The sequence below is a fragment of the Perca flavescens genome, chromosome 5, assembly GCF_004354835.1.
Source record: "Perca flavescens isolate YP-PL-M2 chromosome 5, PFLA_1.0, whole genome shotgun sequence".
In the NCBI taxonomy this organism is placed as follows: Eukaryota; Metazoa; Chordata; class Actinopteri; order Perciformes; family Percidae; genus Perca; species Perca flavescens.
The window spans coordinates 18,828,600-18,972,778 of NC_041335.1; the positions used below are offsets into that span (position 1 = coordinate 18,828,600).

The following is a 144,179-nucleotide window of genomic DNA, read 5'->3' on the forward strand; positions in this document are numbered from 1 at the left end:
TTACTTAGCAGTGAATTGAAAATGTTATGCTTGTATTATAACACTATTTATCTGAGAATATTCATAAAGAACTTAAAACCGAATCTTTTTTTGGTGTTGTAGTTATTTAAATACACGTTTTGTCTCGTTTTTCGTGGATCACTGTTTGCACACCACAATTGAAGCAAAAATGAGATACATTTCATTAAACTCTGGCATTCCTTTATATTAAATTACAATGAGATTAGGTTAATGTGATGCAAAAAAAAAACTAATTTCAAGTGCATTAATTTAAGATTTACTTAAGATTAAGATTGACTTACATTTTCCTGATTTTAGTGTGTTAATGTGTGCTTTTAAACACAATTAATACATATTGTATAGTGTTCATATCACTGTCTACAGAAAGAAATAATAACAGCACAGGTTACTGTACATATTGAAAATAAATTTATTTATTCTAAGCCAGCAGTTTTCAGATGCAACAGATCCTCATTTTTAATATTAAATTAATACCCCCATTCTTTTTAATTTACACTATATTTTGGCTGTAACTGTATAGGAGTCATACAGTTATAATGGTAAGAATAAAACCTGTGATGATGCAGTAATTTTACTGAGTTTTTACGTTTTTACTGAGTCAAAACATAATAACATAAAAGTCCCTGAGCTTTTATGACTCTGGGCTCAACCGAACAGAGTCAAGAACCCCTCTTGAACAACTAACTCTGATTGATCACAGGCAAAGTGTATATTAAATAATATAAACAATTTAGCAGGAGGATCATTGAACGTTCATTATTTTAACATGACACGTGAGTCCCCCAAATTCAAGAGATGCATCTGAAGAAAAAATATCTAAAATAAACTGTGAAAAACAAACTTAGCCTGAGCCAAACTTTAAATGTTTAGGTTGAAGTCAAGCTATCTTCCATAATTCATCATTATGTGTACACATTCATGACAGTGAGGGCATCATGACATGAATCAAATCTGCAATGGGTATATGTGCTGATGCACGAGGTGTGTATGAGCTTCATAAGATGGATATGAGGAGACAACAATCTGGGCTGCAGCTTCACAACTTCAAAAGCAGACAGGGCGATTGGATCAAGTTTTGCTCTTTTGTTTGCTCTGTTTAAACGTGGCTTTGAAGCTTCTCCTCTCCAGCAGCACAAAGCGCCAGGTTTAGCCCACTGAAAATGACTTATATTCAACCTCCTGTCCCCTGTTTAGCATCCCAAAGGCTCCCAAAGCCGACACTATTGTCACACCAGCCTCTGAACAAATAATTGAGATGCACCAGTGGAGAAGAGGCGTGGGAGTGAAGAATTAATACCTATTTCGGCATCATTGCTAACGAGCAGAATACACATAATAGTGATTGCCCATATCTTCTTCTCCCTCACCATCTTCATCTTCTTATTTTATTTATTTTTCTTATTTATTTTATTTTCATCTGTTTTCTTTATATTCCCCAATTTATTTTTGCTAGCTCTCTAGTTTTTCTCTATTGCACCTACATGTATGTAGATCACAAAGTTTATATCTTCTCATCTATCACTTTCTCTTATCCCCGTACACACATTTTTACCCACACTTTCACTGCAGGGTGTCTGTGATTCCTAGTTAAAGGGAACTGAAATTTCAGTGGAATGACTAAAGTGTCTAATGTGAAAAGTGTGTCTCTGCCTGTAGGTGTGTGCGTGTGTCGCTTTAATTCCCTGATTAGCAGGCCTCAATGTCTTTAAAAGCCCTCACTGCATTAGTGTATAATTAAATGCCACTAATTAAGACACAATAAGAGGAGTAATAATGCAGCCATTATTACCCTCCATGATCCTCTGTCCTTACAACACTGCAGTTAGATGCCTCTGGAATCATAATATCACATGAGGTCTCCTAATGTGCACATGTGTTTATGCACAGGCTAATAGGAGGTATATGTGCAGTTTATTTTTATATAAGGGTAGACACTGTGCTGGTTGTGTCAAAGCATTTAACAGCATATGTTAAATTATTTTCAGTACAAGTCTCCAGAGCAAGTTGGAAAATAGAGAGATGCTCTTATTTTTGTAGGCATGTTGGTATGCAGGCTCCATTACCATGTTAGATCTAATCCTGTATCTGGTTTCTGGTGTGTCAATATCAACATTTTGCTGGTTGAGCTGAACTTGGACGTTGTTTGTTGCATTACCCAGGCATGCACATTCCGAACAACCTTTTGAGTTGTTTTTCTTTTAACAAAAAATATCCAACTCAAAGGTAATCATTAGATATTATTGATTAATTAATTCAACAAAACCACATTTCTTTCTTTACTCAAAACAAATAAGCCAGCTCACTAAAACTTCTCTTCACTATATAAAGCAAAGGGCGGCTGCAGCTCAGTTGGTAGAGCGGTCCTCTACAACTCGGAAGGTCAGTGGTTTCGATCACTGGCCCATGTCGAAGTCTTCTTGGGCAAGACCCCCCAAATTGCCATCAGTGTGTGAATGATTATCTCATGAGCAGGTGTATGGCAGCCTCAGCAGTGTATGAATGTGTGTGTGAGAATGGTTCCTGTACTAAGCGCTTTGAGTAGTCGCTAAGAATAGAAAAGCACTATATTAAAAATGTAGTCCATTTGAGATTTTAAAAAGCGGTCAGTAACTTGGATGCACCAGTTTTTGCAGATATGAATTTGAATCATGAGCTGAATGTCATCAAACTGATGTGAAACATCTTAGAGTAATTACAGTAAATCAATGTAAAAATGAAAAAGGTTGTTTCAGTGTTGTGTCTCACTCCAAAATTAAAACCGCGGAAAACTGCTAATCTTCTGTGTTGGATAGATGCAATTACATTGTCAGTTTTCTATGTACTTAACTGATTTATTATTAAAACAATATTTTAACTTAAAATAACATGGACTAATTTAGAAAATATTGAAAAATATAATCCAGTTCCTACTGACCCGATTGTTTTGTTACTTAATGATGACTCTAAATTTCACCTACTTGGGAGACAGAAGAACATTTGGCTAGCTGGATCAACCGCGACCAAGAAAATGATAGCTCAGCCCTGCCTTTGCTGGTGACTCTTCTCTAAAAATAATAAAGTTGAAGATTCAAGACTTTTTTTTTTATCTTAACATCAAAACAGCAGCTTATATTAGAATGAGTTGTTATAACACAATGCACTCAACACCAAGCCACAAGTGAAAGTAATTTAAAATAATGTGGTTACTAATACTTTTCATGCATGCATATATACATGCACTATACAAATATTCCTAAATAACTAAATAATTGATGACTTATGACAAGGACAATGTTCAGTAACTTAGTGGTGTGTGCACCAACTTGTAATATTAGTTTGTGTTTGTAAGTACAAATACAAATTTAAGTTGGTTTTGTTTTTTCTAACAAGCTGACTCTACTCATGCATCTATAACAACAACCCTATAGTTTTCAAAGGGCTGACAGTGATACGATATTTCGTTGAACAACACAAATATATTATTACACCATTTAACAGACAGTTAGCAATGATAAAAGTGTATCCACATTAATATGAAAAAAAGGTTAACTGTTAATTATGTGAAATATGAGCTTAAAATGAATAATAAGAGTCTTATGAATGAATAAAACATTTGGGTCAGAGGTGCTTGACTGTCAGCCCTCAGAAACGAAATGTTACAGTCTTGAATAGGCGATGATACATTAGTGGTAATTACCCACACTTCATAGGGGTCAGGGTGGCAAATTCTACATGCGTTTTTCTTAATGACCAGCAAGAGCAGGCCATCATAATGAGCAGCTTAATTTATTGATCTGATCTGTTGTCTCACTAACTCAAGCACACTGGCATACATACACATTCGCACACACGAACAACCTTAAATATTATTCTTTGTTTCAGACCACAGTCTTTTATTCAATGTATTGGTAACATCAGTTATACAACCTAACTTTGTTTTAATTTCTTTAATTCTATAATTGCTGTAGGGATTCCTTGTTCAGTGGAGCCTTTTAACCATTTAAACAATACATGGAGACATACAACTTAAATTACAGCAAATATTACTTTGTTGAGAACAGAAATCTGTATTAAATGACCTTCAAAATGCCATCATTATTAAAAGATAAACTGCATCCTATTGTTTCATTATTTGCAGAATCAAAATACAGTGAAGGGAGTACATTAAAAAAATAACTCTCACTAGAGAAAACACTGGAAATTGGTTTAGACTTCCTCACTTTTCTAACCACCACCATGAGAAATGAAAACAAAAAGGGGGGTGGAAAAAAGCAGAACAAGAAAGTAAAGCGTGTGACAAAGAAAAAGTATACAATGAGGCAAGAAGAGAAAGAAAAAAGAAAGAAAAGTGTGTGAGAGATGTACAGCTATACAAGGTCAAGAGGTCTTCATACCCTCTTACAGAACTAATGAAACTGTAATATTCTTAAGAGGTTTCTTTTTGTCACAGCTTACAGGATGACTGCTGACCTCCTAATGCAGTCTGACGAGATTTGCACATGAGGACCTTGAAACAGAAAGACAGACAGACAGAGAGACAATTAAGAGAGACAATTAACCAAATTATGTAAATTGACTTGAATTGAATTTAAGGAGACAGTGACAATAAATACAATATGACATGATGTTGAAATTCTTCTCAGTCCAGCAATTCACATTTTATGGACTGGCTGTCTAATTTTGTTTTAATAAGGAAATTGTAAGGTTATTAAAATTTGAAAAGGTTTCACATTTTGAAATTGTACTGTAACTTTGTCACATGTCTGTGATTAATATTCAATCTCACACATCATTTAATAACTTTTGCATTAACAAATACCACATTTGGTTTCATCCACAGTTTAAAGGTCCAGTGTGTAATGTGTTTAGTTGTTCATTATCAAAATCTTTTTTGCCCGTTCACAAACTTGTCCTTTTTCATGAATATTTACCACCACCATCAATTCCAAGTATTAGTTATGGCATTTGCATTCGCATGAACTGGGGTAGATGCTCCATATTCATGCGCCATCTTGAAATACGTTAGCCGGTAAGGGACATATAGGACATACTGCTTTCGCATTTTCGCTGTCACATGATAAACTCACAGGTGCTAATGCTGCTAATGGGTATCGTAGCTTCCCGGCCCCGGCAAGTATGAAGAAAGAAACATGGAGGACCACACATATTCAAAATCCAAATTTCAGGAACAGGAGTCTTCTTCTTTGCCCAGAAAATGAAAAAGGATATTGAAAAGAGCAAGAGACCGGCTTTTTGAAGTGTGAAGGCTACCGTAGCTGTAATATGTACTTTGAACTGCGTGGTGTGAGAGAGTTGATTGCAATATGTGATCTCAACGCTAGATGAGAGAAATTCCTACACAGTGGACCTTTAATGAAGACACCTACAGTATGTTTAATTTAAAGGAACACGCCGACTTATTGGGAATTTAGCTTATTCACCGTAACCCCCAGAGTTAGACAAGTCGATACATACCCTTCTCATCTCCGTGCGTGATGTAATGCTGCCTGACGGTTCCAGCATTAGCTTAGCCTAGCACAGATCCTGCAGGTAACTGGTTCCAACTAGCCTACTGCTCCAAATTGTGACAAAAGTGACAAAATAACACCAACATGTTCCTATTTACATGTTGTGATTTGTATAGTCACAGCGTGTACAAAAAACAACATAACATGAGACACAGCCATCTTCTAACAGTAAACAAACCGGGAACTATATTCTCAGACAGGCTTGCTGCGAGCATATCACTCTGCCCAAGTACTATATTCTTCCGCCTGAGAATATAGTTCCCGGTTTGTTTACAGTTAGAAGATGGCTGTGTCTCATGTTACGTTGTTTTTTGTACACGCTGTGACTCTATAAATCACAACATGTAAATAAGAATATGTTGGTGTTATTTTGTCACTTATTCGGAGCAGTAGGATTGCTGGAACCATTCACCTGATGTTATGTGCGGGCCTGATGCCGCTGGAGCCGTCAGACAGCATTACAGCACGCACAGAGATGAGAAGGGTATGTATGGACTTGTCTAACTCTGGGGGTTACGGTGAATAAGCTAAATTCCCAATAAGTCGGCGTGTTCCTTTAAAGACCTCTAGTCTGCCACACTCTGACTATTAAAGGTCCAACCCTTCATTGATCGACTAGTGAGAGCTTTTTCTTGCTCACAACACTGGAAATTATGGCTTCTAACATTATTTACTTTCCTAAATCTACTCTCTTAGAAAATGTGTAATTCCAGTAATGCTGTCATCTAACAGGTTAAATTCAAAAAACCTAAATTCAAATTCTGTAATTAGTTCCTCTAAAACATGCTGTATTCATTTCCCTTATTTAGTCCATTAATCCATTGCATCAATAAGATACCAATATTTTTTTCTTTCCTTCATTTATTATATTATAAGCGGCCAGTTCTGATTTGCTGGCCACTGAGCATTTGGTGGTAATGAGGGATGGCTACTTTACTTACCTTTCCCCATCCAGATTTATCCAGTGGCAAGCCCGCTACTCATAATACATTTACTCTATTAGTATTTACCATGTGCACAAACACCATGTGCTTAAGTACCAATAGTGTTTGTCCACTTACTGTAATAGTACGTGGTACAGTTGTGTTGCATGTGAACTTATTTTAAGAGTATATGTGATTCAGTGCAAGCAGGCAGCCGGCATACGGTTACATCTGCTCTTATCTTGGTAATGGTCACCTTGCCATATTCACTGCCGTGGTTAATAGTGGGACGAGGGGTCATCTGGAACGTGTCGACAGGAGTCAGCATCAGCCAATGAAAAGGTCATCCGCGGGGATTCATATATTGGCATCAGGCCTGGAGACATAGAGAAGTTGTCAGGGGAGAGAGTCCAAACGACAGGTCACTCTGGACCACTGCACATTACTGTACAGTAAATCTTCTTCTCAGTTTTTTTCTCCATAATGTACTCCATTCTCTTTCTCTGATTACACTTTCACTTTGTTTCTCTCACTCTCTCTCACCTCTGTTAGGTTAAAGTGAAGCTGACCTGATCCTCTCAGCCATATGGAATGTGAATGTGAATGTGTCTGTTTTGTTTTTGTTTTGTTACACTCTTTTCCCCTCTTCTCCAAAAGCAGTTTCCCCTCTCCCCTTACCTTCCTTCCCCCTATTCTCTCTGGCACTCTCCCTGTCTCTCTCTTTGTCCTTAATAATTAGACAATGATTCACTGATCTGGGGTCAAATTTAATCGCCCCCCCTCTGGCTAAAGTGTATTGTCTCTGCACCGTCCTCAAAGTAAGGTCTTCTGACGATCTCATATCGTCTTCGATCTGCCATCTTTCTTTATTGGCCCAAATTATTGCACCTTATTAGTCATTACTACATTTTATTATCTATTCAAAACAGGTCAATGGTTCAGCCATTCTGGCCTCCTTCCCAATGTGTCTCCTCTCCAACTTCCCTACTTTCTCACTTTGTCTTCGGAGTACAGTCAAAGAAGTTCTCTGGCAAAAAAACTTCAGCAATTTTTATAAGAGGTTGAATGCTTTGCTGTAGACCATAGATGTAGACTCATTTGACTCCTCAATAATAAAGATTAAAGTGAAATGGAAATTAACAAAGTGTGTCGTCAGCTTTTACCCTGCTCAGAGTTTGTACTTGGAATATTAAATCTCATTTCACAATGAAGAAAACGTAATAATTGGCATTGTTACAGAGAAAACCTTATAACAAAGGTTTGGCTTACTAACTGCCTTGGATCTAGGCAGGACCTGTTTGGTTACATCAGTGCTTCTCAACGGGGGTGGTACAGCCCCCCAGGGGGCGTTCAGAGGATGACGGGGGGCGCTGGAAGCAATATTTTGGAAAGGGGGGCGTTGACGTGCATTTGGAGGGCGTTTGTTTTAAGGTGAGTTTACACCAATGATTCACAACAATATGAGTTTACACTTTAAACTACTTGCAAAAAAACAGTGGTCTGCAACATTAAAACCTGCCAGTTCACGCCACTGCGACTGGACGAGACGATGTATTGCAAATCTTCTTCTCTTCTATGTGTCTGTCAGCTCCGTGCTGCCTTCAAGGGAACGGGATGTCAGAGTATCATCTTAAATAAACTAGAAGTAAGGGACCTGGATTATGGATAGGGGGGCGCTGGCCCAAAAAAGGTTGAGAGAACCACTGGGATACATGAAGGTACAGAGTGAAAAAGTGTGCAAAATGTAATCAGACTTTTTCTCCTACAGCCCCTGTCAAACTACTTAACCAGTGATTGTTCTGACACATTTCTGTGAGCCTATGTGTAATCTAGGGATTTAAAAACTTGCTTTTTATTGTAATTGATTTCGATCTATTTTATTTATGCGCCCAAACATTTGAAACAATCTAAAATACTTGGTTTCAATACTTAAAATAATGTAATAAAGAGTTACATGTTTGTTTAGAGTTTGTTAATGTTATAGCATTACTTATTAATACAGGTCTCAAATTACTAGTATCATTTTTTTACCAGTGTCAGTTTTGCAGATAGTAGTAATAATAGTAGATAATGAACATTTTCTTTGAGGAGGCACGTTAAAAAATATGATCTTGCATGTGACAGAAAGTTTGTTTCAGTTTTGTTGTGTGTGCTTTTTCTTTTCTGTTTTGGCTACTTATTCACAAGAGTTTGTTCCACATAATCTCTGTACGGGTTTAAGGAGGCTTTCATCATACTAATTTCTAAAAATGACACTTAATTGTACTGTTTATGTATACCATATCTTTGAAAGACATTAAAATGTAAATTTTTACTAGTTAACATCTTTTTCTACCCAATGAATTAACTAAATGAAGCCTACCAAATAAAAAATTATGAATTATTATTTAAAAAATGTAGAGCTCTGGAAGAAAAAGGTTCAACACTGAAACCCTTTACAGCGGTAGAAGATTTGGCAACAATGCCCAATTCTCTTGTTAGTGTTAATTGCAGTATGACAGTCGTTAAAGGCAAAGGTCCTCTCTTGACTCCTAATCATTTATCTCTCCATTACACAGAGCACTCTAGGTTTTTATTGGTGTAATAAAGTCAATCTTCACTACCACAAAAAGCCTCCTGACCATTGGTGCTCTGGAGGCCCCTGACTCTTCCAGAACATAGTCGTCATCTTCATATTCATTCTCTGTCACACACACACACACACACACACACACACACACACACACACACACACACACACACACACTGCATGCAAACAGGCAGGCACACAGGCAAATATGTTTCCACTCACTTACTTACTGTTTAATTATAACAATAAGAGAGAATCATTTTAATGTTATGTTTTTGTGCGTGCAAACTTTAAACAAATTTCACTAACCCTTCGATTTCCATTTCTTTTGTAATATTTTTTATAGATGTTCAAAATGTATACACAAATATGAAGTATATATCCCACTGATGTTTTAACTGAGACAAAGGTTGCCTGAAAAGTAAATCTTATCCCTGTATGCCCTCTTGTGGCTGAATAACTCAGTTCAGCAAACAGGCCTCCTCTGTGTACGGAGATAACATGAAATACTGTATATTCAGTTTCTTCGCATGGTGAGGTTTAGAAAAATCATACTAACATGCGTTAGGTGTTCTTAGATTAGATTAGAACATTTTCCAGAGAGGCATAAAGAATGAGTCTATAAAAACAAGATAATCTAGACTAGATAAAATAGATGTGGTACTAATTATTAGAAACACATTATCATAATTATATTCCATTCAAACTTTGGACATTCACCAAGGAGAAAAAAAGTCATATCATGGTAGAGAGGCTGCAGTAAACAAGATAAATATGTATTATTCATTCACTGTCACAAGTTTATTAAAAATCAATAAGGGCAGTCAAATATATATATCCTGTATGTTACGTAAACCTACAATTCTGGCACAAAGTACTGTGTGGTCACCTTTCCTTCTGTTGAGTGTAGAGTACATTTGTCGTGTTTGAAATAATTAAAAAAAGACATTTGTTAAAGTAAATATAAACAGTATTGGTCTCATTGCTATGAAGTTCTTTTCCTTTCAAGGATCAATGCAAAATCACAAAAAAATAAATGTAAGATTCAGTAGTGATGTGTTGCCTCGTACACATCAGGTCACTATGTGTCTGGACCTGTTTAAAGGTCAGTAGTTCTTTGAGGTGGTGGGTGCTCTCTGTAGGCCTGGGGCGCTTCTCTCTTTGAACAGCCTTTGAACAAGAGGTCAGCTTTCTCAAAAGCAGATTGTAATTACATCATTATGACCACAACAATATACACGACACGTCAATGTGTTATGTGTTACTGAATTGAATGAGTAGAGGAGAGTAGAGTAGAGTACTGGGTCATACATAATCTAATAGTAATGTATTTTTTAAATATTTGACCTCAGATACCAAAATGTATTTGTAGTGTAGCCTCAAAGTTATCATGTGTATATATTTAAATTGTATTTCAAATTTGTATACTGCATGTTTAAGGGGAATTTAGAGCATCACACATAATGCTTTTTGACTATGGCTTCCTTTATTTACATGTTTTAGTGTTAATGTAAATTGCATCAACTGAAAAGCTGGCATAACACATCCTTGGATCATTACATACTAAATGCATACTGATGCACCTAATTCTGATTGCCAATCCAAAAGACACTCAGTAACTACTGTGTGTTGTGGTGTGTATGTTCATGGACAGCTTGTTTTCTGACGCAGGCAGGGGCGGCAGACCAATGACGCAGAGCCTCGCACTCACCTTTAAAATCTGTCATTGTAATAACCGTCACACTCATACAGATCTTTCTTCAGAGGTGGACACATCAAGACCTCAGCAGGTGAGAAAAAAATATTTGTCATTTCACCATTTGGAATGAACTTTGACTTTGTCTTTTTCTACTTCTGAAAAGTGTGTTCTGTTGCGTACATGGTTTGTTAGATTTAACTAAATTATTTTTTTTTATTCTTGTTGATAAAAGGAAAAAAAGTTTGGATTCTATAAAGACTTCACATCCTATTAAATCATCAGAAAATAACTATGTGGGTCTTTGGGAAGATCAGGGAGAGCATGGAGAGCATTCCTCTAGAGCTGAGTCGTTACATGGGGAAGAGTGAGGAGGATATCTTTCTGTCTTCTAAGGCCAGTCTTTCTCGCAACCTGCACATCAACATCCTGACCCCAGACAAGATCCCAGAGTTCTGCCTGCCACCCAGGCTTTGCAAAAGAAGCCCACTGCTGGAAGCTAAGACAATGGCCCCTTACCTAGACCACCAGAACCAGATGCCCGAGAGCAGCACTTCTTCAAACACTACACATGTAAAGACGAAGGATGTGAAGACAAAGAATAGTGATGCATCAATGGCTTGGAAGGCTACAAAGAAACCTTTGCCATTCTCTGCAGAGGGGTATGGTCTGGCTGGGATATATGAGAGCCCCAACACTCGAAGGAAAGAGTCTTTGTTCCACTCAGTGGGCCCTGTTCACATGTATGATAGAAGCTTTACTGCAGCACCCAGGCTGGCAAAAGTTACAAACCTGCCAAACAAAACTTTCACTTCACTATCAGGGTTTCTCCCTTTGTTTTCATCCAAGAAGATATCCAAGACAGGAAGCACAGGAAGTGAAACACCTTCTTCCAGTGACTCAACTCCCCTCAGTTCTCCTTATAGTGCTAAATCCTCCCTCTACTTCCCATCAGGCAATGGTCGTCTTAAAGGAGCAATCTCCTGTCCATCGTTAATTGACAGCAGGGAGGACAGAGGGAGGTGGAAGAGAGGGCTTTTAAGTTTAACAAACTCGCCCAGTAGCCCTCCAAGCTTAGAGGGAAGCTCACTTACATTAGCCCCACCTGTCCTCTTCCCGTTGGATGTTCTGCAGTGCCAGGAGAGACTTCAGCATGAGCAAATCCTCCCTTTGCAAGGCCGTGGTAAAGTGCGCCTCTTCGCTGAGCACATCACCTTCTCCACCAACACGTTCTCATCCCTTTCCACAGTCAGAGTCCGTGTGGTGTCTGTAGAAGGCCAATGGGATGATACTGACCGACGAACCCTAAACTGTGCAGTGAATCTGTGCCTGACCCCGGGGAAGCTGCAGCAACAGGAGAGCTCCACCATCAGGAACTGTCACAGCCCTGTGTTTAATGAAGATTTCTTCTTTACAGAGCTCAGGAGAGAGGATCTGCAGGAACTGCAGCTCAGGTTAAAAGTAGTGGATAAACCTGCAGCTGGAACATTGAGGAGAGGGACAGTGATTGGAGTAATCACCAAACCACTGTCTCAGTTACTCCCTCTTAAAAAAACAGTAGAGGAATAACTCATTTTGTGTAATTTGGTGGCAAAACAGCACACAAAATTGTTAATAAGAACCGAAATAAATTACTACTACTAGATTTCAGTCACTGATGATACCAGAGGACAGAAGAATGTCTTTACATAAAAAAGACAGCTTTCATACTGTTTGGACCATCAATTTTGTGTCAATGTATGGTTTGGTTTCATTAATTAAATAAATAAAATGAATAAAAATAAATGTTTTGAATGTGTCGTTATGGTATTTTGCCAATACCTTTACATAAAAAGCCATCATAAAAATGGCCACTTACTATCTTATATGATATGGACTATAATTATAACACAATATGTGTATCTACTTACCCTCAGCTCCCTTCTTTCCCCTTCTATTTTAAAAGAACTTTATTAAGAATGGCACAAATTCAGACATCATAGATTTCACACCTTACGTCAAAAAGACAGATGACAGGCTAATAATAAACAATATGGAAATGAAGAAAAAGTAAAAAAAAAAAAAACTATGCTGAACCACTAAAAAGAATAGATTTCTAAAATTATATATCAGATAGATCACCAAATAATTGGTTATAATAATGTATGGTGGATGGACGGATGGATGGATGGATGGATGGATGTACCCCGTTATTATTATACTTCCATGGATGTACCTCTTTCCCCCTCTTGCCTCTTTTTTATTTTTTATTTTTATTGACAAAATGCAGTATACAGAGAATCAGGTCAACAGAAATAGCACATCTACATCAAGTGTACAAACTTATGAAGATATATAAAAAATATTATTATTATTATTATTTTGTATGTAATGATTCATCGTTTAACAATGAAATAACAGAATCAGAGGTTTCAGGAAAAAAAAGCTCTACAGTTTCCTCAATTTTAATACTTTTTTTGTTATTCAACAATCTAAGTGACTATGAGAAAAGGCACCCTACCTCTTTTTCTTAATTTTTTTTTTAATAATTTTATTGAGCACATAACAAGTATACAGTCACAAATGTATACAATACGAACAGGTCAAGTACGCCAGGGAAGATACAACCAATAATAGAACACAAAAAGAAAGAAAACAACTCAATTTACATAAAGCATTTGAAAAGTACAAATAGTGTGTGAGTTCTAAAAGCTTTCTTATTACTGCAACAGGATATAGTAGATATATAATGTTTAATGTGAATGGACAGCTCAACGAAGTTAGGTGTTTTATTTTGGAATTTTGACTTATGGATGTAAAATTTGGTCAAAATTAAAATCTGGTTGATTACATAAAATTGAGAGGTGAGATTTGTGTCAAAGTTAATGAAACCAAAAAGTACATTTTTCCAGCACAAGGAGAATTCAGGGTAAATAAGATCAGCTAAGTACCGAGATATTTTACTCCAAAGTAGTTTAATATGAGGGCATAGCCAAAATAAATGCGAGAGATTCTCTCTTTGATTTCCACAGAATGTACAGTTTACATTATTGTCTTTTTTGAGTTTCTGTAAATAGTGGTTGGTTGGGTAAAACCTATGAAGCATTTTAAAAGAAATCTCTTTGACTTTATTAGTCAGAAAGAACTTCTGCGGCAGAAGCCAGACCTTATCCCAACATATATCTCCAACAAAGCTGGACCAGTGTGATAAAGAAGAGGGTGTACTAATGATGTCATGTTGAAAAAGTTGACGAATTATTTAGTTGATATTCTTGCCGTGTGGAGAGAAGCAACTTCTACCAACACCAGTATCAAGTAGGCTACGGCACCCTACCTCTTGCCGCAGTGGGTGAAGTACGACATGACGTCAAAGCACTGCCCACCGCAGGACGTCCTAATCTGACGTTGAGGTTGAGGCAGGGCAAACCGAGGCAGCAGATGAGTCCTCAGAATGTAAACATGGTGACAGGTATCGTTAGATGAGAGAAACGCCAAAATGGTCTTCGAAAGCTTGGTGGTAGATGTCCTCAACCGATTTTTAGGGGACTACGTTGTCAACCTTGACAGCTCACAGCTAAAGCTTGGAATATGGGGAGGTAACTGAACTTGTATTTCTCATTTTAGTCGACTGACTAACGCTAGCTCTCTCACCAAGCTACCCGGCTAATGCTAACAGACTTTACCAGTCGTGTTAGAGAGCCGCCTTCAGCAGTTAGTGTCAGTTTATCTAGCTAGTTCAACGTAAGCTGTCCAGTGTGAGCAACATAGTGCAGCCTAATACTAGTTTATGGATAGACCAGTCAGTTAATTTCTGACTGCTATTACCTTAATTACCTTATGTTAACGTGCCTTATTTGCTACCGCAAGGCTGTTTGCTTAGTGCATTTATACGAGTTTCAAATAAGCGAGGAGTTCGAGGTCACACCCTTTCACACAGCCAGGTCAGACTAGTTCCTTTCACAAACATAACCAGAAAGTCATAGCTCTGTACACTATTCGGGCAATGAGAGGGTTAGAATATAGTTCTCAGAGCCACCGCTAAACGTGTACCAATTTGTAGCAACTAGCTAGTTAACTAACGTTAGCTAAACCACAGAATGAATCCCCTCGTGTTACCAAACTGTCATGAAAGGCTTTAATACCATATGTTTTCCGTTGCCTGAGTGTTGAATTAAATCATTTGACAAAGACCAAATACCTCCTTTGTAGATTTAACTGTTTCTGTGATCCTTATAACACAATCACTAAATAAATACTCTTGTGATCACAGGTGATGCTGTTCTTACAAATCTTGAAATAAAGGAAAATGCCTTGGTAAGTTGCAAATAAATGCATAGGTAAGTAAGCTCATTCCATTTTGGCATTCATAATGAATTTGTGTTACAATAATTTACTGTTCTTTTTTTGCAGAGTCAACTTGACATTCCTTTTAAAGTGAGAGCCGGCCATATAGGTGAGATTGTACAGTAGTTACTGTCCCCATCTGCCACTTTCCCTTTGGTACAAAAGAAGATATTCTCATTTTGTCTTTCTGTTAATAGGACGGCTGGAGCTAAAGATACCATGGAAAAACCTCTACACCCAGTCAGTAGAGGCGACACTGGATGGTGTCTATCTGCTTATAGTCCCCACAGCAAGTAAGATCATCATCTGTGTCCAGCTAAATACCTTTTAAAAAAAGTTTTAAGGACTTATCATATAGGGTATATGCTTAAAGGTGCAATATGTAATATTGTATGTAATACTGGCAGCTAGCGGTTAAAATAGTTACTGCACTACCAATTCAAAATACTGGAGAGTCGTTTCCCCCGCCCCCTCCTGCCCAGACTCGAAGTTCACGGAGGTTGCCAGGCTGAGACCGGAGCATTCACAACAATGTTGCTAGACACTATTCTCACATAGCCAGACGTTACTCCACAGCACAGCGGAGTAGCTAACGTTAGATGCTGGCTATATTGATAGTCATAAAAGCCCGTGCTCACGCGGAGCTCTGTAACCAACTGACAGACACACTTTTTCGGCTTAAAATTACAGTATGAACCGCTAAAAACACAACAACCTCACTGTCCTCTCCACACGCCAGTCAGGCACACTTCCTCGGCTTAGAATTACAATACAAACCGCTAAAAATACCACTACCTTGCCGACGGAACACACTTCATTGGCTTAGAATTACGGCAACAATCGCTAAACACACTGCAAACTCACAGTCCTCTCTTTCTGATTTACAGCCCCCCTCTCGTGGTACAGAATAACTCACCGTTGTCGGCTCCAGTTGCTGAAGAGGCTACACGCTGTAAACAGCCATGGGCTGCATGCCTGGTCCTCCCGGTAACGTTAGCAGGGTTAGCATGCCGGCGTTAGCCAGGACCAGTCGGGATCACTTTACTGGCTGTGTCTCAATTGTTTTTGCGAGTAACCAACTCGGGTACTCTAGCTATATAATTCAATGTGAGAACACAAATGTTGAAATGACAAAAAAATGCCCGTCCCTAGTAGCTGTGATAAATCAGCCTGAAGCTAATGCTTACCTGTTCAGGAGAAAATAAGCCAACTCTGCGTCCTTTTGGGATCTAAGCTGTCTCCATCTTTCAAATACATCTCCAATATTTACCAGGGGGTTGTTACGTCTCTGGTCACGCAACTGTTAGAAACATGCTGTTTTCTTTTTTTATGTCATGTAGAATCTATCTCCATTGATCCTGTTCGTTTGTGTGCTGCTTTCATGGCTGTACTACCGTTACAGCTGTAGCGCGATGGGTTTACGTTTTTACAGGTATATCTGGCAACCCGGCCTGCCTGTCAAACTGGGCCGTTGATAACAACACACAGATCAAAACATAAACATAAATTCCGTCACGGAATGTAAATTTCAAAAGAAAAAATACTGACATTAGCATTGTTGTCAGAAAAGATAGTATTTCAGTTTAACATGTTTCCTTAATATCTGATGAGGCATTGGTGTCATTTTTGGATTTATTACAGTACAAATATTACATATTGGACCTTTAATTCCCACCATTTCACTAGACACATACAGTGCCTGAAGGACATCAACCTGCTGCATGTCAATGTTAAGATGATTAGGCTGTGTACATGGTCACATTTTAAAAATTAAAAAACACATTCTACTATTTTTGCATTTGAATGACTTGTAATGTAGTGAAAAATCCCAAAGCATGCATTTAAAATAGCAGTAATATCAAGTTCAGTCGAATGAATAACCCAGACACAACAAAGTGTAGCACAACAGTAGTCAGACAAAGAAGGTCTCTCACTTATTAATGATCCTAAAGTACTTGTAAAGTTAACCGTCTGCATATTGAATTAGTTTCAGAGATGTGCGGACAAATAGTATTTTTTATTGACCACATTTTTTCCAGGTATAAAGTATGATGCAGAAAAGGAGGAGAAGCAGCTACAGGAGGCTCGTCAGAGGGAGCTACAGCGGATAGAGGAGACAAAGCTAAAGGCTGCCGAGCAAGGTCAGGGTTCAGCTTTGGTTTTTAAGGTGTGTGTGTGTGTGTGTGTGTGTGTGTGTGTGTGTGTGTGTGTGTGTGTGTGTGTGTGTGTGTGTGTGTGTGTGTGTGTGTGTGTGTGTGTGTGTGTGTGTGTGTGTGTGTGTGTGTGTGTGTGTGTGTGTGTGTGTGTGTGTGTGTGTGTGTGTGTGTGTGTGTGTGTGTGTGTGTGTGTCCCTTTGTTATCAGGGCGCAATAGGTGAGATTTTTATTCTAAAGTAATGATTTGGTTTTTAAGGTGTTTGTGTGTGTGACCCTTTGTTATCAGGGTGCAATAGGTGAGATTTTTATTCTAAAGTAATGATTTAGGAATGCTGCAGGACCAAATCAGGTCTCATTTTATTTATCATATTTGTTTATGTTTGACAGAGAACCCTGATCTAGAAAAACAGGACACTTTTGTGGAGAAGCTTGTCACTCAGGTCATCAAAAACCTGCAGGTCAAGATCTCTAACATCCATGTACGCTATGAAGATAATGTGAGTATTCAAACTGATTTACCTTATGTATGTACAGCATGACTCAAATTTGTGTTTGTAACGTGAGCAGTAAGGGATAAACGCAGGGAACAAGAGGTGATTGCATTTTTAGATCTGCCAACAATGACCGCATGAATACTCAGAGTTAATAAAGTCTTAACCAGTCCTTATTCAGGCTTGGCTCTTATTTTTCTTGTTTGTTTTCCACAGGTCACTAATCCAAACTGTCCTTTGTCATTTGGAGTGTCACTTAAAAACCTCAGTCTTCAGGTAATATGTTGTAATTATATCCTATATTACATTCAGCATTTAAGATGTTCTTAATTATGAATAATACATCTCACTTAAACATAATTAAATGTCCAATTTTAAAGTAATCTCATAAAGGCCCCCGTATCTCACTGCTTGTTTGGCCTTTACAGACATCTGATAAGAACTGGAATCCCAGACTTTTGGATGAAAATTCCAGGCTTTTCTTCAAGGTAAGAAATTTAACCACTTAATTTGTACTTTATAACCAATACATTTATAATGTATATTAAATATTAACTGTATCCTGTTTGACGCTGCATGCTTTTTTGTCATTGCATTTGATTAATTTATTTCTTTAAGTAAACTGAAACTGAAACCTTTTGGAAAAGGGTTTGGCAATTTGAACTAGTTGGTTCGGTTTGTCAGCAGTTGCCTCAGGAACCAATCATTTTTTCTCATAACTAAACTTCAGATAGCATTGTACATCGTCATCTGTTTTGTCCTCATGGTAAGCATCTGCACTGTTTTAATTGCTTTGTGTTTTCTTTCTTCTCAGTTGGTTAAACTAGACAGCTTGTTTGCCTACTGGAATGTCAACTCTTTGCTCTTCTCCAATCACAGTGCAGATGAGGCCTTGGTGAGTCTCCCTTTTATTTTACTGTGTTGTCACTTGTCTCCACCAGCTTAGATATAGTCAAGCCATTGTCTGTCTTCTTCTGCTTTATTGAGGCTGAACACACAACCTCATTGTGGGCTCACAGAACACAACTTTATCAGGGTTTCTCCCTCAACAGAACAGTTTCAAAGTAACATAGTCACAATATGAAAGGCCTTTTTCTCAAATCCTTTTAAAGCCTTTGTTATTAAATGATCTCCGTTGAATATTGGAACAAGGCTTCTGCACATTTTTCTGAGATCAATGCCGATTTTATTAACCATTTATTTCATCCACAAGGGCTCTTTCTAGTATAAGCCCAATGTGTAGAATGTTTATAAATGTGGGGTTGTGATGGTTTACTACTGCATGTTGTTAAAGCAGTAAGAAAAAGAGATGAAAAATGTTGAGAGGTTAAGGAAATATTGAGTAAAGAAAGCAAGTAAAATGTAAATGACTCTCCTCTCCCTTTGTCTTTTTGTAGCAATGTCTCCAGAGAAGCGTGGATACCAAAAACTCTCTTTCTGTCAGCCATGACTTCAGTGAGTGTCTCACTGTCATCCTTCATTCACAGTTTTATATTGTTATCTAATATGCTCACTATAAGACCCATCTAAAGCTACCTGTTACTTGACATGCATGAATCAGTAATGTGTGAATTTGCACTTGCAATATAATGTTTTGCAATGGCACAGCTGTGCCTGAAAGAAATGTGTGAATTACATAGCTTGATGCACCATCATCACCAACACATTTTAACAGATTTTCAGCAGATTTTAGTTTTGAGGCACAAGCTCACAGATTTATGAAGGGTTAACTTTGCCACACAAAACCATATTCACAATTTTTATATCCCACAAACTTCAATCCACGTCCTACAACACATGCGTTTATAAAAACCTCATTAAGATTAACAATTTGCTTTAAATAATCTATTTGTTGTTGCTGGTCCACAGTTTTTCGTCCTATCTCGGCGGACGCTAAACTGCGGATGAATCCCAGGTCAGATGTGGACTTCTCCTCTCCCAAAGTGGACCTAATGGTTAATCTCAGTGAGGTGGCCATTGAACTCAACAGACCACAGGTGTGTGTGTGTGTGTGTGTGTGTGTGTGTGTGTGTGTGTGTGTGTGTGTGTGTGTGTGTGTGTGTGTGTGTGTAAGGTTAAAGACAAGGTGAGAGAAAACTAATTCAAAATTTTTAAAAAGGTTGTTCAGTGATGATAACTGCATTTCTGTCAGTACTCTTTGATAATGTGTAATTGCTTCTTTCCTCTCTTTCCAGTACATCAGCATCCTGGAGCTGCTGGGCTCAATAGATTTGATGTCGCGGAATCTGCCGTACAGGAAGTACAGACCTATGGTCCACATTCACAAGAATGCCCGCATATGGTCAGAAAACACTTTTACTGTTTGACTTTGATTTTTGAATGCCAAATGACCATATGAAGGGAAATTTTTACCACCCCTGCATGTGCCAATACTTAATATTGATTGTGAAGTTGACTGTATGCTTCTCTGTTCCTAACTTGCAGGTGGAGGTACGTGATCACAGGCATCCTGGAGGTGGATGTGAAGCCTCGTCTCCAAATGTGGTCATGGCAACACATTCGTAGTCACCGGATAATGGTAAAACGCTACCGAGACCTCTACAAGACCAAAATCACCAGCAAGAAACCCAGCGAGGAGCTGCTCAAGGCACTAGAGGTGGGACAGGGCTGAATTAAGCACGAGGAAGGGAAGGCTATAGCCGCTTTCCGACCAGGTAGTTACAGGAACATATTATAGGAAAAGTCCACTTCTAAGCAGTTCTACTAACTACTCTCCCCCAAAACCGTTTTTTCAATTTGCATTCGCACTGGCCAGGTGGCCATAGGGACTATAGGAGGGGTAAGGGAGTAGCCTAATGCAAGCACGGCAACGGTCTTTATAGCGTTAAAATCAGAAAACAAATACACCAAAAAAATATGAACTACATACTAAATCTAATGTATATAGCATATTTGTCATAATTTAAACAAGTCTCCCGAGTGAGATGGCCGGACAGCGAGGTTGTCAAGCCCGCAGGGCACGCTTGTGGAGTTTAATTCCGAAAAGACAGTTAACCACAGGTTCAGCCAGAGGGACTTAAAAATCCCCAAATTGGTCCTGTCGGAACAGGAGAAAAAAAAAAAGAGTTCTAGGAATTTTATGTTCTAGGAACTGCAAAAATCCCTCCGGTCGGAAAGCGGCTAATGTCTAGTTTCCTACTTTTACCTCTTAGATCATCATATTTGAACCACTGACACCTTCATATGATGTTATAAGAAGGGGTAAACACTACATGTTAAATGTCGCCAAGTTCTGGATACATTTAAGCCTTATTATTAAAAGAAATGTCCCTTCATCCAACTTATTTTTCTATATTATGATTCATTGATTTCAAATAGATAAAATTATTACATTGCTTCCCTATACCAATTTTATTTAGAATTCTGTTGTTAATGTCTTTACTACACGTCTATTATTTTTCATATATATTTTAATTTTTTGCAGATGCATTGACAGATCATGTGTCTGTCATGCCAGTAATGCGTATTTGAATTTTATGGTATTGAAATCAGGATTTGTAAGTGCAGAGGCCAAATTATGTAGAAGAGGAAGGTTAATAGCATTCCCCCCTATTTACTTTCTTCCAGCCATCACATCTCAGCCAAGCTGTCCTTAATATTATTGTTGTTTGACTGTAAGTGTTTTTATTGTGGCTTTGAGTTCTGGACATTTTTGGCTAACTATTGCCTCACTAAATGCATTTCTGGTGGGACATTACTGCTTGTGCAAGTTCAGACCTGCTGTTTCTGCTTAATTGTACCTGGCAAATACAGACTTGACCACAGTGACCATAATGCATTGCCTATATTAAATGTAATATAATATGCAAGAATTTAATAACAAAGAGTTCCTTTTCAATATCTTTTCAGTGATGCTTTGCTCTAGCCATAATAAGCCACTTATCCAGTGTTCAACCGTGTAAAAGGATTGATTGAAGTGCATTTGAGATTGATAATGTACCTCAGAGAAATACAACATTAAATCTAAATGTATTTTCCTCTGTCTCTTCTCTGCTCTGTAAGCATCAACTTTCCAGACTAATTATGGACATTTAGTAATTGAGGCAGTCCTGCATGTGGTAACAAGAAGCCGCTAAAAGTTCTAATCAGCTTGTCTTGTATCTATTCTCAGAAGCCTGAGAAGACCTTGGATATTTTTAACATCACGTTGGCCAGACAGCAGGCTGAGGTGGAGGTAAGCTCTCACCTACTTTATAGTGGGCATCTTCACTTTGTATACTTACTATGTACTGTGTCTGTAGCATTAAATCTTAATGACTGCTCACAAATTCTGTACTCAACTGCTAATGTCCTTTTAATCCTTATTTCTCCATTATTCTACTTTTCACAGACACAGAAATAACGAGTTAATACTTTTCCATTCATGCTAATGGATTTAAGAAAACATTTTACACAGTGCAATTCCTTTTCAGAAACGTCTGTATGTTTCCACCAACATACCACATATGACTGAAGTGATACAAGGTTTTGGGTGAAATGTCTTACACTATGACGCAGCTGTAATTCTTACATAATCTTGGCTTTCCTGCACAGCACTTTGCTATAGACTTCCATTCTACAACAGAATATTTCTCATATATTTTATTGCTAATAATATATGTGGTGGCCAGCAAAATTTTTGTTTTGGATTGATTTCATGTGACACATAATGCGGTGAATATGCGTGTCCAATTTATCTCTGTACTGACACAAACTCAATAGAGAAAATTAACCAGAGAAATGGTTTAAGCTTAGTCTTAATAGGCAACTGCCAACATAGGGAAAACATTCTCTATACAATTTGTTGAGTTGTTTGAATCAATCTTGGTGTCAGGGTAAGATGTCGCATATCTCATTTGTTTGAAAATTGTAAAAAAAAAAAACTCAACTGTCTTTTTTACTTCCCCAGGTAAGCAAGGCAGGCCTACGCATTTACCGGCCAGGGCTTAAGATGGAGGAAGAGGAGTCTCAGGGTTGGTTGGGCTGGATGTGGAATTGGGGAGGAGAGGCCAATACAGGAACAAAAGAGGTCAAGACTGGAGGTAGGATGTAGAAAACAGACAAGGATATAAAAAAAAAACAGACATGACATGTACATTAAAGACAATATGCACATTTGGCTAACAGGACCAAAGCAAGTGCTCCAGTGTATTTTTGGAGTAACATTTTATGGTGTTAGCTGATGCTTTTCTTACTCCTCACATTCCATTTATTCCCTCTTGCCCTGTCTCTCTGTCTCAGGTTTTGATGAGCTCTTAACCCCTGCCGAAAAAGCCAAACTCTACACTGCCATTGGATACAGTGAAACTGCTGCTAATCCCAACCTGCCAAAGAAGGTGAGCCCCCCAATATCCACCTGTCATCTAATAATACACTTCGTTTGGCTCTCCATTCCACTTATGACAACAATATTACTAAGATCAAAATGCAAAAACCGTGTCAGATACTTTGATTATGTACTATGTTGTCATTTCTTTATAGTTTGAGGACATGAAGGTCAATTTCCACATGGAAAGGCTGTCTTTGTCCATCAAAGACAACAAGGACAAAAATGAGATCATCAGGCTGACTGTGGGGGAGCTCAAGTCCACACTCACACAGAGATCAGGAGCACAAGCCATCAAGTTTGTCATTTTTGTTGTTGTTTTTTTTATTTTGTTTAATTTGGGGAAAAAAAGAAGCCGTTTGTGGATCTACTTTTGGTCAATTAAAAAACAACATTCATAAACACCAAATCCCTGTAGGAAATTTTGTAGCTAGCTTTGTAGGTCATCCCTTTTGCTACCAATACTTACAATACAATACTTATGAGTATATCACATCCTTAGGATCCTGGCATGGGTGGCACTGACATTTAGTTTCTTTTTCTCTTTTTGTCAGAATCACAGCCCAGCTTAGTTTGTTTGAAGTCACTGGTCTGGCCAGTAACCGGCCTGCACCAACCCTCTTGTCATCAAGGAAGGCGGCCACAGGAGCAGGGACCCCACTGCTTTGCATCCTGTTTGAGACCAATCCGCTGGATGAAAGTGCAAACCAACGGCTTCATGTGGAATCACAACCCTTGGAAATCATCTATGATGCTGTGAGTGGTGTCCGTGTGAAATGTATGAGCATGACTAAACCATGAAAGGGGTGTATATCAAATGTATTATTTTTTTCTGTGTAGATAACCGTGAACAGCATGGCAACGTTCTTCATGCCTCCTGACGACCTGGAGTTGGATGAGCTCACCAATGCAACCTTAATGAAACTAGAGCAGTTCAGAGACCGCACAGCCACCGGTCAGTTGCACTTACATGTACAACATCTACTGTATATTGGGGTTAAATCCAAGCCTGGTGCCAACTCTGATGGGCACATGTTTTCATTCCTCAGACCTTGTTTTTACTGGGTCATTTTCATTTTCCCATGTGCTTACATGCAGCCTGCACGTCTCAGCCACTGAGGCAGTTGGATTGTGGTGTTCCTGTTTATTTTCTTAAGACTGATTGTTTCCTGAGTTTGTTTGCTTGGGTACATTCAACAAGGCTCTATGATATTGATAAAATCATACTGCAATTTAGGGATGACAGTGTTTCCCATAGGTTAACTGCTTAACCCTGGCCAATGGGGGTGGGGGCGGGGGTTATTAAGTGAATATTCTATGGTCCAGCTCAGCTAAAAACACAACACCGAATCCGTTGGCACATTAGCGTGTTGTTCACTACCGAGCCTGTTTGTAACCGGTAGGCTACTGACAATGCTATCTTTGCTTCACCTGTTCAACTGACTTTAACAGCTTTGCTAACACACTTGACTGTCCTGCTGTTACAGACGTGAACTAACCACAGACAGTTGCCTCGTTCATGGACTTACAGCAGTGCAACGCTGCAAATGGATATAGGGGAAACACAATAGATATTTGGCGTTATTTTATGGCTTAAAAAAAACAACAACATTCTAGCCTGGAAGCCTGCCAGGCCTGTACAATTATAGGAGAAAACACTGGATGAAAAAACGTTTTCAACGTTTCAGTGTTCACTGGACCCACATCTGAAATAAAATGAGGAAATTACTGAATTACATGTATTCAATCCTTATTTTTACAGTCTATGATTCAGTCCAACTAAATTCAGCCAATAACTAAATCAGTATTATAGAATTTATATAATCATAATCTGCATATTGCAAACATGATGTTGAGCGTAGTGCTTGATGTTGAACTGTATCAAGGATTGTCTTTATCATCGTCATCATTAATGAAAAAAAAAAATCTTATTATATCATGAAAGTCTACTGTATTTGATCATAAAGCTGATCTGTTCTTGCAACAAATGATAAGTTAATGAGATTTTTTTTTTTTTTTTTTTTTTTTTTTTTTTAGGTCTGATGTATGTGATTGAAACACAGAAAGTTCTCGACCTGAAGGTGAACCTGATGGCCTCCTATGTCATCATTCCACAGACTGGCTTTTACAACGGCACTCAGAATATCCTACTGTTGGATCTTGGACATTTCAAGGTCAGAGATGGCAAAGCTTGACACTGGGCTGAAGATCCAACCCACACAAAATTGTGTTGTTTTTCAAAGGCTTAATTTGAAGGCTTTAGAGTAATAAAGTTTGACCATTTTAATTTTGATGTCTTTTCAGATGTCCAGTAAAAGCAAGAAGCATCTGCCTCAGCTGTCTGCGTGCTCAAGCAACATTGAAGACATCATGTCCAGAGCATATGACAGCTTTGACATACAGCTTAGCAGCCTACAGTTCCTTTATAGCAAACCAGGTACACACACAGGAGCATGCCCTTTCACCTTTGAAAGGTTTTTTTGAGTTGTATGTTTGAGAGTTTATTCAAGATACGGTTTAAAAGTCAGGAAGCTCAGACTTTTTAGATATTGTTAATATGTTTTATAGTATTTCACAATTTATACTTAGAAAACCGTATTTGCTGTGGTCGGTGGTTAACTCTTGGAGCTCTGCCAAGAAAATAATGAAGATGATGTGAAGATGTTTGGTGTTGAGGGATCATACATACATACATACTGTACATACATACATACATACATACATACATACATACATACATACATACATGGGAAAAATGAATGGGAAAAGGAAATTCATAAATGCTTCAAAAAAATATTTTGTGTGGAGAAAAAAAGAAATGTAAATATTTTCTGTGTTAAAGATGGCGACTGGAAAATGGCCCGTAAGCAGAGACAGTCACCGCTCCACATTCTAGAGCCAGTGGATCTAAAAGTGGTTTTCTGCAGGGCGATGGTCATCAAAGACTCCCGCATGGCAAAGTAAGTTTAGTAGTTTTATTTCCATCCACACACCTATTTTGTTTCCCATGTAAAGATTGAAGATGCTAGGCACACTAAAGTTAAAGGTCATACGTTTCCGTGTGTATCTTTGTTTCTATCTTTCTTGTGTTCCAGATATAAAATGTCTGGAGAGCTCCCTCGGCTGTCTCTTCGTGTTTCTGATGTTAAATTTCGAAATGTTCTGGAGCTGGTAGAAAGTATCCCACTGCCTGAAACCAAACCTGCTGCACACGGCACATCCTCCACACCAAAGGTAAGAACAGAAGGATGGTCCCTAGATGGACCTTTTCACATTGTGTGTGGATTAGATAAATTACCTAGAGAAAATAAAACAAATTTTAGTAGAAATGGGAGAATGTAGAAATAAAACAAGATGGGTATCAATTGATATATTGAATACAGTGTACTTTAATAATAACAGATTTGAATCAATTCAGTGTGTTCATGTTTTTTATGGCTAATGTTTTGGTATTTTCTCTTCAGCCAAAGTCATTCACCCCACAGCTCACTCCCAGAAAACCTCTGAACTTAGCTGACCAGCGCTCCTCTCTCATGTTCGAGTCATGTGAGACCATCAGCATCACCTCATTGGGTAAGACACATTCTATAGCCATATCCTCCTTGTTCTGCACCCCTCACACAGCCGTACATGCATAATTATTGCACTACAGATCTTGTAACAACGTGTATGTGTACCTACAGTATAACAGATGAGTGCTTGTGTGTGTTTTTGGTTTTGTCACCCCTCAGGGTCGGAGGAAGATTTGTTCTACGATGCTCCCAGTTCTCCTGTCGGTGATCGGCCATTCTTTCCAGATAATCCCATGCCGCTGCGCTATGCAAACAAAATAAAAAGTTCAGAAGCTCAGAAGAACATGACTGACCTCATCATGAAGTTTGAAATCAGTGAGGTACAAAGAGGTCTTGTTGAACTAGGTGGCAAACATAGTCTGTGGCGCCGTTTTAATTCTCTAATTGTCTTTTGCCATTATTCTAATCTGTTTTTTCTTTGTCCCTCTACATGTTCTCTTCCTCTATGCACTCTTTGTTCATCTAGTTTTCTGTTCAGTTGTGTCGTCTGTCTGGGGATCAGGAGGTCACAGTGCTCCACTTGGACATAGAGGGTCTGGGCACTGAACTGAAACTACGCACCTTTGACATGACTTCTAACACCTACCTACGAGAGATCTGCCTTAAGTGCCCTGAATACGTGGGTCAGTAGATGCTTGCAGGACTGTATGTTACCTAAGACAGTTCATGAGATATTCTTCATAATTTAATTTTGGCTAACATTTGGTGATTACAAACATTCTAATTAGCATTTGTGAATAAAAGTCAGGCAAGTCTTGGCTGCTGTTTTTTTTTTAAATTTGTTTCCTCCTTGTGTAGATTCTGAAGAGAAGCAGGTTCAGCTGATCACTACTCTAGACAACACAGAGGTTGATCTGCTCACCCTGGACTATATTAAAGTATGTGTGATACCATAGGTTAAAACATACCTCTTTCAGATCCATTTGTTTTCCGGTAGTTCCACAAATTGTCAGTATCCCGAATGATTATTTTCCAAATGGAGGTATATGGCTTTCTCACTGAGGATTGTATGTCTTTTCTAGGCTGATAAGAATGGTCCCGAGTTCAAGTCTCAACACAACAATACAGAGCAGCTCATCAAGGTGAGGGAAATGCCAATTTACTAGTAATTAACATGTAGATGCTGTAGATGGACACATCCTGTACATACTTTGTTTCAGGATACAGAAGCATGTAGAATACTACTGTCATGGAGGCAGACTCCAACTTTATAGTCCAGTGAACAGAAACCGATAGAACAGCATATATAGATGGAAGTGAGTGAATAATAATAATAATAATAATAATAATAATAATAATAATAATATAAAGATGTTATGTAAGTATTACCGTACAGCTTTACAGGATACCACTTTAGAAGAAAAAAAAACAATATCTTAGTCAGACTTATTGTCCACCTTTTGTGTAATCCCAGAACCTGTCCCAAAGGGTCTCCCCTTCCCCCTCAGTTATCACTTATCTGCTCAGCATACATTCATAACATGCAGTTTCAGTCATTGCACTGACCCATTCTTTCACCTGTGTGGCTTTGAATGTCTTCCAGTGTCTTAGAATAATTCAACAGGCCGTTATTGTACCCACGGAAATTACAGAGAACTAACACTTATATATTGGCATTATATTATGGCTTAAAAAAAAAACATTCTAGCCTTGAAGCCTGCCAGGCCTGTACAATTATAGGAGATCTATGTTATCCCCCAGTAAACATAGCTTTGGACTTGACGGGATTTCTAAGCCAAACCAATTGCTCAAAATATTTCAAATCGGAGTTCAAAGGGGTTTGACCAAAGCACATTCCCAAATACACTTAAAGAAAGTTCCAATTTCACTTTTACATTTCCAACATAAGTCAACATTCACAGTTTCATTCTATACAGTCTAGATGGTGTGTAATAATATCTATGTAATATCTTGTATTGTGAATTCTAAGCTCACCCTTTGCCGCTTCTATGTTGTTATTTCTGCTGTTTTGGAATACATTTATAGCATGCTAATGCAGGTTATTCAGTGCAAAGTACATATTTAAAATCAAACTTATCTTTATGTTCTTGACAGTATAAGATCAAGTAAGTAGAAGAGCAAAAGACGCAGACATGCCATTTTATTGTTCTTCTCCACTAATATTTTTATATTTTGACATTGCATTCCCTATCAGGTGACCTTCTCATCACTGGATGTCCATCTCCATACAGAGGCTCTGCTCAACACCATGAACTTCCTCAACAACCTTCTTCCTCCATCCACTAAGAAGGAGGGAGGGCAGGAGGAGCTCCCCACCATTCCTGAGGAGGACGAGGCAGAGGCAGAGAGGGAGGGAGAGAAGAAGGAAGAAGCTACTGTAACCAGGAAAAAAAGTAACTGGTCCTAATAAACCCTTTTAAGAGTTTCATTCAATTTCACATTCCAAAGCCATCATTCTCCTTTGGTCGTCTTCCCTATGTCATTTATTACTCACCTTTTCTTTCTCGTCACCTTTTTTCTCACAGGTACAAAGAGATCAAAGTTTGCAGATGTGGTGAATCTACATATTAGAGCTGATCTCCGCTGTCTGAAGGTTTTCATTCGAGGACAGAAAGCCAGCATCTCTGAGATTAGGATCGAAGGTATGGAAGAGTTGTGACATCTCCTGCTCCATGACCCAGAAGATATCAAATTCAGTCCCTCTCCATTGCATTTTTGTGGATATTGCTTGTGTTGTCAGTGTTTCATCAATCCTAAATGGTGTTGCATGTCCACTGTGTCCCACTGGTAGCTCCAGCAACAAGCCTGATGCCACCTAAAGTTCTTAATTCGTCTTATGATGCAACCTTTCTGATCTGTCCTCTATGCATTGCATGCAAATAAGCCATTAGCTAGGAAATGCAAAGATATGCTTTCTCACCGTCTCACTTTCTCAACCATCCAGGTCTGGTTTCTGAGGTTCTGATGAGGAAAAAGGAGATGGAGGTTCAGGCCCACCTGAAGAACATTGTGATACTAGACTGCGACAAAGATGCGTTTTACAAGAAGGTACAATCAGCAAGTGGTGTTCTTTGACTCTATGCTAATCTATCTTGTAGCAATGCACTTAATGTACCCTTAACTTGTCTCTTTGTTCTATAATAATCAGATTCTATGTCTTTAAGGTTATATTCATACTTTGTCTCTTCCTCAGTTTTTAACTACCAGTACTTGTTTTTCTGGCTTCATAAGTGTTGACTAGTAAGCATACGTTGCTCTGGATAAGAATAGTAGCTCTTTAATTCTTCTTGCCTCTCATTCATTTCTTAGGCTGTGTCAATAGCAGATAAGGAAGTGTTTGCCTTCCGCATGGTAAACTATACAGACGCAACAGAAGGAGACGCCTATCTGGACATGTCCCAAGTTGACACCTCTGTCACACTGACTGTGGGATGCATCCAGGTCATCTTCCTCAACAAGTTTGTCTCCTCCATACTGGTGAGAATCACATCTCCTTGTCACAATCCAAGACTTCTCACAGTTAGTCTTGTCCCATTCAGTTCATCAGTGAGGGATAATGATGGCAGAGCACCACATGTGTCAGTCCTATTAGACAAGATTAGCATTTCATTTATATGTATCTTTTATAAGGTACTGTAAGTACTTACTAACTCACTTAAAACTGTTCTTTATTTATGATATACTTGAAAATTTTTCCTTGTACCTAATTTTCTTCTGCATTCCAAGCCCAACTCCTTTTAATTTCTCTCCTATATTTTGTTGTTTTCCATTCTTTTTTTCCCTCAGGCATTTATCAATAACTTCCAGGAGGCTAAAGAGGCCCTGGCTGAGGTGACAGTCCATGCTGCAGAAAAGGCAGCGTCAGGTGTGAAGGAGCTGGCCGAGCGGAGCACTCGTATCGCTCTGAACGTCCACTTCAATGCACCTGTCATCTTCCTACCCCAGTCCTCCTCTTCCTCCAATGTCATTGTAGCTGACCTTGGTCTACTGTCTGTCAAGAACCGCTTTTCCAAGCAGCCCTTTAAAAGTGATGCTAAGATCCCGCCTGTTGTGGATGTAATGACTGTGAAACTGACTGACCTCAAGATGTACAGGTCAGACACCAGCCGTATTTAGGATTAAATGTTTACTTGCGGAAAGTATGATTATTTGCAGAGCAGTAAAAAAATGTGATTGATAGAATCACAATAATCGCATATTCTCTGGATAACTTCTCTCCTTGTGTGTTGTTGCTGTTTCCAGGACCACATACAAAGATGAAGGTTTTCATGGAGAGACCCAGCTGTTGATGCCGGTCAGCCTGGACTTGGAAATCAAGAGAAATCTTTCATCCAACTGGTACCACAGCATACCTGACATAGAGATCGCTGCTCATCTTAAGCCCATGAGTGTAAGTAGTGCTGTATGATAACATAAGAATAATTTAAAATAAATTTGTATACACTATGTTTATTTGTATCTGGACATATTATGTGATTCCATCTCTTTTTTGTTTTGTTTGTAGTTTGTTCAATGTCTCCTGTTGGATTAATAATGAAATAGGCCTACAGTTAAAGGGGTGATAGAATGATTATATAGGGTATTTCACACTGTTCCTTAAGGTCTCCTAATAGGGTATGTAACATTGGTTGGGCTGAAAATGGCCCGGGTGCTGTTCTATGTGCCGTAATGCAACCCTGTGAAATAGCCTAGAATGAAAAGAGAGGTTTTCTCCCTTATATGGTAGGCTCATTAGATGAGCTGCGTGCTGATTGGTTGGTTTACAACGAGCGAAACACACACACACACACACACACACACACACACACACACATACATACACACACACACACACACACACACACACACACACACACACACACACACACACACACACAGATGTGTCCCAAAATCAAAGCAGTTGTCCCAAATCCAGGAAATATGAGGCTTTCTTTAAAAAAAGAAGCTGTTGTATGGTATTATAGAGGAAAACTGACAGCCCTATTATACATCTTATAATTTATTTACAAGACTGTCAAAGAGAAACGGGTATCTTTCTGCCCTGTCAGTCGCTGCTCTCCCTCCGCTCTGCCTGCTCCCTGGCTAGTGTGTGTGAGTGTCAGCCCGGTCAGCGAGCTTACGCCCGCAATTTCTTGTGGAGCATTATGACTTCGTAAAACCACAGGTTCCAGTTAATCTTATAATGGATATGTGTGTTGAGTTATTTAAACAAACGATCGGGGAAATAAACGCCTCTTGTCTCCTGATAGAGCTCCAGCCAGCTCACAGTGGGGTCTGTGAAGGTGGACAGGCCAACCGGCATGCCAGCAAACCCGGCAGGCAGCCGCCGGCTGTCACGTTAGACTGTGGAGCATCTGAACTCCGACGTAATCGGATCGAATTTGCAATTAGCCATCAATTTTTGTAAAACTGCCCATATTTGAGCTCTACATAGTTGATTTCTCACATAAAAAAGTCTCAGAAGTGAATTTAGTAATGAAATAGCAGACAAACAACCTATAAAGTTTCTGAGATCTGCGCGACCTGTATTCGGAAAAACCGGCTGGTCTCAGACCAGTTGTCTGTATGTAAATTTTTGGGCGTGACAAAGGTACAGACTAGAGCCAAATAAGGTACAGCCACCGAGTTGACGTCAACTTTTAGCTTTGTTGAGATTCGCCCATTTTCAGGAGCAGTTTCAAATTGTGAGATTTGCAGTGGAAAGGGGTGTCAATGGGACTTTGAGGTTCTATGTATGTCTATTTTACCCACCAAACTGTCGTTATTCAACTATGATAAGGTAAACTCGTTTTTGCATTCTATCACCCCTTTAAGGTAGAGGCTTATGGTAAAAATCTAAATCAAAAACCGTTATAATCAAATCCTGTGTCTGTTCCCAACAGCTAATCTTCAGCCAGGACGACATGACAGTGGTCTTGAGGACTCTCAGTGAGAATCTGTCTGAAAAGTCTGATGCTGTTCCACCTCCAGCCTCTCCGATCACCACTAATAACTACTCTGACTCTGTATCCAACAAAGAGTCCCAGGGCTCTGGAACCACTGGACCAGCCAGCAGTAAGGCGCTATGATTATGCTTGTTTGTGTTCATGTGTGTATAGTGGTTCTAAAATTAGATATAAGACATTAAAACTTAATGTGCAGATGAGTATGGTTTGTGCTGTGTAACTTTGTAGGTAACACCGTAGTGACAGCTGCTGTTGTGGAGCCCCAGAAAAGCAGTAAGCTGAAGAGCACACTCAAAGTTGACTTCAAGTTCGACTCAATGACACTGGTCTTGTATAGCCCTAATGGGAATGAGGTAATACACACACACACACACACACACACACACACACACACACACACACACACACACACACTAGGCTACACTCAAGTAATGTGTAAAGTTAGCCTTGTCCATCATCATTTTACAAGAATCGCATGGCTACTCGCACGTCTTTCACACTGTATATGTCATTATCTAGATACAGCTGTTGGATTCACACGATGAGCAGCTAAAGTTGGCAGAGTTTACTCTGGGCACCATCTCCACCTCCATCCACATGTTCTCCGACAGCTCCATGAAGGCCTCAGTCCGACTGGCTGCCTGCCTTCTAGATGACAAGAGACCCAGAATCAAGATGGTCACCCCGAGGTACTGGGGGGACACACAGACACATGCACGTGCAAATATTTAGCAGTATAGATATACACCTCACTCAACACTTTTACACACATTGAGACGTACATGCTCTATGCACATCCAGACAGAGATGTCTTGCCTATCAAATGTTTTGTTAAAATTCTACCAACAGTATGCATATTGCTAGCTTAAATTACAATATATCTGACTGATAAGATATTTTCGTTGTCTGTCCTCAGTTTGTGCTTTTGTAGTGTTTGTAAACAGTGTGAGTGTGATCTTACTGACAGATGTAGAAAACTGGTAAAGGCAGATTCTTAAAAAAAAAAATAGAATGAGCTGGCCCAGCCTGTAACATATAATTCCTGTGTCTAAAAATATGATAAGGGGCAAAAAACGTTTTGTACATCTTCTCCAGGATGATTGCAATGCGTCCTGGTGCAGAACAGAACATGATGGTGGAGGTGAACTACCGTCAGGGCTGTGATGGAACAACTTTGGACACACTGGTGCAGGATGTTTACCTGTGTGCCAGCATGGAGTTCCTTCTCACGGTGGCAGATATCTTTCTCAAGGCGACCCAGCAAGGTTTTGCTCAAGTGCCACAACCCAAGATCAGTACTGGAGCGGGAGAGAAAAAGAATATTAACTCCTCTGTCACATCTAAAGAGTCTAGTGAGTTAACCATATCCGTTTTGATTAAGTTGATTTGATTCAGCAAAATAAAACTATATGCAAGTTATTTCAGACATCAGACACAATCAAGTGGAGAGCATGTGGAAGAATTATGACTGTTTATATTTTTTATCTTTTTTTGTGTTTCTGTGGTAACATAATGGGTCATAAATTGCGTTATAACTGTAATTAGAGTTAAAGAAGAATTTAATTAATCTGACCTAATTTGTATCCTATGGCCTTACGACCTGACCTGATGTTTTCCTCTGATGCTCTCTGCTGCTGTCAGCTGTAGCTCCAGCCGTGGTGTCAAAGACCGAGATTAATGTTCAGGTGCGTAACCCGGAGATTGTGTTTGTGGCTGACCTGACACGTGCTGACGCCCCGGCCCTGGTGATGACCACAGAGTGCGAACTAGGGATGAAAAGTGATGCAGAAGGATCATTGATGACTGCTGTTATCAAGGACCTAAAGGTTTGTATTGTCATTGCAACGTAACCCTGCAAAATCAGATTATCATCATACGTAAGCAATATATAAAAGTTTTTTTTGTTGTTACGGTTGTTCTTTAGGTGATGGCGTGTCCCTTCTTGAAAGAGAAGAGGAGAAACAATGTGACCACAGTTCTGCAGCCGTGTCAGGTGTTCTTCCGGAGTATTCAGTCCCCAACCTCCCCCCAGGCTATGGAGGTCTCCATCAATGCTCTCACATTGAAGGTAGTTATTGTATTATTATCATTACACATTCTGAATCCAGGAATGAAATCAATGAAAAAATGAAGTTGTTCTATGTAGACTTGGAGGATGATAAATGCCTTGTTAGCAAATAAATTGCTTATTTTATTTTTTTGACATCTTGAACCGACCGTAGTGTCCTGTAGTACCATCCTTAATGGGAGATCCAACTTGTCTCTTTTTTAACTAACTGCCTAATATGCATGCATTTCATTAAAAGAGACATAAAGTCAGCCAGTTTATCTGGTTACACTATCGTACATATACAGAAAATGATGATCATGACACACTTCAAGTGTCCCTCTCATGTAGTAGTTTTCTCACAAGTCAGTATTGGTTTATAAAAAGAATAGATATTTTCTAATAATTGCCAGAGCTAGGCAACCCATATCATCTTAACTCATATACAGTAGGTTTGTATCAGCCTCCGTCGATGGAAATTGTGGCATCAAGTGAAAGCAAACGTTAAAGCAAAGAAAGTTCACGATTTGTAGGATTAGAAACATTCAAATTTAGTTTTGAACTATGAAATTGGTATAAAACAGTTGTATATCTCTGCTATCTGACTCTCTGCCCAGGTATCTCCGATCATCATCAAAACAGTGATGACCATCCAGTCTGTGCTGACTCCCACAGCGGAGACCCCTGAGGAGCTGGATAGTCCTGTTCCTGTGGACCTGTGGCAAAAGCGGCCCTGGAAGGAGCTCAAACTCTGGTTCCTAGAAGAGGAGGGGGATGAAGATACAGCATCACTGGCTCCACTGATACCACAGGGAGAGTCATTACAGGTATTTGGCTGCATTGTGACTCAACTGATAATCATGTGTCGTTGATTGCTATATAGTCATTTAGGATTTTTTTGCAGTTTGTATTTATTATTTTGGTCAGATTTACATAATTGTATTTTATTCTATACAGATAAAAGGTATTCCAGTTTGATGCGTAAGAAGAGGTTGTGTCATTTCATTGGCTATCCATCTCTGCAGGTCATCATCAAATCAATCTGTCTGACTCTGGAGGCTGGAGTGGGACACCACACTATCCCCATGCTTCTGGCCAAGTCCTCCTTCCAGGGAGATGTCACAAACTGGTCCACACTCATTAACTTACACAGCGAGCTCAACCTGGAGGTAACACACACACACACACACACACACACACACACACACACACACACACACACACACACACACACACACACACACAAACTATATTTAGTTCCTAAACTTTATCCTAAGACCTTATCCTAATTCTAACTTTAACATTTCACTGTAAAAAAAGCCCTAAAATAATGTTTGACTCTTGCAGTTTTCTGTGTTTTTGATATTGTTTGGTCTATTTAACTTAAACTTTACATAAACCTATTGATGGTAATCATAAAACAATACTTCAAACATATTCCAGCTTGTTATAGCCAGAACTCATGTGGCTGTAAAGGTTACTGAAGTGTTCTTGTGTTTTTATTTTGTGTTTTACCTTTAGGTTCACTATTACAATGAGGTGATGGGAGTGTGGGAACCGCTGCTGGAGCCCTTAGAAGATGAGACAAGAGATGGTTTCAAATCATGGAGACTGAAACTGAAGGTACTGATATACATCATACACACACACACACAAACACTATATATACAGTATGTATATGTGTATGTGTATATATACACAGTACAGGCAAAAATTTTGGACACACCTTCTCAATCAATGTGTTTCTTTATTTTCATGACTTTTTAAATTGTAGATTCTCACTGAATGCATCAAAACTATGAATGAACACATATGGAATTATGTACTTAACAAAAAAGCGTGAAATAACTGAAAACGTGTCTTATATTTTAGATTCTTCAAAGTAGCCACCCTTTGCTTTTTTTGATAACTCTGCAAACCCTTGGTGTTCTCTCAATGAGCTTCATGATATATATATATATATATATATATATATATATATATATATATATATATATATATATATATATATATATATATATATATATACATACATACATACATACATACATACATACATACATACAGGGTTTTTAATGCTTCACTATCCTATAAACAGATGAAGAAGAAGCCTGTGAAGTACACAGGTTTGTCAGATGAAGTGGATTGCAATGTCCCAGACTATAAGACGGCCATTGTCATCAGCAGTGAAGACCAGCTCAACATCACCCTCTCCAAGTGTGGTCTGGCCATGCTGAGTAACCTGGGCACGGTAAGAGAAGGGCTGAACTGATTTTATTAGGAAGTTTTAAGGATAGGCAGCCATCGACAATGTTCCTGTTCTTGCCTTTCCCCAGGCATTTGCAGAGGCTGCAAAACAGACAGCTGACTCCTTCCAAAAGGATGAAGCTCCGTTTGTAGTAAAAAACCGCCTGGGTCTGCCAGTGTCCGTCCACCACAGTGCAATGTTTTGTCCGATCGGCCAGCAGAGCACCAACGGCATGGTGAAGCTGCAGCATGGGGAAACCCTGGAGATGAACTATTCCACCACAAATGACTCCGACCAGTTCTCGGCCATGATCTCCTTGAGTGAAAAGGACTACTACATACAGCCTAGTAAGTTAAATGAACACGTGTAGACAATTATATTATATTATTGCGAATGTGTCCATCCATCCCCTCTCCCTCCCCTGTATCTTGTTGTTTTTGTTCATCAAACTAATGTCAATTGACAAATGTCAAAATAAAATACTTAGCCAAACGCATTCAAACTGCTCTTATTTCTTCTGCCCCCTCCAGCTCCGATGGGCCACACCTCAGCCAGTGTGATCCCCCTGATCAAGGTGGGCAGGGGAATGTACAGTGTAATGCACAAAGACTCAGGAGTCACTCGTTTCTTGGTCTGTCAGATTTACTCTGTGGAGGGCAGCAAGTACATCAAGATCCGCTCTCCTTTCCAGGTACTACACTGATTATCTTAAACGTGTTTACTCATTTTTAAACTTAGATTTATCTTATCTGTAAAAAAATATGTTATGGTAATATAAATTACACCTTACCTTCAAGATACATTGATCTGTTACTGGATATTTTGCAAACTTCATTTTATAATGGTATATCAGGTTCCTTGCAGATTACACCACAATCACTCATGTTTTAATTATTTTCAATATAAATGAAAATGCAGTCCCAGCACAGGTAGAACTTTATGTATTGAAATAGAATAGGACTAGAGATCAAACTGGAATACACAAAAAAAAAAATCTTGATTGTGTCGCTCTCCTTTTATGCAGATCATCAATCATTTCTCAATCCCATTCAAAGTTTTTGAAGGATCAACATGTCTGGGTACAGCTCTCCCTACTGAAGAGTTCTGTGTGCCTCTGGACTCCTATAGGTGAGGACAAACACATTAACAAGCCTGCACATCTACACTTACATTTTCATACTGTCTCTTTTTTTGTCTCCCTTTTCCTCTGTCTCTCTTAATCTCACTCTTACTGATACCTCTTTCACACCAATAACCAGGGTCCTACCAGGGTTATCTGACCCATGTTCAGCCCTTTTTTTGTCAATTCAAACCAAACCAGTCAACACGGGTTGATCCCTGGTTATGCCAATTCCGATGCAACCCGAGTCACAACCCGGGTGCGATGCATACAAATTACCTTATGTACTAGAAATGGGCAGGGGCTGTAAAGCTCATATTCAGTGAACAGCTAATATCACATACTCCAGTCCAGCTGTACACCACCAGAATTTTGTGGAGAGTGATGATTTTATAGTTTCATTTTCCTCCTCTTCATTTCATTCATTGCAGGTGCATCAGTAAACACGGAAGTAGGCTACTCTATCGATTTAGGACAATTTTAGGAGGAGGAGAGAACATTTGTTTTTGTTTGATAACATTAAAAGTAAAGTTAGACTTATCTGTCTGCTTCCTGATTCATTAAAAAAAGAGAGAGAAAAGAGAGAGATTTGCACGAGCCAGCGGCTGCATGGAATTGCCGCTGGCTGCAGACTTGTGTCACGGACAAGAAAGAGAGACAGCTGGGGTGCTGTGAATGAAATAATTGAATAAACCTATTTTCATACATTTATGTTCTAATGCCGGGTTTTCCAACTGCAACTCCGCTACCATTCTACAAAGTTGACTTGGGCAGAGCAGTGGACATCCGGCCACTTTCGCCACTGTCAGCGGTCTTCGGTCATACCGCTGTTCACATAGGGAATGAATTGAACTCTGCTGTTTATTGAATCTGCCTGTGAAAACCCAGTGTCAAGCACAGTATGTTGTTGTTGGTTTTTTAAAGTGTTGTCCCGCCCTGGGTGTGAAGCCGAGTCAATCAACGTGGGTTAACCCTTTCAAACACAAAGTCAACCCTGGTTCAGCCTTCAGTGTGAAAGGGGTATAAAGGGGTTAATACTACTTTATCCACATCTGCTCTCTGCTGCCCCCCCTTTAGGTCTGAGCTAAGCCTACAGCCGATAACGGAGGATGACGCTGCCGACCAGGGTGAGCAGTTTGAGTGCTCAGAGGGTTTCAGCTACGAAGACGTGAGCAACCAGCAGCCTGAGACATGCCTCAAGCAGACCTGCCGTCGCCGTGGAGATCAGGGTGGTGTGCTGATGGTCAACATGGTGCCATTAAAAGATGCTGTGACATTCAAACATACGGGTAGTGTTGGGGAGAACTTTGATGTGCCCTTTGTGCTTCACCTGTGGCCTTCCATGCTGCTACGCAACCTGCTGCCTTACCCCATCTCTTACAAACTAAAGGTATGATGTGTTCTATTGACAGGACAGCATCCATGTTAGCTTATTGTTTATCTTTTGGGTTATATTTTTAACACCACAGCTTGTGAATGTGTTGCTTTCTATAAGATATATGTCAGATCACCGATGTTTAAGCCTTAAGTCTCTGCTTGCAACTGTATTGCTGCCTGGAAGATGGAAAACCTAAAAGTAAAAAAATATGCTATGCTTGAGAAAATTGTCAGTATGTGTATACAATTGAAGGTAAGACGTGCAAATTCACCGTCATGGTCCCTGTAATGCAAAGGGTGTGCATGATTTCACATGATTAAAGTACAGTAAATATTACTCTTCCTGGATTTCTCACCATACCATCATGTGGTACAAGCTCTAAATTGAGTTAGGGAATTGCTTTGTTCTGTTTTTAACAGAATTTTATCAGATTTAATGCTGTGCTTTTTTGGCCAAAAACATAAAATCGGATACTTAAGAATCACAGTTGAACTCAGTGTCCCTCTCTGCCTGCTACTCAACAGGATAGTGGAGTTTCTGCCCCTGAGGCCACTCTGAACCCAGGCCATTCTGCTCAGCTTCACACTGCAGTCATCAACCAATCAAGTCTCGATCTCTGCCTACTGAACTACTTGGATCAGAACTGGTCTTCTAAGTACAGGTTTGACAGGTTTCATTAATTGTTGATGTTTTAATTTCCCATTGTTATTGTGTTCCTGTTGTCTACGTATTTTGAGCATATTGGTCATAACTCAAGGTAATTATGTGTAACGTAGGGCCACAGTTCCCAGATAGTATGTTTTTAAGCCTAACACAGGAACTGATATATATATTAATCGTCATCCTTATTATATAAAGGCCAAATCAAAAATCACTTGCTTGCTGTAATAACATTTCCCATAAGAATAAACAAATCATGCTGTCATACAGTCTCCACAGTGACCATGAAGAGATCACCTTCATAGTGTTCCAGTCTCTACGAGAGAATGATGAAAACAATGGTGAAGGGACAGAGAGAAAGAGGGCTGAGTTGGATATAGCAGTGCATGTCAAATATGACCTGGGACAAATGGTGGTTGCTATCCACTCACCATATTGGATGTTGAACAAGACGAGCAGGTTACTGCAGTACAAGGCTGACGATATCCACCGAAAACACCCCCTGGACTATGACATGCCCCTGCTTTTCTCCTTCAAGCCTCGTTACTTCCTGAAAAACAATAAGGTAAGAGGGTTTTAAAGTTAGTTGAAAGAACAAAGTTTATTTAATGTTTTCAATTTGATATCTCAATGATTTGTATTATGCTTTATGTTGAGAGCTTCACGCTGAAGTGTCTGAATTAGTTGAAGAAATCCTATCATCTAACTATAAATCAAAGAATCTCTGTGAGTGTGTGTGTCTCCCACATGTGCAGTACAGTAACGGGGCTGGGGATTTGCTATATCCCTAGAAGGCTCATTGTTTGTGCCAAAAAGTGTCCATCCGCCAAAAACAGATTGCAGTCTACCCTATATGAAAATAATAAAATTAATCGTACACAAACAAACGCATGGTAGATGAATGCCCGGACTCTCCAGCACAGTTTTGTTGCTGGCGGTTGCACGCATTTCTATGGCCGTTCTGCGTGCTGCTGAGCCGCGTTCCCTGCTTCCCCCGCCCGGGCCACATTACATAAAACAACCACCATATGTGACTGCTACGTGAGAAAAAGGGGACATGCCGAATCTCCAGATGAGCCGCAGCCAAACCGAGCCTGATTGAACCACGCTTCAACATGTGTTGCAAAAAAAACACACATTCACAAGGTGCTTTACCTATGCTATAAGGTAAAACTGCCTGTAACTGCACAGTACAAGTTCTGCTTTCAAGTGTTTAGTTAAGGTAAAAAGAGAGGAATTATCAGCACAATAATGCTGGATGATAAATAATATTGCATATAATATTTTGTGAGTAGAATCTGCAACGTTCTCTATCAGGTAAATGTTCTAGTACAATGTTTTCCTATGAAGTAGAAGTACACAGGAAGTCAGTAGTATACAGTTAAGTTGCATATTAAGTACTTTGAGGTCCTTCTGTAAGTTATTTCTGAGTACAGTGGTTTTGGAGAAAGCTGCAATCAGCCCGTTCCAACCAGCCGTGTTTTGAACTAGTTATTATTAAACTAAGAAACTTATCTAACCATGGACAACCCTTAAAAAATACTGTAGCTTTAAAGGCCAACTTAAAGTCAATGTTTCTTTGCTTAGACTCTGGAACATTAAGATGATCCAAATATCCATATCCATAACCTTTTGCTGTAATTTTTTCATGTATTTGAATGTGATGTTTATCCCTCAGGTCCGTCTTATGATCTCAGACAGTGAACTCTCTGACGATTTCTCCCTGGATACAGTTGGTAGCCATGGAGATGTCAAATGTAAAGGCAGATTCAAAGATTACTTGGTAAGACTTTCCCACAGAGTTTGATATATTTAGACAAACATTTATTCAGGCATACTGTCACATATGCTTTATTGAAAAAGCCAGATGTATTGACTGGAATTTGAAATGGCTTTTGTATGTAACTAAGGCAGGTTTTGTTATTGAGTAAGTACGTAATAGTCATCTGTATATTTGCGTGACGTCTGAATGACCTCAGGTTGGTGTGAAGATTGATGCGAGCAGTTTCAGTCTGACCCGCATCGTGACCTTCGTGCCATTTTACATGCTGGTCAACAGAACCAAGCACAGCGTCTTCATATGTGAAGAGGGGCAGGACAACTGGACCGAGGCTATGCCAGAACAGGTCAGAGCCAAACCCATTACTGTTTGCATCTATGTTTCCTTGCATGTGTATTTCTTTCGGAATGCTGCTGTTTTTACAGCCAGTGAATTATAATGTACTTAAATGCTGTGCACTCACATTCACAATAATGGCAGTAACAAATGAATACCACGCAGTCGCAGTTGGACAAGTAATATAGTTAAAACTCTCACTAATATCAAATACAGTAATATTGTTTGTACTATTAATTCTTGACATGTTAAACATTTAAATTATTTTTTTACTTTTAAAACAAACGTTGCTTATACCGTATTTTCCGCACTATAAGGCGCACTAAAAAGCCTTTAATTTTCTCAAAAAACGACAGTGCGCCTTATAATCCGGAGCGCCTTATATATGGATCAACCTCTCAAGGATCACTGTCACGTTGACGGGACACTGCGTCGCTGTAACCTCGATTAAACTTCCACTCATTCGCATTTTTATAACTTTAAAGCATTAAATCTTCAAAATATACAGCCATGCGACACACCAATTGTAAGCTTAGCCTCTAATGATTAATTTAAGACCACATACAAAGCATAAGAGAATTTATAGCAGTTACACAACTGTTACAAAGTAACAGAAAATAAAACAATTCAGCCGTAATCTGTGCAGGTGTCGAGAGTGCATCCATACCTCTTTTCGTTGTCCTTTCAGCAACAAAGTGGTATTTTGCCCAAAACTTGATTTTCATAAATCCACAAGAGTCCAAGGAAATGTAATATCCAAGCTTTATATTCCAAAACGATCTGTTCGCCTCACAATGTTGAAGTTTCTGGCCGAATCACAACGGAAAAACGCAAAACAGTTTTCCATTCCCGCACTTGTTATCGCCGCTAGCTTCTCTGCCCAGCTTGCTACATGATCGATGTGGGCATCATCGTATTCCCCAATGGTATTCCCTAGCTTCTCAGCTTTCAATTGGTAGCTCATATTAGCCGTTCAGGTTTGCCTCTGATATGGCCAATGGAAGCGGACAAGCCGATGACAACATGTCAGGGACCACGTTGAGACGATCGACATTTTCTCGGACCGCTTAGATTTAAATGCTATAAGACCCGTCTTTTTAGCCAATGAGCAGACAATTCGATTGATATGCAATATGGGCATGACATTCATTAACATTAACAACGTTACCATGGGAGTGAACGGAGTTGTCAGGACGCTTAATAAAGTTTGACTTTATCTGACTGTTTTATTGACATTCCCTTTAGCACAGCTCCAACTAGTGGATGTATAACGCAACCCCAGTCAAACGTTTGACTGCAGTATCTTCTATTCTATACGCCTTATAATCCGGTGCGCCCTATATATGAAAAAAGTTCTAAAATAGGCCATTCATTGAAGGTGCGCCTTATAATCCGGTGCGCCTTATAGTGCGGAAAATACGGTAATAGAAGTACAGGTTGGGTTTTTCAAACACTGAATGATTTACTGTGTAACATTTTCAGATGAAACCCTTACGGTACAGGGTTGTTTAACCTTTTTGTTTAATTCCACATATAGTCAGCCATTCCCTTCTGGCCTGAGAATGACACAAAGCGGCTAAGAATCAAAGTACAGGGTTGCTTATTGCCTCCTCGGACTATTGACTTCACACGACCAGAAAACTGCCTATTGCTGCATCTGGACAACTCTGTAAGTAGACACAAAGACAAGTGTTGTACCTTCATGTTAAGTAGTTTATTACAAGATGCACTGTATTAAGACTTTTGATCTGTGATAGTTGATGTTCAGGTATGTCTAGTTCTGATATCATTGGCTTCCAGAACATTTAAGAAGCCCTTCTACTTTACGGTATATACTACTATTATACTGTATGTAGACTGTTCTGTTTTTTTCTGCAGGTGGGTGGGATCACTGTAGATGTGAACTTGTCAGAGCACTCAGCCACAATCCGATTCTCTGAGTATCACAGCGGCGCAGCCCCTTTCCTCATTATCAATGGCACAAAAGACCAGACTCTGCAGTTCCATCAGAGGTGAGGGAACAGAAGGCCAGTTAGAAGAAAATAAATAATCGTGCAGTTTTGTTAAAGTATTTGCTGAGGATGGATTGGAACCACATACTTCATTTTGATTAAGTTAAATTCAAGACTTAAACAAACCTTTGTAGGAAATTCTGCTGTTTACTTGGAACCTGTTATGTTTAATTAACAAGTTCATTACATTTCCTACTGCTGTATTTCATTATATTTGTGTTTTCTGTAAATGTGAATTATTATTCAATTATTTGAATTATGTTCTCTTTTTATATTACTCACTTTGTAAACAACAGGTTTTAATTCTACCAACTTTTCTTTGCACAACATTCATATTTGCATTTCATTGATATGTATTTTGCATAATTGCTAAATGACGATACTCTTTTTGTCTTGCAGCATCCTTAAACGGTTTAGTCAAAAATAACAATGTTTTTTTTTTCTGATACTAGCGATTTATGTTTTTGTGTTGTGGGTCATGCAGCGCCCGGGCAGAATCCTCGTGGGTGGCTGACGAGCTACTCAACCTCTCCTTCTCAGTGGAGGAGGACAGGTAGAAAAATATAAAAACTGACACACTCTGAACTCAGAAAAAAGGCAGAGAATTAAGAATTGCTAAATATGAATGGCTTCAGATAGCTATATAATAACGGCTAGCTTATGCAAAGGGAGGGAGGAGGATGACCCCAGGTTGAAGAATTAAGTATAGCATGAAAACACTTCCAAATCAAGTAAGATCCAATTACTTTTTAATGATTTATGGGGCAGGCAAGAGGGCAGAAACACATAAATGCTGCAGCACATAAATATGAGTTGGTGTAACATTATAGGCCTAATGTCACAGTCACTTTAATGTGACATCACACTTGAGTGCAGAGTGTGGTCAGATCAAGAATGCAGGTAAAGATAAGTAGAAGAAGACTGCTTCAGCTCTGATTCTGGTTTGTCTGTGTAATCTGCTCCTCACCTTTACCAATGAGAAATAAATACCGTACCAGCCTTGTCAAAAATGATATCTTAAAGCTACATTGTGTAAGAATGTGCTGAATATTACTTTCTAGCCCTTCCCATTCCGAGCGCGTTTCAACTCCTACGGTAGCCGAACCCAAAATTAGCTCTTAGTATCTCCATCGTTTACACGCAGCTGTTCTAGCCACTCCAATTGGTCTTGTTGCTTTGCCTGCTTCTCTTTTTCGCTTCCCTGTCAAGTAATCTCCCCCTGGCATTCGTCACAGTGCCACTGTGCAAATGGTGGAGGTATGTCCCTCTTTAGCTAATGTATTTTAAAGATGGAGGCGCTACATGGCTGCCGTCATTCGAGCGACTCGCTCCTATGTATTCTGAATGACTCTGAATGGCAGATTCTACACTTACGAGAATACTTTGATTAGTTGCTGGAAGTAATGGACCTTTTTCACAGCAGACATTTTTGACTTGTCATAGTAGGAAAAGCCCAGCTGAAATTGATAACCTTAACGATGGCTCAATCCCATCAAGTGTCCCAGTAAGCTGTTTCAGTGAGTCAGCATGAACAATACCAGGGCCTCTCCTAAGTGGAATGCAGCCATCAGTAATGGTTTTGAATACACCTGTGCTTTTCCCACTATGACATGTCAACATGTCTGCCGTGAAAACACATGAATAAGGACATTTTTTTTTTTTTTGCTAAGAATCAACTAAAAAAATTACACAATGTAGGTTTAAGACATTTTTGTGCGGTAATCGTTGTACTTTGGAAATTTCTTGTACATTTTTTTTATTGATTTGCTAGAAACTTTTTAAAGACCATTTGGGGGAGAGTAAAAGGAGCAGGTTAGACATCTAAACCCATTTACTCATGTAATACCATGTTTCTCTGATCTCTTATCAAATTTTAAATCATCTTGTAGAAATCTAGCCCTGAATGCTGCTGAATGGATGGGATTCTGCCAGTGGAATCACACCTCCTGCTTCTTCCAGTAGTTCTGTTGCTTGCTAATATTCTCTTATTTTCCATCTCTATCTGTAAATTATGGCTTATTTCGTTTTCTTATGTCTGCTGTCATATACTGTCTTATTTCTCTATGTTGATGCAAATTGTTTGTGTATACTGTCGGACAGGTTCTTTGGATTTGATGGTTGTAATGGCGGTATATTCTTGGTGGCTGGGCTCTGTTATATTGTCCTCTGTTTTACTCTACAGTCATCTTGCATTATTTGCTTATTGTCATCTCATATCAGTTAAATATTATTCCTTGATTTTAGTAGTTATAAGTAATGTTACTGATCTATACAGCATGTGTGTGTCTGGGTGGGTTTCTTGTGCGTGCAGCTCTCAGAAGGAGGCGGAGCAGGAGGAGCTGGAGCCTGGGAAAGCTGTGCACTACACCTGGAGTGAACCCACTGGGTCCCGAGAGCTTTGCTGGAAGTGGGGTACTTACAGTGGGAAGCTAAAGAGTGAGAAGGTACTGTGCTGTACCTGAGACACAATAATGTTTGTGGTTGAGGAATAAAACAATGTTTATCAATGTATTAGTTTACTCAACAGACACCTTGACTTTTCACCTTGTCAAAAGTAAAGGTGCTGCTGACTTTGCCTTTCCAGCAGATAGTAGGAATCAGTCTTCTTTCAGCGTTAAAGCAATATACATTTGTTACCTCACACATAGACCTTGTAGACATCACACTTAATACTTTTACTATGCCCAAGTATTTACATTTTAGAAAACAAAACAACCCTGCGTTGTTAGCTAAATGTGTGATAGTAATAGGTCATTCAGTAAATGCACTCCTAATACAGTATCTACCTCAATGGCTCTATGCTAATTTTGAGATATATATTTCACTGTGTTGCATGCTATCTGTGCCAAATAAAAATAGATGCATATAGTGGCAGTGGATACTATTGCTGACTAAATGTCAAAACATATGTTTTTGGTGATGATGTGTACTTATAGTGAAGAATCTGTAGAAATAGGGTTGGTCTAGTTCATCCATTTCGCTTACCTTTTTTTTTTTTAGGCCTTTAATAGCCTTTTGCATGTAATATTAAATGTATACACAGTTTAACCTTTGCTGGACACAATTGTTGGATGAGACACTATGATGTTTGTTTAAACGGTATGTGTTTGTCTGCTCTTGCATCTTTAGGACCTGCGTGAGGACATGCACAATGACGGAAAACTGTTTGTGATCTCCTTTTATGAAGGTGAAGTACAAGCAGCTTGAAATGAAATCCCCAGACAACCTAAATGCATTCCGTAATTTTGTTTTACAGTCTTATATTCACTTAAAATAATCTTCACAACTGCCAGTTTATTGTCAGTGCATCAATGTTGCCATGTACTAAGAACACACATGCTAGAGGACAGGACAAATAGACAACAAGGTGGTATATTGATCACATTGCTCGTCTTCATACTTGATTAATTAAATAATTAATCACTGAATTTCTACCAGCTTTAGGGAAACCATGCTGTAAATGATCCTGAAGGTAGGAAGGGATAACAAGAATTTGCCTTTAATGTGTTATATCATTATGGTTTGGTTTTGTTGTTGATCCAAAGGTCTGCAACGCGTCGTGCTGTTCACTGAGGAGCAACGAATCTACAAGCTGCTCTGTGAGAGCGAGAAGGCACAACTGGCCGAACAGGAAATCATCCTGTCTCTACAGAACGTGGGCGTCTCTCTGGTCAACAACAGCAGCGGCCAGGAGATCTCCTTTATTGGGATCACAAGGTAGATAACAAGCAACATACACATGTGTACACATGTAATAAAAAGCACATAACCTGGCCAGGTTCATGTTATGACTATGGCTCACTGCCAAGTCAATATATCCAAATGTGTATGGGTTGTGGTATAGATGGTGATGTTGTGCTATTGTGCATGTTTTGTAAATAGTATTACAAGTCTACACACTGTTCTCTGATATGCAGTTGAGATTATCCGAAAACATCCAGCCTCCGACATTATTGGCTCATACAAAATGTAATTGTTGGCCAGACAAGTTACATCGATCATCTTATTTGTTTTGTTACATGTTTGCATGCTGGATGATCTTAATTTTATACAACCTTGACATAGTTATTGTTCCACTGAATGTTATGTCTCCTTACACACCGTCCCTCAGCTCAGCATCAGTGAATGAGTGAGTGAGTGAGATGGCAAAAACGGGCCACAGCAGCAGTTTCTGATTGTGCCATGGCAAAAATACAGAATTACATTTTATTTTATAATAGACAGGTCTAGCAAAAAATTTGAAATTGAAAAATGTACACTCAATGTCAGATAAATTGAAGATGCACATATATCAGAAGAGGATGCGGTCTTTAATGTTACTGTGGAATAACTGTAGCAGCAGAACCTATAAATCATGTAGTCCTTTACACAACATAATACTGCAATAAGATGCATTATGTATTTGCATGATGTTTGGCCACTCCTGGTTGATCCTGAAGCTCTATTCCATGTAATGATTTTACACTCGCTGGTGTCTCTTTTCTTGTCACAGCTCTGATGTGGTGTGGGAAATAAAGCATAAGAAGAAGAATCGGTGGAAGACTCTGACTACTAAAGAAGCTGAGATGCTGGAGAACAGCTTCAAAAAGTACACTGACGCTGGACCCGTAGACCACGCCATCGTCGACTTGGAAAACAACTTCCAGGTTAGAGACTAATTACTGTATATTCAGCTTTCCTGATTTGATCTAGTAACAAGTCTCAAAATCTGTCCATTTTACGTTACCCATTTAGGGTATATATTCATAAAATTGACTTTAAAAAGTTGTAGCAACAGGTGGATAATTGTTGAAAATAATCATTATCAGGCCTATATGTTCAATCATGTGGTGTTTGAAATTGTCCTCCAGGTATCCTTTACTCCCAATGGCGTGGATATGCGGATGCTGCAGCCGTCTGAGGGATATCTCAGGAGACACTTCCTGCCTGGGGTGAAGGTGGAGTATAGCGTCTCACCACGACAGAGTGCCTACCGTGTCCAAATCCACCGCATTCAGGTGAAATTAAGTCATATATATAAATCCTAAGATTGAATATATATATATAAATCCTAAGATTTAATATATCCATGTCAGTATTACAGTACAACAAGTCATCCAATTGCCTTCTTCAGCATTTGTTCATCAATGCATCTTGTCCTTAGTTTCCTTTTTTCTATTCACTTTAAGTATACATGCTTTCCTCCTACAGATCCAGAATCAGCTTTCAGGAGCCATCTTCCCCTATGTTTTCTACCCTGTAAAACTGCCAAAATCTATCACCATGGATTCAGGTCTGTTAACTCACTTTGTATGTCATGTTTAATTTTGTGTTAGGTGCTGCTTGGATGCAGTGTTTAAGTCTGTAATATGGTTTTTATTTTTATTACAGAACCCAAACCTCTAACTGATATCAGCATTGTTACCAGAACCGCAGGGCACTCTGATATCTCTCGCATCAAGTAATTGTTTTTCATTTGATTCTTCTCTCGCTTAACTGTTTGTTGTGATGTACTGTATACTGTGTGTGCTCTGTTTTACATCAATAGATTTTATACTTTTCTGATCTACTCCCTATAATCCCACTGCTCTGAAAACCATTTGTATTTTAAATGCTTTAAATGTTAGCCGCATTCTTGCATTCAATTCATAGATTAACTCTTTGCTCAGTTTTGCTCCTTAATGTTGATGGAAATGTCTATCCACCTCAGGTACTTCAAGGTGTTGATTCAGGAGATGGATCTAAAGCTCGATCTGGGCTTCCTCTACGCCATCCTTGACCTGTTCACACCTGAGAATGCCAGCATCATGAGCTCAGAACAGGTCAGATACTCGCATATCCAAAGACCGTTAACACACCCTGTGATTGTAACACAATCTGTGATACATTAGATTGATCTTCATTGACTTGAAGAGTCATTGAGATCCATTCTGACTTTTGTTTTCTGTGCCAGTTTAATTGTGCTTGTCTTATTCCTTTAGGTGCAACTGTTTGAGAAGGACATAGAGTATATAAAGACAGAACTAAACCATGTCTCTGCTGCTGACACCTCTCCTATCAGCCTCTATGAGTACTTCCACATTTCCCCCATCAAGGTTTGTACAGTATGTGTGAAAAAAAAAGTTCGGTATTTACTGTTGAAATGGGAAAAAACATAAATAGAACAACATCAAAATCAGTTTACAAGACACAGCTACATAGTACATTTCTGTTGTGAGTTTAACACCAGAAACAGCCACGCTTAGTCATGTTTTTTGAATTTGCAGCTGCACCTGAGTTTCTCTCTGAGTACGGGAGGAGACGACGGCCTTAAGGAGAAGCGAGATAAGGAGCTCATTCCTGTTCAGTCCCTCAACCTGCTGCTGAAGAGTATCGGCGCCACACTCACTGATGTGCAGGACATTGTCTTTAAGTATGAACGCATGTGAAGGCCCAAATAGAGGAAAAAAAAAAAGTGGAGTCCCTGCTACTTGACTAACTCTGTCACTGATTTCAGGTTGGCCTTCTTCGAGTTGACCTTCCAGTTTTGTACCACCCAGCAGCTACAATGGGAGGTCATCAGACATTATTCCAAGCAGGTAACACACATGCACAATGACACAGCCATAGTCACCCAGAATCTGCAGAAGTGTGTCATTTATTTATTTTTTTAGCCCTCAAGGCATTATGTATGAAAAATTGTGCAGAATGAAACCAAAACCAACCAAGGGCTGGCTACGACTCAGCTTACCAGTTTTTATATATGCATATTTCAGGCTATTAAACAGATGTATGTGCTGGTGCTGGGCCTGGATGTACTCGGAAATCCTTTTGGACTGATCAGAGGACTGTCGGAGGGAGTGGAAGCCTTCTTTTATGAGCCTTATCAGGTAGGATTGTAATACAAGTAATGACAACAGCAAAAATCAATGTTTAAAAATCAAGTTTAGTGCTCATTATTTAAGGGGAACATTTACATGACACTCTATCTTTAAATATATTGTAGGACTCCATAGATTGTGAACAGCTTTTAAAATTATTACAAATTTTCAGGGAGCCATCCAGGGGCCTGAGGAGTTTGTAGAAGGAATGGCTCTTGGGGTGAAGGCTTTGGTGGGAGGAGCTGTAGGTAAGTACAGGGCTCATATAAAAATTATATCCGTAAAACGTTGTCTGATCCCTTTAGGAGAAACCTAAACAAGATCTCTGTGGTATAAAGATACATAAACACTTTATTCCTCCTTTTGTTGTGTTTTAGTTTTGGTTGCTTTATTCAGAACTTTGTTATTTTAACAAATATGAAACCTAAGATTTCTCACAACTGTGTCTACATTCAAAAGTAAACTGAAAACTTCCCTGTATTCTCAGGCTTTTGACTAGTTATTTTACCTGTTATGAAATGTGCTGTATAAATTAAATTGCCTTGCCGTATGAAGAGAAGATGAAGCGACAGTGGAATAACACAAAAACATAGTGACAGTTTCTCCCACAAAAAGACTTAGACATAGAAGAACTAGACATATTAAAGAACGTAGTAACTATAAAGATTCATATCTGCCTTCCAGGGGGAATAGCAGGTGCGGCCTCCAGGATCACAGGTGCAATGGCAAAGGGTGTTGCTGCCATGACGATGGATGAGGAATACCAGCAGAAGAGACGAGAAGCTATGAACAAACAACCCAGTGGCCTAAGAGAGGGGCTGACCAGGGGTGGAAAGGGATTAGTGTCTGTACGTAATCAAATTTGTGTTAAAGCTTTAGTGCGTAACGTTTTGATATTATTGAACGTCAGTTACATTCAAGCCGTTGCCAAATGAGTTGCTACAAAGCTAATTAAGACTATCAGCTCCACACAACTCTCTCAGTATGGCGTCCGGTGACTTTCCCGAGTAGAAGCTCGAGTGAAAATACTTACCTCTTCTGAAGAGTCCATCATGGTTTTTTTAATCCTCCATGTCCTCCTTGGCTACTAGCAACTGCGCGGAGGAGGGGTGGGGTTGCGTGCGCTATCACGGAAGGCCGTATCATGTGGATCCGCCGACATTTGTTGTTGTCATTACTTAGAATTCCTCATGGGGGCAACAGAAACTATAACATTAATCAGAAAATATACTTTTGACACAAGGCTGATGTTATAAATTCTAAGAATGTACAATAATGACCTTTATGTTGCAGCTCTCATTTAATCATTTAACAGATTAACTAGTAAGAATAAAAATGTAGATCTGCCACGGCCTGGAAGAGGGTGTGCCATAATGAATACGTTGCTGCTACTTGCTAATGTTGGGTTTTCCTTTCAGGGTTTTGTCAGTGGGATCACAGGGATTGTTACCAAACCTATTAAAGGTATGTTGAATTGGACTCTCATATAGATTAGAACAGTGATAACATAGTGTGCTGAAATGAAAATTGAATGGCCAAAATAATGGCATAAAATCTAAATATTGGTACTGTGTTACTGTGGATTCTGTCCTGTTTGTGGAACATCATACATTGCCAGCTCTGTTTTTATCAGTTTTCATAAATGTAATGATGTGTTATTTTGCAGGAGCCCAGAAGGAGGGTGCAGCAGGCTTTTTTAAAGGTGTTGGGAAAGGTCTGGTTGGTGCAGTAGCCAGACCTACAGGTGGCATCATTGACATGGCCAGCAGTACTTTCCAAGGGATCAAGAGGTTTGTTCATTTCTGTGTGTGTGCATGTATCCATTGATCTGCTACAGTGTATATATATTATATATGCCAGTGTATATTTGCTAGTTTTAGAACATATAATAATGTGGCTTAGTGGTGGGATCACAGGGGTGTTTAGAGAGAATGTACAACTTGCATAGTATAAGTAAGAAGATAATTTGTGGCATAATGGTTTTCAGAAATACATTTTAAGTAGTTGCACAAAGAAAAAACGTCTTTTTATTACAGCTGGTCATTGGGCCATGGCAGAAGTTATTTAGGTCTGTGTTTGTATGCACATGTGAAGGTTTGCGTGCCATAGACAAACTGTGTGTATGCACAGTTATGCAGTAACATTATCTATCCCCGTTTTGTGTGTGTTCATAAGGAAGCTGCGTCTCAAACTGTATTTGTGTGTCTTGTCTCATTTTCAGGGCAGCAGAGACTACACAAGATGTTGCCTCTCTGCGTCCTCCTCGCTTCATCCACGAGGATGGCGTCATACGACCATATAAGGAGAGGGAGGGCATCGGCAGTCAGATGCTCCAGGTACAACAAAAATATCATCAGCTCTCCACCGTCAGACCTGGGCAACAGTTAGTTAAAGTTCTTTATTTAACTGAGATGAGGAAACCTCATACACTTTAATACAACAAAATAGTTGACAGTAAGTTAAGTGATGCATCGGTTATGCACTCTAAACAATTTGCCCAGCTTTGCTAGTTGTGTGTGTGTGTGTGTGTGTGTGTGTGTGTGTGTGTGTGTGTGTGTGTGTGTGTGTGTGTGTGTGTGTGTGTGTGTGTGTGTGTGTGTGTGTGTGTGTGTGTGTGTGTGTGTGTGTGTACATGTATATGCATTGGAATTCTTTTTTTTGTTTTTTTTTCTTTCTTTAAATCATCCTCCCGTTAGTCTGCTTTTAATTATTTTGAAACTCATTTTGGCAATGTTATTGGCCTTTTCTGTTTATAGATTGTTATGACCTGGCTCTAAGGACACAGCAGAGGCTGTCACAAGATCCTTAGAGCGCTCAATTTTCAGTGATTAATTCACCACTGTGGCTGTTTTGTGTTTTACGAATATAAAATAACACATTTGCAACCAAATTAAATAAGCAAAAGTAGAAAAAACTCTGAGAACACCTTCAGTTCCAAAGCAAAGATTTACTGGGACATTTGGTGTTCATTCACTTATTAATAGGGAGAAATATATTATGTAGTTTACTGCAGCAGGGCTTCTGTGCAGTGTAGCTACATCCTCTGCTCCATACCATTACTCAAATAACATCATGTTTGTAGTATGTGGTTAGTGTCTTGTGATGTGTTGCGTTGATTTTGTTTTGTTATGCAACATCTGAATGCAAGTATATTGTCTTTTAAGGTTTAAGCTAAAATAACTCAAGCAGCCATTTGGCTAAACTGACAGTATAGTTAACAGCACATTAAGCTGAATGTAGTTCAGAGCCGCTTTGTCGGTAGAACGGTTTCTCATATTTGTAGATTTTAGTGTAGTTTCAGTTCTGCTTCATTTAAGCTATGAGCTTTAAACTATGGGTCACTTTTTTTGTGTTGACGTTGTGTAGCAGTCGTCCTGGATGGAGTGGGTTGAAGTTTCTGCTTATGAGTCTCAGGTCAGAGCTACACTGTTTGGCTAATAGTAAAGATTTACAGATAGGTGACAAATTAAAGTGCCTCAGGCAGGTTTTGGGCCTCAGGGAGCCTCCAGAACAGCTTTAAGGCTTCTTTTTTTAAGGATTCTACAAATATCTACTGGAGGGATATAACTTAATTTGGTGTTTTGACGATGGTGGCGGAGAGCGTGCTCCAAGACATCAGTTTGGTCGAGATCTGGTGACTGTGAAGGCCATAGCTATGATTGACATTTTCATTCTCATCATACCATTCAGTGACCCCCCCCACCACATGCTTGTTTCTTTCATCATTTCATTCAGGTTTTTCCTTTAATTTGTCACCCATCTGTATCACCATCTTTAGACCTATATGCTAGTTTTGTGTGTATGTTGATGTTAGTGGTAATGATAGATTATTTTCCCTTATGCCAAATTAAGACTAATGACAGAAGTAGGACACATGCTTGTGTTTTATGTTTCTGTTGTAGCTGGTTAAATAGGCTTTGAATAAATTGTGACTGAATGTAAATTTACTTCACATTTCGGGTGGGAAAGTTTTGACAGCAAAGCAGATGGACAGCAGCAAACCTAACTGGTATTTAGGCAAAAAAAAAACATAGGATAAAAATATAGGATACTTACAACAGAATTATTCTTTGATAGAGAAGAGACGAGGCCAAACCCACTCTCCCCTTGTTCTCTCTGCTCTGATCTTGATTCTTCTCTCTTGTCATGTCCACAGAGGAGATTGGCCTACAGTGAATGGCGTAGAACTGGCTCTGAGGATGAGGGGGATGAGGAAAACTAGAAGTGACAGCTGTAGTGTAGCAGTAGTGCTTTGTTTGTACTGGAGGTCAAGTTGGATTCAAGTTCACCTTTGGAAGATTTAAACAAATCAAAGAAATGTCTCTTAAAGAGTGTGTTTTTATGTATGTTGGTTTTTTAGATGTTTATTAACTTGATTTGTATTTTCTTTATTTTTTGAGTTCTTTATCATTTATCACTTTTTTTTTTAACTTACACAATCCTTTTCTCACAAGCAAACCTTTCTTATCATTGTTTAGATATTTATTCATTGTAAAAAGAAACTCATCATAGAGATGTGTCTACATCTTCATCACTTAGTTTGTTTAATCATTCTATCATTCACTGCCAATATTCACTGCCCTCTTGTTCTCAATAAAATGTTTACGTTTATCTTTCTACCTGCCATTGTCTTTGTCTTTGTTCCATTGCATCCTTCCTCACCAATACAATTATTTGTTGACTGTTTTGCAGAGGACCGTGGACGCTCATGCTTATTTACAGTATGCAGTTGTTTGAAAATGTTTTGAACACACTTGTATATAAATTGTCATTAGCATTCTTGTTTTAGTCTAATTCAGACATTGAGTTGGTTTTTTGTCATGCTGTTTAAATATTGACCCACTTTCTTTCTCTCTGTCTTCAGAAAATTGAGAATGGGCGATTTGCCAAGTACCGATACTTTGCTCATGCCAAGGTCAATGACTCCGACTTCCTCATGATCACCAAGAGGTGAGAGTGTTTTCGGCATCTGATTTGACTGCTTGCTCCTATTCAAGATAGGGTTGGGTTTGAGATGAGCATTACATTATGTTTTCCTATCATGTTCACAAACACCCATGAGCATCAGTATATCCCAGATCATCTTTACTGTATGTTTTTTATTCCAGTGTAAACCTTATTGTGCTTTTGTAAATGGAATATAATATTTCTGTGCTCTTTAGTAAAAGCTGCTAAAATAAATCGCTCAAACAGTATACTGTATCCTTTACCGATGGAGTCCTCAAAGGAGATAGCCGTTGCTTTTGTCTAACCCTTTTTTATGTGGTTTCTTTTCCAGGGGAATATTTTTTGTGACCAAAGGCACATTTGGCCAGCTGACCTGTGAATGGCAGTATCTGTTTGAAGAGTTCACCAAGGATCCAATGATTGTAGAGGACCGCCGACTTCGCATTGAGGCCAAGGTACAAAAGCAAACTCTTGCACATCAGACGCTTGTTTTTTTCCCCCCAAGGACTTCACTTCATTATTATTATTTTTTATTAATAAGCAGGTTTTAAACAATTATTTAGCAAATTATTGCACCAAATGTGTTGTCTTGTGTACTGCAGGAGAGAGTGAAGTCTGTCTTCCATGCCAAGGAGTTTGGAAAGATCATAAACTTCAAAACTCCCGAGATAGCCAAGGTATGTTGACTATTTGCACTATAAGATGCTCCTATATATCTTTTATATAGATTATAGAGATACATTTTTTTTATTGTTAATTTGTTAAATAAATACCTGACTGTTATCAGCTGTCTATATATCATCACACTTGTTTTAATCCCATTTGTTTTACTCAAACTCATGTTTCCTTGAGTCATCCTTGCCGAAGTTACTGTTTGTGTCAAACCTGCAGTCACAGGAAATAGTTGTACATAAATGAGTTGTAACTTTTGGTTTTATTTCTTTTCAGTGGGTTCTTGACAGATTGGACGATGCAAGAGAGAGTTTACCCAAATACGGACTCGTCAAGAGGAGCGAGAAATGATTTAAAAAAAAAACACACACTCACAGTCTGTGTGTGTCAGTGCCTTTGTTCTTTACTGCATGCTACTTTGGTTTACCTCCATGTGTGAGTCGTGGGAAACGAGGATGTATGTGGACTGCGTGAGTAGTGTGTATGTATGCATGCTTACAAAAGTGCTATAAATGGACCGCTGACATTATTTTACCACAGATGCACTGAATGCACTGTCTTCACTCTGATTGAGGTCATCCTTTCACACACACACACACACAATTGATTTTTAATCATTTATTTTATGAAAACTAACGCAAAGTCTTGAGTTTACAAATGCATCTTATCACTATCTGCTTGGGTCTGAAATGCTGGTGAAAGTGGATAATTTTTCTAGACCTTAGTGTGCCATACTCAAACACACACTCACACACTCACACACGCGCACACGTTGAGTCACTAATTCCGTTTAACTTTTATTGAACATATTTCAAGTTGTGTTTAGCTGTAGAAGCTACACTGTTAAGGTACAACAGCTAGTAAGAGACATGGTAGAAAACAGCTTGAATAACAGTGATGCCAAATCAACCATAGTTGTTGTAGCACATTTTATCTTGTACACTGTTTATTTCACAGGATTATATAAAAGGGAAACTATTTAAAATTGTACTTTTACTCTCACTTACTTTCCTTTTCTCCTTTTTTTTTTTTTTACATCTCTGCAAGAGGAAGACTGTTCAGTGTGTGATTTAGAGTCGCATGTTATTTTTATACCGTACTGACATGTCAATATGCTGTATATCGATCGACTATAGTATCCTATCTGTATATATCCATCCTCACACAATAGTCTGTATTATGGCGCTACAGATTATAATTTTGTGATTTTTATGTTTTTATACCACACATATGCAATGCCAACTATGTTGATGAATTATGCAGAGACAAGAATGTTTAAAAGAAATGAATGCTAATTATTAACAGCTGCTGTTTACTCTGATGTATATTTTAAAGACTTGCTTTTGGGTTGGGGTGCATTGCAGATTAATACAACAAAATATTTCTGTTGGTATTTATGTTTGTATTCAAATAAAATGTGTTTCAAATGTATCTCTTGTACGCAGAAAATCTCAACCACACAAAGTGCACTCTTTATTAAGTAACTATAAATGTTTATTTAAAATTACCATAAATATAATTTCTCCTGAGAAGTAACAGTTGAGTGAAGTTTTCCAAAGCACAATTTGGACTATTTACATCTAAACAAACTCAGTGGTTGTGCTGACTGTCCCAAATAAATAAGGCACTTGCAGGCAAAAGCAAAAGCAGCCTCGGTGTTAGAAAACAATTACACAATATTAAATCAAAACTCAGGACTAAAGGGGCTCTCGCAGCAATTGCATCAGCAAAAATTGTATATTTGGATCCTATTTATATTATTATATTAGATAACTGTATTTCAAAAGTAGTAAAATAAGTAGCCCACACAATAGGTCAATGATACTACTTCACACTAATTTTCACATTCTTCCACTGCAAAGTATCATTTCTTCAACACATTTCTATAAAGACTGAAATGTAAACTACAGTACACAAAACCCACAAACTGCATTTCAGACACAACCTACAGAAACAGTTTGGGTATGTCGGTTACATGTTCATAGTTTTACAGGCACAAACAGAAAATATTTAAACCTTTGGATTAAAGAAACCATAAATCTTTTCAGTGGATGTAATTGTTCTCTGTTTAGATAGCCAAGTAAAAAGCACTGTAAAGTTTTGTTTTATGTAATTCTCCTATCTTGGCTCTCCTCATGTCTGTCCCTCCTACTCCTCTTTACACCAGATTGAACTCCTTCAGGTTGTGTCTGAGGATGGTGTCTTTGACGGCCACAAAGACGAAGCGGATGTTTTCTGTGTCCGTGGCACAGGTAAAGTGAGGGTACATCGTCTTGCCCTTGTCGGGGTTTTGTTCTTGATACATTTTCAGGATGAATTCTTGAGCTGCGGTCGCATCCTGCTCAGGTCCTGCAATTCAGGGTTGATATTATTTTAATATGTTTTAAGTAAATTCAACATTGAAACTATTTGCATTAGTTGTTTAAGATAAAAAAAAAATTGGTCAAGCCTGTTCTCTAAAGATTAACAAATATGAGATGTATGATAATATGATGGAAGTGTTACAAATGTTTCTCAGCGCACAACGTATCTTGGTGTGTTGGAGGGTTGCTAGTCTTTGAAGTACAGATTTTCAGTGTTGTGTATGCCACTTTTTCTACTTCTACAGCAGCTTGCTACAACAGGGCTGCAATAGATTCTTCCTTTGTGAGGGTTACAATGTTCAGTTTTTGTTAATATGTTGAAAATGATCGTAAAGTTTATGATCATTTTGGAGGATGTAGTTTGTGGTGTCGCTGAATTGTACTGCATTATACAGAGATGATTATTTAGCCTGCCCTCATTGATATACAAAAGAATAGAAATGCCTGTCAGTTACAGGACTGTTGTTTTGGACTGCATTAGTTTTAGCTAGGTGTTCTTAATGTACTGGCAACTGACTTGTACATCACAAGCACAAACAAACTAACCAACCTGTGAATTCAGGGAAGTAGGTGGCTATATGAGAGTACTTGATCTTCTCCTGGAGGATGTCAGTCTTGTTCAGGAAAAGTATGACAGAGGAGCGCTGGAACCAGGGATAGGTTATGATGGTTTTGAACAGGGCCTTGCTCTCCTCCATGCGGTTCTGAAATGAAAATTGCAGCATAGAAAGAGGCAACAATAAAGACGCGTTTTACAGGGTCAGAGTCTGGAACGTGATCTGCTGTTGAGCTGTATTCTCACCTCGTCGTCGCACTCAGCCAGGACTTGGTCGTACTCGCTGAGCGCCACCAGGAAGATGATGGAGGTGACGTTCTCAAAGCAGTGGATCCACTTCCTCCTCTCTGACCTCTGACCCCCCACATCCACCATCCTGCCATAACAGCCAACGACAACAGAAAAGGTATGCAACGTTACCTGTGATGCCTCCTGTTCCAATTCAACATACATAAGCCGTTACCTGCTATACTGGTATGCTATATTTCACCTAAAGATGGCATTCTCCATGTCAAAGGGGTATTCGATGATACCCGTGGTTGGCACTCGCACTCTAAGGATATCCTGCAGGTCAGGTATATAAGAGGGTTGTGAAATTCGATCCAGTTCGGTAAAATAGCTGGAAAAAAAGGAGGAGAAACAAGGAGAGGAAATGTAAAGGAAAACAACAGGATTGGAGAGATTCTGTGGCTATTTAAACAGGTAGAAAGAGACCATAACATGAAGTGATGTGATCATAAGAGTAAATATCAGAATGAATGCATATACTTGTGGATTGCCTGCAGTTATCTGTGCATCGTCACCTAGGTAAGCATTGGTATTGAATGTGTGACTGTTAGTGAGACATAGAGTGGGAGATGAAACCATTGGGAAAGAGTTTTGCTTTAGTAGAGTAAAATACTACAATTGCAGTGTATTGTAGTACACACTGCATTTGCATAGCTAAAGATGGCAACTACAAGCTAAAAACAGTTGCTTTTCTTTTCCTTTTTTATTTGGATCATCAGTAGCTTCACAAAAACTAGAACGCTGCTTACTGTGCTCCAAGGCTGCAACACAACAAGTGCCTGGCCACTACGGAAACCAAAACTTGCGCATGTTAAATTTGGAACCCATGATCAGATTTTAAACCAAATCCTCCAAACGATTCCAATAAAGAAACGATTCCGATGGAATCGTAATTTTTGAAACGATTCCAAGTAGGAATCAGTTCTCGATGCCCAACCCTACACAGGAATCAGCATAAAGAATACCCACCATGTGTACTTCTGAATTAAAGGTAAATTCTCTGCAGGTTGCTAAAACCCTCAAATATACAGGAAACCGTAGCAAGCACATAACCTCAGTGTCTTCAAAGGTAGCTACAGCCCTGCTTATCATAGTGCCATCCGATTCAATTCTTTATTCATGGAGACTGTCGGAGAGGTGTTGAACGGACCTGTTTAGTATTTCTAGACCTTATTCTTTGGCGTTGAGTCATTCATTTGTTCCTGTTATTTTGTCTACCTTCTGTAATATCTGTGGTAACTATTTGTCAGAGCTGAAGAGAGAAGAATCTCTGTGTGCATGTTTATTGAGTTACAAGTTGTTGTCTAATGCTCACTATTTGGTGGAGTCGGACAGCTGGAATTCCCTGCGTCGGTCGTAGCACTCCTGTATCCCTGCGTCATCCCACAGACTCCTGAGGGCCACCACGAGGCTTTGATCTAACTCCTCCACCTTATCCACTTCCACCTCCAGGACTGAGTTTGCATGGCGCTATAGACACACAGACAGATGCTTTTTGAGTTTACCAAATGATAAGACTTACAGCTGAGGACACCACGCATGTGGGGTGAGAATAGTTTAAAAGATGCTAACCAAAGACAACAATGAGCGCATAGAAATTTGGCGAAAATGAAGCAAACGTAACCTGGACTCCAGAGTCAAAAAAAGCTCTCACTGATAACAGAAGGAGCAGACCCAGTTTGACCTTGTGTCTGTACAATACCTGGTTCTGGGGATCAGCCAAAGATATACTGAGGGCCTCCATGGCTCGGGTTATGGCCTGCATGGACAGGAAGATGTTCTGGTAGACCAGTTTAGCGTAGCTCTTCTTGTCCTCATCCGTGTATCCTCCTCCATGGATAATCCTCATTTGTTTGATAAAGGTACTCTTTCCACTCTCTCCAGTACCTGTTGGATACAGTGAGGGTTAAATCCAATTATTTAGTTTTACACTCATTTGTCTGTTTCTGTGTAGCTTGTTACTAAGAGTCCGGTTGAAGTCTTCCATGAGCAGTTTGTGTTGGGACACATACCAACTTTTCTACTGACAGTCAAACAAACAGGAACACACTGTAGTTAAAACACCGGTCCACTACATTGAAGGACAATAAATTCTAAATGCACTGACTCAACATGTTCACTATCATCATAGTTACATAAAATAAAGTCATAACATCACAGTTTAAAACACACACCCACACCCACACCCACACAGAGTCCTCTTTAGTTCTTACAGCACAAGCTCCTAATTTCATGAATCTATTTGTTTAACAAATGTGTGTTTGTCACCAGACCAGAATATTGGAAATTGCTGTGTGTTAAAGCTCTGTGATGACTGAGTGATACCAGCAGTGTTCTGGTTTCCTGTTTGTTTTGCATGGCATCATGAATACCTGAGTCTTTACATCTTAGCAAACAAGGCTTAGACAAATTGTTTGTATTTGAATGCACCTTGTTTACAAGTCAAGTTTCTTGGAGATGACGGGGGTTTGGGAAAGACAGGCAGGTAAACACTGAGATGGAAGCAAATTGTTGAGAGAGAGAGACAGAGAGATTTAAATGAGCTCAGAAGCCTCACTCTTTTATCTCTGTATGCATATGCGTCTTTTTTTTTTTGGTCTCTTGTAGGATTCATGTACGGTTATTAAGTTTATTATTATTGTGACAGGTCTGTCTTTAATGTGGAATTTGATGTAGTAATTTCCGTGGCTCTGGAGCAGATCTGAGCTGTTCATTAGTATTCAAAGAAAAAAGCATCTGCATGGACTCTATTATTCCTCTGTATGTCAATATCATGACTGATTATTCAATAATGTGATGATTAACAATTGCTAAATCAACTTACTTATGCTATAAAAAGTCGTACAGAAGTTGTACACAAAACTCATGTAAAAAAAAGCAACCAGTGTTATGTGTGCACATTTCTAAACTGAGCTCTTTGCATTTGTTAGGCTGTAATATGCTACTCCTTTTTACCTGATGAATGAATATTGAATATCAGTCAATTTCTTTTTTTTATCTCTGAAAGTTCTCCCTCAGTGGAAACAAATAGCTCCAATAAAATTCAAATGAATAAATAAAATGTGATTGCTGAATGACTTGCAGTACAAATACTGTTTGAATTAAATTATTTGAAATGCTTAAAGGGGCATGCCACCAATAAAATAATCTGTATCTGTCATAAAGACTATAGTCTATATTCTTGACATTCCACCTCCGGGATTGCTCCGGTGCCGCATGAAATTCCGCCGGATGCATGTATTTTCGCCGATGTCCGTTTCCTTCTGCTTTCTTTGTGTTGGAATTTTAAACTCTGGTGGATTTATGAAGACTATGGTTAACTGCTCCTCAGATCTCTGCAGGGTAAATCCAGACAGCTAGCTAGACTATCTGTCCAATCTGAGTTTTCTCTCGCACGACTATTTTACAGCGGCTCCATGCGGAGCTTAGCGCCACCCACGATGATTGTGATTAGTTTAAAGAAATGCCAATAAACCAGAGCACATTTTTCTCCCATCCCAGAATGCTGTGTGGAGTAACCAGACCCTCCTCCGCTCCGCAGCGTGTGGATGGTCTGGCAAAGCGAGACTATAGGAAGTACAACTCAGCCTGTGTAAACTGTCACGTGTGAGAATCTTTGAATCATCTCTACGCACGCACGCACACACACACACACACACACACACACACACACACACACACACACACACACACACACACACACACACACACACACACACACACACACACACACACACAGTGAATGAATGTGGCGTTAATGTCGCCAAGATAAGATCTACTATTATCTGTCACACTCTGCCTTTTTAGTTTTGTTTAGTTTTTTGGCAGCTGAAACTAACATGGCTTGGGAGTCTTTGGAGGAAAATGTAGAGCACAAAAGAAATCAAATTGATTTAGTTTGAACTGTATGGCAGCCATCACACAAAAACAACCCCTTATATATGTAAATTATATATACATTTTGTCAATGTACTCTATATTTGCATACTATATTCCTCTGTTACAGTTTAACAAATTATGTCATACATTTACTGTACATTCCATTTTCAAATTTCTCAGCTGTTTCAGTAGGCTTTATTTCTTCTCAGGCACAATTAAAACCGCAAAACATAAAAACAGTTGCATAATAGACTGCTAAACTAGGTTGCAAACGAGAAATTCATATTTCATAAATCTCAATCCACTTTATTCCTTTTTCCCCATGTTTTGTAAACTAATTCTTTTTTTTCTCGTCATGAACCGTGACCGTTCTTGTTTTCTGTTCCCATTGTGGGTTTTTATGTTTGTTGCTTGAATGCGTTTTTGTTTGTTTATATTGAATATAGATACATCTATTCAAATGTACATGCCTACATGGTAGTCTGTATAAAGGCTTATAAAATGCTTGATTCCTTCTTTCTTTCTGTTTTTCTAATGACATGCAGGTGCAGTATAGAGCGGTGTTGACACATGTTCATTGTCCCACAGCTTTGCAAGTCTGGTGACTGAATGGACAGAAGAGGAAGAATGTGTACGTGTTGATCTTTCTTCCTGCTCCACTCCCATTTGTGCTCTCCAGAGACCTGACTGTGACCATCCTAATGAAATCCACTGAGAGCTCTGAGTCACTCAGGTAAATAAATGTTCAAAAGTACTTCCCAAATGCCAAAGATTACAGATTACTTGGTACTTTTGCTTATATTGCTTATAATACTTACCTGCGTTACCTGGAAAATCTAAATGATCTAAAGGGTAAGGGTTGGGTACAAAGAGACCTTCTCCATCAGTGGTTCATGGGTGATACCCTTCAGTGAGCCAAAAAAAATTCTTGGGGCTAAATTGGGTCTAGCCTTGTCTAAGAGAGCAGTGAAGGCAAACCTAGGGCTCATGTCCTGCTCATGACTGGATTTGCATGACTTTTGCATGAGGTGTGCCCGCAGCAGCTAGCTATGGCTTTCTAACACATCACTGACACCACACAAACCTGTGTCCAAGCCTTAATCCCTTTCTCAACCAGAATCAGACATTCAGAAGTGTCCTCGAGCAAGTCCATGAACTCATACCAAGAAGTGAGCTGTGTGCCCCTCCACTGTGACAAGTGAAAAACTTATATGTATGACCATCAGAAGCTTCACATTATTGATTTCTCTATCTCTATAAAATACCCCACAAACAACCATGAAGCGTTACCACTCCCCTGAAAAAACCCCAGTTAGGTTTACTCATGCTGTCTATCAGCTGTACTGATAATTGACATCTCATTCATATATTCCTCTCACTAATGTTTTCTTTACTCCCTTTAATGGTGGGATGAGGCTGGAGTTGATCTCAACAGAGGGAGAGAAAACGCCCACATGTCTCCAGTCCATCATGGAGCAAACAGAAATCCCCCAACGCACAGCTCTCTGAGGGAATTTAGCTGGAAATGAACGCGCTGTCAGTTTCGGTTACTATGGACATTCTGACTGGAAACGAGCTAACGTTACACAAAACATAAAAGCATCTTAAACTGTCAAATCTCTCTCCGCATGTGACTGTTTTCTGTATTTCTTTGGCAGGTGGGAACTAAATGATTCCAAAAGACTAAATTAGTCAAGCTTGCAAAACTCCATGGTGCGTAAAATCAATGGCACGACTATGGCCTTGGGCCTACCCGTGACTTTAACCTTTGATGCACAGTCACATCTATCCAACCCATTAAACATCTTAACGTATAGAGAATGGCTATATTACCTTATAAAGTGTTTATTCCTACATTATAAAATGCATTATAATTAAAATACAGTTTAGTCGACAGGCTGCTGAGTGCTGTCTCACCTGCCACGATCTCTGCATGTCCAGGTGTGGTCAGGAAGCAGTAAAGTATTCCATCAGAGGAACATTTTTAAGAGCTTTTAAAGATTATTTTATGGCATTTGGGCCGAAAAGGCGCCGAAAATATAAAGATGAATGTACGCGCCAATGGGTTTCATCCCATTATGATCATGTTTTCAATTTATAATTTACCCCAGAGTGTCACTTACCTTGGACTAAGCTACGTGTGAGGGATTTAAGACAATCTGCGGCTGTGTAAAGCCAAGTAACCCTCCAGGTTCGATGCTCACCTAACAGCAGCAGCTTCAGCTCCCTGCGGGAGTCCTTCTTGTCTCTCCGCAGCTGCTTCTCGATCTCCTCGTTGATCCTCTGGTTCTCCTTCTCCTCCGCCGACACACAACATCCAGCCATCGTTCCCACTGACCAGCTCGCTCACCAATGAGCCCTCGGCTGTCGACGTGAAAATGCTGAAGGCTGTGAATGTGTCCGCACCGTCTTTTTCTCTCGCTCCCCTCTCTTACTTCACAAAGTCAGTGGGAAAAGACGCAGAGCATCTTTGAAAGTGACGCCTTCTTCTTCCTCTAAAGTGGGGAAAGCAGTTTATTGACTAAGATAAGGAGGTGACTATACGTTTTTTGAATAGCCTATATTGAATATGTCGCGGCTAAAACAGAAAATCTTTCTTTTAAAGGGAAATCCAGATATCTTTTTTTTTTTTTTTTTCTTCTTCGGGTATTAAAGGAGTTGACCCTATTTGATAAGGTGCTGCGGTTGGTCTGAAGCAGAAGGACACTTGTTGAACTTTATCCTGCCGGCTCGGGAGGGCGTGGCACTGGCTGCAAATAGAAAGAGATAAATGGGAAGTCCACATCCACTGCAAGCAGACTGTGTTGTCTTTACCGCACAGAGATGACTGTGACATGGTGAGAACTAACAATGCTAGAGTAGGGCCATATGCGTTAATCGAAGAAAGCTGCAAAATTATTTGCCCAAAAGCCTATACAAGTAAAAGCCATATAGGCCTGACTTAGATAACCTGAATTGTAGTTGCAAGGAGCTTTCTTGGCAAATATGTATACATCAGAAATGTATTACAAAGGAGTTCAGGACGTGGAACATCCTCCAGAGTTTCACAGCACTACAGGGAGAGGAGAAGTAAAGTATCCATTCAGTGCGTCCTCCGACACTGCCATGTCTCCTAATGGCCCCTAGGGGTCAGAAAGGCCAACTGTGAGTGAGTGTTTGAGTTTTACCCTGGGTTCATGGGAAACGTTGCGTTTACAATCTTGTGGGAGGACAACGGAGAGCAAATCCAGGAGTTCACAGTTTTGGTTCATAGTTTGAGCAGTAGTGTTACAGTCTGATAATGCACTGAGATGGTAACACAAATGGGTCAGTGGAGTGAACGGGAGTGTCACCGGCGATCAGAAGTCATTATCATGATTAAAACACTCAAAAGAGAGAAAACAAAATAACTAGGAGAGGAAATTATGTATATGTATTGATATTTATGGAAATATCAAATGAAAGATAAGAAGATACGTTTACAACTATTACAGATAAATACAATGTATGAAATAAAAATGTTCTTTCTCTTATAAAATAGTCTAGAAAGAAGATGCACAAATCATTAAATAGTGGTTGTGAACCTTGAGTCACCTTCTTAAATCCACACAATAGAATACTTGAAAAGTGTGTGTGTGTGTGTGTGTGTGTGTGTGTGTGTGTGTGTGTGTGTGTGTGTGAGTGTGTGAGTGTGTGAGTGTGTGAGTGTGTGTGTGTGTGTGTGTGTGTGTGTGTGTGTGTGTGTGTGTGTGTGTGTGTGTGTGTGAGAGTGTGTGAGTGTGTGAGTGTGTGAGTGTGTGAGAGAGAGAGAGAGAGAGAGAGAGAGAGAGAGAGAGAGAGAGAGAGAGAGATGTACATACATGAATTATTATTTTTGAGTAATGGGTACAGCTAACATTGACAAAATAACCACAAGCAGTCTTTAGGCTTTTTTTTGTGCAGGTTACTCTCTGTTTATCCACACTTGTGTCCTCTTTTTGAACAACATTTTAGAACAGTCCAACCTACTCTGTATCATCATGATTGCAACAAGAACATTTACAAAAACAGAAAGACTGAACACATTGTATCAGCAGGAACAGTGAAGTACAATGATGTCACTTTTCTATTGAGTTGATCAGGGAGGATATGTCGGCTGCTGTATTTATGTCAATACAATACCTCTACTACCATTTTCAATGGAGAATATGACCATTTGTTTTGTGGGAGAGATAATTTACAATGTTAACAATCAATCCTTCAAGGATATAAAAAGCAGTGGATTTTATGAAATGTGATGAATTTTCTTGGACGTGTTTCTGTGATTTACCCTCATAAGTCTTACATCTACACCAACTTCACCAATTTATAGTGGTGTTAGGAGTTTAAACCAGGAAGTAAACAAAGTCAGCCAGACAAGCTAAATTTTCCTATCTTTTTTTTAAAGTGTTTTGTTGTCTCTCTTTTTTTCTTTTTGAGCATGTAAAAAATATAAATGATCTAAGGCAGGGGAAAAAAGAGAAAATTAACCTGGGGAAACTTCACCCAACATATTGCTTGGTGAAATGCTTGGGGCACTTTTAACTGATGATTCTACTTAGCAAGAATCACATCTGTTTTCACTTTAATTAGAGTTCAAATACAACTTGACTTAGGACATCTGGTTGGAAGTGTGGTGCGGAGTAATGATATAGATTTAAAGGCATTTAATTACCCACATTGTAGAAATGATAGCTGTATCACTAAAGTTACAATGAAAATCATCAGTTGACATACTTTTGAAAAGAAACACGTCGTTTCATTCAGAAACATGTTGGAATGACAGTTCATGGATACAGGAAACATTTTACACAATAATGTTTGGAGATCATCACAATAGCACTATTTCAAAAGGAATCATCAAACTTCATACTGTATCTTTGGGATGAAAGCAATCAAGTGATGTGTCTGAGAGTTAACAGAGCAGTTTTATGAAAAGTTGTTTTTCAAAAACTCAACCCTGCAGTCCTTAATATACTGTAAGTAAAACTGCGCTGCTCTTGAACATACTGCATTAAGTTGAACAGCACAGCAGTCTGCGCTCTCTTAAAGGGAAAATCCAGCTTGAATATAACCCACATGTGCTCCCTTAGAGTAATGATGATGAACAAGTCACTCACAAAGCTTGAAAACAGTCCTTTGTGGTTCATATTTATCTAACAAAATCCAATGTGTGTGAATTGTTTAAACAACGGTTTTCCCTATATGTAGCAGGGCTTTACGACAGCAGGGACACATGTTAGCAATTACTGCAACTCTACAAGTGATCATCAACACTGATAAATTGAAACTATAGTCCAGCTTCAAAACATCTCTGGAAAAAAGCAGAATCACATTGACATCGTCTTAACATTCAGTGAAATGTGTGACGAGTTGGTTTTTCCTATAAAGCCCTGCTGTTGATAAGTGGTTATTGACTTCAAAGATACTGAATTGGGCTGGAAATGAACTTGTTGGAGTAGTTGTTGCCTGCCAAAATCAATCATCCTTGTAAGAAATGTTACCGGCCAGCTGAAATATCTGAAAACAACAGGACCTCTGAGTAAGGGCTAGTTAACTGCCAAAGTGGCTGGTAGATACTGAACCATAGCCAAATGTGGCAAAAACACCCCTCCGCAGGTGGTGGTGGTTTAGAGTCCAGATTGTGGCACATTCTACACATCCTGATGTTATTTAGTCATAGTCGCATCAGGCAGTTCAATCCATTATAATGCACTGTGGCATAAAAGACATGAATCTGATGCAACAATATTTTGAAATCAACAGAAAGTGTTTTCCAATTACAATTCACTCAGGATGTTCTTATAATGTCCTGTAATGATGTCATATTAGCTAAATGAATTACACTTCAAAGCTGTTCCCAGGGCTTCTTATAGCACAGAATAACAAAAAGAGAGAACACCAAGCCAAAACCAAATGATCTTCCAGCTGCACAATGGGGCATTATTGGCTGCACTAGCTTCACTTCTCATAAAAACACAGGTGTCTTGCATGGGACTTCAGAGGCACGGCTTATTCAATAAGGCAATATGTACATGTGAACTGTTGTGTATTTTCTCCTATGTTGTCATTTCATAAATAAAGTCCAAAATAAAACTGTACATTCTAATGAATTGGTGGCATTCAATATGGAAATCAGGTAGAAAAAAAAAAAGAATATAAAAGCACATGTAAATGCACCATCCTAATTAGGCCAAATAGTTGAGTCATCTTTTGTCTCTGACAGCAATACTGAGTTTCTATCAGTGCGGAGGTTCATGTAAGGGGGTGTTAAGGGTGATAGCATTGCACTAACAATCAGATAATTACATCTCATCCTAAGATTTTTATATAAAATCTGAGCCACAGCAACACTTAACCGGCATGCCATCCACCTTGTTCTAGCACTACTTGTTAAATAAAACCTACTAACGTGGTTGGTGGTGGAGTAGGGGGTGATCAGGATGACAAGGTGTGCGATACACTAAGAAATCTCAAAGTTAATAAATACGTATTGAGACGCTGTGTGATTAAGATAAATATAAAAGAATACGAATCAATGAGTGACGTGATTACACCTATATGACAAGTGCTCTGTTCCTGAAGCCAGTTAAAAACTAAACTATTACAATTAGCCCTGTAGATTGGATTCAGTCTGCAGTTTTTCATATAAAAGTCAATTTAACACACCAGCTACTGTAAATACTGGCTTACCAATCAATGTGTTGTTGTTGTTGTATAATAATTATATTCCTCTTTATGCAGTTCTGAAGCTGAACAATATTTCTTTGCTGAGAAACAAAAATGGCAAAACACAAAATTTACATTCTCTTCTTAAAGTGGAAGGAAGGAAACAAAAACAAACATGTAAATAACATTTTTTTTTCTTCCAAAAATGAATTAGCCATTAGACATACAATACAATTACATAGATACATATTTTCAATACCGCACATTCAATCTGCCAAAAAAGTAATGATTACAAAGCCAACAAAGATGCTGCCATATATATATATATATATAGAGATGTATGTACAATGATTATAGCATTCATAATTGCACTATGCCTCAATAAATGTAAATTACAGGCGTATGTTCTAGGGAATTGCTACAAAAAAATACTCAAAAGTAACTTGGGAATGAGGGAAATGTAATCAGAAATAAGGAGGGCTTACTTTGGTACAAACTGAACATCAACACTTTGCCCTTTTTCATAGCATTTAGCCAAATTTATTCTCCACTGCAATGAACTACAACAGTCAAGACAGCCGGGCTGTGATTGGACGACTATAAAGACACAGCTAAAATGTGACTGGATAGTCTGTAGGAAAGGAGGAGGGGTTTGTAGCCACGCGAAAGGTTGTGTTTGGACCGTTCAAGCAGTTTAGCGCAGAAATTAATTTAGTTTAATGTAATCTTAAGAACAGAAGTAAAAATGAAACACCGTGGCATGGTTTACATTTTGTACTACCTTGCAATAAGCAAGTGCCTTTATCTTTTCAAGTGTTAATTGTAAAAATAAATGTTATTTAACATTTATGTTATTTCTGGCATCCTCCTCTCTGAAAGCCTGCTAACTAACTGTGGGGGTGGTTGGAGAGAAATACCATTGGCGTTGTTGAATACTTTCAGGAATCAGTCGATCAATCAATAAGTCAGTAAAGCCTGTGTTCATCAGCCCTGCTCTTTTTCTTTCCTACACACTTTCATTAAAAGTAGTAAACAGCGCAAAGTGGCGTCTGGTGCTTGAGTTGTTTTGGCATTGGCAATAAGTATACATATTGCCATAATAAAAAAGCGTTGGTGGCACAGTTGAAGATAATCATTTAACAACATTGTCTCATAAATAATCACCTTCTCAGCTCCCTTCAGTCTGTGTAAAGAAACTAGCGCCATCATGGTTTTCATGACATGACCGAGCAGAGGTCCCCGTGTGTCTCCTCACCTGCTCACTCAAAGCTCACAAAGCATTTTTTTAAAGCCAACTTTCTCTCAAACTTCTGAACTTCATGGTTATGTCAATGCTGGAGAACTCGTGTGACTGTCACACATGCTCTACTCATCGGATGGTACCAAAATCAATGCAATGTAATAATAATAATAATAATTTAAATCAATTAATAGCAAATCAATATGAAATAATTTACAAAATCACAGTTTATAACTATTAATCAAGAGACTTGCCAATCAGCCCTTTTGTAGGAAAATGGAAACTATCAGTTAGAGATCTGTGGCATAATTTCCTGTTGGGAAAACAGGTGAATGCCCAGGATGAAGCTTCAGAATGAACGGACAGGTCGGAGGGTAAAAAAAATAAAAAGGAATGGAATCATTGTTTATAAAAAGGCAGGAGGCACGGAGCACATTGCATTTGTTGCAGCTCTGATCTATCAGACTGACAGACAGAACAAGCCCCCAAACCTCGAGTGCACAAAGTAGTTTCTTTTTTTTCAAAAAGCAAAACAAAACTTCACAAAGAGCAAAGCCTAGAAATGAAGATTGGTGCTGTACAAATTCAACAGCAAATCCCTCCCTAATCCTTCCAAATATCTTGCCCCCCACCCCTTCCCTCCCTATATTTCATCAACTCCTTAAACAGCAAGATAACATTTACTTTGCTCACCCCTTGGGGACCAAGAGATCAACAAATGGCAAATAAATTAGTATTATGCAACCATTAGATTTCTTTTTTTCTCTGATTTTCTTTTCATGTGTGTGTGTGTATATGATCTATCTTTTCACAGATTGCATCAGTCAGTGTGTGTTGAGGGCCTCCTGGTGGCAGCCCTGCTCCGCTCTACACAAGGTTGTACTCCTTAAGGTTGAGCTGCAGGATGGTGTCTTTGACGGCGGCAAAGACGAAACGGATGTTCTCTGTGTCAGTGGCACAGGTGAAGTGAGAGTAGATGATCTTATCGCTGTCTGGATTCAGGTCCACAAACATCTTGAGGATAAACTCTCGCCCTGCTTGGGCATCCCTCTGGGGACCTGGAGAGAGGAAGACCATGCTCTATGAATGCATTTTCCACTTTCTTTCATTACAGTAAGTACCATTACGTTCAAAATACTTTTGACAGGATTTGATTCTCTTACAGGCTAGTGCATTTTAATCTATAGGGATGCATATTCTTCTTTTTTTTCATTGCAATGATTACTTTGTGCGATAACTGTCACATGGCTGAAAGAAATGAAATCTCAGGCACTTACAAAATATCAAATACTGTACAGTATCAGGCATCATTTTGATGTCAGTCTGACATTTTAAGTCATTTTTGTCAAATACTGACAAGAAATACGAGAATATTACAATGTTGGTATTTAGTTATGTTTGCCAGCACAATACAGTATATCACTGACCAAGATATACCAATATATGGACACACTATCAGTATAATAACACCTTTAAAATAAATTATATCAGTATTGGTCCTATATTCTTATTGCTGTTTTTTGGCTGCTTGTTATTACAATTTAATTAGCATTAACACAAAAGTCAAATGGCCTAATTTTCAGAATAAGTTCATTCTTCAGACAAGTCTGTAAACCTTTATCTGTTTTGCCCCAGCCTTCAGGCTTTTATACTGTATCACTGTATCAGATGTTTGATGTTTGGGTTGGACTTAGATGCTGCTGTTACTCACCGTCATACTCTGGGAAGTAGTCAACCAGATGAGAGTACATGATCTTCTCCTCCAACAGGTCCTTCTTGTTGAGGAAGAGAATGACTGAGGAATTTTGGAACCAGGGGTATGTGATTATTGTCCTAAACAGAGCTTTACTCTCCTCCATCCGGTTCTACAGAGAGAATGTGAATGGGTGCGTGAGGAGAGGTAAAGTGAGGGGAAGAAAGACAGAGAGAGAGAGAGAGAGAGTCACTAATTAACCTGCAGTCTTTCAAACTCATTACGTACAGGTTTTAATAAACGCTTTACCGCACCAGAGGGACAGCAGAAACGATAAGAGAGAACGGGGCCATGTCGCCTTCAAGAGTTACATTACCCCTTTGCACTTGATTTCAGTGTTTAATTGAACAGAACGACCATTCTGAAAGCAAGCCTTAGATATCACATCGCCAGCACTGCAGTGTATTTAGAGTGCTCAACAGAATATCTCCTGTATATTATAAAATCTAATCTATTGACGTCAGAATACAGAGGACATGCAGCTGGTCAGTCTTCTCTTTCTTCAGTTTGTAGGCTTGCGATAACATAGGAAGCAAAACACATGGTCACAAATACAGACAAGACACACACACCTGCTCATTAATACACTTTAACAGACCGACACACAGGCTATATCCTCTTAAGAAGGAGATGTGGCCTGAGGTGGTATTCAAAACAGCTGGCTGATCATTTACAAATGCTTTCCAAGGGGAAAAAAAAGGTGGAGCATAGCCAGGCAGGAGGGGAATCTAATTTTCATTGTTTTAAATAAGGAATAGCTTTTCATCTTCCGACAACTCATCTTCCACGTCACATGAAGGTGAAGTTGTTTTTGAAAATGTGAAACTAAGCATCACAAAATCAATATAATCACTTAGTTTGGTTATTGAATTGACTTTTAAATGCAGCTTTTGTGTGAGCGTGTTTTTATCATTCACCTCATTGTCCGATTCCACCAAAACTTGGTCGTACTCGCTGAGCGCTACCAGGAACATGATGGAGGTGACGTTCTCAAAGCAGTGGATCCACTTCCTCCTCTCTGACCTCTGACCTCCGACATCCACCATCCTGTTGGGGCAGCAGCATCCAGGAGAGAGAAAACAGTCACTATGAGCAAAACGTTTGCAAATCTGTTTGAATCTCTTTTCAACACATTTTGAGGGGCATTGCTTAATTCAAAAGAAGCAAGAGGGCAAAAGTAAATTGAATAGGATCATTCTGTTGATCCTTGGGTGTGACTTAAAAGTTATTCCAATATTCAGCTGAGTAAAAGCAGACTATTAACATTGTGACTATGACTACAACCTAATAATATTTCCTAAGTGCGACCGATGATGAGGGGAATTTGCTGTAATATATACACTGAAGAATAAAAAATAAAACAGCATGTTCAGTCAGTGTGGTGCTATGTCAATGCTTTATTGAAGCTGTTTTGAGTTAAGAAAGTGTATTTTTGTTAAATTGAGATGAATTCTGTGCTTAAGTCAGAAAATGATCCAAATCCTTTACGTGAGTATAAGTACCAAAATACTTTTTTACAAGTTAAGCATTGCATTCAGAATTTTACCGTTGGGTACTATAAACATTAACAAAGCATCTTATGTTATTACTATTTGATGAGCTTATTGTAGTTTACAGTGTGGATTAATATTTTATATGCAAAAACAATTACAACCATCAGATAAATGTAGTTGGGTATATATTTCCCTTTTAGAAATGTTCCAATATCTGAATACTTTAATTGAGTAAAGGTAATTTACTTTCCATCTATGACACGCGTACACACTTGTTGTAGACTAAAACGTTTAGGGATGTTAGACTTGTGGACAAGTGAAAGCATCAATTAAAAAAACCTTACAGTCAAATTCAGTAGTTGTAGTTGAGGATTATTATTTTTTCCATCATTATATGAACGGATATGAGTTCTAAACGGACATGTTTTCTTTTAACATTTCTCTGCACATTTGATGTGTTTTTACCAACTTCACCAATAACCGTACAGACAAGATAACAACAACAAAGTAGTTATTGGGTAGGTATGTACACAAATGCAATTTTCACAAATGCTGTTTTCTGATCCTGAATATATTTCTTCACTCACCTGAATATGACACTCTGCAGGTCAAACGGATATTCAATGATGCCCGTGGTGGGGACTCGAACCCTCAACACATCCTGCTGGGTGGGAAGGTAGGCTGGCTCGGCGATCCGGTCCAACGCGTTCAGGTAACTACAGCCACAGAGAGAGGAAATGAACCAGGGTGTGTATTTGTCTTGTATTTCACCTTAAACATATCTCGAAAAAGTCTTCCCAGAGGTTTATTATAAGCCTGAGGGCAATTCATAATTCACTCCAGAGTTTACATGTCTGGTTTTAACATCTGTATTGTTTTTTCTTTCCACTCTACTCACTATTTGGTGGAGTCCGAGAGTTGGTATTCCCTCCTTCGGTCGTAGCACTCCTGGATGCCCGGGTCATTCCATAAGCTCTTGATTGCATCTACATAGGGATTCTGGAACATGCTGACCTTTTCTACGTCCACCTCTCTCACGATGTTGGCGTAGCCCTGGAGGGAAGAAACATAGGGAGTAACTGTCATGACTTACTGAGATACAAAAAGTAATACTTAATTTATCAAAACTTCATCAAGCTTTTATGATAATCTAAAAAACACAGTGACTATGAAAGACAATCAACATACAGGTTATAAAGTCCCAATTATCACTGGTTTATTTTCAATCATATATTCTATATCCAGAAATTACTTTACACCCCCAGGCTCAGCATGGACCTAATATCTGAAGCTCAAATCCCACTGGGGCTGTTGAGGGGAAAGTTTTGCCGCCCCAGATTCCCATCAAACTCTGCTGTGTCCAATGACAAGCGATCAACATGTGCCTTAATGTTGAAACGGTTCCTTTTGTGCGTACTGCAATACTTGTAAATAATACATATATCACAACAAAATAATATACTAAAATGAAGAAGTAAGATGCCATAGAAGACAAATCAAGTATCCAGTATACAGTATACTTTCATGGGTGGCCTTTAGAGCCTACAAGCCTAGAATCATACTAAGTGACAGCCAGTGTAAACATGATCGACAGGTTTTATTTTCACTTCCTTTGCGATGTCAGTGCACTCTTTTGTCAGTGGTATAATACTTCCCATTTTAGCCAGAGAGATGGATGTTGGGTAAAAAGTATGACAGGCATTTAATATTTTTGTTGTACACATAACTTTGATTTCATCATACGCTTTGTTGTTTGCTGTACTTAAGTATGTTTATAGTACAATACTGTACTGAATGTCTCATACAAAACCCTCATGTATAAACACACTAAACATACAAAAGCCATTTATTTATCCAGATACTGGATTATGGAGTATGAAGAAACTGATGGTAAATTGGAATTACTGTATAGTGCAATGTAGGATGGGAGAAAATGTTTACCTACAAACTTTGTTGTGAAATGGCTGGCCTGAAACAGCACATTCATTTTCCTTCTTGAGCATGCATATGTGGAACTGGAAGTGAAAGCTAACATGGACAGTGGTGATTCCCCACAACAGCAGAGAGTTAAATCCAAGATGTGGTGCCATTATAAAGTCTCAGTGCTGAGCGCAAATTCAACCCTTTCTCTCATAAAATAATAACGTTTTAAAGCTGTTGCAACTAAAAGCTGTTTGTAAACTGTCAACATAAAGTCAGACATACAGTTATAGAAACACAACCAATATGTGGTGGCATCTGTCATAGAAACACAACCAATATGTGGTGGCATCTGTTATGTGGCCGGCATCGGTAATCTGCCTATAAGGTCTGCACAAAATAATCAGAAATATATACCCAAATACCTAAAACTGAAGACATAATACCTTTTGTTAAAAAAAAAAACATCTAACTTCTGATCTAAATTACCATTTACTGTGTCAGTCAAATGTTCTGCACTGTCCAGACCACTCTCAAATAGGTAATACCTAGATAATACCTGGAGCATGGAGTATCATCACAATAATTCATTTAGTAACATATTAGGAAGTCCCTCCTCTAATGAAATGAATGGGAGCCAATGGCGATTGGTCTACTTGTTGATTTATGTTTAAAGGTATGGTAATGCTGGGGCGGCCTCTAGCTCACCCAGTAAGAGCGTAAGATGTTGGCTGAGTCCTGCAGCGGCGTGGGTTCGAATCTGACCTGCTGCCCTTTGCTGCGTGTCATCCCCCATCTCTCTCCCCCTTTCATGTCTATCCACTGTCACTATATAATAAGGGGAAAAAACCCCAGAAAAAAAATAAAAATAAAATATGGCAATGCTAATAAACCAAAAAGCATGTATGATACACCTACAATATCAAAGTGTTATATTTGTATCACCTTGAATAGTATATTTGTATCCCCCTTTTTTCTGTGCATTATCAGTAAAACCCTTACTGGGTCCTGATCCTAACATCCCAAGATTATGATCTGACTTCCTGCCATCACACTAAAATCTACGAAATAATTGATCCACCCCGCATAACTAAAAATTGACCTGCTGAAGTCATAGTTACAAGTGAGGTCAAATTTGGGTGAGTAGTGTAGGGGATGTCTCTCTTGTGTATTTGCTATGTATATTTGCGTGTGTATATGCACTCATCATGGATTTCAGTTTACTGAAACCCACAGGCAAACACAAATACACACGGGGTGCGATGGAGGGCTGGAGTGCATAAATGACACAGGAAGTGTCAAAAAGGACAGGAAACAATTATGGATGGCTGTTCCAAATAAGATAGACAGCACTCTAAAAATATACAAGGACGCTGTGGCCGTCTTTTTTCTAAAACTATTTGTCAGCCTTCACAAAAGTTGGTTTTTCAGTTAAGGAATTTGAAATGGCTTGAGTGAAAGGATCTTATTTACCTTGTTGTGCTCATATTTGTAGGGGACCTTGAGGGTCTCTGAAGCTCGGATCATGGCCTGCATGGCTGTGAAGATGTTCTGATAGACCAGTTTGGTGAAACCCCTTTTGTCCTCGTCAGAGTAACCGGTGCCGTGGATAATCCTCATTTGTTTGATGAATGTGCTCTTCCCACTTTCCCCAGTGCCTGAGAGAAAAGACAGGGAAAGAATGTCATTTAACCAGACAACACATTTCATTTCTTGTGTCGGCATCCGTGCTCCTCAAATGGACATTTAGTAATGTATGTCTTTCCTGGACCTCCATGGGAACTATAAAACAAAAGTAAGTCCTATTTTCACAAGAAAACAATAAGTTAATTAGAGTTGAGAACCTAAAAAACAGCTCTAAATAATCTAATAATTTAAGCAATAATTGGCTAAAAGGCTCTGTAGAGCTGAGGGAATCTGCAGAGTTGGGTAATAATTTTTTGAGTTCATCACTATGAACAACCCTTTTCACATCACACATAGTCATTTGATCCATTGATAATATAGAAATATAAATTAATGCAGGTTTGGAGTTTCCAAAGGGAAAAGGGGAAAGGGTTACATGACTTTTTGTAACACAAAATCCTGTTTGGAAAGAAACGTGCCCACACAATTATACACGCAGATGTACAGTGTGTACTCACTGATGCACTCACTCAGTCAGTCATTCACATATATTATGATGTGCTGGATACTTTCCTCTCAGTCAGTGTTTGCTTGGTCTGGTGACTGACCAATAACAACATCTATCTCCTCTCAGTGGTGACAGGGACTATTTGGGTGTGAATAATTTCTCTTTGGTTCATTGAGAATCTTGGCAGACCAACTGAAAGGTCTAACTTTACCTCACCACTAACTCTTGAATAACGCTGGCAGGAAGGAGTGTATGTGTGTGTGTTTGCTTGTCAGTGGCCAAGAGATGTGTGCTGCATTCCAGTGCAACCTAAAGTCTCTGAAAGTCTGGATATGTTACACTCTGTTATATTGCATATTATATAAACTCTATTTTAATCAAATTAGCCCCTCTACTGTGGGCCCACAACACAGACCAAGCACTTAACAAAAACCAAGCTTAAGACTAAACGACTGCTAAAATACCAAAACCTCTAGAGAAACGGCTTGTCTTTTGTAGGGTTGCCAATTTAGAAGCCTGAAATTAACAGGGAAGGCAGTAATAAAAACACAGGAGTTAGCACAATTACGCTTGAAGTGCTCTAGGGCCAAGCATTTAACCCTTGGAATTCTATTTACAAATTCTTTTAAAAGGTGCATCAAGCAATGAGGAAATGCTATCATGTAGACAGAAGCATTTTTTTCACTTTCCTATTTGGTTGGATATGGTGGCTTTTGAAATATGAAAGTATGGCTATGCTTTTTTATTTTAATTCATTTTCACATTATAAAACACATTCAAACTAAATATACTACATTGAATACACAGATTTATTTTCAATATATCAGAGCAACGTTTATATATGCTCACAGTATTCAATTTGCGATTGCTTGTAAGTGCTACATGCTACTACTGTTGCATTATCCTTTTGGTGCACTTTTATTCACTTTATAGCACCAAAGGGTGGGTGGGACTTGTCACCACCTGCCTTCAACCCACACACACTGTCCACATATAATTAACTATTACATTAACCTCAATGACAAGTAGTTGTTGTTGCAAGCCACAAATAGTGTTGCACAAGATTTAATGCCTTACAGCATCCACCCTAAAATAGACTTTTTTTTAAAAGTAGGCAAGTGGAACAGTGAGTAATCTCAAAAACTTAAATTAACTGCCAATAGGTTCTGGATTTGTACGGCAGAATGGATCTGGGTTGCTCTTGTGAGGCACAGTTCTGATCCCCTCGTGGCTGTTCAAACACAGAAAATGGGAGAGAACCTAATGCCCTCACATGTGATTGGCTCATAAATTCATCCATAGATAGAAACCTTTATAATTATAGTTGCCTTTAATTTGCCAACTCTGACCTGATAAAATTGGAACTGAGATGCTGCCATTCAGTTTTATGTTACAAAATGAATACAGCTTAGTTTACTTTTAAAGGTTTCTTCTGGGGATCCACCCTTCCAAGAAAATAATCCTCAGAGAATAAATTTACTTTAGAAGATACTTTGCTATGAAAGTACAGTATTTTATACAGGTTACCTTGGGTTATAGAAAAATGAGAAGGTTATACAGCATTGTATAACTAACAGCTGTATGTATAATAAGAAAAATGATTGTAATGCCTTAAAAATATTAAAGACAACATTTTCATTAAAATATTCCAGTATGGCTTGACCACATCTGGGTCGTAAAAGATCTTCTCTATTACACCAACAAAAGACACTGTGAAAGATAGAGAGACAGCGAGCATGCTGGGCATTCCAGGCTGCTGAGTCACTCTTCAGACTAATGCATTGACCCAGGATTAACCCCGTGTTTGAGGTTGGCGTGAATGGCTCAACAATACATCTTAGGTGACGCCTGCAGCTGACTTTTTAAAAGAAATGGGATATAAATCTGCAACATAACCAATACCATTTCTCTCTCAGGAAAATGTAGTAGTACAATGTTTTCCTCCTGAAGTAGAAGTACACAGTAAGTCAGTAGGATACAGTTGGGTTGCATATTAAGTTCTTTGGGGGCCAGTTATTTCGGGGTACAATGGTTCTGGAGAAAACTGCAAGCAGCAATACCGCAGGCCAAGCAAACCGTTTTGAACAGGCACTGCACTAGTTATAAAAAATGCATGAGTGAAGACGAGGAAATGAATTCACCACGGAGAGCAGCACCTCAAGGAGAGAGTTAACACAGAGAGCAGAGGGAGGCCACTGCAACATATTCACTTTTAAAAATGCTTTAGTCTAGCTTGCAATTTCTTTCTCTAACTACAGACTGTAGTATCTGTGTAGTAGTCACATCTGGAAAACACATGAACATGATTTGTTTTTTGCACTTTCATGAACTGAAAGCTGACAACTCTGTTCTCTGATCTGAGGAACCAGTTATCTATCTAATAAAGCGGGACGCCTCGGGGTGTGTGTGTGTGTGTGTGTGTGTGTGTGTGTGTGTGTGTGTGTGTGTGTGTGTGTGTGTGTGTGTGTGTGTGTGTGTGTGTGTGTGTGTGTGTGTGTGTGTGTGTGTGTTTATGCATGTAAGTGCGTCTATGCGTCTCTCTTTGAAATATCTCATAAACCGTTCATCCAATCTACTTCACATTTGGTTTCCTGGGTACCTAATGAACTTGGGGTTTGGATTTTGGAGCAATTTGGACAGCATTGGATATTGGATATTAAACCTAAAACTAAACGGCCGAACAATAAACTGCTGGTGCAGCAGACTGTTGACACGCTCTGGACAGCAGCAGGGGTAGGGGATGTTTACCGGCTTGGGCTGCGGTTCACTTTTTGCAGCTTATAATGGAACATGATTACTGGATATACCAAGCAAACTTTTCTTCACGTTCCTGGAGCACGAGCGGATAGCTGACATGAACATCTGAACTGTTGTGTTGAATAAGGTTGGAAAAAACGTACATTCCGTGTCTATTATTTTGCTAAGAGGAAACTTAATAAAAAGCCATTTGCCAACACTAAATATCAAACAAAAGCCAGACACTATATCGTATTAAGTTGCTGTGCGCTGTACATTCACCACTTCTAAACACAGGCAGAACATAACCTATTCTTGGAGCTTATTCCTCTACCGCGCTGTGCAATGCAGACTATCTCGGAGCTGACCAAGCAAAGACAGCAGTTTACATCAGACTTACCCTCACTCTCTGCGCACGCACGCGCGCACGCACACACACACACACAACTGTCAGATTAGGTACTCCATATTTTCATTGTGATATTTTTTGATTAAAATTAAAATCTGAATCTGCAACATCGTCCGTCAGGTAAATATAGTAGTACAATGTCTTCCTCTGATGTAGCCTACACTGTAAGTCAGTAGTAGGCTATATAGTGGAGTTGCATATTAAGTGGTTTGGAGTCCTTCTTTAAGTAAAGTTTTAGGGTACAATTTGGTTTTGGAGAATTCTACTAACAGCAATACCACAGGCCATTAGTGTTTTAAATTTTATAAAGAAACCCACTCTTGTGGGTGTCAAATATATTCAGTGTTAATGGCTGGCAGTCTTTGGCAAGCACCAGCAAATATCAATGCAAAACACAAGGCAGAGACATTAATTAAGTCAATTTAAGTCATTAGACAGAATTCTGATGTTCCCCAATGTTAGTGTGAGTTATTTCAGATTAGGACAACTAGATGTCAATAATGCACAGTGTTGTAAAAATGGTTTGCCTCCCTAATTCTGCACTTTCTATAGCTGCACACTGTTAACTTAGCTGGATTCATACAAGAAATCATATGACATATTTAGTGCTTCCTCCCACAATTACAACCATGTGTTTGTTAAAAACTTGTTAAAAAGTTGCGGTGGACTTTGTTCCCACAGCTTTCATTTGGCCGATGAAAGCAGCTGACAGTGATTGGGTAGATCAACACTTTTGCAAATGTTTTTGACAGATGAAATTGGACTCAAAGGTGCAGAATAAACATGCTGTCATGCTGCAATGATTTTAAAAGTTATCCAGCTGTGCAAAATGTGAACACAGTTGAGCAGATGTTTTCAGTGACTACAGAAGTAGTTCCATAATCTAAATTGTTCATAACTTTTCTGCCTGTTCTGATGTTTTAAAACTGATTTACTTTCAAATCCGGCCATCCCACTTGTCTATGATTTTCTCCATTATTGCAACCTTGTAAAAGGGGGCCAGGCATCATAAACTAGGTCCAATGGTCTCTTGAGGATTGGAGCTAGGCCACTTTGTAATTGAGCCGTTTTAAATCAATTTAACAGATGAAGACAAGCCTGATATTTATTCATGTTTAACCATTTTGACTGTCAACAGATGTTTCAGACCTCAATGCAAAATAAATTAAAGTCAGATGTATGCAATATATGTAGGAATGCAACAAGAAAGTAGAAAGTACTATGCATCAACATAGAGCAATATCTCTCTCTCAATTTTATTCTGTATGTCCTCTGTAAAACTGTATCCTACAATGTTAAAATATAGGGCACCAACTACTGATTATTTTCATTTTTGATTAATCCGCCAATTATTTACTCAATCATTTTGACTATAAAATGTCAGACAATTGTGATAAATTTACCAGAACCTGAGGTGACACGTTCAAATTGCTTCTTTCAGCGACCAACAGTCCAAACCCAATAAAAATATTCAGTTTACTATTATATATGACAAAGAAAAGCATCACATACTCACATTTGAGATGGACCAATTGGTTAATTGACTTATCACTTCAGCTCTAGTAAAAAAAAACATTGAGATAAAACATTATCTCAATGCACTTTGAGAGGTAAACTTCAAATTAATAATAAGCTACTAAAATACACTACCATCCTAGGAGCCCCTACACTGTGAATGTGCTCTTTCAGTAGTTTCAGTTTAGTGTGTTGTGTACGTACAGTAGACGTGCTCTAATGAGGCAAAGTGTTTCTAGTTACAAGTATTGTATTCATTATCCACAAAAAATGGACTTCATACAAAGGATCAGGGGAATTTGGTTAGTTGATGATAGGATTGTACTTTAAGTTAAAGTTTAGATGTCAGAGCATTCTTTAACTCCTGATGCACTGTGAGCTCACCAAAACATGTTCCAACAACTTACGATCAAATGAACAATGAAAATTAGCTCAACTTAACTCAATAAAGATGACAAAATATGTCTATACTATGATTGATTAGTAGCTAACTACAGAAAGTGCTTTTATGCAAAACCAACTGAAAAGATGGTAGCCTGGTAGGTAGAAAATCTTTTTAAAATCATACATCTGGAGGATGGTCAGCAGCAAAATATATGCAATGTGTAGCTAATGTGCTAAAACGTAAAAAAAAAGATGTGCTTTTAGTCTCCAGTCGCTATGTCACCATTACTCAACTAAGCTGCTGCTTTCTACTTTTCTTCCCATGACTGCACAGGTTTGGAATCTCAGCTGATGTGATGGATTTCTTCAGAGCTAATGTCATGCTTAAAGAGGAGAAGTTCACTTTCCCATAAAAATAAAAACAAAAGAACAATCTAAGTCTAATGGTATTCATCATTTTTACCATAATTTAGCATGTAATTCCTCTCGAACAAGGTCTTTCCGTTCAAATAAACATAGTTTTAAGCTAAATGCCCCCATCGCCTGCACATTTCAAAAGCAACGAGTCAAGTGCCTTCTAAGCATTGTCCACTCCTCCAGTGGAGCAGCTCACTCAATGAGCCTTGATCGGAAAGGGGGGGAAGGTTAGCGCGCTGAAGCACAGAAGTGAGGGGACGGGATGGGGAGGAGGGAGGAGTGAGCTAGTCTTCGTTTTGTTTGAAAATACTTTGAACGTCAACAAGAACTAATGTCACCCAACATCGCTTAGAGCACCTTTAACATAATTGATGTAAATTGAAGGCAAGGCAAGTTTATTTATATAGGCCTAGCACAATTCATACACAATGGCAATTCAAAGTGCTTTACAAATGAGCAGTAGTGTGTATTTATTACAACAAACAAATGTATAATTATGTGTAAAATAATGAAACTAATTAGTTACAAAATGGAGAGGAAGGTTACATTTTAAATTAGAACGGACGAAAGCGGTATAGCTACTTGTTTTGCGCAAACATGTCAGCTCTAAATCTAAAAAGTGCGTAGGAGTGCTCTTGAGTGTGCGTAGATTCTGTTCTTTTTTTTTTTCTATTAAAAAATAGATTAACTGCTTTAGGTAGTTCTACTGGAACATAGGGTCAGTTTCAGCAAATATGACAGAAAGTTAGTTTTATAAGTCTTACCTACTGCATCTTTAAGAACACATTTGTTCTTAAGAACGTTTGGTGAATGAGGCCCAATGTTTCCAAATAAATCAACATGTTTATTTACAGCAGACATTTTGACTTGTCATAGAAAGAAAAGCACACTAATAATGATAACGTCAATTATGCTTCAGCTTTTTTGCCGTGCAATGCAGCAATTAAAAAATATTATTAGTTCCACCTTTTGTTTGACAAGTCCGGATGTCTGCTGTTAAAAAAGGTCTGTTCATTTCTGGTCACATGCGACAATTTTGGTACCACTGAGTTATTATTTCACTAACTTTTTATAGTTATTATTATAATATTGTGATATATAAGTGTGGCATAAGTTGCAAAATATGTAAAGTTGATAATGATATAGATACATTTTTGGCACAGTACATTGTGTGGAAAACAAAGCCTTGTTCGATTACCATGAAGCTTTGAGCATAAACAGGTCGAGAAAAAAAAAGCCTTATCTGTGTTTTCTTTCCTTGCAAACAATTTTAACTTACTAGCTCATTTGTTGTGTTGTGTGGGTTTCAATGTACCCAGTCTCCGTAGAGATAAAGCAATTAGTTGGTTTAAAAGTTGAAAAAGCCGAGATGATTTGTGAAAAACCAAGCGATTGAGATATTGAATAATTGATAAACTTCTAAACTTGACTGGAGAGTTTTGTGCCAGATCCCAAGGGACTTTAGGCAATTAGATATAATAATACACAGATAGCATATGGGTTAATGGAGCCATATAGACCACACACACAACTTCCTACAGTTAACTCCACCAGTAGTAGTGGGAGCGGTGGAGTGAATTCAGAGTCCATATATTCAATGAGCTCTGGATTCACTGAAAAAATGGTTGATTGGGCCATACTTGTTTCATGAGCTCAGACACGAGAATGTTGGTATGAGATCACACATATGGTTCATCATTACTGGAAACGTTACTTAATGGAGCGCATCTTTCCTGTGACTCAATTTTCATAGACATTAATTGTAAGCTTCCTGTCATTAGAGGCATGCTACGAATCCACTCTGAAATATAACACCCTATATTGATTGGACCTACTGATAAGAAGCTCCTACACAAAAAATACATATCAAATGAGCATCATACTCATCAATTAGGGCCATCAAATGGTTCGTATCACAAGAATAGTGACTAATCATTGAATAAGTACAGTTAGCCTAGTCAGACTTACACATCACTTTTAGGTTTGGTTCATTGGCTGTTTATGTGTTTGCATAATAGGCGAATTGTTGGGTATTAAAAGAGATTAGAGGAAAACAACAACACAATTATTCATCCATAGTTAACAAGGGAAGTGGCAGTCAGCTCCTTCAAATCCTGTTAATTTTAAGGGGGATTCATTTAATCATTTTGTACCAACAGGAGGGCAAAGGGGAAACCTTTATCCCAAAAGAGGCAAAACACCTGCATGCTCTTTTCAGAAAGTAGTCTGGATGATGTGATCTTATATCCCAGCCTGCTACACCACCTTCTCCTCCATGCATTTTCTAAAGGCCTGAGAGAGAAGGGCACTGGATCAGGAAGAGGTTTCTAGCACTGCTCCCCACAGCCACGGTCATCACAACTAATGGGCTTTTCGTTGCAAATCTAATTATAAACAGGATGGTGAGTAGATGACTTGTTTTCCTCAAATTTCTCCAGTATGACAAATACTTCTGGACAGGATAAACACCCACCCAATAACACAACCCCACACTGTAAAAATCCACAGGTACTATGAGATAATGTAAAAGTTTTCAGTTTTTTATGGCACTGTTATTTTATGATTGGGAGTCTATTTCAAATCATTGTACTGCAGCATGCTTTTGATTGATTATTCAATTCATTTGAGAATGATGAATTAATGTAGACTATTTAAAGGTAGGTGTATGGGCATACCGTCACACAAGCCTCTTTACCAGGTCCGGTTCTAGACTGCTTTGAATGGGGGGCTAGTAAGAGATGTTGGTTGGTCACCAACGACTAGTGTTAATATGAGTGCTCTTTTAGACTAAGCTATATCGTGCACGGTTTTATGTTCTATAATACGTAAGCATGTAGTTTCTCTAATTTTAAACCCACCTTGTTCAAGGGGCACATCTTCAGAAAGCTAAGAGCGAAGGGCCGGACATGTCCATGCACTATTATTCTCATGTACACTTGACACAACGCGGCACCACATTTTTAATCATAATTAAAGGGATGGGTATTGATAGGGTTTTATCGATACTATACTCTTATCCATAGGCTTATTCCTTATTAGTTTGGTTCGTTGTGGATACTCATTTCAGGTCTTTTTCATTACTAAATAATGGCTTTTACAAAAACATGTTATTTAAAAAAAAAAGAATGAATTCAAAACCGGACTAAAATGTTGTATTTCTAATACTGAGTGAAGTTTATAAAGAATGAAGGACACAGACATCAATCAGTATTTTCATCCCTCCTGTCCTCTGTCCTCCCTCTGCTGCTGCTGTGATTCATTCCTCACACCATCACCTTCAAGGTCTGATGCCATCATTGACGTGCATAATAATTAGCCATGTGGAAGTACAGACAGCTTTGTTTTAGCTTGTTTTAACAATTCGCAATAGCTGGTGGTGCTATGCTTGTGTAAAACATGCCGCCAGAGCACATTCAAATATCGCTTTCTATGTTGAGGAGCTCAGCCACGACAAAAGGAGAATAAGACATGTTGCAGCGGATAATAAATTACACTAAAATGTTAAAAGAACCGGTAATAATACTACGGTCTTTAATCATTTTGCCCTGTTTTTTGGGGTTATTTATTTGTAAACTAAAACAATATAGGCGGACCGGAGTTGGCCCACTGGCCGCCAATTGCAGTGATCAAGCTGAGATCAAGTGACAGCTTCTGCTGATAAGAAAAGTGACGCTTTCTTGCTGTGTCGCCATGTTTTATAGGGCCAACCCAAACAATTAGATACTATTAAAACGTCAAACGTAGGAAAAGATATGCGTTTTTAAACAAAAACTTTTTTTAAATGGCATTCTGAAACAAAAACAATCTCTATCCACACAGGTCGATCTTGAATGATCTTCGTCCATATTAACACGATTAACACGTCTGACAATGCATATCACATGACCATTGCATTCACTGGGCATGCGTGGGCCAATGAAATCAGGAAGTAGATTGTCTAACACATAGACAGTATATAATGGACCAACAGACCCCGTTGCTCTGGACGGAGACCAGTGAAGGCTATTAGAAGCATTTTTCCGGTGATGGCCAGCTTTACTGCGCAGCCTCCAACTGAGAGAGACAGCGTAAACGTGACGTGAGCAACGTGTCTGAAAGTTGTAAGTCTTCTGGTGGCTGTGCCAAGAGAAATCTCAATCATTCCCAATCTTACAGAGAAGGAGAGTGTAGGTATATGTAAGGAGATAACATGGGCACAGGCTAATTATTGCTAACTAAAATGCTGGTTAACATTAGTAATTAATCCTAAATAGCTCATGTAAGTCGAAACTGCCTGCAAGCTTATCCTGTACTATACGGTAATTTCTCTACTATGTGACAAAATCGTTCGATCCTATTTTTACAAAAACGTCTGCTACGGAGCCATAACGTGAGGTACATTGTCGTGTTTCTTTAGAACTAAACAATGGACAAATAGAGTCTTTAAACGCTTCAGATGTAAAGTTATTCGCTGTCAAGTGGCGCCAAAATGAATGCTAGTCAGTGGAATGCTAACGGGAGGTGATGGCCAGGTAGCAACAAAATGGCGCCAAGGAGGTTCGAGTTCTGAAGTGAAGCTTACCCCCTTGGTCTAACATCACTCTGCGGTTGAAAATCATGGATATTAGTTAAAAATACAGAAAATACTTTGGACAAAATAACAACATTGGTAAATAGTAAGACCAGGCATTTATTTGCTTGGACCAGCATCGAGGTGGAACTGTTACAAAAAGGTATGTAAGACTAATACATCTATGATGTAATGGTACTTGTCCACATAGGCGTTTTTTGATGGCCCCGTTTCAGCACTAGACGCTTGATGGGCTTGCCACTAGCAGTAATCAATTTCTCTTCAATGACCACTGACAAGCAAAGAAAACTAGGCTACACCCTCCTACAACTGCGATGGCTGCACCTGATTGGACGAACCTTCACTCGTGGGCGGTCTTCTCCCAGACCAACATGGCGGAAACTTTCTCTTATTTTACAAAAATATTTCACCAAAATGTGTTTCTGAAAACATTTTATGTGAGAAATAAGCCATGCAGTTGTTGATTCTGTCGTCAGTTTACGGTCAGGTTAAAAGATTTGTGTGAGTTTTCGAGAGGTGGCGAGTCAAACTGTGGGCCGTTATTTGCATCAAGTAGGCTGGACCTCAACTTTATTCAAATGAGGAGCAGGCAACTTGAGAACAAAATGCGTTTTCAAACAAAAACGTAGGGCTATTAATGATGGAGAGGTTCCAATCCAGACTAATATCTGTGCTATAACCACTGCCAGGGTTGGTGTTAAGCTGCAATACTGCCTTAATTACTTCCAATAAAACGCTAGACTTTGGCCCAGCCGATGTTTGACACACTCCTAAGCACACCACCTGGATGGGCCCTTGAGGCCTGACTGCACAGGTTGTCAGTACAGTGAATGCATGGAGGGGAGGCCCTTGGTGACTAGTAAGCATTTGTTTCCTCGACACAAACCGGTCGCAGTTATTCAAATCAGGTGGTTTTAACACTGGGAACCCTACAAGCCTGGCTGGGCAGCCGCTCCTCCCTCTGCTGACCTGCCAATCTGTGCACTCAACTCACAACTCCAAGATATTTCAACAACCCACTCCCCAACTTTACTCAGGTGGGAAGCCTCATTATTAGACCCCCCACGCCCTGCCCGACAATGGTATTTTTGGTGAGAGGAATTTGAGCTTTGCATGTCTCCCCACACTCCTGTCCCTCCCCGTGTTTCTCCCTGTCGACCTTACCGAGAAGCAACAGTTTCAGTTCACGGCGTGCGTCCTTCTTATCCCGGCGGAGCTGCCTTTCGATCTCGTCGTTGATCCGCCTGGCTTCTTTCGCCTCCTCGCTGAGGCAACACGCCATTATGGATTCCAGGGTCATTCTCTCTCTTTTTTTTTTTTTTTTTTTTTTTTTTTTTTTTTTTTTAAACACGCACTTTTCCGCTGTTTCCTTTTACTGATTCATTCAGATTTCAGATTCGTCGAGGTAAAAAGACGTCCTCATACAGGCCTACTTGTGGTGAAATAACGCGTGGACGCCCTTATAATGAGCCTGAACAGCGCTCAAATTGTGGTGGAAAGGAAAATTAGATATTTGAGAAATTATTGACCCCCCCTCCTCCCGTTTCGGTTCGCTTTCTGGGCTTCCCGACAGCTTCAAAATAGTGTCCACGGCGGTTTGAGTTATAATAATATTGAGAATATCTGTGCAATCTTAATTGGTGCAATCTGCTTTTCCTTCTCAATATGATCAACAGATCCTTTCAGGACACATCCTCCGTACTGCTCTGTTTGATCTCGTTAAGCATTGCCATCCGTGCCTGGCCACCCTCATCAAAGTCTTCAATGTTGTTATTTTTCAATCAACAAAACCCCTTGTGTTCAAGTTAGCCTATTGTCCGTGGGTGAGGGCAACGAGAAAAACACATGAATAAAGCTTTCCGTTTATTTTCCAATGGCTCGACTCCCGGGCGTGGTAAAGCAGAATATGGCGGACTTTCACTCCAATCGGCTAGGCTGGGATACAGTACAGTTATCTCTCTCTGTGTCTGCTCAAAAAACCAAGAAAGCCACACATAACATGGCATTTCAGCCAGAGCTGTCGGTGCCGCAACCAAAATATATCCCAGTTTGTATCAAAAGCCGTTTACATCCATGGCTCATCAGCGCGGTGAGAAGAAAGAAATAAACGCCGTGTTGTTGCTTTTTTTTTTTCTTCCTCCCAGCCAATCTTCTCCTTTTCCTCAATTCTCTTCATGTATTTTTATTACAGAGGCCATCCACTCCTCCGCTGGAAGGGTGACGTCGGCCTCCCATCGACAAGGGGGGAGTGTCATGTCCAACAAACGCCACACAAGTATTTATACCCCAACCTGTGCAATAGAAAATCTGTATGAATGGAGAAGCAAACTCGTATCTCCATGGGCGTGGGCAGGACAATTCCACTTTAACTCAGCGTTTGTGCCGACTTTGTAGGAAGAGTATAATCACAGTCACAATACATGTGGGTAAATATGACGTATTTTATTGGAAAACGGTTTATGGCAGTATGTGATTTTCTGCAAATAGGCTACGACTCATTTGTGTGTGTATATTTTGTGATTGCATGATAACCAGTGGCAGTCATCTAGCACAGTCTCTAGTGTACAGTGGGCACAATAACACCTGTATGCAGTCCAGTAAATATTCCCTTTGTGAATGTTGTATTTTTTCAGATTGATATTGTAAAGATAGCCTCAAAATATGGAGTTTAATCTCTGTCTCAAGTAGGCTAAATCATAATGCATCCCGTGTTATTTGTATGTAGATCATATGTGCCATGTGCCTTTAACAATCTGGAGAGTTCCACAGCAGTTGTAAATCACAATATTCTAACAGGCCCACACACTTACAGATTGATGAAATGATAAGTGGATGGATAGATGGATGTTAGAGGGGCCATACCGCATATCCACAGTTGTTCCATTATGATCATCCGCACTGACTGTTCTTGCCTGAGCCATTAGTATTATCACTGTGAATCAGCATCCTTTTTACTTCTGCCTTTTCCACAACCAAACAATTTGCTATACCCACTCATTATTGGAAGGATAGTCAATCTTTTTTTTTAGTCAACACATTATTGCATGAGCTATTTTGTTTTGGGTTCCGGGCTCTGCATTGTTCCTGGGTCTACAGTGGACTTCTCAGGCCCCATCCTAATGAGAACAGTAATGAGCCTGGGCCCCAAGCAACATACTGAATTTCTCATAGATCCCAGTCAGATAAAGGTCCAGAGCCATGGCTGTAGAATGAGTGCTGGCCTTCTTTTATAGGCCAGTTTTGGTTTGAAGGCTTTTTGTGTTTAAGGCCTGCCTAAAAACCTTCAATGGAAACATATATCTTAGTCTAATTATCAGATGGACATTCACAGGGCAAAGTTCAGGACTTTTGAACTGCATCATAAAAGATCTACTCTGTGTTTTCAGCAGTGTGTGACATACAGTAAATGTCTACATAAATCCTTGTGACCGTGTGGGTGAGGCAAATGGATCTTGCACCATCAAGTCAGAGATAGGGATTAGTGAAGTGAGAGCACTTGCCTTCGTGAGTTGCTTTTGTTTTTGCCTTACTTCACTGACAAGTACTGTGTCATGCAAGTCAAGGAAGCAGTTCCATTTTATAATAATAAACCCTTCAAAAGACAAACCACTGTATACACAAAGAAAATACTTATCGTAAAACAGGTAACTGGAATAGTCAAACATATTCAAATTTGGAAACTACTAAGCATTGAAATGTATGATGTTTTGTTTAAAATACCATCATATGATTAGAATAAACTTTATTTTGCTGTAAAATGCCTGACAATATATTTCAACAGTTTAACTGTTGTCACACTACGCTGCAAACAAAAAGTTAGAATTGAGGTCATTTCACCATTGAACAGTGTTGATTGTAACCTAACTAAGTGGCCCATTTAGACCATTTAAATGGGGACATCCCAGTGACTCAGTGCTTAATTGCTTTTAATGCAATGCTTAAATCCAGCCCATGAATTCAAAGCCAGTCTTATCTTTCCTGACTATCTGACTAAAATCAGAGCTACAATAAAGCACATGACTATATGACAATGAAAGAAACAATTATAAAAGAGTTCTAGTAGAATTAATGTTAGCTGTCCAGGGACCTTTCTGATTCGTCCCAGATTTCCAGCTTGGGGAGCCATTCAACCTGTGCCTGTAGAGAGGCACCCAGACACAGGTCAGCTGTCATGTGCTGTTCAGCATAATCTTATTTAAAGTCAAGTTTCCCCTTTAAACAAAAGCATTATGTTGTTGGCTGAAAACCACATAATCCCAGTTTATTTTTCTAAAAAACAATGCAAATTTGAAATGTTAAATGTTGTTTGAGCTCCACGTTTTCCCAGTCAAATGTATTATGCACATACTGTATACTCTTTACTTTGGACTTACATTTCAACAAAAGAAAAAAACACAGCTTTCTTGCATCCTTCTCTGACTTTGGGCAGTGTGAGGCTAGAAAAAGAACACTGATACATGTATGATATCTGGAAAGAAAAGCTTGGGTTGTTGGTTACTCCAGACAATGCTTTCATTGCAGTGCAGGGTACAAAGGGATTTCATAGATTTGTTATAGCTCACTGAGGAAAACATGAATTAATTGGAAATTGTCTGAATAACAGCATGGATGAACAACATGTGACAATAGCTACACAGTGTCAAATTAGGCTAGACCTATCCAAAATCATACAGATCAGTATATCCTGCAACACTATACTGAACGTAGCAAATTAGGCTAGACCTATCCAATATAATACAGATCAGTATATCCTGGAACACTATACTGAACAACTTGTCAGACCAATGGGTGTTTGCTTGTGGGCCCCAGAGCCCCAGCACCCCCAAACACCCAAGTTAATTAGGCCTACTTGTTTTTCTTTTGGAAAGGAATATGGGAACATAAATTATTAAAGTAAAATATCAACTGAAAATGGGCCTTACTTTATTACCTGTTAAGGCCCAGTTTTGTTAAAATTTTGTTTTAAGGCCCTATTATTTTTCTAATATAGTGCTCACATGATGCATATTTATGATTTTTTTGTGTGTTTAATCAATATTAATAAGAGGCAATGCACAGAGAATGAGAGGCGGTTAATGCACACCCAGCAGGTTAATCCAGCCAGCCATGGGTGTAGATGTGCCAGTGGAGGAAAAAAGAAATTAATGGTGTGATGGGCACAATACTTAGTTATTCACCTTGGAAACATGACCAGACAAACTGTGCACATGTATTGAATGCAAGTGAATTGTAGATGGGGGAGGTACACGTTTAGAAATGCAACAATAAATAAAAAATAAAAAAATACTAAATCAGACTTTTATTTTGTAAGAGAACGCTTTCGATTACTTCCTGCCCCGTGACCTCGCCCTCGCCTGGATACGAGAAAGCGTCGCTACGGAGAGAGGGATGGGTCTGTGGTAGTTAAAATACACTTCTGTTTACTTTCCCACGCAGTTAGGACAATTTACTATCATGGCAGTTTATGGAAAACGCTTCTCGGTCGTTGCGACAGCGACTCTACCAAGTTTGTATATACACGTTTTGGTGCTTCTAGTGCACTAATCTATGTTGGCATGACAGATAAAGATTAGTTAGCATGCTAGCGAGCTAGCCACACAGCCTCAGCATCACAAAGCGACCACACCTGCCAGTGACAGGTAAGAAACCTTGCTTCACGTATCTCCAGGACTGTTTACTACGAGTCATGAACTATTTTTCACCATTTGTAACTACGGTTACAATCCCTTGGTGTTGTTACATAATAATTGCCAGCACAGTTCACAGCAGGTGTTTTCGAGCGACTAATTCTTTGTGACAGTAATGATGCGGCTCTAATAGGATTTGAGCCCTCTCCTTCCTGTCGATTGTTTGAGGAGTACGCCAGGATAACGAGGGAGGAGCTTAGGTGTGTGTGTGTGTGTGTGTGTGTGTGTGTGTGTGTGTGTGTGTGTGTGTGTGTGTGTGTGTGTGTGCGTGTGCGCGTGCGCGTGTGCGTGTGTGTGAGAGAAAGAGAGAAAGTATTGGCCTGGGAACGTGTGGTTTAATCTCTCCTTGTAGACTGGTCTGTCTTACCTTATGCAAGATAAGATATTTCGCAGTAAGAGGCTGTGTACTTCAGTTGGGATGTGTGATATATGTAGGTGAGCCTAACATAGTACCATACAGGATGATATTCTCAGGGAGTTGATAATGTACAGCAATACATTTTGCAGCAAGTCAAAGCATTGAGGTTTCTTCTTGAGGTTTTTATTTAATATCAATGATATACTTTGAAACATTCATTGTGGTTCTGCTTTATTTGTGCTTAAGGTGATTTGCTTTTATGAGATACACTTTTACATACATAACTGAACTCTTGTATATAATTTGAATTTGTTGGTTGCAAAGTGACTTAATCCATTGCCCATAATCATCACTATTCACTGAAAGGAAGGATAGACATTTATGGATGCAATCATGATTGTTGTCCTAGTTTGATAGTGTGTGTGTGTGTGTGTGTGTGTGGCTGCAGGTACCTAGAAGTCATGGGTAAACTACAGAGCAAGTTTCGCAAGAGGTCTGACCTCTACAGGTAAACATGTGCATTACTTAAACAGTTTGTATTCTTATGTGTACTATTAGAACCAGGTTTTCAGTATATAATCTGTTCTAACTAGAGACAAATTAAAAAGTACTATAAAAGAAGTCAGTATGCATACTAAAGGTCTTCAAATGATGATCATTGTCCACAATATGGTGCACATTGGAAATCAAGGAGCTACTCACAGATGCAAAAAAATAACTCACTCAAAATTTCAATAAGTTGTGGATAGCAGTGAGACAGCTGCTGGAACATTTGGTGAAAAAAATCAATTTATTGAATCTTTGGAAAAATATTTTGCTCTCTGTAGAGTTTACTCTAATTTGTTGGGAGCAGCAGATGCCAGTACCATGAAGATAAGGTTATTGTATACTATATGATTATACTAGTACATACAGTGTAGTATTAGTATATTTACTTTGTTGTACTGTATGCCTACATGAGAAGTGTCATCATCAAAAGTGGTCATTTCTTGAGGATTATTTTCATCTCAATAATTCAAATTAAGCAGAAGAGTTTTAGCACTGCAGCTTGTAAAGGTGTGCATTTTTTTTGTCTAATTGGTGTTTCCTGTGCAGGGCATCTCAGGGGGAGAAGGCAGATAACACCTTTGACAGTCAGGTGGTGCAGTATGAACCTGCCCATCAAGGGTCCACCAACACTGTCACTAATCTCAGCCCAGATCTGTGTGTTTCTGGTGGAAGTGACCAGGTAAATGAAAAGATTCAGGTGATAAATGAACCAGTGTATTAGTTTAAATATCATTAGAATGTCTAATGCAAGAAAAAGACTGAAATTATACATTTACATTTACATAGTATAAAAAGTGTCATGATCCCTGGGTTGGCGGTTCGACCCCCACCTCTTCCTGTCCACATCTCGAAGTGTCTTTGGGCAAAACACTAAATCTCAAATAATTCTCGATGGTCAAGCCAGCACCCTGCGTGGTAGCTCTTTGCCATCAGTTTGGCATGTGTGCGTGAATGGGTGAATAAGTGGCAAAAACCTTGTTAAAGTGATGGTTCGGAGTAATTTCACCCTAGGGTCCTTTGCACCATGACCTCGAGCCAAACACCCCCCGAGAAGCTTTTTTCACCTGGGTCTAACATTGGGAGAGTTAGCGAAGAGTAGCGTTATCAGCTGAATAGCTTAGCGCAGGGGCTAATGGACCCACGTTTGTATCTCGTAAATGACCCCACTAATAATGCCCGAAATGATACCAAACGTCTACAGTAGTACAAATAGGTTATGTACTCATAGTACACCAGAAGTTTATGAACACTTGCCTGCTGGCTTCTGCTCTCTGCTGTTGTTGCTGAATTGGCAGGAAGAAGTAACAAGTAGCTAAATGTTCCAATCAATGATCCAGGCAGCACATTCTCGTCTCCCTCCTTCATTTTACAGTCGAATATTGGCTAGAACGGCTCCGGGTCAAACGTCAATATGGAATGGATTAATCTGCGTTATTTTTTTTAACGCGTTATTTTTTCTCAGGTTAATTAATCAAAATTAACGCGTTATTTTGACAGCCCTAATAAATATAAATATATTAATACCATTTACTATTTAATTTCTGTGGAAAATAGTTAAACATGAAGTGATTATTATGTGCATGTTTGTGGGCGTGTGTAAATGCTTGTGTGTGTGTGTGTGTGTGTGTGTGTGTGTGTGTGTCTGCCCCTGTAGGCTGTGGTGGTGTATGACTGGAAACAAGGCAGGATGTGTCAGTCCTTCCAGGGTCACAACCGAGAGGTTACCAAGGTAACATTAATACTGAGCAGGGTCCAAAATTAGCACCATCTACTAGCCACGTTCTGGTAAAATATGCAAGTGGTATAGTAGCTGGTATATTTGCTTCATTTACCAGCCAAAAAACAATGGTTATCCATTGAGTGGCTGGTAACATTCCCTAGCCGTTTGGCTGGTGGACAAAAAAGTTAATTTTGGAACCTGATTCTGTGTGTTCGCAAACTGATAAAGGTGTGTTGCTGTTCAGAGCTGTTACACATCGTCTCCTCATAATTCTGCCTCCATCTATCTGCCAGGTGGTGTGTTATCCAGGCAGTACATGGATCTTTAGTGCCTCACGGGACAAGACTGTTCTGATGTGGGACCTAAACCAGGGGGACGAACCCATTCAGGAATTTTGTGGCCATGAATTGGTGGTCAATGGACTAGCTATCAGCCCTGGTATACACACACGCACACGCACACATGTACACACGATTGTTCTCAGTCATGAGTAAATTCTTTTTTAATTGTACTGTTTAAGATAAAATTGACAATCTGCCATTTATACTAGGTCAGAATGCATGATAGAACTCAATGTTATCATACCAAATGTAGTATGTTATATCTCTGTACAAATAGCATTTTATTTATCACAAAACATAGCTTGCTATCAATAAATATTCAAAATTATACACTTTGTCAAATCCTTGTATGTTAGTTGGTCTGCAGCTGTTGGATGATAATTCTAAATATCTTTAAACAATGTTTGTAAGAATGTCCACCATCAGTCCTCCTGGGTATAGATGTCATTTGAGATGTGATAGAGACTTCTCAACAAGCTGGATCATATTTGAAGGCTGAGGGAATATCTCTGCACTGATCTCATGTCTCAGTCAGTCGAGATACTGCTACAGTAAATATAAGTATCAACCTGCCACCTGTCCTGAATGTAAGCAGTGATATCTTATCTATTATCAACTTTGACTGGACAGTGTTTATTATCTATCTTTATTATCTTTATTTAGCAATGGGAACAATTCTCTCATGTTTCATTTCATATATTTTAAGATAAAGTTTTGACTAGTCCTGGGGCTTTAGAGGCTTTTGCCTTTTTAATGTGGTTTCGTAATTGTATGCATATTGTCATTTCTTTCAGATTACTGATCTGCACTGATTATATGGAACTGTTTTTATTGTGGTTTGTAGATGGGAGAAAGCTGTGCACTGGTTCTCGTGACAACTGGATGTGCCTGTGGGATATAGAATCTGCAAAATGTGAACACAGACTCAACATTTCGAGAAACCTGGTGAGAATAATAGTATGTGGTTTTGTGTGCACACAGCCTTGTACTAAGAATTGTTTCAAGCAGCGCCTTAGGTGTGTACCTGAGCATGTAAGAAAATAATCAAATCAATAAGCCAGACAATCTGACTGTTACTTCCGAGTTCATGCCCTGCAGGCTTTAAACTTGTTCACTGTCCTTTCTTCTCTGTCTAGGTGACTCATGTGTGTTGGGTTCCTAGCAGCTCCTCTATAGTTCAGACCTCCGAGGATAAGACCATAAGGTACAGAAAGATTGGCTTCTGCAAGTATATTACTGTAGATGCACATTTGCTATCTGCAGCATAGCAAGAAAATTCATTGGAAATTCAATTTGGTTGCAGTTGGTAATGTGAAATATGCTGACTTGTTTTTACTTTATAAAAAAATGTATAACAAAAAAGGTGTTGTGGAGTGTGATACCAGTGCTTTACAACAATTATAATTAGTCATGGAATGCTCCTCATTTGGTAACAATGCAGGGTCAAAACCACAATAAGTATAACATAAAAGTGAGACTGAGCGCTCACTGTCTCACATTCACTGACAGGTTATCTTTACCTAGACTTACCCAGTCATTCAATTCATTTATCCAACTGTTTACAGTTCAGCCAAGGTCAGCAAAAATGTATCTGCACCTAGGGTGGCTAATTAAAATACTAAAGGCGGTATTTGGTCTTGGGATTCTGCCTATACTTGCATAATGTGGCAGGGCAGGCTCTTTCTCACAGGTGATGGGATGGGAAAAGGAGAACGAACAGTCTGTTAAATTAAATCAGAAATACATGTAGGTGTGTGTGATAGGATTTATGGAATTTAGCTAATAAACTAGGCCAACATAGTTGTGCTTGTTACTGTACATTAGCTTCTGTTAGTCTGGGGGAATATAGTGATTACACATCTCTACACTTAACCCAACCGCTCCTTAAACATTTGACTCTGAAATCACCTCATGCAGTCAACTGTTTGTTTGGAATAAATCATGCTGAACATGTTTATTCCACCTGTACAAGACACTGGAAACTGTAAAACTTGGATGTTTATAAAGAAGGTTTTTTCTTTTTCTATGTATGCTGTCATCATCAGATATAATAGGCACACCTTTGACTCATTTGGAGGATAGATCCTGCTATGTATTTAAACAGTATTTGTCCAATATGAATATTGAGAAGCACTTGACAATTACCTAAGCTAGCCCAGTATTACAGCAAACATGGATGATGAACTGTTTATCTTCAGTATACTGTTAAAGCTTTAGTGCGTAACTTTTTAAACGTCTGTTACATTCAAGCCGTTGCCAAATGAGTTGCTACAAAGCTAATTAAGACTATCAGCTCCACACAACTCTCTCTGTATTTCTCAGTATGGCTATGTTCAGAGGATTGTGGCGTCCGGTGACTTTCCCACGCAGAAACTTGAGTGAAGAGATTTACCTCTTCTGAAGAGTCCGTCATGTCTTTTTAATCCTCCGTTTCCTCCTTGGCTACTAGCAACTGCGTGGAGGAGGAGTGGGGGCTGTGCGCAATCACGGAAGGCTTGTATCATGTGGATGCGTTTTTTTTTGGAACAGTTTTGTTGTCATTACTTAGAATTCCTCATGGGGGCGACAGAAACTACGCACTGTAGCTTTAATCTGTCAATATTCAATTTGTTTGTAGTTGTAGTGCAATATTTTTATTCTTTTCATTTAGACATATGTTAGAAAAAAACGTAGCATCATAATTCCACCATTATCCAAGAAAAAATTCGATCTATCTAAAAGTCAGATGTGTCCACTCCTTTTTAACATCGCGACTGGTTTAATTTCATGTTTTGGATGAAAAGCTTGTAATTTCTGTATGTGCGCAGGGTGTGGGACAGCCGTGCATGGCAGGTGACCAATACTTTTCCAGCCAAGCAATACATCCAGACCCACTGTGACGTTTCTGCAAATGGCAACTACTTGGTGTCCAGCAGCAACGGCTTTGGAGGTCAGGGCGGTGAAGCCACGGTGAGAACATTGGAGGTGTTTGTGTGGTAAGATGTAAATGTGCAGATGGCGAATATGTTGAGGCTGTTAGCAGGTTACCTATTGTCTGGTTTGGTTTAAGTTGATGCAAGACAAACATCAACTGGAAAATACAATATGTTTTGCGCATTCACAGGTGTAATAGAATGCACTCATAAAGCAGGAAGCCCAGTGGCTAGCTACTCAGTTAATACCAGTTCTTCATTTTTTTTCAAACAAAACAATATTTAGACCATTCCCTTGTGCAGATGGTCTCTGTATGTTTACCTTGTGGGTTTGACTCCACCACCAGCTAGACCAGTTTCCTGTCTAATCTGTGTCTTCCGAAAAGTAGCAAAGAGAGTCAAATATGAAGTTAATCCTATTTGACCGATTACCAGTGATTCTGTAGTACAGTCCAGTCTAATAAAAAGTAGAAAAGCACATAAAAAGTTTTGTTTTAAATATATGACCGGCATTAATAGGTTTTATTACACTACTGTCAGTTAATTGAGAATCATTTAAGTTGTTATTGTTCAGATTCAGAACAAGAATTTAGTTTGGTTTTGAACATCCCTTGCCTGGCTTCTACACAAAGTTACTCCTCATGTGGGAACACCCTGTTTCCAACAGAGCCTTGAATATGTATTGATTTATTAATTCTAGAGGTGGTTTTGTTAGTCTCTGGTAGTAAGTACTAATTAGTTTGGAAACTTCTGATATTGTCGTTTTTTCTCAGTGGAGTTGTGTCTGTGTTATTAGCTCTGGGACCTGCGTCAGCCCGGCTGTAAAGTTGTGGAGTACAGAGGTCATGTCCAGACCACCGCCTGCTGTATGTTTCTGCCTACACCTCTTGGTGGCACAGCTCAGGTAGCAACATCCTCCCATGACTGTTCCATTAAAATCTGGGATCAGAACACAGCAGGTAAAACCCACTCATTGATGGAAACATCAATACAAATGCACGCATGGGCACATATACAGACACTGTTTGGGTGTGTAGTCTTTTTACACTAACTCTCCTCCAACCCCTCCTCCCCCTGTTCAGTCTGTTTAGGGACGTTGTCTCTGGATAGTGCTGGTCCACTGATTTGTCTGGCTCCCACTGACTCAACCGATCTGCTGTGTGCCAGCTTCAACAACGGCCTCCACCATATCCAGGTGGGCCACGGATCAAACCAGGCTCAGGTTTCTGGGGCAGGTTTAGGTGGAGCTGGTAGCCTGGACATGAAAGTTGTGGCACGCTTCTGACAGCCCAGAAGAGCCTGGTGTGACTCGTATGCTCGTAACCCAGACCTGTGAACGGCCAGTGACTCTGCAAGCAGTATCACTGGATATGGACATCATGTCAGTGCTTTTATTTTTACAATTTTACATATTTCTATAGACATTTTTGCTTTACTAGACTGCAATACAGTGAATAATGACAGAAGAGATCAGTGAGAAAAGGAGTGGATGATAATGACACGTATGGAGGATGCACCTTTTGTCCAGCAAAGCCACCTGCATGGCCATCGTAGCTGCTCTTCTTGGGGAATGGTCTGTAAGTCATATTACCCATTAATTGATGAGACTATAAAGATCTAAGTGATCCTGCTTGGATTGCTGCCTTCTTGGACAGAACCAGAATAGCTGGGGTTTACTCTGTTTTGTACACTACTTCAGCTAGGTGGATTTGACGAGATGCTTCATGCACATGTTGTATTGCCTTTATTGGTGGTGTTGAATACATGTTTGGAGGACATCCTAATGGGGCAGGTTTTAGTGTTGAAAATGTGGAAGCACTCTTAGAGCAGGAAAATCAGCTATTTGGTCAGATGTACTATGATTTTTCCTGGATAACATGCAGTCTTGTTTGTTAAACATGTTGTGGTTGTTTTTATCACCAAACAGAGTAATGCTAAACACGTGTATGTGGATATGTAACCTTTGATTAGTTTGTACTTTAGCTTTAACCTGTCAAGTGTTGGACCAAATCAATACCTATGACACAAGACTGTATAAACATTAGCTTTTTTTTTTTAGGTAAAATTCTATTCATAATGTTTTTTAAAAATAAATATTCCAATATTTTTGAACTGAAGCTGCCGATAGCTGATGTTTGGTGCCGATATCCAATATATTTAAATTTGAAAAGTACTATGCAAAATACTGAGTAATTACCTTTTTTAATAAAATAGTGTTTGAATAAACAAATGGGTATAAAATATATTGCAAATGCAAAAGAAAGCTGCTCTGCGACCTACACATAAACATATATAAATCCTGCTACCAGTTAAGATATTGTTTGATCAACATTGATTGAGGTATTAGATTTTATTTAATATGGTGTCGCTACTGTGCTCTTAATAACTACTGTGTTAGGATTAGCAATCCAGACCGCTGTAGTTTAGCCAGCAAATTCTAATGTAAAAATATAATTAGCAGCCTTAAGTGAGTTTTAAGTGAATTTGGCCGCACATAACACACACACATTCCTACCTTAACTGATTTTTGTCAGGAGATGAGTTAAACCACTCTTCTATTTGAAGTGTAAATTTAATACAGATTAAGTTTCAGCAACTTAAAACAATTACATAATTTTCCTTTTTGTTTGTGGTTATCCTGGGTACCATCTCTCCCAAAGACAGTGGTTGCTATATCATCAAATTCCATTTTAGAGAATTATCTGCAGCTAGAACAACAAAATGGACAGGCTATAGTTCAAAGTAACCAGTTCAGCGGTAATGTACTATCAGGTGATTCCAAATGCACTCATGTAGATATTTGTCACTCTAAACATCCCCAGTTGATTTGATCTATCAGTGTTTATACACTACGATTAAGCAATAAATAAATATATCATTTTATGTCTGAGTAAATCTTGGTTGTGTCTCCTTGGGTAAGCTGAGCTATTCATTTTTTAAGATAATTTTAGCCTTTAATAGACAAGATAGCTGTAGACAGGAAAGGGGGGAGAGAGAGGGGGAAGACATGCAGCAAATGATCGCAGGTCGGACTTGAACCCTGAGCCGTTGGCGCCAGGTGAGCTACCCAGGCGCCCAAGCTGAGGTATTTTTGATGTGGTTACAGACTTACATTTAACATGCATCTTAACATACTTGTCATTAAATATGAATGCTTGCTTCATCTCATTCAGTAGAGTACCACAGTTAAAGGTGCCCAAAGAGATGTTGGGTGACGGCACTTCTTGTTGACGTTCAAAGTATTTTCAAACAAAACGAGGCTAGCTCACCTCTCCCTCCTCTTCATCCCGTCCCCTCTCCCTCCCTTCCGTGCTTCTGCGCACAAACCCCCACCCCCAAATCCTTCTTGTTGGTTATTGGCTGGAACGCTGGAAGATGCTGTTTTTTATGTTTCGTGGTGCAGGTTGGCCCGTTTGTTTTTGTTGGTGTTTGTGGAGCCTGGGCTGTCTACAGAGACAGCGTTTTTTACAGTGTGTTCAGGGGACAGACCGCTAGCGGAGAGTGAAGAGATGTTTGCTGTATGTGACAAAAAAATTTAGCCTAAAAAACGCGTGACATCGCTTAGAGCACCTTTAAATTAAATCATTCATGGTCTACCAGTTCACTCTGCGAGAGATGTATCCCAGTACAAATCAATAGTATGTACTTTGTGCCTACTGTGAGAAAAGCTCTATTAGAAACAAGTTTACTCCCGAAAGCTGCTGTGTACAACTTGAATTTTCTGTTAACAGCCACTGGAGCTCTTTGGGGTTAATTAATTTTGCCCAAGGGCACCATGACTGTTTACATAATAGACTTCCCCCACCCTGGCGCTTCCCAACAGTTTGTATCTTTAAGTGGAGCAAAGGATTGTTTTTGAGAACACTTTCTTACATTAAGATGATCTACTAATATAATCTAGATTGTACATTTATGTAAATGCCTTTTCAAAGTATTTTCTTAATCCATATGTATACAGCAGGACTCATGGCACAGCTGACACTCATTTAATTCATTTTTGTGAAGTAAACAGTTTAAAATCAGTACTGTATCTATTCCAAAATGGGCTTTTAAGAAACACCAAAGATGTATCAGTGCCACCTAGTGCCAGAAATGTCCTTGTTAGAAAATTATAACCAAATACTACAAAATATATAATAAAAATTTATAAATACAAAATTTAAAGTTATTTGTCAAATAAAGGACAAAATAAAATCTACAGGCATTTCATCTCAAATCACACTTATGTTAGTTTCAATGGATTCCTATGACTTTGGTATAGACTGGTGACACATTTGACTTAAAAAAATAGTTTATCACGACATAATAAAATGAACACACATTCACACTTTGAAGGGGTATCACATCTGCATGACATTATTAATGAATCAGAAAGAAGACTTTGTCATACTGTGGTGTTTAATTTATTCAAATCTGGACCTCATTTTCACTGTCAAAAGAACCATTTGGACACACACACACACACACACACACACACACACACGGTGCTTGCCACGTAACTTAAGTACAGAAATATTCTGATAAAAAAAAAAAGTCTAAAAATATTGATGAAATAAAAAAACAGATGCAAATAATTGCCTTAAATTAAACAAAATATACATTATTGGCACAGCATGTTATAAAAAAAAAAACAGGCTACATAAAATAATAGGAATAAGGATACAGTACATTGAAATGATAGAATCACTAGACATTCAACAGGCAGTTTCAACAGAGAATAAACATAGATAATCTGAGATGGAAAGATCCACTGGCATCTTTTAACATCTAAGTGGTAATGATAAGTAATACATGAGTAGGCCTACAGCTAGTGACAATTTTATACAGTTTCTGTGTTTTCAAGATGTTTTGTTTTTTTCTCACAAACTAACATTTTTGTGGTGCTAGAAATAATAAAAACAGTGCGAGAGAACTCCTGTGCATTTAAAAAAAAGAAAAACGGCAGGGGTGAACTGGGTTTGTCTAGGGAGAGATTTTTTTTCCAATCAGTTGATACACATTAAGACAAGCTGTTTTACAACATCAAACTATTTTGCCGATTTAATCAAGATTTAATTCCAAGATAAAGACGAAAGGCAAGCCAATGGGTCTGGTAAGAATCTGAATCCAGCCACTGTACTGAACATATGAAAAACCATATGAATATAGTAATTATCTGACATTAGCCAGAGTCCATGTGTCTAAATCTGGTATTGTGGTGATGCAACACTGAGAAACATTAGGAGTGGAGCAAAGAGGCATCTCACACATACAAATGTTTTTGTTGTATCAAAGGTGGTAAATACTGGTTGGTTCTTTGGCCTCAGTAGTGTCATGAACTGTAAGAGCCCTCTGATCATTTCAACCATCCTACCACATTACTGACATGTCCTTTAGTTAATCTTTCTCATGGGAAACTGAAAGCAACATTCCTCACCCAAATTTGCACAGCATTAGGGTCGTTTGTATATAAAAAAATGTTACCAGAGCCCAGATTCTATAAATTGAAATTACAAAAAACTGTGCCAATGGTAATATGTGTGTTAAACATAGAGAACCATGGCAAGGTCTTTTTATGACCGCACATGAGATATAAAAATAATTGGCAGAAATAATAGACATAAAAAGCCCTATCAAACTAGAGTTGGCTACAGTGATGCACACCAAGCCTGTGTCTCAAGCAGTTTTAATAAAATAATATACTGTATGTAAATCTTTCATTAAGTTACTAGGAATAGATATCACATTATCACATTAACAATTAAAATGATATACAGCTTCAAATGTACATTTTCCAATGCAGGGTCAAATGGGATTGTAAAGTTACAAGCTTGTATTTTTGTTACAGGATCAAAGGCACTAGACCTAATTTAATCTGTAATCCTGTTGAGAAATTGATCCTGTTTATACAAAAAAATCCTCATCCAAAAAGATGTAGTAAGACATACTTCAAGCCAGTGTGATTTAAAACGACTCAAGTAATTCTTTCTAACCACTTCTGTGGATAATTTGCATTTTGCCTTCACACATTTAAATGTTAACAATGCTTTCCCACCAATTGAAAGATACTATAAACCACTAGCTGCAGTTCATATCCCTACAATAATTCCACGCTAACATAAAAAAAAAAATGGATTTGGTCTTGACATCAGACATTAATCAAACTTTGCAACTTCAACATGATGCAAGAACACAAAACCATTTATCAATACGTATTGTAAGTTACTGAGACAGATTTCAAACTATATCTGAAAAACTGAAGTGACTCAAAGAGACTAAGACATGATTTTAATATACTCGATATCTCGTTTCCAATTCTATGTGTTGGTTGAATCCCTGAGATATTGCTGCCTGTCTGCATTTTCTGCTAGTTTTATGATGACTTTTTCATACAGTGCTTTTCCATTTCACAAGCCTACACACACACACACACACACACACACACACACGCACACGCACACGCACACACGCACAGAAAAAGAGGTCCTGATGCCAAACTATTGCCACTATGGGACGGTACCTTAATGAAACAAACTAGATCTATGATTTCAACATTTCGGATGGAAAATGGAATACATAAATCTTACTGTGAACAACCATCTAAAATCTCGAGGATTTTTACAAATTAGAAATACAATGTTTGCATCGCCCAACCCCTTTCCTACTTCAGTAGTTTCAAAAAAGGGGAATATATGTTTGTGGACAAACCTGTGTAAGAATGGTAACCCCCAGGTTATTCACACGGATAGAAATAAACAAACATACATAAAATAGGATTATTCATTTAGCAAAAGCATTGACAATGCTTATCCAAACACCAAAACTTCAAACCCCAACTTGGGAGTTTCTCAAAAATAGCTGAGGTGTAGAATTAGGCCAGCATTTAGAAAACCATAGACATCTCTCTGATAACTTCCTCACAGATGTAGCAAAAGCCTTTCAATTAAAGCCTTGAGACAAGCATAAAGAAAAGTAGTGGTTTGGTTGATTTGCGTAAGCTCCAAGTCAACTGTCCACACCTCTGAGGATTTGTAGGTATTCTGTAACTAAAATCAACTCAAGCATTTAAAATACGGTTTTCAAATCTAGTTTTGTCGCCCATCTGACAATAGAGTTGTAAATACCCAGTAGTTGTGTTACTGCAGATGTGTACAGGAAAAAAGCATTCTGACATCAACTGCAGCTCCCTCCCCCTCATCCTTGCTGCTCCCTACTGGTCCCCGGAGCGTTCCAGGCCGTCTATGACGCGGCTCAGCCTGATGTTAAGCAGCCTGATCTGAGTGTCCAGGTGGTCGATTTTCTCTTCCAGTGAACCTGCCCCACCTCCTCGACGCCAGTACGCTCCCACGGGCCCCGTCATGAAGTACACCGCCATAATGAAGCAAAGTGGCAGCACCGCACGCTCAGGGTCGCCCTCAAACTTCTGCAGGATATAGAGACAGGACAGGGCAAAGAGCGTGACACGTGCTAGCCAGAAGAAGCGGCCGAACACAGCGTGCAGCAGGTAAAAGAAACCCCCCAAGAACATGGAAAGGAACCAGTAGGCCACAAGTACGGCGGCAACCAAGAGCAGGGCGCGTGCCGGAGAGTTGGTGAGAGATGTGGGGCTGAAGTAGTGGCTGAGGTTTGAGGCTACAGAGGGACGAAAGAGAGAAAAGAGGATTTAGTCTTACAATATGTCCCTTTCTTTGTGCCCACGTTTCACTGTTAAAAATGTCATATTCAATTTAAAACTTACAGTCAATGCCCATGACATCCAACAAATCTGACCAGATCTTCCAGATCGTGTCGAGAAAAGAGTCCACGCCATGGACAAACCGCTCCGTCGTTTTGGAGAAAAACTATAAAACCAAATAAAAAACGGTGTGTTTAATCATCACAAACATTTTTAAGTCAAGAGCTATTGTACAGTATACAGATGAATCATTCAGAACAACGTAATGGAACCACGCCTACAGTAAAAGGAGAGGTGTCAACCAATACATGAAGAGAGCAGCAGTGTAGTAGTTTAAATCAGTACAGTTGTGCAATAATCAATGATGACCAGATCATTCTTCAATCTATTGTCAACAAGAAAGTCACTCTATGCTAATGATAGCTTTCTTTAGGTACAATTTTACAGTACGGTCAGCCAAAACGTTTTGTTAGCATTGTCCACATTTAATATAGCCTGACGTGGTCCTACTCAGATTCTAGTCAGAATGTATTTTGTGGGCGGGGCTAAATTTGGCTGGCATCCAGGCTACATTTAATACACATTTCACAACTATTAAGCAAAACATGCTTTGTTAGCTTGTCACTCTAGCTGCTACCTATGTTGTCTTCTGAAGCCTACTTTCGGCCTTGTAATTAAAGTCTAGTCAATTGAAGAATGCACATGTTCAACATCAATCCATCTATCATACCTCTCTGACTATAAATGGCCTATGTGGCTTTAAATCAAAACACTGCTTACCAATTCTTCAACCAACCAATTCATTTTGAAATGGACAGACAACTACTCTAAATTGTTAATACAACTGTTATAAGACTGATCACGTGCCATTTTCACACTGAAAGCACACACTCTTCATAGGAAGCAATACATGCTACTGCCTACACACTTGAATAGCCCTTTCTCACAGCTTATCATAGTTGAAAATGCATAAGTGTAAATTGATTGCAACTTGTATTAATGATATTAACTTAGTTACAACTGTTGTACTTAACAAGTCACTGCATCCCTCATGACAAAGGTCTATTCAATGTCACTTAGTGTCATCAGTTAAAGGCAGACTTACTAAAGCATATAGTAAACTACATCTGTGATGATCATCTCAGCCTTGGCTTTGTAGACAAGCCACAAGACGAGGAGTCAGTGTATTGTGTGCAACTGATCACCACTTTTTCTCCATAACTTGACTCAATGTGCATGTTGTAATAGGTAAAGCAGACAAACTGTGAAACACAAAGCTTTCATTGTCCATCAAGTCCACATCGGCATATCTACATGAGGACTTTCTTTAATTTTTCGATGAAATAGCTAAAACTGCTCCATAGTCAGAGAGTGTATAACCATGTGTGTAGTGGAGCCTCACATATGTCACTTTTGTTAGCTTTGGCGGCTACATACAGGAAATAACATTAGATTTCAAATGCAGGGAGTGCAGCTGAACCAATGAGAACACAAGCTAATGTTTCCTTAGCAAAAGCAGCTTACTAATGATTTAGAGTAGTGGTGTAAGATACGGCAAAATTTGGTCTCGATCCGATACCAAGTAAATACGGACCAGTATCACCAATACCAACGTTCGTATCGATATTGTCGATATCTGGATCGATCCGCACACCACTAATTTAGAGATGAAGTCGACAAAAAGAACCAGCTGTTATGGCCTGGACCAACGGGGCTCACTTAACGTTACATTCCATCTGTGAGGCGACATTTCATGCACTTGCTGATGGACTCACCAATGAATGAGAAAATTGGTTGCACAGCAAACTACAGATGTTAAGGGTTACTACATGAAAACATAACGTTACCTAATGTTATTGTTCAACTGACATCTAACGTTATAGATGGATAAAACATCGCAAATTATGGTAATCTTTTTCAAAATGGCATCCGTGAAATTGTTGGCCAGGCCGAGCCCGGGCGCGTTTGTTTCCGCCACAGTCAGACCACAAAAACGCCTACTAGCTTCTACAAGGCGCAACAAAAAAAACGGTTATCTTGCCAAAAGTCTCACACTCACCTTGTATAACCCTCTAATGTTGTCCTCTCCGAAAACACTGCTCAGAGTCTGGTAGATTCCGTTAGCTGCCCGTCGGAAGCTGTTCTGGTTGCTGGTCCTGCTCCTGGCCGCTTCGGCTGTGCACAGCAGAGACGCAGAAAGCACCAAAAAAAACACAAAAACCCTGATTCCCTTCATGGCACCAAACGTCCCGAGATGTCAAGCGGAAATGTGTATCAAAATGGTTCAATTAAACGCAAGGTAAGACTGGGAACTAGCTGCCTAAAGTGACACCTCGGTGTTGGCGGATGAGACTATAGTGATGGTCGTGATAACCTGTGTTGCCTTCATGGACACCTCGTATACTCATTCTTCCTCGCCCTAAATTGGCCTTTCGTGTGAGAAAAGCAGTCGATTAATCATAGACAGTAGGCTATATAAACGGACGCTGCTTTATTGTATCAGTCAAACGACAACTAGCTGCTCTGTGCTGCGGTGGCAATGGGAACATGATATCAGTATGTTTCCTAATAGGTGTTTTATTTGGTTTATTTGCTAAAGACATTGTGTGCGTCTGCCGTAAGCATACAAAAAGGCCAGTTGTAAAAATACTCCTAGGCATCGACACTATTTAGAGTACCGAATTATTAAACTTATATTTATTACATGGATTTTCCATCCATTTCCCTTTTTGAAAAATGTTTAGGCGTCATGCCTTTATAACACAACATGTCCGCTTACCAGTAAAGGCATCGCTCGTCTTCGTGGGAATTTGAGGCAGGATAGACTCATCTAAAGCTTGCTGCTGCCCTCCAGTGGTGAAGTAGTCTTACCAATGAAAGCTCCAAACTGTTCTGTTTACGTACAAACCAAGCAACATTTTATTTCAAAGCAAGATATTATGCTTGGACAAAAACATGTTTCTGCATCATTTAGTCTCCTATCTGTCTACAGCTACACAATTAAATTACTAATTTAATAATGATAATTAACAAACATAATTCAATTGATTTCGCTGTAATTGTAAACCCTAAGTCAGATTGACATTCAGAATCAGTTGTAAACGAAATTACTTTCTGCAATTATACCTGGTTTTGTCCGATTTTCTTCTCTTATTAGTTATTGGTGTGTCTTGTTTTTCAGCACGGTTTGCTGTGTTCACACATTGATCAAAACATGCTTTCTTAAAGGTCCCATGACATGGTGCATGGAGCCAGTCCCACAATTAGCTTTCCTTAGTATGTGCCATTTCTGCGTCTGTAGTAATAATTTAAATATATATAATAATAATTGAATAATTTCCCCCTGGGTGAGGGTGTGGCCTTGACCAACTGCCACTTTGCTTGTTTGAAAACCATGATGTCTCTCTTTCTCATGGGTGGGCCAATTTCTCTGGGCGGGCAAATCAGAGAAAGGGGAGGTAACCTTGCTCCTTATGACCTCATAAGGAGCAGATTCCAGATTGGCCCATCTGAGCTTCCATTTTCTCAAAGGCAGAGCAGGATACCCAGGGCTTGGTTTACACCTATCGTCATTTCTAGCCACTGGGGGACCATAGGCAGGCTGGGGCAACTCATATTAATGTTAAAAAAAATTTTCATGCCATGGGACCTTTTAACTTGGCTTTCACCCAGATCCCTTGGGTAAAGACACCTAACTTTTTTTCTAGGCTTTTCTATTGTCAATACATTTATGCCATTTTCCGATGTATTAGTATTACTTTCAGTGGTGCAGTTTATAGTAAACATCTTCTGTTCTATTCTTACTGACTTGGTAGGCCTATGTGAGCAAAGTCTTTGGTGTAAGAAATTGAAAGTGAGTTTTAGGAAAATAAGATATCACTTTAAGCGTGTGGATGACATTTGATATTATCTGTGTGATGATTGTAATTAGTGCACCAGCGAGAAGTTGTTAACTACATGTAATCATGTCATATTGTCATAAATAAAATGCTATATCGGCCTTCACTGTATGATTATTATTGTCGCTGCTAAGTTATTGTCTGACTAAGTTTAATTAGCCTAATAACATTTGTTAAATGGAATACCAGTGTGCAGACCAAACCTGCTCACGAGACATGACAGGAAGTTCAAATAAAGATGCAGTTTGCTGCTGTTCCAGAGAAGGCAGTTAGGCCTATTACTTGGATGGCTTTCCCTTATTATCCATATCTTAACTACTGTGGGGCAAGCTAATAGTGCAGGAGGAAGTAGGTCAAGCCTGCAAATAACGATAACAGGAGTGGTGACAACTGACAAGAGTAGGCAAATGCAGGAACAGTTGTTTTTACTACAGAAACAAGCAAGCTGTTTCGCTGGAATTTGTTTAATCACAGGAACATGAGTAATTTGTATATGGACTATGGTTGCACATTAATAACACAATCCATTATACACACGAAATTAATGTGAAACAGCCATTTTGCTGTATGTGAAAATCAAAACAATATTGGTAACGTTAATAAAGGCATTAACAGTTACAAAATGTTCAGGTGATCGAAAAACGTCATCAAGGGAGATACTAGGCCTGTTTTGGTACCTCCCTTACTTTGGTTCCTTCTCATCAGTAAAGTATAATATATAGATAGATATAAATATAATATCACATACATGTTGCCCTATAGGCCTGTTTTGGTACCTCACTTACTTTGGTTCCTTCTCATCAGTGAAGTTCTCCTAATTCATAGTTTTCACGTGACGTCACAATGAATACATCCATGGTGATGGTGCGCTGTAACTGCAGCGGGAAAGATATGTGGTATCTAAGCAACGACGCACGCAATGCAACGCAAAGAAGTCAGTGAGTGCAGAAAGAGAGCAGTTGAGGAATGTTTTAACCAACATGGGGCTTAACAAATTAAATAAAGTGGGAACTATAATTCGTTTTTGGGTCAACTCTAGCAGGTGTCCGTGCTATACAAATGAAGTTTAGTTAAGCCAGCAGTCGGTTTCCGCAGGGGAAGTTAAAATGTATGGACGCGCTCCAAGAGTGACCTTCATGACAACCAGCTGCACTGCCTCGACAGTTGGCCCCGGCTCCTACGATGTCACCATGCGCAGTTCTAAAATAGCAGGTATCCTAAACGTTTAAAGTTAAAGTTAGGAATCAGTTGCTACAAGCGGAACTTTACTATAGGCTACTCCAGTCTCCACCTGCTTCTTTTTTTGTACTCCAGAGAGGCCAAAATGAAGGCCTACCTACATTACAGTATTAAAACCATAGATATTCAAGCACATCATATATCTATGATTAAAATAACGTTATAAAGCTGGATGTTAAAATGCTAACGTTAACCTGAAAACCATAGCTAAGTTGACATTACTAATGTTAACGCTACAGTGATAGAGTCCAAATTGAATTGTAAATACATTTATTAATTTATTAGAAAGATGACAACATTCAAACTTCATAATGTAATACAAAATAATAGACCGAACGTTACATCTGGCAATGGAGTTCAATGGACCTTTTTCACAGCAGACATTTTGACTTGTCATAGTAGGAAAAGCCCAGCTGAAATTGATAACCTTAACGATGGCACAATTCCATCAAGTGTCCCAGTAAGCTGTTTCAGTGAGTCAGCATGAACAATACCAGGGCCTCTCCTAAGTGGAATACGCCCATCATTAATGGTTTTGAATACACTTGTGCTTTTCCTACTATGACATGGCAACATGTCTGCTGTGAAAAAGGTCTACACTAGCCACGTGACGGTAGCCTATATATTGCTCACAAGTTTAAATGTTTCTTCATGCTTGTTATTTTTTCATTTACTATAGTGTGTAACTCAATCAACCAATCAATTAATCATTCAATCAATCAATCAATCAGTCAATCATTTTATCAATCAACAAATTGCATAGGCTATTCTCTTTTTGGATGTTTTCCTTTATTACAGATGGCTATGCTCCATTCCTGACCTTGACCAAAAGACAGTCAGTATTCAACCAGTCCAGTGAGAGGATACCAGGACCCGGACAGTATGACTTCTCACCTGTCAAGGTACTGCAGTTCAGAGAGTATCATTTGCATACAATTAAGTCAACACCTGAGTGTAGCTGAGAACCATACACTGTGTTAGGTGAGGCTGAATTTCCTGCTAAAATGACAGACTAGTGGGCCATATAAGCAGAAGAAGTCGTCATTGTCAAGTACGTAGGAACGTACACAACAAATTAATAAACATGGAGTACTTTTTGTTTTTTTCTGTTAAAATATCTAAAACTATTAATTTAGGAAGGCAGGAGATGAAGCTCATAATACTGGATGACTGGAGAATTTTTTGAGGAAAATGTACGGTTAAGTAAATCTTTGTTCATCGCAATCTCATTCTCTGTGTGTGTCTGCTGGTCTCCCTGTTGAACCCATGTCTCTTCAGCTAAACATCCATGGTGGACGCAGTCTTCAGAACCGCTCCAAGCGTTTTGAGGAGGTAGTGTCAAAGGTTCCGGGCCCCGGGGCCTACAACGTGCTGCCTGCCTCGGGAAACACACTCAAGGCCGTGACGGCTAAAGCAGGACAGGCTGAGAAGCTTGGCAGGAAAGTGGTAGGCATATGGGTACATTTATTTGGGCAAAGTAAATGAGCAGTCAGTTTACAGGAAATCTTTTATTATAGATTTTCTCCTCCCTCCAGTTTATTATGTTTTTAATCTACAGTAGGTTGGCTTTCATACAGTACATATCCTTTGTATGTATAAGGAATATATGTGGCTTTTTACTTTTGTACTGTTAGTTTACATATCTCTATTTTTAACAATCAAATGCTTTTGTCCTGTGTATTAACATATTTATTATTGCACTTTATATTAACACACTGCTTTATTTTAATAAAATGTAAAACACCAAAGAAAAGATATGAATAATAGTGCCTTCTCCAAAAGTGGTGACTGCCAATACAGTAGCTTGCCAATGCCTTAGCCCTTATCTTTGGCAGTTTTGCCATTTGCAGACCGCTCAACACCATCAACCGGAAATAGAGTTTGCTAGTTTTTCTAGACATTTTTCAAAACAGTTGCTTTTCTATTGTTCTTTTAAATTGAACACCACCTGGTGTATTTGCTGTAACATTTGATAACTTATCACATTCAGTAAGGCATACTTGAACGGCATGCAAAACAAAGGAAAGATTAGATAGACTATGACATCTTTTGTTTGTAATAAATCAGACACTCTATCACATCTTACAATGTATAAAGCAGGGGTGTCAAACATACAGCTCGTGGGCCAGAACTGGCCGGCCAAAGGGTCCAATCAGGCCCACTGGATCACTTTGTAAAGTGTGAAAATTGTGAGAAGTAATTAATTCCATTTCCAAATTTACCACTTTAATCTCTGTGAATATCCAAGTTCTCTTTCCGTACATTTACGACTTCAGTCTTAGAAATTCAGAGTTTTTTTTTCGGAATATTACCCCTCTCTCCTGGGTCCGTAACATTAATATTTTTCCTACAATGGCCTTAGAACACTGTCGTAGCAGAAGCAACTTGCGTTTGCCAACATCAAGCTGACAAGAAACTCTGTGGCAGATAAAGTTTCTGATCTTTCTGGATTGTTTTACTGGTCCGGCCCACTTGAGATCCAATTAGGGGCGGTGGCCCATGTATTTAAAGTAGTTTGACACCCCTGATGTAAAGCCTCTAACGTGTGTAGCAGTCATTTTTTAATATACAACAGAGGCTCAGTAACAACTTCACAATCATGATGGAGATATTGATGACCAAAATATAAAGACACCAGACCGAGAGAGTCTTGTAGGAAACTGTTATTTTATTGTACTGTTTAAGTGATGATTATCTCTGTCTTGAATATGGAAATGTGAGAAGGAAGAAGAGCTAGATTTCTGACATATATAGTTTTTTCTTTAAACCACTTAAACAGTGTAACAAAAGTCTTATTAGGTCAAATTAGGGCTGTACCGAATACCAGTTTTTAATCTTCGAAGCTTCGGTGCTTCGGTGCTTTTCAACAGCGAATATTCGAAGCTTCGGTGGCGGCCGCAGCAGCGGGGGAAACCAACATTTCCAAACCGCACCTGAAGGCAGCTTTTTTTCACGGTAAAAGAGACAAACGAGATGAAGCAACTGCTTTGTTGTTGCAGGACACAGTCCCCTTGTTTCTACAGTAGGCTACGTTTTTACTGTTCGTCATTAACGAACTTGTCTTCGGCATTTTTGTCTTCTTTTCGCTGAATCGTCACGGTAATGACGTTCAACTCATGGGCGTTTTAACTGGGGCATGTGACGTGACGTCCCAGTAAAATCTCAAAGTCTCCTATATTTCACAGTAGATTAATTTAGATTGATAATAACGGGTAAAAAGGATAATACATTTTGTTTCTATTATTTTATTTTCCACAATGTCAAAGCAACGCAGCTTAACCCAAAATACAAGCTCAGGCATGCACTTCTGTCCATGCAAACTGCGCTGTTCTGCGCTCTAGCCAGAGAATACTCCCGTTGCAGGAACACTTTAGTAGTCCAAGAAGAAGCAAATATATTTATTAAGTATAACGAGGTTGGGTTGTCCATCCTATTAAAATGGCTAGGCTATATACGAAAATTGTAAAAGAGAGTATTATATTTTGAACATATTCAAGTGTGAATGAGAACCGTTTGGAGGGGGATGCCAGGTTGTGCAAAAAAAACAAAAAACAAATATTTCAATTTCAAATTTTCAAATCGAATACCAACCCACCGAACGAATATTTGAATATTCGGGTCCAGCCCTAGGTCAAATATGCCATTTTTTTGTATAATATCCTCAGTAGCAGTAACAGTGGAAAAGTCAGACCTCATTCTGTCCAGAGACAGTCGGACTAAAGACAACAGTGTGTCCATTACACCTCTGTTCTTTGTAAGCCCCTGAAACTTTGCTCATCCTTTTGTGTTTGGTGTCCAAACACAACAAGGTTTTGGCAAGCACTCCTGACCAACCATGAAAGTTATGCTAGCACACACGTGCACCCACGCCTTCCAGCTGTAGAAAGTTGGAATAGCTTTCATGCATTTTGACTGAGATGGCCTTCATTGTTGGTTCACTCAGCAGATATTGTTGCCGCTCCTACACTTCTGTCTTTCCTTATTTCTTCCTCCCTTTCCATTTTACTTGTTTGTTTCTTATCTTCTGCCTACCCACGCTCCTTCTGTCCCTCCCTCAGTCTCACACTTTATTGGCCCCAGGCAGTGCTCAGCTACTCTCCATCACAAACCCTGACCTCTCTCTCTGCTCTCCCTGGCTTTTACTGCTTTTTCTCTCTTCACAGAGGCTGCAGGCTAAAAGTCTCCAAGTTGTTCGTCAGTCAGATATCCCATCCATTCCTTCCCCGGGACAGGCCTATGGCTATGAGGAGGACGCCGTGGGCGTGCTCCTCAAGCAGCCACCCCATCCCACGGACACAACCTTGGGTCCAGCCTTCTACAATCCACTGCTGGTAAGGACACACACACACACACACACACACACACACACACACACACACACACACACACACACACACACACACACACACACACACACACACACACACACACACACATCCATCAGAGAATGTGAGGTGTGCTTTCATTAGTCTGTAGGAGTGTGTCTGAGTGTACTTACTCTGCCCGCGAGGCGAGGTCCATTAGTGCTAGGCAGATGTAAGGCACTGCTGAACCCCCACCCCTCCCTATTCAGTCGGCCCAAAACCCATTTCCATAGCTAATGAATGGAGCTCTACTTTAAAAAAGCCGCAGCGCACCAATGCTCATCCATTTTGCATGCCAACAAAGAGAGCCATTAGTAATTATTCTTCAAGCTATATTACAATATTCACTTAAAATAATGCACACGCCTGCTGGTGTGGCTCTCAATTAAGTCATTTTTCATCTGTTAATGACCAGAGGAAGTCAACAGCGTCCTTGAGTGTTGGCCGAGGTTGTGTCAACACACCGGCGCAGGCACAGAGGCGTGCTGTGATTTAGGGCTATCAGCAGTGCATCCATCCTCAGCTCTTTTTTTTTCTTCTTCTGTTGCTCTCCCTTTGAAAGTTCAACCTCCGTGTCTGTCTGTCTTCCTCCCTCTGTCTCTCCATCTGACACGCTCATTTCTTTAAACTCAAACACTTCCCCCGCCCCGTGCTCCGACTAAGTTGGAGTGTGGAGAGATGGAATTAAGTGGTTGTATGAGGACGTTACTTCAAAGTAACCGGGGCAACTTTTCAATGATAAGACATGAGATAGAAATGAAAAGAGCAAAACTTTGTTTTCTGTCTGAATGTTATTGAGAGGTGAGTGGTTTTATCCGCTGACCCTAAACTTATGGTTCATGGCTGTATTGACAGAACAATTACTTTACTGCATTGACTGATACACAGAATTAGATATGTACTAATATGCTGGAGTAGTGAGTAGTTATTGGCCGATATGAGTTTATCACAGATTTTGGCAGGCATATATTATGACTAAAAAGTTACTGTGCATAATAGTGCAGTAAAAAGCTCATCACCATGAGGTATTTTGTTAGTTCAGACTGTGTAGTGATTTGTCAGATTATCATTACACAGTTGGCCAGATGGTGATATGGAGCACAGGCTGTGTTACTACTGTAGGAGACAGAGCACCCAAATCAGTTTAGAAAGGGAAACTTTAAAAAAATAAACATTTGCAGCAGTTTTTAACTGGCCAATCAATGAATGAGCTGCATCCATGAGTGGGAACATAGCAATGGTCCCCACACCAAAATCTGTTGTGGGATTTATGCTTTTGTTACCAGCAACTTTCTTTTTTTGGGGGGCTTTTCCACCTTTAATTTTGACAGGACAGCTAGGTCAGAGAGAGGGGGAAGACATGCAGGAAATCATCACAGGTCGGATTCGATCCCTGGACCTCTGCGTTGAGGCATAAACCTCTCAGTACACGTGCGCCTGCTCTACCCACTGAGCCACACCAGCAGCTTTCTGCTGTGCTCAACATGTCGAGTGTTCTCGTTTGATATGATGGCAACAAGCGTATAGGACTGCTGTAAATCCTTCTTTTCAATGTTACAATGTCACTGTTTTGTGAGGCTGGGGTTTGCATTGATAAGGAGAGAAAAGTTAACATTTTAAGCGTTACTTGTTGATTAGAAAATATCATATCCGAATGATAATATGTATGCTAGAACTGAAATAATGTTGACTTTCAATTTAATTTTCTAGGGGGTACAGATGGTTAACAGATTAAAGGAAAAACCAGCATAAAGTATTTTAGTCAGATGTGGGTCCACCATAAGCTGCCAGAACAGCGATATACTCATTTGTATAGATTCTGCAAATCTCTGAAATCTACTGGAGGGATGAACACAATTCTAAAATATATTTCCCCATTTAGTGTTTTTTTTTTGAAGAGTCTATAAAAATAATGCATTTATTGTTTGTCTGTAAATACCCTACCCCAGAAATCAAGTATTGGTCAGTTTCTACACACACACAATCCGGATGTGGCTTGAAATATGGACAAGATTGTCCTCTTAATAGAATTTGAATTAGATTCAAACCCATGCTGTGTTGTGAGTGTGTTTGTAGAAAGCTCACCAACAATTTCAGCCTGCGGGATCCTGCACACGCACACACAATCGTAATGACAAAAATGATTCTCATTTAAATGAGATAAATAAATAGCCTGGCATTCCATTGTATTAAAGCTGAATGAATATGTTTATCCCCACTTGCTGTGTTTTTATTTAGCTTTTTAAAAGCTCTCCTTGACACAAATGGGCAATCTGTGCCTCTGAACTCAATGCCAGCTGTGATACCACCATAGTGCTTGTATGTGTCTGTAGAACAGTTATGTTTTTCTTTTTAACTATAAGCATTTGAACATTCTTGTTTTCTATCTCCCTTCCTCAAAACTAGATTGGTAGATCACAGGGGACAGAACTTCAGATCTCGTCCTCCAGTCACTGTTGAAGTTGAGATAAGGAGACAGGCACCCCATGGCGTTAAAAACTTTTTGAGACTCCCTGCCAATCCTCCCATAACCTGCCTCACAGTATAGACACAGTTGGGTCAAGGGCCGATCTGGAATCTTGCTCCTTATTTCTCTGATTTGCCTGCCCAGAGAATTTGGCCCACCCATGAGAGAGAGACATCATGGCTTTCAAACGAGCAAAGTGGCAGTTGGTCAAGGCCACACCCCCAGGGGGAAATTATTAAATTATTATTATATATATTCTAATTATTACTACAGACACAGAAATGGCACATACTAAGGAATGCTCATTGTGGGACTGGCTCTAGTGGCTGTAATTCTGCACCAAGGCTGAATTTCGGGAAAGAGACTTCACATACAGTTTTATGGGACCACTAAGTTCTATATAAAAGCATCCACAGAGCATCATGTCATGGGACCTTTAACTTTTAATAGACTGGATATTTATTGCAGATATCCATAATTCAACTCTTCCTTGTCAAAAAGAACAATTCAGATATCCACAATGACATTCTTCCTATCTACAATTGTCATTTCAGATATCCACAACGTCATTCTTACTAGTACAAATGACGTCACGTTTCCCATTCATGTGTATGGGGCTTTCAATTTCAGATATCCACAACGTCATTCTTCCTATCCAGAATGAACGTTCCAGATATCTGCAATAGAATTATTACTAGGAATAACTCCCATTTTAGATATCTACAATACAATTGTTACTAGTCAAAACTAAAGTGAGCCATTTTGGCATTCATTATTATCTTTTTGCTTAATCTATTCGGTGACGTGTTTATTACAGGTCATGGACAGACACACATCAAACATTGCGTCAGTTACTATTTCAGATGTATAAAATTGCATTCTGGATGGGAAGCATTACTATTATAGATATCCACAATTTTAATTTTTCTAGTAAAATTGCAGTTGTACATATCCGGAATGACATTTTTACTAGTCAGAATGTATTTTGGATAGTCAAAATTACAATATGGATATCTGGAATGTTTGTTTCATTTTGGATAGCTGACATTAGAGTTTTGACTAGTAACATTTGTATTGTAGATATCTAAAATGGGAGTTATTCCTAGTAATAATTCTATTGCAGATATCTGGAATGTTCATTCTGGATAGGAAAAATGTCATTGTGGATATCTAAATTGTTCTTTTTGACTAGGAAAAGTTGAATTATGGATATCTGCAATACATATCCAGTTGAGCTATTTAATGTTTAAACAGCCAATTAAAATTTTAAAACGATTTTTAGAATAGCTATCTTTTATTCAGTTTTGACCAGTACAATCAAAGTTGTAGATATCTTGAAATACAATTTCTACTAGTAAACATGTTATTGTGGAGTTCTTTAATTACCATTCTAACTAGTGAGAATACAGTTTTATCCAGTAGAAATGCTATTATGGATATCTAAAATGTAATTACAGATGGGAATGTGGTTTTATTAAATGTCAAAACTGCTTGCCTTATCTGGCCAATCCTTTCTTTCATCCAATCCACCCCCTCTCTCTTGGTGTCTGTCCGTTCTCTCTCTCTTCCTCGTTCTCTTCCTGTAGTCCGAGGAGAGTTCTGCACAGAAGTATAAAGGAGTCCACTTTGGCAAGATGACAGGGAAGAGAGGTCAGGTGATGGTGGAGGAGGGACCGGGTCCAGGACAATATTACCCTGAGATGTAAGTATTACATGTCATGGTACGAGTATTTAGCATCACTGGCATATGAAAATCAATGCTGATTATCGTAACAGAGGCCTAGCAACATGTTAAAGCAATAGTTTGACATTGTGTTAAATACACTTTTTCTTTGCAGAGAATAAGATAAGAAGATGGTTGGTATTTTAGTTCACTTTAGAAAATGCTAAAGTTAGCAATACTTTAGGAACGTCGTAGCATAATTTGTGATTCGGAGATAGTGAGAATTGAACTTCAAAAATTCACATTTTGAATCATGGATAGAGTGCCAAAAGGTTAGATTAGTTCACTACTCTTGAGCTCGTACGGAGATGTGTGTTCAACAGAGAAACTGTTCCACCAAAGGGAAATATTGCTTTGATCCTACAGCCAGGGCATTATGTTTGACATTTCTCACATAGTGTTTCTATTGATGACCACCGAGGATGGGTCTTACTAAGCACTTCTGCATTGGTGGGCACACCCAGCTCAGCTATGCATAAAGCAATTGACTAAGTAATAGAAGAGAAAGTGTACATGTGAGCAATCACACTGTACACACATAGGTGTAGACAGAGGTTTACACACTCACACAAAAATGTCTGTGATTTGCATGTGATTATTGGAATCATTTAAAAATGATTAAAAATATATATTTCCTCCTGTTACAGTTGTTTCAGTCCTATTTCTTTTCTCCCCTCCTTCTCTAGTTATTAATTCTCTCTCCCATCCTACTTTGCTTTGTCTATCTCTTCCTATTTACTTTTCCATTACACACCTCTCATCCCATTCCATTCAATATATTGTATCTCCCCATTTCTCCTACACAGAACACTTCTCCCTCGCTTTATTTCTTATCTCTTCTATTTGTTTGTCTGTGTCTTCTATTGTCATTGTCTTGGTCTCTGTCTGTCTCAGAAACCTAGAAATGCACTATGAGAATGTGAACCTTCAAAAGGAGCAGAAAGGCAGAGCTGAGCTTATCATCCCTCGCTACCACGAGCTGGTACCCAGGCAAGAGGAAAAGAAGGCGAGTATGTCTTTGTGTCCATGTGGTGCTATAATTGCTAAGATTAGATGAATGAGAAGAGTAAGAGATAAAAGCTTTAAAGGACTGGGATCAACATTAAGCTCTGTCCCTGTAGAGGACACAGTCCTTTAAAAGTGGGCTTATGTAACTTACTGAACAATGGCCACTGTGACCACAACTGATAATTAAAGCAGCATTATTGGATTTTTTATTGCGCTTGTGGGCAGTGCAACAAGCTGTAAGCACAACATTGACATATTATCACCTTTTTAAAGTTGATATGGCGAACGTGTTAGCAAAGGGTTCCTTTTTTTTAAACAGCAACACAAGCATTCACTTGGAGTCAGGTTTCTGGTCACCTGATGAATGTAAGTCCAATATTCACATTGCTTATTGCTCTAACCCTGAGGTTTGAACAAATTATGTCTATTTTAGCATATTATGTAAAGTAGTTAAAATCACAGTAAACACACATAGTTAAATTCTGATGATTTGACAGGTTTCAGGAGTATTTTAATGCTTAAGAAGACATTTATCTTTGGCAGTTAAACAGCTTGTCCTCCTCCTTCACTGCACTTTGATTTAGATAAATTCTTAACACAATAGGATTTGAAAACTGCAGATTGAGAATGAGTCATGATAGAGCACGGTGATTTACAGTGAGAACTGAGTCAAGGTAAGTACTTTGGATTTATTCTTGATTTATTCAAGTACAGTCGATTAAAGAGGAAATGATTCCTAGCTCACCCAGTAGAGTGTGCGCCCCATGTGGGCTGAGTCGTTGGCAGCGGCCTGGGTTTTAATCCGACCCACAGCCCTTTGCTGCATTTCGTCCCCCTGCTCTTTCTCCCCTTTCCTGTCTAAGCTAACCTGTCAATTAAAGGCCATAAAAGCCCAATCTTAAATCTTAAAAAAAGAGGAAATGATTCAACCCCTCCTCCCTCTCCCTCTTTATAATTCATCAGTTGATCTGTTCACCCATAGAGGGCAGTAGAACATAACATTTGATCACAGACTGGCAACCACACACACATGCAAACACACACAAACTTCCAACCACACACACATGCAAACACACACACTGACTTCCAACCACACACACACGCAAACACACACTGATACATTGGAGCCTGTTGAGTGGAGGGAAGTTACTCACCTGCATATGAACTTAAGTGTGCTGACAGAGTTATGTTTTGTGATGCCTTATTTCTACTGTCGGTGAGGTAAAGTGGGTAAGGCAGAGTAAAAAAAACCTGGGACTGGATTTGTGGAGAGATATGTGACCGTATCCTTTCTGTTAAGGACTCGCACCTACGTCTTTCTCTTTTCTTGTCCTCTCTCCTTGAACATTTTGCTCTGCTGCCTCTCAACTCTTTTAGGTTTTAGTTTATGTAATCATGCATAGTTCATTATACACAACTTTGTATTGCATTTGTTCTACCTCTATTTGAATATATATATATATATATATATATATACATATATATATATATATATATTTTGATATATATATATATGTGTCTATTAATATTACTAAAAATGTTTTCTAACATACTATAAATTATCCTGTGACTTTGAATCAACAACTTTGCCTTCTGTGTATGCTTTATGTGTGCACCATGCTGAATTTGGACCCCCTACCATGATTGCTGCACCTCCATCCGTCATCATTAGTATCTGACACCTCAACTCACACGTACTCCTACACACACACACACACACACACACACACACACACACATATACACTGACCAGATGGGTCATTACCCACAGTGGGGAGAATCAGGACAAACACCTTTTACTTCCTAGAGCTCAGCAGACTGTCTGCCTCTTATGGCTTGGGGCTGCTGGTGTCCCATAGAGTTTAATAGTCTGTGTGTAGGATTTCCCCATTAAATAGGCATTCTGACATGGCAAGGGCAATGACTGAGCACACCACTTTAACAAACCATTATCGTGTATATCCCTGCAAACAAAAGCAAAACAGATGGAGTTATACCAATGTAATGCCTGATATTACCGTGTAAATATAAAGTTCACTGTCGGTTCATCTTAAAATTATTTGTGAATTCCATGTTAACGTTATAATGGATGATGATGTTATGTTGGCAGCACTTGTTATTTTTAGAAACTGGAAAGCAGTGTTTCTCCCATGGGAAGAAAATAAATAAATAAATCTATAACAACACTGCATCTGGTATTATCTACCTTTAGACTGAGCAAACAACTGAGACAGACTGTATACCTTCAGTTAAATGTATTATAATGATACTGTATTTGGATGGGCTTAAATAAGGGTCCTTACACTTTCTTATTTTTTTTTAAATTCATCATCTTGCAAGGTCAAAATTGTATTGAACCTTATCCTAATTTGAGCCCGTATATTGGTGCCTTGCAGTGATGGAGTGTATGGAGATTTACTCATGTATCCTCATGGCTGATGAAAATAAAAAAATAGCGAACCTGTTCAGGAATTTCTTTCTGCATCCAAGAGTTGTGTTAAGAGGAGAGTCCCAATAATTTTCTAGTCAAATGCCACAGAGTAAAACTGTAACACATGATTTTATTACATTAATGGCAGAGACAAGGTGTACCAAGCGTGTCACAAAGAAATACTTACAAAAACTTAAATGTCTTTGACTCCGAGCAGGTCTGACGCAGAGCTGAAAATGATCGAAACAAGTAGTATTGCTCTCTTCGTCTTTATTCCAAAAAAACTATACATTTCACCTTAAGAAAAGCATTCTCAGTGGCAGTTTTACTGTACATTAGCATACTGTATGTCTGTATGTGACATTTCAGATTCTGAGGACAAGAAACTTGTTTCTGGCAAGCAGACATTGTAGTCAATGTTCATGAATAAAGATTGAGCTGTCCTAAGGCATGGGGAAGACATATTGTGCTGATATTCTCCACTGTTCCCTCTCAAGATTCGGGTATAACTGCTTACAATCTCCACAGAAATCCATGCTGTTTTCCTGCCGACCTTGTTAACCTACCTCTGGCTCAGCAACCTTTGAGTTTACTACAAATACAAAAATCTCCTGGCTCTGCACTAGAGAATGTGTGTGCGTGCGTGCGTGTGTGTCCTTACCTCTCACTGACTGTCAGCATCTCTGTGCGTGTGAGGTCTGGTCTTGTTAGCTGGTTTGCTAGTTAGAGTAATTACTGCCCTGAAATCTTGCAGTAGTCTTGAGTTGGCAGATGACATGATGTTTCCTATGACTATGATAAGCGCAAACATGCACACATGTTTTGTTCCTCTTCCAGTCTCTTTTATAAACTGCACTTTTCCCTGTGAGTTTTCACAAGTTGCTCACTCATCTGGCATTGCTTAATTTTTCTCTGCTGTGTCTTTCATTTAGGTAATCTTCATCTTTCCCTTCACTGTGTGCCCTTCATTTACCTCAGAAACAGAGAGATTTCCTTTTCCTTTTTCTCTGTCTCTTTCACTTGCTCCTGCTCTCTCCTTATCTTCAAATTGCCACAGCTACATCAAAAATGATATTACCGAAGAACTTGACTACAAATATCACCTTGTACTTACTGTACATTCCTTGCTTTCTGCTTCCCATCAGGGAGTTCCTGGACCGGACCACTACCACATCAGAAGTCAGTTTGAGAAGCCTGCGAAGTCCAGTGGTAACCCGCCGAAGGTCACTTGTCCCTTCCTCTCTCAGGCTGAGGTACAATGCAAATAGAACTAGATATGGCTCACAGTGAAGCCATTAGGTGCTCTCTGTGTCGGCCTGCACGTGCATTTTCAGGTGAATCGGGTTGTACTGTATGGAGCAGGTTCTTTCTCAAGCAACTTTAGCACTGCTTTTGTCCACAAGGATCGATTTCTTTTTTGTGTGTTTTTGCTTTCAGCTTCCTATTGCGTTGATTGTAATGTCTGCATGCAACCAGCAGTATATGACTGCAGAACTACAGTGATTTCTTTTTCAGGAAGTATGAGACCAGTTACTTTTGTCTGTAAGTTGTAGTTAAATGAAATCATATATATAAACAAAGATAACCTTGTGTAAATATTAGCATTTATTTAAAGTTAAGTTGTGTGGACACTTACTCTAAGACATCACTGTACATTTTTAACCTTGTACGTTTTGTTAACCTACGCTACACATTTTAATTGGCCTTTCTGCATGACATGCATGCTCACACTGAACGTAAGCACAGAACCACTGGTTGATTGACAAGGGGGGACAATTCATTTCATTTATTCATTTAAAACTGGCTTAAACTGTACCGTGTCTGCCCGGCTTAAGTTCTCATTACTGATTGAAAAGTAAACCCCTTATACTGGAGCTTATGTGGCTATTGTGGTTACTTGACAAATGAAAATCCAATATCCACTCTCCTTTTAGTTTTGTTTTGGTTTCCACAATCTCCTTGAAATATCTGGCTTTTTAGTTTCTAAATGCTCCACTATGTTTATTAGTCGCTAATTTTGTTTGTCTGCCCTTTGGTGCTTAATACTTATACTGTCTGTAACAAGTAGCTTTGTAACTTCATGAAGCTACGTATAGCTACCCATAACACTAATTCAACATCTTTAGCTTTTAGCATTTGCTGTAATAATACAGATCAGGCTTCATTCTGGGATGGAGTAATCATGCACCAATATTGCTTTAACTGGCTAAGAGAACAAATGTAGATCCATAGATTTTGTGGTATTGCTCAACACAATGCACTATACACAGATAAAATAATCACACTATATTGAAAAGAAATAATCTATGGGAGGCAAATATATTCAATATACAATTTCTCAAAAGAAGACTTGATTTTAATATGGAATATTTAAGATTAAGTTACAGTTCCAAGACATTGAGCTGGGCTTTGCTTGTTTAATTGATGTGCTGGGAGTGGAGGGTTTCTTCAGATGAGGGTGAAGATGAGTTTATTAAGAGGCTCAGAGGAGCAGAGATGAAGGATGTGAAAATGTGTAGTTTTGCGTCTCAGGAATAGCTGAACTCCTCTGTGGCACTGCCCCATTACCCCACAGATTCACTCCTGTGAAACTCTCCTACTGACGTTTTAATTATCACTCTGACACACACGCACAGTGTGACGTGTAGGCTCACAATTCAGACATACACATGTGCGAATTTCATTTGCAGACATAGACACAACGGACAAGTTTGCAAGTACTACTGACAGGCATGCAAATTAACACACCTATATGTTTCATGTACTTACACTTCTACATACGAGCACACACGCATCCACGCACGCACGCACGCACGCACACACACACGCATGCACGCACGCATGCCCGCACACACACACACACACAAGACTGAAACATCATCAACAACTGATGCAAGATTCTTGGGTTCATTTGATCTGTGTGTTTGCGTGTGTGTGTGTGTGTGTGTGTGTGTGTGTATGCGTGTGTCATAGTTTCCTCTGACCTAATTTCCCTGGCCACATGCTGTGTTCGTGCGTCGACCCTGTGAAGTCGTCACTGACACCCACTGAGGAAATCTGTGAGTGTGTGTGCACGTGTCACATGTCATCTCACATGCAGAACTAAGAGCGACAGTTTTCTTAGATCTTTGTCTCCCCGTGAGTCCGGCTCCATCTGACACTGTTACCCTGCGGACGGATGGAGAGGAAAACGAGGGAAGGAGGGGATGAAGGGAGGGAGGGGAAGATAAGAGGAACAGCTGCTATCTTCCAGCTCTCGCCTCTTACTCCACCCTTTGACTTCCCAATTTCCTAATATCAAAGCATCAATCCAACACTTTTTTGAACACATGCCTTTTTCTCGACTCTCCTTGCCCTTGCTCCCCCACTCCTTTCCCTTTTGTTCCCTTAAACTAAAAGCTTAGTTTTTTATTTGCTGTGAATTGTAATTTTAATTTTTATATATTTAGTGACAACACTGATTGATCAGTGTTGTGGATGAAATCTAAGCCCATTCAGCCTTAAACCAATTCAAAATCATGAGACACTGAATCCTTAACAACAACAGCAAAATGATTATTATATATTATATTATACATAAGATCCAAAATGATGCAATTGAAGGAATCACTCATTGTTACAAAGTGTATAGAACCAAAGGTGTGTTTCTTTTCCTGTGTGTTTCTTTCTCAACCCCGTGGTATGCATCTTTGCCTTTTTTTGTGTAGCCCAGGGTGGATTGATGTCTTTGCATTATCTTTATATGCTGTCGTACTGCCTTTAAAATTTTCTTCATGCTCAGCCTAAACTCATCTTAACCGTGAAATTGTGGTTTTGCTTGGTGCCAGAGGGGCATGTGGGCACTTGCACTACCTCTGTTGTTCCATCCCTCGGTGGCGTCATTAGTCCCCATTTACAGATGTTAAGTTCTATCGCTGAGGTACCCACAGAAGCACCTTGCATGGACAACACGTTAGCTCTCAGCATAATTATAAGTATTCCTTTGGCATTTCCTTGTCATACTGTATGTGAAATACTAACAAAGCGCAGTCACTAAGTTCGAGAGAGAAAAAAATTGCCCATGAATAAGACCTTATCAAAGCCAGTAGGGCAGCGTTGTGGATTGACAGATGGCCACAAACCCAGCTCTACAACCCACTTTGAATGAACACAGTTTGTTTTGGCCTTGAAACAACATGTCTTATAACTCCCTCTCCCCTTCTTTCTTCTCTTCAAATACTCACTTCATTTCTAAGTCAAACACTTCCTCTCTCAGTCATGTTCTTCTCGTCTCTCCCTTTACTCCCCAGCTGCACCTCTTTACTTGTTCTTCTCTTCCTCTCATTTCTCCTTTTCGACTAAAAGCTCAATAATTCAACTGTGCAATCCTAACACCATTTTCATTACCCCACAACTAATGTTCCATAGGCTGCATCTGGTTTAAATGGAAAGTGCAAATCAATGATTGGCATGTTTCCAAAAAATGGGTTAAATTTAAGAACATTCCTATAGTTTGAATGGCATCTGAAGTGACTCAGGGTGTGTGTGTGTGTGTGTGTGTGTGTGTGTGTGTGTGTGTGTGTGTGTGTGTGTGTGTTTGTTTGTTTGTGTGTGTGTGTGTGTGTGTGTGTGTGTGTGTGTGTGTGTGTGTGTGTGTGTGGGGGGGGCATGTTTTTGATGTTGGTATTTGAAGTCATCAAGTTCTGTTTATTCCAGCTGAATGGTTCAGTTTGCGAGATGCTGAAGATACATTTTGAGTTACATTGAAACACAGTTCACCTTCAGTAATTTTGACTGAAAAGGCAACTTATCTGCTTCGGCCCCATGATTGCCTGTGTTGTTATAATAGGCAATTAGATGAACACATTTATACCTGGGACGTGATGCTGGCAAGCAGTTGCAGCGCTGAATCAGCTCTGATATCAGCAAAACAGTCAAAGAACATTACATACCTGATTGTGTGCATCATTGTTTTTGAGTTGGATATGCTGTTTACCCCCATCTCATTTTTTCTCTCCTCATCTTATCACTTTGTTCTGACTGTATTCATTTGACTCTCTTTTCTCTCATGCATGCAGTATGGCTCTATGGATGGCAATGTCAATCTGTCTGTCTTTTTGCTCCAGACTGAAATATCAAAGAATTATGAACCCAGACTTTTCAAAACATAGTATCAGGTGTGTGTGTAGCCAAAATCAACAGTCCCATACATGTCACCTTTTGCACATGCAATAAATTGATTCTTTTTATATCTTACGAGCCTCAAAGTGAATCAATGTCAAGCAGAATCTGAGAGCAATAGTGAGCAATAATCCTTCAGTAATTAGGCTACATAGCCCAACAAAAACATTTTGTTAAACATAAATAAAATGTTAATGTAAAAGTCATTACAAAAGCTAAAATATTAATATATTTTCCTTGGAGTTAACACTGCTTTTTTCAACTTCAAATTTTTGTCAATCCACTGTGCTGTGAGGCTAAACATACTCACACAAGCCAGTAGCTCATGAATATGTGTGGCCACGACTTTGTAGATTTCAGGGAGACCGAAGTTAGCAAAATGACAACGACTGGGCTGCATGTTGGCCTGGTCATCTAATGCGATGAACTCCATCACCTTGTTAGTAATCCCTTTAGCTGTGGTGCTGTCTGTGGGGAATTTTCTCCCTTTCTTAAATGCTGTGGTTATAATTGAATGAGTCTTGCTGGTGGCAGTTTATGTCACTGCTCTTTATCCAACAGGGTGTAATACTCCCAACACGGCCGACATTTACTTTGAATGTAAACAAACCACACGTGCGCACGGCACCCTTTGACCTCTTATCATACATCATGCCAGCGTTGTGTCCAGTCAGTGGCTTCTTCTCTGAATCAGCAGCAGCATATGCTGGCGGACTGTGTTGTCTGAGTCCGACTGCAAAAAAACAACATATAAAAATCGGCCACTGCCATCAGTGAATGCCATCATAATTGCCAAACGGCCGATGGCAGTCAACAAGGCGAACATTGGCCGATCCCAATGTTCAGCCAATAAATCGGTGCATCCCTACTAAGGACACACACTTAAAAACATGTCCCCTTCCATCCTTCATCATTTTGCTTTCTGGTGTGTAATGAGCAGTAAAACGCCACAAGGCTGATAGTGTGATTATAGATTAGTCTTGTCTACATGTGGGCTGTGGGCAGTTAGGCTGTATTTGGTCAGGTTCTGTCTCTGCTTGGTATCAATAACTGAGATGTTGATTCTTTGTTCCTGTGGATAAAGCATCTAATCACAACTGGATTTGTTTTGGTGTTCCAGATGGGCACTGGTTAGAGAAAATAAATGGAATATTTATAATTTTAAAACAGTGCTGATCTTAGTTTCATCAATAGAAAGTGCTATTCATCATTAAATTGTACAATTTCAGTCTTTCAGTGTCTTATTCTAACCTTTATCTCTCTTATTCCCTTTTATCTCCCTCCGTTAGAGGTTTAGTCCTGCGAAAGAAGTGTCGCCCCCTGTTGGTATATATAATGACCCACGGTGTGCCCTGGAGCTGCTGAAGAGGACCACGGGAATGAAGAAAAGCCCATTTGGCATCACCGCTGTGCGTTTCACTCATAACCACAAAAATGGCTCCACACCAGGTCAGTATGTGTGTGGTTGTGTGTGTGCCCATCTCTGTTGTGTTTAATTTGGATGCTGTTCAAAGTGATATTCCTTTTTGATATACGTAGTATATTTTACAGATGCAATCCAGTTTTCTCTTTTACAGGGATCTAGCATTGTTTTTTAAAATATGGTATTTCTTTGCACTGATTTCTTATACATAAATAGATTTCTAAACATGGATCTAGCCCTAAGAGGTAACCTGTCAGACATCATTACAACTTGAGTGTCACCTTATAATTTTCTTGCGGAATCCCATTCTCTTTTTTTCTAACCCATGTTCTTTAAAAGTTCCAATTTTAACTTGGCATGGCCATTATATTCAATCTAACGAGTCATTATTAAGTGTGCTACTTTAACATTTTAAAATGATCTGAAAGAGACCTGACTTCTGCTCTGGTTATTGTGCAGTGTGTGAGTGTGTGTGTGTGATCTTATTGTCCCAATACTGAACCATTTTATAGGTGTAGCATTTGAAATTACAGCGTGGAATTCTAAAATAGGTTTGAAATCATAATCTTTTTTTTAAATATACAGTATACAGCCATTTATAAAAACAATTTCAGACTTTACCACCACACTAACATTTAGATCTGATTTTGTGTTCTTTCCTCAAATGTCTCTAAGTATGATTGAATTTGAAGGCAGTTCATGATTTATCTGGAAAGATTACATTTTAGTGTGAAGTTAAAGTGCAGGTCTGAAGGAGCGTTTTGACGTATATATTGTGGAGCAGGTGAGTCTACACTTGTTTTTTGGCTGATTTTAAGGCCCTTCCTTGTTATGTTATTAGACATTGTACAGAAGGTGTACTTGCATTTTCTTGCTTGTTGTTGTTTCTTGGTACAAATAATTGGTTCTTCATCAATTTCTTACTTTTGTAGAATTTTTGAAATATTTTATATTTAAATCCAATGAAAAAAAATCCAATCCAGTCAGCTTTCACAGTTTCACATTTGCGTTGCCTTGCATGTAGTTGCATTTCTGTGTTTACCTGTGTATTTGTATCATCATGTTTATGAATTCTGATTTGCTTGGGGCTCTAAATTGCTTGTGAGTGGTCAGCCATGGTATTATAAAAATGGAGGATCATTCTTCTGTGCTTTTAAGCATTTTCTTCTCAAGCTGTTGCCAAAGGCTGTTAATGAGACAGCTATTAAAATAGCAGTAACACATGAGTGTCTCCATATGAAATTTGGTGCAGTGCAGGCGTCATTTTCAGTGAAAGCCAACACTACATACACACTGCCAGAACTAAAGACACTAAGCCGAATCTACACCTCCACTACATGTGTCTAATGCCTGCATCTTTACTGTAAGTCTATTTAAATTAATTTGCATAATCATAGAGGTTTAATAATAATAATAATATTAATAATAATAATAATAGGTTTGATGGAAAGTAATCACTCCAGCATGTTGTCTTGGACCATTTTATCTCAGGACAGTGAAAAGAAGGACTATATAAAAACATTCTCTACACAAATACCCACAATAATCCCATCTTCCTGTACTCTGTGTAGGTCCAGGGTCATATAATGTGTTTGAGCATGGTTTAGCCCGGGAGAGTTTTAAAAAGGCAGTTTTAGAGAGAACCAGGAAGGGAGGCTTTGGTTCCACTGCTCAACGCAACTCCTTCTTCCACAACAAGGAATCGATAGAGGCCCCAAGTCCAGGGCAGTATGAGGTAGGAAGATCCATCAATATAATTGCTATTCATTCATTTTTCTGATATTAATTAGGCTGAAATATAAAGCTCTGTTATTCATATCCTCATTGCAACGTGTGTGTGTGTGTGTGTGTGTGTGTGTGTGTGTGTGTGTGTGTGTGTGTGTGTGTGTGTGTGTGTGTGTGTGTGTGTGTGTGTGTGTGTGTGTGTGTGTGTGTGTATACAATGTGTGTGAATGCTGTGTTTTCTTTCAGACAGAAAAGAAGACAGAGGAGTACAAAAAGCAGCACACAGCGGTTTTCAAATCAGCCACAGAACGTCTGGCACCGCTGGCTAAAGTAAGTCTGTTTCCTTCTGTCTCCCAGCATCCCCCGACAGTTGTCTTTGTCTCACTCTCTCTTATCCTCATGCCACGTAAAGCCGTTAAAACCTACTTAACAGAGGAGTCTAAAATGAAGTAAAACAGCATTACATGCCAGTTTTTCCTTTCATAAATTGGCCATCGCAGCGGTAGCATCTGACCCACTATGCCAAGTGTGCTGTTTTCCAGCAGTTGATTTTATTTTGACTTCCTTCCTAATGCTCACTGATACTGAAGACAGAAAACAGGTCACAATTTAGTTTCTTGTTCCTCTGCCATGTTTCTTTCCTGGCTTTTTTTTTTTTTTTTTACTCTCAGACGTATTTACTGATGTAAATATAAACCAAATACTGTATAATATATTAACAGACGTGACTCTTTCCACTTCCAAGTGTTACTTAATTTAGTTGTATTTCTAAATAATTATTGTTATTGTTATTTATGATCAAACTTTTATGAGTATTGCCTGAAGCTAAAACAAAACGAGATCATGCTTTTACATGATTATACGTACATTTTATATACTATAATACGTTGTTATAATACAGTGTTATTGCAAACATACATACATATCACATAATTATATGTTAAATAACAATACATGCAAATCTGAGTATTTCTATAACCACTGGGCATCAATCTTAAGGCAGTGATACACAAGATTGCCTAACAGAGACTCATTTATCTGAACCAAACAGGTTTCAATACATTTAAAAGTTCACTGACTCCTTCAGGGTAACTTTCCATCAGTGACCTGAATATTAACAACATTTGTAAAGGTTAAAAATGAAAGGACAAACGTCAATGATTAAAATGAAATCAGAGGATGTTGTGTTCAAAAGTGGCAATTTGTTTCATGATTTAATTGTAGATTTTTGGGGTTTCAAATGATTTCTATTTAGTTAAATATTATTGAACAATTATAATTCCATATTCTTCAAAGATGATTGGGTGCTCAGTATAAATGTATGAAAGTTTAACTATCTTTATCTTGCTATGAGATGGTAACAGCACAGCCAAAGTGAACATTGAAAATACTGTAAATTCAGACTGCCATTATTTCCAGGGCTGTGTGTTTTATGATTGCATACAATTTAACATTTTAAATTATTGGAATTATTGCTAAAAACCCTTGTCTTTAACTACATTACATCACTCTACTACAACTGCAACAATGGTCCTACATTTGAAAAAGAGACCATGTTTGCATTGTGAAAGCTGGATTTCCTTTCCCTGTATGATAAATAATGTGCTAACGGACAAATACAGAGAAGCAGCCTGACATGGGGGGTTAGCAGTTACTTACTGATTCTAGTATTGAAAAAATATTCCTGGAAAGAAATATGTAAATTTTCTGCTGTGTATACTACAGCATTTTAAATATTCAAGGTACTCAATTTGTATTTTCAAGTACCCTTCTGGGTACCAGCTGGTGTTTACTCTGATTCACTCCAAAGGTCAGAAGTGTTATCTAAATCTCGAGGCAAAGGTCTCCAAAACTGATCTTAACTCTGCAAACTATGCTGCTCTCTAGAGAGACAGTTTAAAGGGTAATACGACACTCATCACAGAGGGCACAATTTTCTATTGTAGGTGTACTGCTCCACATCACCAAGTTTAGTTTGTCATACATATCTCTTACTTAGTTATACGCTGCTATTATGACTAACTTCCTCACAGTAACATTGCAGCAGGGGTTTTCCTCCAGCAGTACGTTTATGGTGCTTACCCACTGCTATTACCAGCTCTACTCTACTCTTCTCGGCTCGACTCGACTCAAGGCCGGATTTACCCCCGGGCCGATTGGGCCGGTGCCCAGGGGCCTCCGACCACTAGGGGGCCTCCAAGACCCCACTAACTGTGTGGGCTCTATTGAGTGTGTGTGTTGTGTGTATGAGTGTTAATAATAATTTATTTACACACAAAAAAGTATCATGATCAATTTTTGGCTGTCGGCTGTGTCTGATGATGATGACAATGAGTCAGGTTACCGCGGAAACTGATAGCGGCAAGACAGAAGATGAGCGAAAAAAAAGAGAGTTGAGGACATGAACAAACAAACAAAAAACGGTGGAGCAGTGGAGCCACAAAACAAAAAGCCAAAAGGGAGAAGGATAGCAGAGAGGATGTAATGAGAAGAAATATTCCAACCATCTCCACTTTTTTTAAAAGTCGGCTCAACGCAAATAAAGAGCCTTATTAGGAAGCAATAACAAATCGCGAATAATCATACAGCTTGCATCCGTGGACGTAATGTATTAATGTTTACTCCTTTTGCGTAGGCGCTCTTCTTCGCCCTCCATTGTCTAGCACGCACGAGCAGACGATGTGCAACAGCACCCTCTGCGGTCACAGTTCCTGATGGGTCACAGCTTTCGGTGTAACACCGCAGCCAAACAATTAATTTTGTTAGGCCTAATCGCCTGTTTTACTCATTCTGAAGGTGCCTGTTTTATCCATTGGTTGTATCCTGTTGCAGTCTATTAGGCAATATTCCGCATAAGATGGGCTTATATTTGGAAACACATTACATCTGCATTTCAGTGGTAACAGATAAGGTGATGATGATCATCATCTTTCTTTATTATTGTTAGCACTACACTCAAACTAAAGCGGCGTCTCTTCGGAGCTGTCATTTTCTCAAATGAGCCGCGGCAATGTTTCTAATGAGCTTCTAACGCTAGACAAACGACTATTTTAAATGCGATCACCTGGCTTGTACCCAAACTATTTTGAAACTAAGGAGCCATTTGTCCTCCGATTACATACAAGCTCCTCTGCGCCGCATTTGCGGGACTTGTTTCGCGCTGTAGGGGATTTAAAAAACGTGACGTGAGTGGAAGGGCGGTGCCGGGGCAGTGTGTGTGTGTGTGTGTGTGTGTGTGTGTGTGTGTGTGTGTGTGTGTGTGTGTGTGTGTGTGTGTGTGTGAGAGAGATGCAACAGAGTTGAGAAATTGCAGGCGCGGCTCGAAATGGCTGTTATTTCAAATAGCGTAGCATATTTTAAACTAAACGGTTAACCGGTTTCAACCGGTTAATGAGGCTCGGTGACCGGTCAAGAACATTTTTAGTTTTCGCGATCGCTAGTTGTTTTTGACTCTTGGCATGTGGCTGTTGCCACAGCCAGAAGACAAATTTAGTTTCAAAAGGAGCTGGAGGCAGCAAAAAAAACACCGCTGGCTGAACTATTTAAAAATGGCGCTTTTATTCAGGACGCCCCCGTCTGTCGCTAGCAATGACGATGCAGGGATTAGTGACGATTCTCTCCGACCAATCAGTAGTCTGCAGGTTTTCACATCACCTTTTGGTATCGCCTCAGCTCGCTTGGAACCTCGACGGAGGTGATACTTAAAAAAGTACCTGTTAGCAGGTACCAGGGAGTTTTTTTCGTAATGGAAAACCAAAAACGGCGAGTCGAGCAGGTACCATGTAATGGAAAAACGCCATTACAGGCACTCAAGAGACTAGGTAGGCCAACAGCCTACTAGAATCCCAGTTAGATACACAGGTTTCTCGTTTACATGACGTTTAAACAGAAAAGAGTGTAGTAGTGCAGGATGGGAGTGCTATCCTATGTGGTCCAATATTAGATAGACTTTTAAACGGTTACATCTATGCAGTACAGACAATACAGAAAAGCATTCTTTTTTCAGAGAAAGTTATTTAAAAGTCTCACTAATAAAAATGCTAATTTGTAAAAAATGATATTTCACAAGTTAGAAAACAGCCGTGCTTAGGTCTCACATGGGCCCAGAAGTTATCAGTCCTTGCCGTCAGGACACAGAGCCCTGCTGATTTTCGTTCCTGCTGTCTAATCAAGGAGTGATTTACTCCTCATACACCAAGTGAATGCAATTAAGTACCTGGTAGGACATAAAACCAGCAGGACTCTGTGTACGCAGCAGCAGGATTGAGAACTACTGCCCCAGCGAATGAGGAGCGGAGCCTGAGAAATATACAGGTGTTAATGTGAAAATATTACCAAATACACCTGCATTAGTAAATGAACATACTAATGTTATACATCAGCAATGTCCATTGGGAAATTATTTTGCCTTCATATGTAGTGAGGATAAGAAGTGTCACTTTATTCCCTGTGCCACCCTGCTGTGCCCAGCAGAGTAAAATAGTAATGTCATAAAACCCTCTGGATAGTAAGGAATATCATATTTGCTTTCTTGATGAGTTGTATTGTATGTCTCAGCAACTAATAAACCACTGGGCAGAGCATGCCATCTGTCAATTTGTCAGTTTTTTAACTATAAGTAGTTTTTATTGCAGGTGGACAAACTTTGTCGCCAACTTGTGTTATGTTTGCATTATTGTTAGCGTTACGTTGTTTATGCATTCAGTTAATGTGGATCACTCACATATTGTGCACATCACAAACGAACTTAAGCGAGTGTGATGAGACTCATTAGAAAACTGAGAATGATCCATTACGGATCTGGTGCTGATCACCTCTGTAATAGTCTCCACCTCATATAGCTGTCTGCGCCGTTTGCCATTTTTCATGACAATGGCTCTGTGTAGTATTGTGTCAGACTGCAGTCTATTGTGCTGATGGATGATCCCGCTCACCCAGAATCCTCATTGCACTAGACAGTAGGAAACTTGACAGCCATACTACACACAGTCCACATAGTGTCTGTGTTTCACATTATCATGTAAAAGTCTGGGTGTCTGAGGTCTGCAAGTTTAAATGATCAGTGGTACTTTCATTCAATCCCAGACACACAGGGTGTTTAAATATTTAACAATGGCTTCAACTTCCCGATAGCTGCACCTCCAGCTTGGTTTTGTTTTGTTTTTGTGTAGCCTAAAGCTAGTAGTGAAAGGGTGGCCTATTAGAATATCATATGTAAAACGTGTAGGTATAATAAGCTTCAGACTATAACTTTTTCGGTCAATATTTCTTTAATATTTTTAATTAAATGCCTTATTGTTATGTATTTATTTTTATGTGCATTATTTTTGTAAAATTATTAATAAGGACCAAAATAAATTACTGCAGTAGCAGGTGGGGAGCTGGTGAGGTCATGTGAGAAGACGGGGACACAGAGGTCTGCAGCACTCCTCGGCCAAACAGCAGGGTTAGCTGTGACAAGGGCTGTAGCGAGCAAGGTTCGGACTTTCTAAATTGGCACAAAACTAACAAAAAAACTGAAAAATTTAAAATTTAATTTAACTTTTCTTTAAATACACACTGTTACCTCCATATTTACCTCCCTGTCTTGCTCTTTTTTGCTTTCTGGGTCGTAACTCTGAGTGCTCTTTGGAGAAAATCTGAGGCCACATGTAACGGCTTCACACAGAGCCTCCTATATGACCAGTTAATGAAAAATCACCAGCCGACGTCTTAGCTATAACAGTTAGCCACATGCCGCGCTGCAGCCTAGGCTGTATCCCTGGTAACGGCCTACCCCACTGGGACGGATATTAAAAGTGTCTAATTAGGAAACGATCACGATCATGAGAAGGGGAGAAAGACAAAAAAGAAAAAAAAAGAATAAAGGCAGAAAGTACGTACGTCTTTGTTATTTGTTTTCTGATTGAGAGTTAATGTCTTCTGTACTTTGACTTAAAAGCTTCATCGAGCAGTAGAGGTCGGCATTTTATTAGAGAAATTATTCACACTGCATGGCTTTTGAAATCGAAAATATTAAAGATGTATCACGTCAGTTGAAATGATAGAAGCTGTCTTGTGGGGTGCATTAAACACAACAGGGAGACTTGTTATCTGACTCTCCAGAAGATATTTATTAGTCTTCCCTCTGTCTTTGCTATTAGCCGCTCTGCTTTTTATTATCCAGATCTTTTGTTTATTAAGTTGCAGTTCATGATAATTTATTGTATTCCCAAATCGGTCTATTTCCAAATCCCCTATATAAGGATAAGATTGCCAAACAGTGGTTAATACACATTGAATACCAGACATGGCATGATTTATTTAGGTTGATTTTTCTTATCTTGCGGTGTGCCCTCATTCAAAGGATGCTTACATTTCCTCCTGTCTAAATCAAACACACCTCAACTAGTTCAAATATTTGAAGCTATGTTAGATCTGTACTTTAGCTGCAGGTCTGGATCTGATAGAAGATGATTACTTGTCTGTGGAGAAGCAAAAATGACAGATGTGCAAGAAGAGATGATTATGAGTAGAGCATATCTTAAATGAGAGTTTGCTTTTCTCCCACGTCTAATCCAGTGCTCTTTTCCAGTGTTATTTCTCCTGATCCCCATCTTACTCTCTCTTGTTCTGTTCTCTCCTCCCTCCTTTTCTCTTCTGTCCCTTTCATGCCTTTTTTCTTCCTCCTCCTACCCCACATTCCCTCCTCTCCATCTCCTGCCTTCATTTCCTTTCTCCGGGCCAACCCTTCTTTATTATGACCTTTGTGTTGCTGAGGTCGTGGGATACCCTCAGGCAGCGCTGGGAGAGAATAAGTGTGGAATTTAATTTGGACCTATGTTTTACCCAGAGGTACTGGAATTCCTCTCCTATAGATCAGTGAAATATTGCCCTGTCCCTTGAAGCGATAGGAGAGAGGTTTGACACAGCATTTTGTCTGTCACTCATTTTTTCACCAATATGTGTCTGCCTCTGTCGATTTTGTTCTGTTGCCAATGATGTTGAGATTATTAGAGGTCTTGATGGACAGTTATTGTTATACTCAGTGAAAGTGAGCGGTTGTCAATGGCAAGGGCATTGGTTAAATAATAAGGTGTTGGCAATAGCTTTAATGTAAAGTGCACTTTCATTTATAAGTGCACTATCAGTGAATTGTGGGCAGTGAAAAAAAAGAGGTAAAAAAATCTGCTCTGGACTTTTGAGACCCAGACTAGCCCACCACAATTGGCCGGACACCAGTTGTCCTTGCGCTCCCATTCAACACATGTAAGCAGGGTTCAATATTAGCACCATTTACCAGCCAAATGCTGATAAAATATGCAAGTAACTGGTAGATTTGTTTAACTCACCAGCCAAAAATAAGAACAATTTTAACATTCACTAGTATTTGGCAGGTGGACAAAAAGTTACTTTGGACCCCTTCATACCAGCCCCTAATACTGCTACTTAGCTGAGTGGTAAGTAAGAGAGTATGATAATGTACTCGCTGAGTCAAAAAGGCTGCCTGGCTCCTGATGGCAAGATGACTAAAGGTTGAGGGTAGAGCCTGGGTGTCTTGTATTAAAAACGAGTGACAAGTCTGTAAGCTAAGCTAAAGCTGCATTTTGTACACAGTATGCGTTTGTGTTATAGTGGAATGTGGATAAATTAGAAAGCTATAGTACTATGTTTGCAAATGTCTTAGCTTGCTAATACATAACTAACATTACCTAAGTAAAACTCTCCTAGAGAAACATCAGCTTTGAAGTTTGATTATCCATGCTGGGCAATAAGCAATGTTTATCAGGGCTTGACATTAACTTTTTGAGGCACTTGTCCTTCGGACAAGTACATTTACGTTTCACTTGTCCGTGCACAAAAGTCACTTGTCCGGGTAAAGAGTCATCATTTTATAAAAAAAAATTGTTTTGCTAATGCAGAATTCGAACAAACCGTTGAAAGCATCCAAACACTATCAGCATTAATAAAATTCAGTTGAAAAAGTAGAAACAAACGTGTCCCAACAATAGATTTCCCATTGAACAAGAAAAAAGGATCTCCAGACTTCATAGTACAAAGTAATATGTTGCACACCGGTGTGCAGAAGTTAATATCTTGAGATTCTAAGTCAGTATTTTAAAGTTTGTCATTACTTTCAGATTCCCAGTCAATATTCTAAGTTACTAAGTCTATATATTGAGATACTAAGTCGATACTTTGAGATGTTGAGTCAATTTATTAAGATTGTAAGTCAATATTTTAAATGTTCTTATTGGTTTGAGATTCTTAGTCAATATTCTGAGTTACTAAATCAGTATATTGAGATACTAAGTCAATATTTTGGGATAAGTCAATATATTGAGATACTAAGTCAATATTTTAAGATAAGTCAATATATTGAGATTCTAAAGCAATATTTTACATTTTCTCAATACTTTGAGATTCTTAGTTTATATTCTGAGATACTAAGTCAATATTTTGACCAGACATAGTGGTGACTTAAACTTGAACTTATACTATATCTAAAATAATTTTGTAGACATAACAATGGATTTTGCCACTTAATGTTGGTGTTAACTATTATATATATATATTTTTTTATACAATTTCACTAATTTCTACCCAGCAGAGGCTGATTTAGAGATCCTTTAAAAGCTGTAGCTACTTTACAGTTGATTATTACCTGATATTTAATCAGCATGTTATTTATTTATTTGTTTAAAAAAGGAGCGCAAAAAACGACATTATAGAACGGCAAAAATGACCTCTGGATGGGAAAAGGGTATTTTACAACAGCTTTGAATGCAGCACGAGTATGGCGAGGCCAATTTCAAGTGAACGCAACATCTGTGTTTTTCCGACAACAGCAGCTACAACGTCATACGTTCCTCTCCAGTGAAATACAGACAGACACACTTTTACACCGTTTTGCTGTCAGCATTTTAACCGTGTTTACTCTAGCTGCTAGTTAACCATAGGTTAACATTACCTGCTGCCAAGTGTAGTGTTAACTAGCGTGACATGCGGCGATGTTTAGGTTCCCTCATCCGTTTTCGGAGCATCAGAGAGAAGCGCAGGCATTTCAGTGGCACCGAAATCTGCGTTGCAATTCGGTCCGGTAGATAACTGTCATTAAGGCACCGGTGCCGTATTAGCACCAGGTCTCTCGTTTTCTGTCAACGATGTGGCGAGGAGGTAACGTTAAGGCAGAGTTAGCAAGCTAACATTAGCTAACTAACACCGGCAGGTTCGCCGTGCTTTCATGCTGCATCGCTTACAGAGAACGAGCTGAACAGCGGGCTGGGTCTAACGTTAGTGGCCTGCTGACCGACTACGGCTGGGTCCGCTGCCCGGGATTGCGGGGGGGAAAAATGTATCGTTTCAAATCGGTAACATAGACGTAATGCGTGGCACATAACGTGAACTAACATGGCATTTTATTTTGTTTGAGTTTTCACTTGTCCAGTGGGACAAGTCGATTTCTCTTCCACTTGCCCTACAAAAAATCCACTTGTCCCGGACAAGCGGACAAGCCTTAATGTCGAGCCCTGTTTATGATAATAGTAAGAAAATCCCCTTATAATATCTATTTCCTCTATTTTACAGCAAGCTATAGTTAGTTATTTTGAGCTATGTGATAAGAGAAGAGTAGGCTGATAGTGGCAACATGTAGCATATTGGAAAAGGCTGTGATTGAAAGTAGACGCAGACAGATCTCATGAAGTGGCGTATGTATGACACGCCAATTCGTATGCCATTTTGGCGTGTTATCAAGACGTATAATCGCTTTTGAGCGTGTTTATCAACGCAATTTGCCCGCCATTGACCTACATTACGAATGAATTTTCGCCGTAGCGGGTAGTATAAAGGAATGTAGGTCCGCATAAGAAGATCGGTTGGGTTGGCGGATGGGTAAAGCACTTTTTTTTTTTTTAAGCCTTCCCCAATGTTTCTTTCCTAAACCCAACCGTTTATTGTTTTCCTAAGCGAGTTTTTGTCGTTATTTTCCATGTTTTTGTCGCTTTTTTGTGTTACTAAAGCCTTTTCCTGTGTTCTTTTCCTAAACCCAACCTTTTTTGTTTTTTACACGTGTGACGTTCTCGCGATAGTACGTCACGTTCTCGCGATAACACGCAACGTGGCGACGCCACGTGGTGGGTATGTTTACATCTGCTGTATACAGTGTAGACATACACGTGGATAGCTGAAAATGCTTACAGATAACACGCCACTTGGCTTTAGGAAAGTGGCGTGTATGTTTATGCAAAGTCATGATGCCATATTGGTAGACAACAGTTACGGTGGTGGAGTTGCAAAAAACAGAACCCAGATGTCACAGGGCAGTGGTGACAATATAAAGTTCTTGTTCAAGCAGGTCTGTTGGCTCCATGCAAGTAATTTTAACTGATGTAACCAAGCAATAATGTATCTGCCAGTCAAACAAACTTCAGTTAATCTGCACTAATATCTGTTACCCTGACAATGAACAGCACTTCATATTTCTCCTTCCTCAGTGTGTAACTGGCTCAATGGAATCAGACACAATATTAATACATGGCTTTTATTATATGTACCACTGGCAGTGATTGCAGGCAGGATTCATAATACACCAATGGTGTGAAAATAATAATGAAAACAAATAGGGAACGGAGATACATATCCTTCACTTGGCAACTGTCGCTAGTGCTGGTGGAGGTTTACACTGA

General features: G+C 39.1%; 7 protein-coding genes across 10 annotated transcripts in view; 4 read left to right on the plus strand and 3 right to left on the minus strand.

Annotated features, from left to right (window-relative positions):
- The first annotated feature begins 11,010 nt into the window (after positions 1 to 11,010).
- On the plus strand, positions 11,011 to 12,285 carry LOC114556228 (C2 calcium-dependent domain-containing protein 4C). Its single transcript, XM_028579137.1, has one exon. It carries the CDS (start codon positions 11,011 to 11,013, stop codon positions 12,283 to 12,285), a length of 1,275 nt encoding a protein of 424 aa, XP_028434938.1.
- Positions 12,286 to 14,105: 1,820 nt separating this feature from the next.
- On the plus strand, positions 14,106 to 56,883 carry vps13a (vacuolar protein sorting 13 homolog A). Of its 3 annotated transcripts, XM_028578076.1 has the most exons (76): positions 14,106 to 14,291; positions 14,966 to 15,009; positions 15,106 to 15,148; positions 15,237 to 15,332; positions 17,079 to 17,180; positions 17,583 to 17,692; positions 17,903 to 17,962; positions 18,115 to 18,174; positions 18,501 to 18,581; positions 19,084 to 19,141; positions 19,556 to 19,683; positions 19,882 to 19,988; positions 20,132 to 20,303; positions 21,819 to 21,881; positions 22,596 to 22,728; positions 22,928 to 23,022; positions 23,168 to 23,310; positions 23,567 to 23,768; positions 23,853 to 23,967; positions 25,050 to 25,186; positions 25,317 to 25,449; positions 25,855 to 25,972; positions 26,108 to 26,246; positions 26,477 to 26,585; positions 26,744 to 26,904; positions 27,051 to 27,207; positions 27,383 to 27,462; positions 27,607 to 27,666; positions 28,740 to 28,938; positions 29,071 to 29,187; positions 29,490 to 29,593; positions 29,855 to 30,022; positions 30,332 to 30,639; positions 30,788 to 30,935; positions 32,428 to 32,599; positions 32,719 to 32,843; positions 33,010 to 33,179; positions 33,586 to 33,842; positions 34,132 to 34,316; positions 34,415 to 34,558; positions 35,155 to 35,364; positions 35,563 to 35,706; positions 36,059 to 36,160; positions 36,636 to 36,788; positions 36,874 to 37,132; positions 37,316 to 37,476; positions 37,810 to 37,913; positions 38,983 to 39,295; positions 39,808 to 39,944; positions 40,214 to 40,508; positions 41,622 to 41,726; positions 41,923 to 42,069; positions 43,597 to 43,728; positions 43,938 to 44,071; positions 44,556 to 44,624; positions 46,383 to 46,515; positions 47,201 to 47,258; positions 47,617 to 47,788; positions 48,564 to 48,717; positions 48,922 to 49,068; positions 49,262 to 49,343; positions 49,442 to 49,511; positions 49,761 to 49,872; positions 50,032 to 50,145; positions 50,317 to 50,462; positions 50,547 to 50,628; positions 50,806 to 50,919; positions 51,083 to 51,158; positions 51,595 to 51,758; positions 52,329 to 52,374; positions 52,577 to 52,700; positions 53,132 to 53,246; positions 55,775 to 55,860; positions 56,189 to 56,312; positions 56,460 to 56,534; positions 56,806 to 56,883. In XM_028578076.1, exons 1-76 carry the CDS (start codon positions 14,192 to 14,194, stop codon positions 56,878 to 56,880), a joined length of 9,837 nt encoding a protein of 3,278 aa, XP_028433877.1. In that variant the 5' UTR covers positions 14,106 to 14,191; the 3' UTR covers positions 56,881 to 56,883. The 3 variants fall into 3 exon arrangements, with proteins under 3 accessions (XP_028433877.1, XP_028433878.1, XP_028433879.1); XM_028578077.1 differs by lacking the exon at positions 44,556 to 44,624; XM_028578078.1 differs by lacking the exons at positions 55,775 to 55,860; positions 56,189 to 56,312; positions 56,460 to 56,534; positions 56,806 to 56,883 and adding an exon at positions 55,067 to 55,529.
- A 1,175-nt stretch (positions 56,884 to 58,058) lies between these two features.
- Positions 58,059 to 66,244, minus strand: gna14a (guanine nucleotide binding protein (G protein), alpha 14a). Of its 2 annotated transcripts, none has more exons than XM_028578080.1 (7): positions 65,820 to 66,244; positions 61,439 to 61,623; positions 61,052 to 61,206; positions 59,939 to 60,067; positions 59,695 to 59,824; positions 59,443 to 59,596; positions 58,059 to 58,878 (listed from the first exon to the last, which is right to left on the minus strand). In XM_028578080.1, exons 1-7 carry the CDS (start codon positions 65,938 to 65,940, stop codon positions 58,688 to 58,690), a joined length of 1,065 nt encoding a protein of 354 aa, XP_028433881.1. In that variant the 5' UTR covers positions 65,941 to 66,244; the 3' UTR covers positions 58,059 to 58,687. The 2 variants fall into 2 exon arrangements, with proteins under 2 accessions (XP_028433881.1, XP_028433882.1); XM_028578081.1 differs by lacking the exon at positions 65,820 to 66,244 and adding an exon at positions 65,739 to 65,816.
- Positions 66,245 to 68,264: 2,020 nt separating this feature from the next.
- LOC114555122 (guanine nucleotide-binding protein G(q) subunit alpha) lies at positions 68,265 to 90,381 on the minus strand. Its single transcript, XM_028577264.1, has 7 exons — positions 90,017 to 90,381; positions 78,161 to 78,345; positions 75,666 to 75,820; positions 75,355 to 75,483; positions 74,192 to 74,321; positions 73,233 to 73,386; positions 68,265 to 72,579 (listed from the first exon to the last, which is right to left on the minus strand). The coding sequence occupies exons 1-7, from the start codon at positions 90,150 to 90,152 to the stop codon at positions 72,389 to 72,391; spliced, it is 1,080 nt and encodes a 359-aa protein (XP_028433065.1). The 5' UTR covers positions 90,153 to 90,381; the 3' UTR covers positions 68,265 to 72,388.
- A 3,819-nt stretch (positions 90,382 to 94,200) lies between these two features.
- On the plus strand, positions 94,201 to 103,302 carry wdr31 (WD repeat domain 31). Its single transcript, XM_028578571.1, has 10 exons — positions 94,201 to 94,491; positions 95,346 to 95,405; positions 95,993 to 96,125; positions 97,101 to 97,175; positions 97,460 to 97,604; positions 98,352 to 98,452; positions 98,644 to 98,711; positions 100,315 to 100,456; positions 101,216 to 101,378; positions 101,502 to 103,302. Exons 2-10 carry the CDS (start codon positions 95,359 to 95,361, stop codon positions 101,702 to 101,704), a joined length of 1,077 nt encoding a protein of 358 aa, XP_028434372.1. The 5' UTR covers positions 94,201 to 94,491; positions 95,346 to 95,358; the 3' UTR covers positions 101,705 to 103,302.
- Positions 103,303 to 107,164: 3,862 nt separating this feature from the next.
- Positions 107,165 to 110,608, minus strand: bri3bp (bri3 binding protein). The gene is made up of 3 exons (XM_028577935.1): positions 110,133 to 110,608; positions 108,137 to 108,239; positions 107,165 to 108,030 (listed from the first exon to the last, which is right to left on the minus strand). The coding sequence occupies exons 1-3, from the start codon at positions 110,307 to 110,309 to the stop codon at positions 107,609 to 107,611; spliced, it is 702 nt and encodes a 233-aa protein (XP_028433736.1). The 5' UTR covers positions 110,310 to 110,608; the 3' UTR covers positions 107,165 to 107,608.
- A 2,263-nt stretch (positions 110,609 to 112,871) lies between these two features.
- Positions 112,872 to 144,179, plus strand: part of stpg2 (sperm-tail PG-rich repeat containing 2) — a 55,987-nt gene continuing 24,679 nt past the window's right edge. The window contains exons 1-10 of the mRNA XM_028578212.1: positions 112,872 to 113,184; positions 114,010 to 114,113; positions 114,490 to 114,657; positions 117,375 to 117,542; positions 121,629 to 121,744; positions 122,660 to 122,771; positions 126,350 to 126,457; positions 131,654 to 131,813; positions 133,359 to 133,522; positions 133,759 to 133,842. Coding sequence (XP_028434013.1) covers positions 113,079 to 113,184; positions 114,010 to 114,113; positions 114,490 to 114,657; positions 117,375 to 117,542; positions 121,629 to 121,744; positions 122,660 to 122,771; positions 126,350 to 126,457; positions 131,654 to 131,813; positions 133,359 to 133,522; positions 133,759 to 133,842 — 1,290 coding nt within the window. The 5' untranslated portion in view covers positions 112,872 to 113,078. The remainder of the gene's footprint in view (positions 113,185 to 114,009; positions 114,114 to 114,489; positions 114,658 to 117,374; positions 117,543 to 121,628; positions 121,745 to 122,659; positions 122,772 to 126,349; positions 126,458 to 131,653; positions 131,814 to 133,358; positions 133,523 to 133,758; positions 133,843 to 144,179) is intronic.

Excerpts from the sequence above, each read along its gene's own strand:
- LOC114556228 (XM_028579137.1), top strand. The coding sequence starts at position 11,011 with ATGTGGGTCTTTGGGAAGATCAGGGAGAGCATGGAGAGCATTCCTCTA.
- vps13a (XM_028578076.1), top strand. The coding sequence starts at position 14,192 with ATGGTCTTCGAAAGCTTGGTGGTAGATGTCCTCAACCGATTTTTAGGG. Across the intron at positions 17,693-17,902 it reads ATGTACGCTATGAAGATAAT|GTCACTAATCCAAACTGTCC; the intron begins GTGAGTATTCAA and ends TGTTTTCCACAG. Across the intron at positions 34,317-34,414 it reads CTGTTATCAAGGACCTAAAG|GTGATGGCGTGTCCCTTCTT; the intron begins GTTTGTATTGTC and ends GTTGTTCTTTAG.
- gna14a (XM_028578080.1), bottom strand. The coding sequence starts at position 65,940 with ATGGCTGGATGTTGTGTGTCGGCGGAGGAGAAGGAGAACCAGAGGATC. Across the intron at positions 60,068-61,051 it reads CTGTCCGACTCCACCAAATA|CTATTTTACCGAACTGGATC; the intron begins GTGAGCATTAGA and ends CTTTTTTTCCAG. Across the intron at positions 59,597-59,694 it reads TGGCTGAGTGCGACGACGAG|AACCGCATGGAGGAGAGCAA; the intron begins GTGAGAATACAG and ends TTTTCATTTCAG.
- LOC114555122 (XM_028577264.1), bottom strand. The coding sequence starts at position 90,152 with ATGACCCTGGAATCCATAATGGCGTGTTGCCTCAGCGAGGAGGCGAAA. Across the intron at positions 75,821-78,160 it reads ACAAATATGAGCACAACAAG|GGCTACGCCAACATCGTGAG; the intron begins GTAAATAAGATC and ends TCTTCCCTCCAG. Across the intron at positions 73,387-74,191 it reads TGGTGGAATCGGACAATGAG|AACCGGATGGAGGAGAGTAA; the intron begins GTGAATGATAAA and ends TTCTCTCTGTAG.
- wdr31 (XM_028578571.1), top strand. The coding sequence starts at position 95,359 with ATGGGTAAACTACAGAGCAAGTTTCGCAAGAGGTCTGACCTCTACAG. Across the intron at positions 97,605-98,351 it reads TGGACTAGCTATCAGCCCTG|ATGGGAGAAAGCTGTGCACT; the intron begins GTATACACACAC and ends TGTGGTTTGTAG. Across the intron at positions 101,379-101,501 it reads CTGGGATCAGAACACAGCAG|TCTGTTTAGGGACGTTGTCT; the intron begins GTAAAACCCACT and ends CCCCCTGTTCAG.
- bri3bp (XM_028577935.1), bottom strand. The coding sequence starts at position 110,309 with ATGAAGGGAATCAGGGTTTTTGTGTTTTTTTTGGTGCTTTCTGCGTCT. Across the intron at positions 108,240-110,132 it reads ACATTAGAGGGTTATACAAG|TTTTTCTCCAAAACGACGGA; the intron begins GTGAGTGTGAGA and ends TTGGTTTTATAG. Across the intron at positions 108,031-108,136 it reads GGATGTCATGGGCATTGACT|CCTCAAACCTCAGCCACTAC; the intron begins GTAAGTTTTAAA and ends GTCCCTCTGTAG.